Below are 142,276 nucleotides of genomic sequence, written 5' to 3' on the forward strand. Positions count from 1 at the left end.
TGTGAGCCCACCAGGGTTTGGATATAAAAGGTGTACCCGAGCTGACTAAAGGAATGCACGACAATGCTGCCGGTGGGCTTAGTCTTGAGCCGCGACTCTCACATGAAAACAGGATAGCACAGAGGAATGCTAATTCACAACACAGTACACAACAGGTCCCTCTCTTGAGCCCTCCAAGATGTACCAAGATACCTTTCCCTCTCCTTTACAACACTGACTGGATGGTGAATGGTGATTACATGCTTAAGAAAACATACTAAGTAGTATTATATTTCATTTCTACCAATAGATGGCCCTAAATGCTACACACTGTTCCTTTAAAAGTGGGACGGTTCTTGTTGACCCAGAGAGGTACTGGTCTGAATATGCTCGACATGATTGATTTGAATGAGGACCAACTCCCTTTTGGGAGAGTCCAGTGCATTTCAATGAGAACTCTCTGCTCTGTTGCAACGTGAGAGGAAAAAAAGTAAAATAGAGAAAATCCCAGACAACAAACTCTTTGAATCACATTGATGCCAGTATTACATGGGAACATACAGCAACATGTCATCATAATAACTAATGAAGCTCTGCAGTTGTACTGAGCGATGCATGCAATACAGGAGGAGATGAGCTGTAGTGAACACGCCATGCTGTTGTAATGAGAGGTGCACTGAAGGTTGGCGGTGTTGAGGGGAAACAAACCTTTAATCTGTTGAGGTAGCGTTTGGTGTGAACCACCAGCAGATCCTCTTCAGTCGCTTCACGCGCTTCCACCATGTTCCCATCGGTGACCAGCTGCTCCTCTGAGACAAAAAGGCATCGTTTGATTAGGAGTCACATAGATCGAGCAGGAGTTTTTTTTACAACTTTTGCGCAAAACTATTTTCACAAGGCTAATGTGGGAGGAAGCCGAGGGACCCGGAGAAAACCCACGGCAACCCGGGGAGAACATGCAACACCGCACACAGACAGAGGCTACGTTCACACTGCAGGCAAAAAGTAATACAAATTACAACTGTTTTTTGCACATATGTGACAGAGTTTTTACCATTACAGTGTGAACAGCACAAATCACATGGAATCTGATCTTTTTTTTGACTTTTCGATTTGCGAAATAGGTCCGATTGTTCTCAATGCGACCTCTGAAGTCATTTTAGAATGAATGCCGCTTTTACGTCACTCTAGCTCGAGTTTCGTTACAATTCTACGCTGCGAAGACATTGGCGTCACGTTCCCACCACTCGTGACTCTTATTCCACATAAACACACAACTCGGTAACACAAAGCGCCACAAAGCACCATCATTAAAAATGTGTCTCTCTTGTTGTCATCTGCTCAAGAATTCGCTGGCTTCCACTAAACATCAATTTATGAATGAATGAATGAATGACCGGGACCAGTTCACACTGGGATCTGGTATTTGCACATTCATAAAATAATCTAGAAGATCTGATCGGAGCAATAAATCTTTATTAAAACTTGCAGCCAAGGATATCTTTAAGGTAATTTGTCAGTCAGTCATTTACTTATTTTCTTTACTATAATTGCTTTTATATTTTTCTGTATTATTTATCCAAGTAGTTATTGAACTTACTCACCAACATTATCATTTATTTATTTCTCTCTCCTCCTCGCACATCCCTCTGGTCACACTTTTTCATATATACATATATGACAGATGGCAGATGGACTGTACTTACACTAACTGTACGTAAGGTGCCACCTGCCGATCAGGACTATCTAACGCTCACACACTGTAGACACAGCTACGGGGTTTGGGGTTAGGTGTCTTGCCCAAGGACACATCGACATGGACTAGCTTAGCTGGGGATCGAACCGTCGATCCACTAATTGAAGGAGGACCCTGCTCTACCACTGAGCCACAGTCGCCCATACAGGACACACTTACATGTACAACACTCCCACAAAAAGAAATCGGATCCACATTCAAATCATAACGTTGGTTTCACACGTCTCGTGTTGATGTCTGTATATTTTGTCACAGGTTTTTTCTTTCTAATATATAAGCTGTACGTCACAATGACAATCTTATTTCCATTACATAGTCTCTCCACCAGGGGGCACTGAAACGTAGAACTGAACTGTCCTGCCAAGACATTCAGGAATCCTTAAAAAAAACATAAATGGGCCAATATATCAAACGCGTCGGATTTGTTTTATTAGTCGAGCAACAACCATATATGAAAGCAGACCCAGCACTGACTATACATTAGTCCTAGAAATAGGGCTGGGTGACAAATCAATATAATTACATATACACTATTTACATATTTGTGTAATAACAAATTGAAATCATTTGATATAAATCTTTACGTCTAAATGAATGACAACAGGTTTAATAACACCACACTCTGTCACAACCTCACTGCAAACATTACTTCAGAGGATTTTCCTTTTGACCTTTTCTGTCGATTAAAATACAAACCAGTCGGATCAAAGTGATGAACATGGTGCAATAACTTAACAACTACACTGACAACTCACTGCAGTAAGTTGAGTTTTACAAGATGCAGATAGAGCAGTCTACGCTCAGCATACACTGCACATACTCCACAGCAACATAATTGTTAACATTATTATAATGCTACAAAGGGTATGGTTTCCTTTTTTACGTTTTTAGCGTCACAAAATAGTACATTTTTGCTATATTTAGCTTATTATTTACTCACTTTAGTTGCTGCATTGTGGAACTATTTGGTGTATTCTTGGACTTTCCACCGGAACACAGAGCTGTTGTTGTTACATGCTACACATGTAAAGAAAGAAAATCCACTCCCTGCCTTTGAATGTAACACAGTCTGCTCATTAAAGTTTCTTGCTGTGATTTTCTAACCTTGTTTGGTCTCATCTGCAAACATCCTTCTCTCCTTTCAAGCACTTCCTGTAGCAAAGTCAATCTACGGTGCAAATTGAGGGTACCGTTTTTATGAAGTCGTACCGGTTACCCCGGCGACTGTTTTCCCCTCGGCCCTGAATCCTGAACCCTGTGCTGGGCCTCATCTATACTGGAGACGGACACACTCTCCCACAGGGAGCTTGCTCTAATTATCTGCACTCGATTGCTCTGCCTTTCCCCTTCTCCAGCAACTACATCTCACCTCTCCACTCTCTCTCTGCTTTGTTCTCTACCTCTTATGATTCACTCCGAGAGATTCCCATATGTATGCATCAGCCTGGGGGGGGGGGGGGGGGGGGGGACGCTCCCGCCATCTGCCGCTCTGTCTCTTGTTTTCTTACCTTTCAAAAAGTGAATGACTTTCCCCCACTTCCCTGCATCAAACGGATGGAGCTTCTCAAGGCCCATGAAGGTCATGTTGTAGTCTGGGTGGTACACGATGGGCAGACATGTTCGAGGGATGCTGGCGTACAATTCAGTGTGGTGGGAGCTGAAAGTACAATGTCAAAATAAATAGATAAAAAAAGCACTGCTGCATTCTACATGGAGCTATTTCCCCTTTGGCTTAATAAGCATTCTTGGAACGGTCATGTTTGTGTGTGTGTGCTGCTCACCTCCCCGTCCCTTCATTATCTGCTTTGTGAGCCATGTTTTTCAGGCATTGCTACTTTCATCTGGAGGGGAAAGTAAGAAGATTACAAACGGATAATGAAAGTCATTCACATGCAACTACTGTAAATATTTACCGCAGCTCTCAAGACATTCAGGATTCTGTTTGAAAATAAGATTTAATTTAGCAACTAGTTTGTAGAAATTGCATTATATAACAACGTCACTGCGCAAGCAAGAATAAGGGACAGTAGCCTACACTATTATGAATCAAGAGTCCAATTCTTCGCGCATGCGCAATGGTATGTGTACGTTTTCACAGACGCAACTGCACAAGGAAGCGCGAGAACCGACAAACACACACACACACACAGCCTCCGAACGTGTTTGTTATGACATTTCAGCGTCAAAGATAAAAGCGTCACCACGGCTAATGTATAAAACGGGCCGGAACTGTTTTAAAGGACAGAAACTATCCACAACCGATGTGTCTCACCTGTCACTGTGTGCGGAGTATCGCAGGTCACCGAGCAGCTGTAGGACATTAATGTAATGAATAGAGACGGTCAATGTTTGTCCTCCCCGACAGGCTAAAAGCCTTTGTTTGTCGTTTGCAAGCTAACATAAAGAAAACGTTTTTTCTCTACTGTTTTCAGTATCTCTCAGCTGCTCCGCTGCTACGTAGGAGACGTACGTAGAATGCGCGCGAGCTCCGTCCCTTTACGCCGCCACCGCACACGCGCATTTAAAGCAGAAGATGCTGCGGTCGAAAAGTTACCTCCTAACAACTTTTCCTTGACCTCGCTGGAAAACGTCATGGAATCAAGGAAAGATGTGAAGGAGAATGAGGAGTTAGGAAAAGACAATCGTGGTGTTTAGAGAATCCAACCTCACTTTCACTAAACTACGTAATTATGAAGCGATGGCGGATGTCACTGAAGTAGATCTGCCAATGAAACTACAAAAAGCGCAACTATGCACCTATTGTTCTAAAGAGAGACACCGGAGCTCCTTCTTCCTGCTGCTGTCACACTTAACAATCAACATGCTTCAGCAGAAACTGATGATTCACTTGTGCAATATCAATTGCTGTTCAATAACAATATTTACTTTCTGCAACAATGTAGATTAAACGGTTCGGTTAAGTAGCTTTAATAATCTATTATATGCCTAGCTTGTTATTTATAATGATGCTTCTCTGTTATTGTCATTCTTTGCTGTTTAACAGATATTTAATCGTGACTCGTCTTGAAGAGGATCGATTCATAACCTTGGTACCGGTCTCATTACCCTAATTGGGTACCTATTGGCCGTATTAAAGATCAGATTATTGAGAACGAGAATTTGTTTATTTACAGTTTGCTATATTCACTTTGCTTTTTTTGTAACCTCCATTGGCAGTTGCGCCGCCGATTGTTTTTGGTAGTTTGATCGATTTTTTTGACACCACTCTCATTCTGTGAAGCCCCCTCTTCTGCATCTGATTGGCTAATACTTGTAATATATATTTGTTAAGTTTGTTGCTGATGAACAAGATTGGTGGATGGTAGGTATAAGGTTAATGACTTCAAGCAGCCTTCTTGTATCGTGCTCTCATATATAATGAAAATATCCGGATTATGATAGATTTTTTCTTATAGATGGAATAAAATTACCAATCCGTAGGAAATTGAACTTTTGACGTGTTGTCATAATTTAATTTTAACATGAATGTTGATTTGGCACACCGAAGAAAGAAAGAAAATTACATTTATGAATGGTCATGAATTTTGCTTCAGACTAAATGTACCCCTCCGGTTCAATGAAATCACCTGACTTTTTATAGGTTGCTTTGTGGGCTAACTTTCACGAGACATTCAGACAATACCAAATAGAACGTGGACACGTCCAACGAGAGAGTCGATAAGATGTGAGTCATCACTGTACACCTGTACGAGCCCACACCGTCCTGACAAGAGGTTGACGGTAATCAACGGAAATACGGAACACCTGTGTGGGAGGATAATGTGTGCGAAGGCTTCAACTTTTCTGCGCATTTGCGTTTTCATTTCTCAAACTGATTAGCGAGTTATACTTTATGAACTAAGCACGCAGCACTGTAGCAGAATTCAGCTTCTGATTGAAACAAAAACACACAAAAAATGAGTCACAGCAAGCAGCTGTGCGGATAAAATATGGTGGCTCCTACTTGAAACACGATGAGCAGCTTTCACTTTTCAGTCAGTGTCACTGGTTGATTATGCATGTGTGCTCAAATGGAATTACAATTGCTAAACACAAGAATGAATGGTCTCTAACACATGCTCAAAATGAGCCACTTTAGCCACTAACGCTCTCCCATAATCATCATGATAAATGACTCAAAAACAATTATGCTAACAAGCTCTTCATTAATGCTACTCAGTGGATTAATTAGTGCATATTTGAGTAACGTCATACTTCACACATAACACATGGGTGGCATTAATAGGAACTTTGGAGGTTATTAAGTAGGAGCTCCAAAAAAGTAGTCAGGGGCGAAGAATGTGTGGCGTCATCGTGGATTGTTATTCTATTCCAAGAATATTTCCACCCACAGACACAAAGAACGCGTCATCATAACATAACGTCAACATAACCGGCTCCGCTAGTCCATGACGATGTGTCCTTGGGCAAGACACTTAACCCCAAATTGCTCCCTCAGGCTGTTCCTGCGGTGTATGAAGAGGTATGAATGTTGATTAGAGTCCTGATGGCCAGGTGGCACCTTTCATGACACCATCAGTGTATGACTGGTTGTTAATGGCTGAATAATGGCATGTAGTGTTAAAGCGATTTGACTGGTCGGAAGACTAGAAAAGCGTGATACAAGTCAGTTTACCATTTCTACCATTTTATTTCATGCATAGCATGTGCTGTGATGGTGGGACAAAGACACTTTGCTGTAAGCTTCATTTAACATGATGCCCCGGCTGTGTGCCTGACCCTAATGATATCTCAGCTATTAGCTATAGCTCTCCTTTGGTGGCAATCAAAGGAGATGATCTCAACATCTGATGGATTGCCATAGAATTTTTTGGCGCCATTCATGGTCCCCAGAGGATGTTTCCTGCTGACTTGGTTGATATTTGTGTTTTGGTGGATTGTCTCAACAAGTATCTCCATGAGATTTGTTACCGGTCGTTGACTTTATATAAACAGTGGACGAAGTCGCCGCGACGTCACCCATTGGTTTGTGGACTGAGGTTGTCGCCATCTTGGACTTTGGTCGTCACCATCTTGGTTTTTGCAACCAGTGAATGGAAATGACCATATTTGGACTCCGGAGAAGTGACGTAGAGATGATGTATACAGCTCTAGTAGCAACCTGTCAATTACAAGGTAGCCACGCCCTAAAGCATACTCTGCTTTATGGTCTGTTTGACTCTAAATGGACCATAATCTACTAAATGAACATCATGCTGTATTGAAGAAGACTTGAAACTAGAGATTGAGACCATAAACTCATGTTTACAAGGTTTAATGTGTATCTTTACACATAGGAGGACAGACAGGCGAGTGATGGTCCTGGTACACACGGGAAAACAGATAAGTAATATGAAACACGAAGACACAAAAAACACGAGCAATACATAAATCCTGAGTTGGCCTTGAAGTACTACCGGTGGGGTTGAGACAGCAATCTGGCGAGGAATGGTTGAAGAGCCTAGGGTAGATATGCTGCAAGCTGATGAGCTGGTGAGCGGCAGCTGAGCTGACTGGAAGAGGTGATGAGCTGATTGCAGACAGGTGCGTGTAATTAGCACAGCCGGGAGAACGAGAAAGGGAGACCACTGCAATTGAATTGAATTCATCTTAAGTATTATAAGTTGTCATGAACACTGTAATGCTCATCTGACAGAGATCATCAAATACAGCTGTATTATAACACAATGGACAGATGATGCAGCTGTGTCACTCGTCATATTCAATTGCCTTTGACGTCTGATAGCATCTCCCGTGGGCGGGACTAAGACACGAGGAGAGAAGTCGAGGAGGCGAGGAAAGCAATTGAGGACACATGTTATCAGATTGAAAAGCACCCACATAACATAAACAGAGAGAGAGAGACAGACAGGGGAGCACTGGGAAACGGGAGGCACGAGGGGCCTTTCCCAAGTTTGCACGTCCTCGATTCCTTTCCTTTGCCTCCTCTCCTTGCGTCTTAGTCCCTCCCACCTGAGATGCAGGTGGATGAGGCGAGGAGGACACAACAGGTATTTAACCAAATGAGACATCCTTGCCTCGGAGCCGTCATATTAAATCTACGTCTGTTAAATATGACGTGCGGTACAGCTGCACCAGCTGTTATACTGCTGTATTTCATCATCTCTGACAGTAAATACTTTCAACTCAATTCACAAAGTGGCATGATGTGACAAGAATGTTCGGATGTTATATTTATATGTGCAGCACTAAAGAGTGACATGTATTATATATATGATTGATTTGATATATATCAAATGCACTCTTGTCCTCTATATCACAACATGAAATACGACAAATTAGTGAGGAATGCGGTTAGAAAAGAGCCTACGCGAAGGGCATAAAGTTTGATCATCTTAAATAACGACAACTTGTGTATACAGTTACATTTTAGAGTCCTGCCATGGTTTCAGATTATTCCAGCTGTGCGTCAGGTCTCTTTCAAATGTCACCAGTGCCGAAAAGACTTCCGCAAAGGAGGCAGAAAACAATTGAGAAATGAAAAGAGCCCAAGGAAGCACTTGGGAAACTTCTGGGGATCTGGCCGTGACCTGAACAGCAAATGTTAGCTGCTTACATTTATGTCTTTCTGTGGACTGATTTTGTCCCAACCGAGTAAGATGCAGACACGAAATGTGTAGCTGAGATCAAAATGAAGGTTGAGTTCGAAGATGGCCGTGGTCCCAGCAAAGGAGTCCAAGAAAGCCATTGGTCCCCAACTTTACACCTGCACTTTAGGCCCATGACTGGACGATTCGGAGCCCTGAAACCTTACAGGTAGTTGATGTCAGAAGGCTAGGTTCAAAGAGAGGTGTGGTCCGAGCAAGGTTGGTAGGAAGTGGAAAAGGGGACATTGCCCCCCCCCACTTCACGTTGTTGGTCTAATTTGGTGTCGCGGCCAGAGTCATCGCATTGCAAGATGCCATTTAGTTTAGAGCAGGCGGGGGCAATTCTTTTTCCCAAAGGGCCACATGAGAAACAGGGACTGTTGTGGAGGGCCGGACCAATAGACTGAACTCAATCCTGCTCAATATTATTCCACCTCTTTATAAAAAACAGTAAATTATATGTTTTTTATAAGCTGCTAAGAGTAAATACTATGATCAGTGGTGGAATGTAACTAAGTATATTTGCTTAAGTACTGTACTTATGTACAAATTCATGGTACTTTACTTGAGTATATCTATTTTATTCAACTTTGTACTTCCACTCCACTACATCGCAGAGGAAAATATTGTACTTTGCACGTTATCATTTTTCAAACCCTTCCGAACTACCCAAACTGAACAACAGTGTAAAATAAGTTCAAATGAGCTCCACCTGAAACATCTGCAGCAGGAATAATGATCCAAACACTCTGTATCAGTCTTTCACTTTTTAACATAGGCTGACAGCTGACTCACATCTCCCGTAAACTCAGTTCACCAGAACATTGCAGTGACGCTGCTGCTCACACACATTCACAAACGTTCTAACGTACGTACATTGAGAACAAAAGAAACAGCCACAGTCTCCTTCAAAATAAAACCAATGCAGCTGTATTCCGTGCATGATGTACACTTACTTACGTTTTATTCCTAATTTCCCATTGACAGCCAACGGGCCGGGTATGGCCCACGGGCCGTACATTGCCCAGGTCTGCTCAGCGCTTTTTAGACGGTTTCAGTCGTCACAGGAAACAACCTCGGATCTCCTCTGGCTATGAATATGCCCTTTCTATAAACACAACTGTCCTAGGGAAAATCAATGGACAAAAAGGCTTCAGGATCCAATGGAATCATCCAGCTCAAAGATCCCAGCAACATCATTAAAAAGACCACTACTAAGCAACATGGGACACTGTGGGCTCCTGGCTGCGCTGTCAGAGTAAATGGTCCAAACCAATGGGGAGGCCATCTTATCTGGATGAAAATTTGATCAGACAGTTGTATTAGAATTTGCATCAGGTGTTTAAACAAACTCATCAATTACTGGCACACTTAGCATAATGCGAGATCTGGATTAGTTTCCAATCCAAGGCTGTATGGATAATGTATGAACTAGCAGACTGTTGATGCCCATGCATCATCAGAAAATCCACAATACAGCCGCCAGGCCTTCTTCATGTTTTCCAAAACCACATGTGCTGACCTCGCCAGTCGCCAGGAAATCTGATCTGTAAAGAAAACACAGAGCTGATGGTATTGACTTTAAGAACAAATTCTACATGGGAAGTGCCTTTTTTTTAGGGTTATCAGCCAGACTTTGACTAAACGTCAGTGGACCGTAGAGCTTTCGGTCTTTGGTCTTTGCTGGATGTGAGAGAGACGTTGGAGGAGATTCAAAGTGACTCATGCTCATTCAGTCACTTAAAGCAGGAATTAAACCAGCCTCTCTCTCAACACGGCCCTCCTGCCTCTGGTAAATGGCAAGTGTGGTGGTCTGGTGGGAATAACTCAACTGTTAGCAGAGCTGTTTTTGTGCTGTTTTGACAGTTGGAGCCAGTGTTTTAGGAGACGGAGACTACAGCACACAGTCGGACTTTTCATTTTTTCGCAATTTAATGCGAAGATGGATTCTAGACGCTGACAATATTGCCAAAGAGGGGGGGGGGGGGGGGGGGGTGGGTGGGCAGCACTACTCTGCTTCTTGTTTAGATGCACTATTTTAAGCTATTCACCCTTAATGTTCTGGAGTTTGTGTTAACCTGAAGTCATGTGTAGACAATCTTTTCTACTGTAGATTCATATCGTCAGTAGATTTCAACCAGAGAGAGGCTTACACTGTGTAGCCATTTTTAACCTAAAACCAATTGGTTTCCAGCGCGTCTAACAAAATTCATTAAAGGCTTCTAGTTCAAGCCTCGTTCCAGATCTGTGAATTGCTGCCCAACTTCTTCGATCATCAAAGGGTTTCACATTCACAGCCGTCTGCTGAATTAGATTAATGCAGCTGCATAGTTTATCAAAAGTCACCTTTCAGAAATAACATCTCTCACATCGGTGAAATGTCTTTGATTGTAGTGGAAATGGTTAAGCATCATTACTTTTCTTCTCTTTTTTTGTGATATGGCTGATGCGTTAGAAAACAGCAGAAAGAAAGCAACGTTAGCATTCATTTGTAATCATGTTTCTGGCCACCTTTATGAATATACAATAGACCGCATATAAGAAGTGAACGAAGTCAACGTGACGTCACCCAGTGGTTTGTGGACTAGAAGTGATGCCAGACGGTGGAGCTATGTACACCCAAATGCTTAGTTAGGACATTTTTAAGTGACCAAAATGTTACTGTTTACTTTCACTAAACTGAAAACACTGAAAGGGTTAAAGTTCTAAGACAAAAACACAGACAACTCCTAGACTGGACAACACCGCTGTAGAGACCTGTCAATCACAAGGCAGCCCCGCCCTAAAGCATACCCTGCTTTATGGTCTATTTGACTCTAAATGGACCATAATGTACTAAATGAACATCATGCTGTATTGAAGAAGACGTGAAACTAGAGATTGAGACCATAAACTCATGTTTACAATGTTTACTGAGGTAATAAATCAAGAGAGAAGTAGAGTCATTTTCTCATAGACTTCTATACAACCAGACTTCTTTCTTTTTGTTTCAGGCACTTCCACATTTACTTCGCTTTTCAGAACAGGTGGTTGCTGCCTGGAATATGTGTCCAGTAGTCACTCTCCTCTAGGTCTCTACAAACTGAAAAACACATCTGGTGTATAAGCCGGTGAGTGCTCCGTAGAGCTGAGGGGTGATCATTCTGTGTGGGTTTGTCACTACAAGTGACTCCTTTCACACTACACATAGTCGTCTGATCCAAAGGTAATGTAAAAATTCAAACGACTGCAGCTTTACGTTAACTTCTAGCCACCACGTCTGCATCTATACAAACTGGATTCAGACCCTGAACAGGTGGATTTGTCTATTGAGTGAAACGTATTTGTTGTCAGTGTGACATTGCTGTCAGAGGCAGCTGTAACAGGCTAGTTTCATGTTCCCACAGCTCTGAAATAACACCTCTGACAGCTAAATCTAGACAAATCTAGTTTTCCACAACTCCCCACCGCCCTCCATGCTAATTAGTGTTGTGTGATTCTGATGACTATGACCGTCGAGCCCGGCAACAGTGAGATATTCCTGTGCTTGCAGACAGACCTCCTGGGGTGACCAATGGGGATTTATTTCTTTATTGTTTTCCTCCAATTCAGCGAATGCCTCGCAGTGGAATTGTTTACAGCCTAATGTATGATAGATTATGCAATTTCTCCCCTGCAATGCCGCTGGAATATTAAGTTGTTTCACTCACCTTGTTAGATTCATGTTGCAAGAAGGCTGCCTACACACTGCTGGGTATCGTTTTATTTGTTTCTCCCAGTGGGTTTGAATACCATCAGAGGGACATAGCAGCATCCTTCTGAGACATTAGGTGGATCATTTCTTTCGATTAAAGCTCAGGGAGTCTATCGGTCTATCAGAGTTTAAGTATGCTTCATGGAACTGTTGGGAATAACATAGCCTCAAAAAGGGGGAGCACCAATAGTTGGGAATGGAAAGGAGCGTGTTTGGGTTATCAGCATCTAAGAAACTAAATTCTTGACATCAATAGAATTATTAATGTCAGTAACAATTATTAATGATTATTAATAATAACGGGGCACCACCATGCGAACAGGGACCAATAACCAAACGATAAAACTAAGTCTCATAATTAGTGTTCACTCACAATGTCAATAGTCTGAGTACTATTACACATTCAGAGTGAAAGTGAAGGTTTAAGTTCGAGCACAGACCACATATACAGCTATTATCACAATACACATGCACAAAGTAATCACAGACAGCTGCTCTTTAAAATATAACAGAGTTTATTACGTTCTAATACTAATGATCTAGTCAACTAATATCTAAACTAACAACTATACATTCATGAGCACGCTATCTAAAATCAACAGACGATTGAAAAGAGGATGCTGGCAGCAAATGTGTGGACTAAAATCTTTGCACACAAGAGCCATATGCTAAAAATGAAATACGATCAAAGAAAAGGTTGAAATCCCCAAGCACCATCCCACACTCTTTTCCTTTAAATGTTATATTTTCAATGCATTTTCTGTCCCAACATGATCGCCTAAATGCTGTTTCACAGCCTCGTCCACAAGAACAGGAAGATAGTCCCACTTGAGTAATAGTATTACCTTTTGGAGTTATTTTACTTTCATTTCTGCCAGGAGAATGTGTATGCAGTTGAGTGTGTGTGTGTGTGTGTGTGTGTGTGTGTGTGTGTGTGTGTGTGTGTGTGTGTGTGTGTGTGCGTAAGGGGGAGGAGCGAGGGAACAGCTCAGCGACGTATGACGTAGTTGGGACGTGGTGACGTCTCTCATGCGTGAGACTCAAAAAAGGCGGATAGCCAACAGGAGACCTGGCGTCTATACGTGCCAGTAGCCGTTTAGCACGTAGCTACATTAGCTCAAAGCTATATGTGTGTGTGTGTGTGTGTGGATTAGTAAAAGAGAAGGGAAAGGAACAAAACAAAATGAAATAAAACAAAAGATTAAGATCCTCTGCGCCGCGCGGGAGTACGGAAGATTGCTCTCTCAGCCAGGGGAGCAAGAACCGCGACTCTTTGTCTCAGCCGGCGGTTTTGACCTCCTGAACTGATGAGAAGCAACTTCGACCTCACTAGGCGGCTAGCTCAACACAGATCACGGTAGCATGAAATACACTAGCTTCTCCACAACCCCAACGATCTCAGCGACCGTTAGTGTCGGCGATTATTAAGCATACACCACGTTATAAAAATGAACAGTACTTTAAGCACACAAACAAGATAAAATAAACAAACTCTGCCCAGACTCTATTTCGCCTTACGGTACGATGCAATCGTGGTGATTGAGGGGGGTTCTTCTGAGCTTCGTTGGGCCCAGGCAGCGCGGCTGCGGGCCGCGGGAGGTGTTCTCTCGGTAGGAGAGAATCGCTGTCGTCTGGATAAGGGATTTTCGCGTCCTTATGGCCGGAGCAAACGAGGCGCTTGGTGGAGAGTGGAAGTTCTCTCTCTCTCTCTCTCTGAAGAAGTCTTGTTTCTTCACTTCTGCAGGACTAAAAAGGGGTTCGCTTCGTGGATACGAACAAAGATAAAATAGACAGTTTGGTGAATTCGGCCAGCGAATATAAACTGTTAGACCTAGGTTTTGGTTAAAAAGGGAAACAACGTTGGTGTGCTCCCTAGCTCGACAGAGGTCGAAGGGGAAAAAGCATTGAGGTGGGGGTTGCAGGTAGTTTTGTAGAAAGGGTGGCTGAACCACAGGGGTCCTGGGTTGTCTTGGCTCTCGGCCAATTAGATTGCAGCGCTGCTTTCAGGTAACTTCAGGAACACAGTTTTTTTGGGGGGAGGAAACTCACACCCCAATGTGAATTTCTTCAGAGTTGGGGTTTGGTGCTCAAACTACAATCAGGATGAGACCTTTGCTTGCAAAAGGGAAGGCCTGACTCTCTTTGTTCCACAGCACATGTCGAAGCCATATAGTCAGATCCCAACATCCCCCATTTGGCCTGAAGAGCGAGGTGCTGGCCACGGTCGTTAGGGCAAACCAAGGGCTGACGTGGGCTTCCATATGGTGTCATACAGTCCATGTAGTTCTGAGAGCACAAAAGGTTAAACAGTCCATGTAGTTGTGGGAAGAAAGGGATGGTTTAACAGTCAGTGTTCATAGTTCATAGAGGCTCAAGATGTCTGGGCAGACACTAAGGCGGCATCTGGGCAGATGACTAACTAAACTACATTAAACATATACACAAATCATAGGTAAGCAAGGCATTATTTCTAATACACTCAATTGCTACATCATGATCTTGTGATAACGTCTGCACTGTAGCATAGTATGTGAAAAACAAAAATGAAATGAAAGCAGAGAAATGAAAACAAACAAAACAAAACGGAAAGGTGGTTAGGTTAGTGTGATGGTTGTGTCATGGTCTACCTAACTCTAGATTTGGATTTACCTATCACCCCCCTGGGTCTGCTGGGCTGGCCCAACGGACCGGTTCCTGTACCCTAGAGGTGTGTACCAAAAAACCCTTTTTCATTTTACAGTTTGGTTGTACATAATGGCGAGCTCGCAGCTCTTCCGATTCGAGCAGCGGTAGTTGTCGGGACCCTTTTCGCGTGGGTTTCAACTTCGGCTGGATGGTTGGAAGGGCTGGATCTCGTGCTTGCTGGGCGGTCAAATCTGCACTACTATTATTCACCGCGCAAGGGTGTGAAATTGGGGCCCAATTGTTTTGGGGTACCCAGGGTGTCCCCTGTTCCATTGCAGGCTGGTTGACTGCAAGGGAGAGGTCAGAGTGTCGTGCGTCTTTGTTCTGAGCGTTTTTCAACGAAAAAAGGGAAGACTTCTGGTTTGGGACATGGTTTTGGGTGGCAGATTTTGGTGGTTGTAAGCATGCAGGCAGACTGGGTGGACTAGAGTCAGGAGCAGGCTCTGGGAGGGGCATTGGCATCGGTTGTCTATGTTCCTGGGGGACGGCAACTTGTCCGTCTGGAACTGGCCCACGGCTGGCAAGGTTTAGTGGCATCGGGTCGTCCACCGGTGTCCGGAGTGTGGTAAAGCGCTTTACCACCTCCATCACACGTTGGTGTCTAAGACTCTTGATCTCTGGGTCTAAACTTGCTCTTACGGAGTGGGTTTGGGACTTAAGATTTCGTTTGAACCTAATTCTCTTTTTAGGGTGAAATGTCTTCTGATGCCATGACTCACGATTTTCTGGATCGAAGCATTCTATGTCGTTCGCAAGAGACTCAAGCTGACGGATACGCAGACCCTGCGCGCGGAGAGGGCCTGGATCATCAGAGTGGTCTGAATTAGCATAGTCGTTTAAGACGACATAGCGGTGAGGACGACTAACCTCTCGACGTGTGGGGGAGGGGCTCCGTTTCAGGTGCATGCATGGACTACACGGGATGTTTTGTTCACCTGTGGATGTGGTTTTGGAACCACTAATGCCACTCGGGGCCTGGGAGTAGTCCTGGATCAAGCACGCGAGCAGACTGGGGTGCTCGGTCGCTGTCCTGGTGGTGCGATGAAGAACTACACCACTAGACGCTGCTAAGCTCCTAGCAGTGGTCTTCAAGGTGACTGTAGTGGCTTGTCCACTCAGTCGAGCCTCATCAAGCCTTTGGGCTTATCTGACTATGTCAGGGAGGAGGCCTATCATGGGGTCGGGGATTGCGACAGCAATACTTACCTGACCCCCCTGAGGTTCTTCATGCCAGGTCTTAGTGCTTCTCTGAGCAGCCTGGAGTTGTGCACTCAGGGTGTTACTCTCTAAAACGCTAGAGGCTTTCGCTTTGGGGACCATGATGAGCTTAATAGCTCTTCTGCAGCTGGTCCAGCTCTGTTCGAGCGACCCGGGCTTCTTGTGGCAGGGCAGTTGTGTCCTGCTGCACAACATGGTAGCGAATGAGGGGACCAGCAACTGCATCTTGTAATGCAGGGTTGTCCGACTCATGTTGAGCTTCATGCTCCTAACCTGGGTTTCTGGTTGCACGTTTTACTTTTAGTAAGTGGCGACACCCAGTGGTGTTATTTACTTAATGTGAGCAAGGGACTGTTACGGTTATTAACGGGTGCACAGTGAACTGCCTAGTCTGTGACTTACAAGTTTGACTGCTATATGCTAATTGCTGTTTTGAGGTATACAGTGAAATGCTTAGTTCTGTGACTTACAATTTCTACTGCTCTACTGCTTTGCAATTGGAATGCTACTGAAGTGGGCTTAGCACTTCTGGCTGGTGACAGCTGTGTGTTGGATTTATGAGGACTCAAAGAAAACAAAATGAGTTTGTGTTACAATTAAACGATCAAATTTACCACAACAGCTGAGTGTTTGTTTAGGAAATTAAACGAGTAATTTAACTTACAAAATCAAAAGGAGGAACGGAAAAAAGGAAAAAATTAATTTTAGAAAAACAAAAATTTGGAAAATTTAAATTATTCAAAAATTATCAATGACGCTGTGTGTATAGTTCAATTAGCTGTTGTCTCTGTTAGCCAAAATTCACGGCAGCACCAGGCGGCAACCTCCTGGTCTGAAAAGAGAAGCCATTGCGGAAGTGCTTTAACTTGCATTCTCTCTACTGTCCACCAGGGGGCGACTCCTCTGGTTGTATAGAAGTCTATGAGAAAATGACTCTACTTCTCTCTTGATTTATTACCTCAGTAAACATTGTAAACATGAGTTTATGGTCTCAATCTCTAGTTTCAAGTCTTCTTCAATACAGCATGATGTTCATTTAGTAAATTATGATCCATTTAGAGTCAAACAGACTATAAAGCAGAGTATGCTTTAGGGCGGGGCTACTTTGTGATTGACAGGTCTCTACCACGGCGTTGTCCTGTCTGGAGGTTCTAAAACAGAAATAAGGACAACTCCCAAACTGAAGCAGTTGTTGATCATTTGCTACTCCTCTCGACTGGTTAAGAGCAGTGAAGAGTCAGCAGGAAGGTTTAACACCAACAAAATATCTTTAGTGGGAATCACTGCAACGATGTGAGGTCATAAATGAGCACAAAAAATATTAGCCTGATGGGTCCAATAGTATGCGAGATTAGCCTTGGACCAACAGACAGAGATGCACACACACACACACACACACACACACACACACACACACACACACTCACTCAACTGCATACACATTCTCCTGGCAGAAATGAAAGTAAAATAACTCCAAAAGGTAATACTATTACTCAAGTGGGACTATCTTCCTGTTCTTGTGGACGAGGCTGTGAAACAGCATTTAGGCGATCATGTTGGGACAGAAAATGCATTGAAAATATAACATTTAAAGGAAAAGGGTGTGGGATGGTGCTTGGGGATTTCAACCTTTTCTTTGATCGTATTTCATTTTTAGCATATGGCTCTTGTGTGCAAAGATTTTAGTCCACACATTTGCTGCCAGCATCCATATTGTGATTCATGGTGCTGGGCCAAAAGGGCGGAGCCGGCGGCTGTGTGTGATTAGTTGACGTTTTGAATTTACAGATGACTGAATTATCCATTTCTTTAAGTTGTAGTTCCGCGCCCTAACCAGCAGGTGGCCCAATCAAGAGGGTAAGTACTGTATATGTATAGCTGCACAGAACAGGCTTCTCATTATGTCAAATGTTTTGGAAAGACTCATGAAAATGAGACTTTCTAACTTTTTAGATATGTAGAGCGTTCTGACCTACAGAAACAACAGTAACAGTATGAATAATGGATTCACACTCCCACAACACAAACATCACATAATGAAGCTTCCTCACGTCTGCCATTCATTAACAGTGATCATTAAACACACTTTCTCTGAGAAAGCTCCCATTACGTCCGTGGCGGAACCGTGAGGAAGATTCTTTCCAAACGAGACAACAGAAACACAGAAATGAGAAAGCATGGGAGCTCAGAGGGAAACACTGCTGTCTTTGGCTCTCTGGATGCTGTCATGCTGTCATGACCAGCCCATGTTGTAAATGAATGTGCTACGAGGCTGAGGGTGGTTAAGACTGCTCTCGGCAGTTCTCCTTGAACTGTCTTGAAATAGAGCAACCATGAAGACATAGAAAAAAGCAGGCTGCCACTGTAACGGACAGTACGACAGCGGCATGGGAGCCGGATCTATTATTTAAATGATGACTAACGTGATAACCCATCTTCACAAATACATGAGCTGAACAGCCTTTACACTGTACATCACATCTTCCCTGCACTATGATGTCATGAAGACAAGCAACATGTATGAAATCAGCCGAGTTAACTGATGTACTCTCTGACACAGCAAAGTTACCGCTCATAACAGCTCAACACTTGTTTTCTTTATTTACAGGATTACGTTGTTACGCTTGTTTGTAACGTTACTCCGTTATTATCTCCGTTATTATTGAGACACAAACTAGTAACATGTACAAGTACAAGTCATATATTTCAAACATTCGTAAAGTAACCTGTTTGAGTATTAGTTATTCATTTCACACATCGTCCTTCATACGGTTACTTGTCCTCATACTAGTTATTCATTAAACATCTTCCTTCATACAGTAACCTGTACTAGTACTATAGTCATTAATTTCATACATCGTCCTTCATACGGTAACCTATACTAGTACTAGTTATTCATTCCATACATCGTCCTTCATACGGTAACCTGTACTAGTACTAGTCATTCATTTCATACATTGTCCTTCATACAGTAACTTGTACTAGTAGTACTACTCATCCATTCTTCTTGATAAGTCTGACTTCACCTTTTTGGCTTTCTTTGCACTGTGAGCATTTGTTAGCAATGCTGAAATGTTTTTTCTCACCATGAATCAGACATCAGCATTTGTAGAACCAGCATAAGGAAAACCCTCTCTTTGAAAAGGCTTGGGTTTCACCAAAGGCTTGACTTTTCTAAAACCTGAAAACAGAGCCAAGAGGAGGGAGACAAATTACAACATGCTGAAAGGTTATTATGGAATTTTTGCCCAATGACGCCGTAAAAAAGCTGCCTACCAGCGTTAAGGGATCATTGAAGATGAATTACAATGAATCAGTGGGACATGAATGGCAATACCAGATTTCATGACAATCCTGATAATAGTTGGTTGACCAACCCACGTTGCCATCCCCAGAAACATGCCAACATATCAATTTAAAAAAAGATCTAGTTGTTATTAAGGCTATACTTATGACAGTAACAGTATTATCCAAACAGACTACTGAAAGAGAGTGAAAAGAGACAGCTGCTCATGGGATGATGTTCACAGCTGGAGCATAAGTTTTCCTTCGGGCTCAGATGATCGTACTGTAAAAATCCGGAGTTATATCCAAACATTCCTTGATCCCTTACTGTGATTGTTGGTGCTGGTGCACAGTAAGTGGCCTGCTTACCAAAGCTACAAATTAAGGAGAGACAACGTACTGCAAAAATATTCCTGCAAGTGTCTGGAATTCAACCCATTTCCAAAATATCTTAGTCTTAGGACCACACAGGGCACCAGACTGAGCTTTCACCCTTCAATCCGCCAACAGCTGCAGAGACGTGGCTCTCTGCCTGGATGCAAACCGAACGATAATCAATCAAGCAGTTGACTTAACGTGCCAAGACACACTGCAGTCTGTCAGTGGCTAGAGATATTCTAATATCCTGTGTCTTTACTGCACCAATGTTATCAGTGAATCTGTTTTGTCTGAGAGTTTTTAAAGGTGTAAGAGTGTGCCTCCAAACAACGGTCAGTACCCAGAAATCCTGCAATTTGTGGATTTTATACAAAAGAGTTAAAAGCCATGAGACACTGTTAGGTCCAGTTGTCTTTGGCTGGAGCACTAACTGCTTTTCAGGAAACAGTTTATATTTTACTGTTAGGAATGTGCCAACATTTTGGGAAATTTGTCGACATGCTGTTTTACCGAGAAGTGAAATAGAAGCTCAATGTAGACTCCATGTATGTGGGTTAAATGAGATGGCTCCTTGAATTGTTTAGCCTTTGAGGGGCGACTGTGGCAGAGCAGGGTCGTCCTTCAATCAGAGGATTGGCGGTTCGATCCCCGGCTCCGCTAGTCCCTGTTGATGTGTCCTTGGGCAAGACACTTAACCCCAAATTGCTCCAGTAGCTGTGCCTACGGTGTATGAATGTGTGAATATTGTATGAACGTTAGATAGTCCTGATGGGCAGGTGGCAGATGGTAACCCCTGCAATCAGAGTATGAATGGGTGTGAATGATGACATGCAGTGTTAAAGAGCTTTGAGTGGTCAGAAGACTAGAAAAGAGATGTACAGTCCATTTACCTTATCCTCAGCACGACTAGAAGCAGGGGTAAACAGCTAGCTTGCATCAGGTCAAAACAAAAAATGCCTAACCTTAACTATTGGAGGCCAATGCCTAACCTTAACCATCTGTGGTCAATGCCTAACCTTAACCATCTGTGGTCAATGCCTGACCTTTACTATCTGTGGTTAATGCCTAACCTTAACCATCTGTGGTCAATGCCTGACCTTTACTATCTGTGGTTAATGCCTAACCTTAACCATCTGTGGTCAATGCCTAACCTTTACTATCTGTGGTTAATGCCTAACCTTAACCATTTGTGGTTAATGCCTCAACCTAACCATAACTATTCAAGGTCAATTCCTTCCCTTAACCACTCACGGTCAATGCCTACCCTTAACCATCTTGTGAGATCTTTACAAATTGTGGGGCACCACATGACCACTTTTGGCTAGTTGTGCATATTTGTATTAATTTCACTCAGGACATTTCTACATTTCATGTTTTTATTTCTTGAAAAATCAAGACATTGTGTTCTGTAACTTTTCCTGTCGCTGATTCCTGAATTCTGTCTGCACAGATCTGATGAGACGATTGCTTCTCAATCAGATGCCATTGAGCACAACACCAGACACTTGAAACACTGAACAAATTGAAGCGTCATAGTCAGAGACTTTGTTTTATATGCAAATCTGAATGTCTAGAACTTCAAAAAAACTGCTGAAAAGAAGAAAGAATGCAGCAAAGTGAGAATGGCATTGTTTATGGTTCTGGGAAACCGGTTGCTGTTGCTGCACATCCAACATGCCACAGTCAATTAGGATCAAAGACTTCAGAAAAGAAAAGGTCTTTCATATCAAGGCAAAGTTTATGAAGTCTTCTGAATTTTTTATGGGCTCCAAATACTCTGTTACTGTAGGACTGCATAAATCACCAGCTTGGATGTCAGTACTGTCACAATGTCCTTTAGCTAAAGGTACGTTGCAAGTAATGATTTTGCAGACAAATGGCAGCCATCACTTTTGTCCAATGAAATAGCAAAATCTGTATCAATGCATCACTTCAGAGCGTGGAGCGAAGTGGAGTTCATTTCATATTCGTACACTGTAATCTTCCAGAGTGGATTTTCATTTAATGTTATATCTGAAACAGTCCCTGATTGATGAATAATCCAACACCATTTTTCTCTGAAGTTCTTCTACAAGGCAAACGCTGTGTTCCATTTTTATCGTTGTCTGCATTCTGAATAGCTGAGCATCTGCTCTGACACTTCTACGACGTTAGTTTGGTTGATTCACATATTGGCATGAAAGAAAAAAGAATGGGATGTTATTCTTACAGTTACAGTTTTGGGATACAGTGATGGCACGAGCCAAACACATCCAGATGGTGCTGCCTGGGGTCCCATCGACACTCCTACTGCCGCTCACGACTCATCTCACAACACAAATCTCAGGAGTTTTGGCAAGACAAAAGAGAAAGATCGGAGTAAGAAGACCCTATAATGAATCCAAGCTACACAATGTCAAGACTTTCAAATGCAGGTTCAGGGTTTAATGTAGTTTTACGTTCACAGTTGAATACATACTGATGATTAGGGGATTATTTCAATTTTCTGATCTGATCGCTATGGTTATGGTTTGGTTGAGATACAAAAGTGACTTTGGGGAAAGATTTAAAATAACTACTTGGTTAAGGTTTGGGGACGATTGTGGTCACGCTTAAAAGAAACCAACATCAGGACGCCATGGTGACATGTTATATCTCTTTTTTCCCTCATTTAATTCATGGAATCAAATGTTGCTTAACCATTTCCTATAATATTTTACTATACTACACCACATGAACTAATATAACTGGGACCATTGGAGAAAATTGCAAAAGAAAATCTAATATCCAGGAATTCACATTACAGACACAATTGACAGACGGTCCAGCCACATTCTCGGTTTTCACATGGTCTTGTTAATATTTCTACTGGAATGTGTCAGTTACTTAATGATGAACAAATACTGTGTGGCATTTCTAAGTAAAGGAGTTCTCTGCCGTTCCTGTAGTTATGGAAATATATAAATCTTCCTTTATCTACCTTCCATACGATATTGAGGACAGGATTAAACAACAGAAGCGATGTGCTCCTGACTCAGCTGCCACACTGTCCCTCTCGAGAAAACCATAAAAGCAGCATATGCATCCTGCTGTTCCTGCCATCTTTGAAAAAATCCCTTATATTGGCTGGAATAAAGGGGCAGTCAGGGACTTTAACAAGGGTTATCAAAGTCAGTGCTGATGCCGGAATACCTAAGAGGAAGAGATCAAGAACATGAATGCTTAAAGCACTTTTGTCCCTCTCTTGAGTGTTTGAACTTCCCTTTGTCCATCACTTCTTCCCTGACGCAGTTTTTTCCTAAAAAAGGAGAGGTTAAAGATCTATAAAGTTTTAGTTGAGTAAAGGGTTGCAGATGGCCTGTGTGTTGAAGCAGATGTAATCCGGGAGAAAAAAAGACATTTCTGTAGAGATGATAGCGCAGTAAGAAGAAAAAGGCCTCTACAGACTTCCTGCATGTCTCTTCTTTCAACTAAAAATAGTGGAAAGGAAAGCACTCGGTCTATAGAGAGTGCAGGAAGTTGTGCGACGCTGATTAGCTGCTGCGACAGATGGAGTTAGCTTGTGTTTCCAGTGAAATCCTGCAGGCTGCCCACAACCTGAGGTCCCAGGGGCCCTGGATCACATACGATGCACCCTGAGAACATGCAACAAGGTTCCCTCACTTCCACAGCTGTTCCTGGACACCTGTATCTGTATCTCTCCTATTCCATACTTTGGAAGTTGAGAGAATGTATTTCACTCAATCAAAAGGCTTTATCCATAGCTTCTTGTTTTTTAGTCTTTTTTGTTTTTAGTCCTTGACCAGATTGAATCTAACACATACTGTACCATCTCATACTGGATTCCTTCCACATATGTTTTGACACCGTCAACCCGTCCGATGTATGCACAGAACCTTATCCATTGTGGAATCAGCCCTGTACAGAGGAAAATATTTTTTGGCAATCGTGCAGGTGCAGATGCGGAAAGGTCCCACGCCCAGATGGCATCCAGGCATGGATGCATAAGCTCTGCGCCATGGAGCTCAATTAGATCTGCCTCAGTAAGAAAAGGCATTGAGGAATCACTGCATCATAATCCTCAAGAGGATGAGATTCACCCTGATGGGATTACGTATTCAAACTGGTCTGGGAGAAGAACATCTGGGCTACCTTGGTAAGCCTGCTCCCACTGTGACCGAGACGTGCCGTAAGCATAGAAGATGGATGGATGGTTAGATGGAGTCTTCATATGTGTGCGGCAACAGTTTTGAATTCACATTTATCCTTAAATGTACTTGTGATAGGATGGTATGGGATTGGCCAGGCAGACCTGTAGGCTGTATGTAAGCAGTGGACGTAGTCATCTTGACGTCACACTTTGGTTTATGGACTGCGGTTTTGAAGCCTTGTGTTTGGCATTTTGGCAGTAGCCATTTTGTTTTTTGTGCAACCAGTGAACGGAAGTGACGCCGCATACGGCTCTGGTAGCAACCTGTCAATCACAGTAAGCCCCGCCCAAAAGCATATCCTGCTTTATGGTCTGTTTGACTCTAAATGGACCATCATTTACTAAATGAACATCATGCTGTATTGAAGAAGACTTGAAACTAGAGATTGAGACCATAAACTCATGTTTACAATGTTTACTGAGGTAATAAATCAAGAGAGAAGTAGAGTCATTTTCTCATAGACTTCTATACATTCTGACTGCTTTTTGCAAATTCATAATTCGCCCACTGATGGCCAGTTGATAGAATGAATCAAGGCACTTCCTCATTGGCTTCTCTTTTCAGAACCTGAGGTTGCTGCCTGGGCAGAACCAATCTGGGCCCACTGGGTTTCCTCTTAAGACTCCAATCTTTACACCATCCATTCCAAAACAGATTGAAAGAACGACAAGTACATACTTCTTTGGGGGCTTGATGTTGTGCAGCCTGAATAAAAAGTAATGCAACATGATCACCACATGCTGGCTTTTGCCAGCAAAAGCAGCAGCTTTTAGGAGATATGTTATAGTTCCTCCCTGTAGTTCTTGCTGGATGCTGTCTGGCAGACAGAGGTGAAACGCTCAAGGCCGGCTCACGTGGATCTGCTGGCCATATGGGAAGAGATCCTTAATCCCATTTCAAACACAATCACTGCCGTTTTTCAGCTGGCCTTCGGGGCTGCATAAAACAATGGCACATTGTCGACATACAGCGCGCGACTGCTGATTGGGTTGACATTTGCAGAGTTCAAGGGCTCATTTGAATAACTGTTATAATGAAATGATTTGAGAGAAAAACTCAGGCAAAAGCAAACTGTTCTGTTTTGTTAAACAAATGAGCCCAAATGGCACAGCTTATCACTACTCAATGTTTATTACGTGTATCATTTATAAAGTATAGATTTAAAGGGGACATGTCTTGCTCATTTTCAGGTTCATACTTGTATTTTTGGCTTTCTACCAGCATATGTTTACATGCTTTAACATTTGAAAAATACATTATTTTTCTCATAATGTCTGTGAATATGCCTGTATTCACCCTCTGTCTGAAAAGTTCCATTTTAGCATTTTACCTCTCAATTCTAAGAAATCTGAATAAATCTGAATAGATCGGAATGGCTTGTTGAATCACATGTTTTCTGACCCAGGCAGCAGACAGAAACTGGTTTGTCTTATTTCATAGCTTCATATCATACGATAAAAGAGTTTTCTCCCATATGTCTCCCTTTAATAATTGGATAAGGATTTTGAAAACTGTGGGGATGCATTTTACAAAGTTACCGGGATAATATCTGACATTTACAGAGCTTTCCCGACAGCAATCATTTGTTTATTGATCTTTTCAGAGTATTGTGACATGTCGAAGTGTTGCACACACTGCAGTAGTGTTGTTTTTCTGAAGCCAAGACACCTCACTGAGAGAAGGAACAGCTGACTACCTCTACTACGAATCTAGCTATTGGTTTTATTTTTCCCTTTTGTCTAAAGGCTGGCTTTGTCCACTGGGCTTGGTGTTGGCTTCCATCAGCACAAAGGGAGATGCCAACAGAGGCCGTGGATGTTCACTTTACTTGAAGGTCTATTCATCAGCTTACGGCAGGAATGCATCTTCCTGTCACCAAAGGGGTTCGAATTGGCGCAGCTGGAGCCGGAGGGTTCAAAGGGCGAAGGAGCATTTGAGGTGATGCGTGGGTCGTGATTTAAGAGTTTCACAGTCTGAAACTTTCGAGCTGTAATGCCACAACGGAGTTTTTTGCTGCAGCAAAGAGGGCTGTAGACACAGGGAGCCAATTTGGAGCAATGCATAATTTGGATGCCTCCTCCGTATCGAGCAACATCCCCTGGAAACCAAAAGCTCCCTGCCGAGTGCCTGCTGGTAGCCCATGCATATTTCATGAAATCAGAAGCTGATTGGCTGAATGGGTGCGAATAGTTGCATTCAACAAAACAATCACCATTATTAAGAAAAAAATATTATTATTATTTTTTTTTTCAAATCCAGGTGGAAGTTAAACAGGTACATAAGACATGACCCCACACCTCTGCCTTCCAGACACACAAAATGCCTGAAATGTTATAATATAATGCAGAGATTCATCTTTTTTTTACTGCAAATGTTCATGTAAGAAATGTATTGTTCCATATGATACAAACTATACACGTAGAATACATCTAAACTTGATTGATTGATAAACCCATGCCCACTTTTAAAACTATTCCAACTACTTCACCTTCCTCTTACACATTTAAAGGGCCAGTGTGTAGCATTTAGGGGAATCTATTCGCAGAAATGGAATATAATATTCATAACCATGTTTAAGTTAGTATATAATCACTTGAAACTAAGAATCTTCGTGTTCTTGTCAGATTGGAACGACTCGTTTATATCTTCATAAGGAGCCGCTCCCTGTCATGGAGTCCGCCATGTTTCTACAGTAGCCCAGAAAGGACAAACCAAAGCACTCTGGTGAGGGCATATTTACGTTACCTGAAGGCCATCGTAGTTCTCCGACACGCTTGGAAAAGGAGGAGTGAGCGGAGGGGTGTTAGTTCGTTGCAATCTGCAACCTCACCACCAGATGCCACCTGATCCCGCACACTGCTCCTTTAAAGCTGCACTAAACATCATTTTCATCATACTTACAAGGGATCCACTTTCTATCAAGTCCAGTCCCGTTTTAATTGCGGCCTCAAACGCTGAATTCCCCTCTCACTTGTTTATTCCTCAGTAGTCAATAGCAAGCCGTTAATCTCAACCAGAGCACGGAGGGTAAAAGTCTCCAGCGTCCTGTTGGCTGGCACAGGCAGCAGTGAGGGCACACGTCTGTCAATGCCCCGCTCTTTGTTCACTCTGCTCCGTCCAAACACACTGTGCAGCCAAACAGGACGGGTCTGCCAGTAACTACGACAGGCTGACACACACTGACAAACACAGAAGAGGCTTTATGACCCTCATTTGCCCAATTTGTTTCATTCAAGCTGAAATAGGTCTGGATTTTGTTTGCGATTTCCTGTTTTTGGTTAAAGTTACTGTGAGTAACTTTTAACTGGTTGTGAAACTGTTTCAAATTAATACTGAAGCCTCTGTATGACCTACATAAGTAAGTGAACGAGACCATGAGCGAGAAGATTTCTATTTTGTTATTCTTAAAGCTTGTCACTGGAGCCATTGGGTCGGATTCAGCGCAAAATCAGATGATGTCATGCAGGTTCACCAGAAACTCCTTCAGCTCAGACTCCAGCGGGGCCTCCGGCAGAGACCAGTCCACCGTGGACAGACCCAGATCTGGCTTGGCTGCAGCCTCGGACCTGCAGTCAGGAGGCATGGGAGAACCAGAACCAGGATTGAGCGTATGAAGACTGTCGGATCCCTGCAGCGGTAAAATGAGAGGTTTTCTAAAGGAACTCTGGTGCTCGGAAACACGACCACTTTAGTCCACAGGGACCGCCAGAATCAACACAAAATGAAACTTAATCTAGGTGGCAAGTTTCATTCCATTTTTGTACAAAACTGGGGGCAAAAAGGTGATCAAGGCATTAAGCTTTAACTTATCTGCCCACGTAATGCTTTGCATTTGACGTGGGCCTTAATGCTGGTGCATGTGGAGCCCATTGTCAGACAGAGATGAAATATGTGAGGCAAGTACAGATGGAGCACAGCATGGTTCGGACCATGTTGAGTCGACCAGAGTCTTGTAAAGTCTGGATTCCACCACATATTATTCTTATGAAAGAGTCCGCTGACTGAGAACCAGTGACGCGGGGCGGGGCCGCTTTGTCCCCTACAGTGCCTTGCTAATGGAGATTCCAGAGTACAACACCACCCATTCCCCTCTCTCTCCAGAGTTCACATTTGTCCTACAAATCACTGCTCTCTGTATCCTTCAGATAAGCCGTCAGAAGGTCACTCCTCTTCAAATAGTAGCAGGAATGTGTCTGTGCTGTTGGCAGAAAAGGATCCAGTGATGGTGCATTGGTGCTTTGACCGGGTATTCGTATCTCCTGTATATCATTAACTACAGACCTCGGCGTGCTGCGTTCTGCAGGGAATAAGAATTTGCAGTTGAGCTGGTGCCAGAAGTTAACTGCAACATGCTGCACGTATCATCGTCGTTCATTGAGAGGCAGATATTTCTAAACCTTTTTAGTCTTCCAGGCAGCGAGGGGAAAAAAAACAATACCCAAGCATTCTAATTATACTTTCAATGCACATTGCCGTCTGAATATAGTTAGCCTGGAAGTAATTTCATGCATTTCTTCCCCAACAAAGTTTTAGCCAGCAAAACACACTGAATGAATCAAGAACATACCAGGAATTTAAAATCTCCATTGTGGTTCCCTGTAGTTTATTCCCCCCCCCCCCCCCCCCCCCGCGTACTTAAATAGTGCCATTCAAGGACAGCCCAAAGGATGACACATCAGCCAAGTTGTGCATTGCGTTATGATTCCGTTACCTTTTAAAAGCCCCAACAATGACTTATTTGTTATATAACTGCTGTACCTACGCAACGTCTCTTTTGTAGTTATTTTAACCCAAATGTTGACTTATTTGTTTAGTAAATCATGCTTTGGTAAAGCCACTTCTATAGTTATTCCAACCCGAAGATTGACTTATTTGTTTCATAACTTCCGTATTTAAGTAACGCCACTTCCGTAGTTATTATAACCCAAACCATGATTTTTTTCCGAAACACAACCAAGTAGTTTTGTTGCCTGCAGGGTAACAAAACAAGTAAGTATGTCCTTGCCCTATCCTGTGTTTTGTGCGTTCTTTTGTTGCAAAAGTTCTGCATTTACAGTGGAAAAAACGATAGGAGGCCCACAGACACGAGTTACATAACTGGTCAAATAGATCCTATACCAATGTGTTAAAAATGTATGTTTTATATTTACAATCCAGCATTTTAGACCGTATCAGAGGCATTTCCGATACTGGTATTAAAACAACTCTATATGCAACATGTCCGCTCTTGAAACGGACATAAAAAACGTCCTGGCACATAACCTCTGAAAGGTCTTCGTCCAAAGCTATACAGCTCGTGTACTTCACGAATGTTCTACTTGGGAGATAACATTCATTGCAGCTGCTCGAATGACATTAAGTAATAATCTTCAAGTACATCTAGCACATATATAACATGATCTCACTTTCCTCAAGCGCCATCTGTTTTGGAGAAGACAGTGATAGTAATCTAAATATCCTGCCAAACTGGAAACAATAGTTATCTCATTATCGTTCAATTTTCTTTCAGACTTGAATTTTCCTGTTAATGTATTGAACCGGTACCGCAAGTTGAGACATAACTCGCAGCCAACATCGAAGTGGAACTCATTTGTTTGAGGTGCCTGCCAAGCCTCTCTTCAATAGACAATGCAAGCGGGACACCAGTGAGTCTTGAACCAGATGCTCCCCGGTGACCCCACACATGAAGCCTGACTCCCCGAGGCCTTCCCCGGCTATTTCAAAGCCTCGTCTGCGTCTGGCAGCTCTCCCTGGAGATCACACTGGGATTCAACAATTCTCACCCATGCGTTGTTGAGTCCCACTCTGTGTTTTACAGCAGGGCCTGATCCTGTTATGCGCACGCAAAAATCCAAGTTTGTTCACTCCGCTATGGCAACCCCTCTGTGATCTTGTTATCCTACACTGTGTCATCTGTGCGACTTCAGACAAAAAACACAGTTAACCCCAGGGAGCCGTTCTGTCAGAGCCAAGTCTATTCTTATGTGTGAAAAATAAGGCAGTTGGCCTCGTAGTTGAATAAAAAATGTCAGCCTAAAAGCAAGTTTGGACGTGTCCTTCTACTGCCCCAGCCCTTAACACTCTGAATGCGAGTCCTCTCTATTGTTTTACCTCATCTCTCATCTCTAGTTGAAAGCCGGCCCACTCCCCTGGCAGTGTGGTCTTATCTGCGATCAGAGCCGATCTGTTTATCACAGCAGCGACCACCACTTCACCCCAGGCCCTGACAGCTCCTCATTAAGAGCCTTCTACGAGCTGCTGGGAGGGGTCCAGACTGCCGATCGTGTCGACACGACGAGCGTCTAGCATGCCACATTTCATCCCAAAACAACCGCTCACACTCCCTACACTCTTTGAACTCAGACGTCCTCTGGAGGTGCCGAATTTACGACGCCCCTTCCAAAAGGGGCCGCCTCAAATAAAGCAGGGAGTGTCGTGAGGTGCAAGATCGGTCTCAAGTCGTAACGTTATTACCCTCCTGGTGTTTGCCGTTACGGGGTCATGCTCCCTCCAATGCAGATGATAGGATGAATTATTTCTTTGCCAGGTGCGAATTCAGGGACATGCTCAGTTGAATGACATGCTTCCTTACTCCCTCCAGGGAGTAGGGCTCAACAGGTAATTAAAAACAGGCCGGTTTTTGAAGGAGATTTGTTCTTTTGTGGGTGGTTGAGATAGCCTATGACCTTGCATCATACATGAACTGCAACTGGCAGGAGACAGACAGTAGCATGAGTAACGGCGTGAGTGCGCGGCTCTTGTTGACCCAAGGTTATGGCCTTCCTTTTAAGAGGTACATGTAAGATCCTTGAAAACGCAGCAGTGGGCAGCGCCTGAAGTTCACCCTGGGGGCCAACAACATGGCTCTAAAGAAAATATAAGAGAGTGCAGCAGCACAGTAACTCTGGCTATGCAGTATGACTTTATGCTATAAGCTAAATATGAGAGGACAAATAGAGTGGAGTAATAGCTTTAACCAGCTTATTTTTTCTTTTTGGGCTGATCACTTATGTGAGTTCATAGTAATGTAGTTGGCCACAATGGTGTATGTGGGATTTAAGAAGAAAAACGCAGATTTATACACACAAAAGTCAAGCATTCAGCTCGCCTATTTCTTTAAATGTTTGTTGTTACTTGTGCAAAGCTACAGCTGGGAACCAACTAGCCTATCTTAGCATTAATACTGAGAGCAAGAGGAAAGCCTTGTCAAAAGTAAACAAATATAGATAACCAGAAACTCTTCAGTTCACTATTGACACGTGTCTCATTTGTTCTACACAAACAGAAATGTAAGAATGTTTTACAGGGAGTTACATGCTGTAGCTGGTTAAGGTCCCTTGTGACACAACCTTGAATTTTTTTTTATTTCTTTGTGAAAGAACAAAACAGCTGCGATAGTGTGTCAATTAGTGAGCTTTTACAGTATTTCAATTTGAAAATGAGGATAGAATCTATGATCTATGATAGAAGACTACACTGCTACACTGCTCCCAACATGGCGACGGCTAAAGCAGAGGCTAGCAGCTAACGGTGCTGGGTCGGGACGGCGTTATCAGCTGTAACCGCTATACGAGACCAGAGCAGCGGCCATGAGCTTGCAAAAATAAACCAAAAGTTAAATCACGTACAAACCAAACTGTGGACTCATTAAACTGTTGTATTGAATCCAGGCCTGCTCATTATTTGATGAGGTGCCAGAGATTACAGAAGGCAATTATCTGAACATAAGCCTACTTGACCATTAACTGTTTCATGTGTAAGATCAGTGTTATGGCTATATAAAAATATCATGATAAGTTCAAATACATAAAAGATTATGTTTTTCTTCTCCCTAATGAGCAAAATCGAGTCGAACTGAAAACTGTGAACCATTACTCTTCTGTATCTTTATATTGCAAATAGTTGTTTGCTGCTCTATTAATGCTCTGAATTCCATATATAAAAGCTTTAAGGTACACACATTTTAATTTTAGGCTGCCTTCAAACATCTGGCCGGGGACAGCAGATGAAAACTCCTCTCTGGCTAACTCTGGCTCACTTACAGTTTGACTGTTGATTGGTGTGCATTGTCCCTGCAAAATAAACAAACAAATAAAATAAAATAAATAAGTATAGGCCTATTTTTAAGACCGATACAGGCTAGCTTTCAGCTTAAGCGCTAATCACTTCCTGGTTGTTGCTCCATTGGACACAATTGGGAGTGACTGTATCAAATAATTTTTGCTATGTCTCCCCAAGAACGTAACGTTAATAACGTTACATATTCCCACCAATTTGTTGCGAACGACACTGACTGCAATGTCTGCCTAATGATTTCATACATTTCTATTCTCAAAGACACTCATGGCTATGTTTATAGCCTTTGTTAGAATGTATTGTTGAGGCTACCTTTATTTTTCATTTAACATTTCATTAGCCTACATGTCATTTGTATTAACTTGTTCAACATGGCCAAGTCAAAAAGAATGTCCCCTCTGTAGGACAACAGTCTGTTGTGTATGTGTGGGCCGACCCAGCCAGCAGAGAGCCTGCTCTGCATTACTGAGTCCTGATGGGATCTCCTCCGGACTCTCCAGAAGTGGGGGAAAAACTTTTCGTACCTCCCCCTCTCTCTCTCCCTCCCTCCCTCCCTCCGCCTGCCCGGTCCCAGCAGCGCTGCGATGGTCAAAAGATTCCCACTCGCGGCGCCCAGGAGGACCGGCAGCTCGCGGCTCTCTCCAGCCCATCAGTCCGCACGCGACAAGGTAACGCAGACCGCTGTTTTACTGGTGGGGACGTCAAACAGCGTCGCCGTGCTTTGCGCCGAGGCTCCGTTCGCCCGCTTTAAACATACAGTTTGACCCATTGTAGAAACTTCATGAGTCGCTCCACACGGAGCTGCTTTCTTGGTAAACTTCAGCTGGATTGGTGAATTGTACTTATTGTTGACTGCAACCCTGTAAAAGTGTTTCAGTTGGGTGAGTTTTTTTTTTACAGTTATCAGGTGGAAAAAGATGACAGGTTGCCATGTTTGTGCACAAAGTCTTTAAAGACAAAGTGTCTCTATTTAGTGTTTATGGTGGAAACATTAGTTATATAAAGGCTCAAAATGTTGCGAATTGCATGTGGCAGATAGACAACTTCATATACTTCTTTAAATTTTTTTGTAACATTGGTGTTGTTACAGATTGTCTGCAATATGCAATCACGAGTTTAAAGTGATTATAACTTAATTGTGCCTGTAATATATAGCACTGCATACATGCATGCGTGTGTATTCCACAGTGAGGTATAAAGTCTTCTGTGCATTACAAAGCTGCACCAACATCTGTCTGAGAACTGTAGCGGTTCTTTTTCCTAAGGGAAGCTGTGAAAGAATCCAATTCTTATTTTTTTCTGGTCCATGTTTGCAGAGCTTCATGGCATCAGGGTTTGTGTGTGTGTGTGTGTGTGTGTGTGTGTGTGTGTGCAGGCAGACAGAAAACAGAGGAATCCCCCATCCAGCACTACTCTGGGAAACACCAGGTCTGCATAGGCTACTCGGTCTGCTTCTACTCTTGCAGCCTTGCCAACTCCTATTAGGTCCGGTACAGTAACGTGGTGTGTCACTTCCACTGACGGGATGGCAGTGATCCTCACTTCTCAGGCTAGTAATGAACTCGGTTTGGTGACAGAAGGCCCCCGGTGGACGGGCTAGTCAAGGAGGCTGTGGCAGAAGCTTCCACTCTGAAAGTTTAGAGCAAGAAATGCCAATTATTCAACTCTTCTCCTTTTTCTCTGCTTTGTACAAAGCTTTTTGTGGTTCAACCTGCTTGACTCTGACACAGTAAAATATACAAACAAGCCTTTTTAATTGTATGGGGGCCCTTCATTATAGGCCTTGTGAACACTTAAAAGGAAAACTTAACCCCAAAAATTACGATTTCTATATACAATATTCACCTTGTTTCTGTTACTTTGAATTCTTGAAGAAAACTTTGTTTTTCTCTCATGCTTCCAAGGTGAACAGAGAATCAAAAAACTTAAAAAATAGTCTTGATGAATTGAAGTAAATAGGGGCCACGTTTAACAACAGCAGAGCTATATCAAAAATCTGTTTCCCAGTGGTATGCCCACTACTTCCCAGACACATGCATCCTTCTGTTAACCGGCTCTTTCAAAATAGATATTAGTTAAACATTTACAAAACTTTTCTTTGTTTTTTGATTCTTCGTTCTCCGTGGAGGCATGCGAGCAGTTTTCTTCAAGAATCCAAGGTAACATGGGGAGAGTAACCGATACATAAGTGCTCATCTTGGGGTGAAATATAGATTTAATGGCTAAACTCAATTGTTTTACAGTTCAGTTTGATGCTTTTAAGAACAAATAAAAGCTCTTACTCCATAAATAAAACAATTTAGCTACACTTCCCACTGTGTCCACAACATTCTCTGGTGTTGAGTCGTTCATGTGTTTGAATCCCTCTGTGTTGCATAAAGCATGGCTAAGCTAACAAAAGCAGTTTTGAAAACTTCTGAGTGATAAGTGTGAACTGTTCCCAAACTGTTGAGGTCATCCCGTGGTTCCCTCTCTATGTGCGGCTCACGGCTCGGATCACAGATGATGATGTGCTTATTTTAGAGTAGATTAACTGCCTTCTGACGGGCACCATTTGTGACAAATCAGTGTTAAATTCAGCACTACATAGATAGTTCATGAATATGAGCGCTGGAATAGAGCAGTTTGAGTTTGTAGTAGGGGGTTGTGTTTACTTGTGGAGATGGCCTGCAGGCTAGCCAGCATCGATTGCCATGGGAAAGTATTCAGAGTGTCTTTGATGATATATTTGATCTGCCTACAAAACATTTTGGCAAACAGAATGTGTTGTTTTTGTGTCAAATTTGAGGGGCTTTGATTCCTTTGTTGATTCTATTTCTCGAGATCATGATTTCATATATTAATGATTAGCTTTGATTTCTGTGTTTCACAGAAATGCACTAACGAACCCACTCCAGAATGGATGGAGCTATGTGAAACCCATCTCTTTGAGTTTGCAGCTGCAACTCTTATTTAACACATCATTTGGAACAAGAATCATTAGTCAAAGGAGGCTGTGCCTTTTGGTCTTTACTTCGCTAATTACTTTTAGAGAATGTGCTTTACAGAAAGTGGACTTTCCAACACACTCAGCTGCTACAGCATTATGAAGTGTTCAGCAGTTACACTTTAGGGTTGATTGCAACTGGGATTGTTGTAGCAATCGTCCCTACGGAGATAATCAGGGTCGCGGTAGAAATGAAAGCACTTGGGCAGGTTCCAGGTTGACGGCCTGCATAATGATTTAAAACACTGTACTGCAGCTGGTGTTAATGAGGAGTACATAGTCTTTATGTTAGGATAACTAGTATGCCGTAATAATTGGACTCTCGTGAGCTCAACTACCGAGTCAGATGTTGGTCTGCTTTCATTTTGTGAAATAAGTATCTGTCTGTCTCTCCTTCTGCTATTTTTTTGCAGAGTAGAGATGGTTCACAGGGGCAGAATGCACCAGAATCCTTGAAGATAATCTGAAGGCCTTGGGCGATACCTAAACTCTTTGGATATTTGCTTGTACACCAGGTGCCATGTCTGGTCTAAAAGCTGAAGTAACGCTGCTGAGGTGTGCATTCCTCTTTCTCTACGCGAGTGTCTGCTTGTGCCAGCGCGACTGCACCGGCACGGACTGTCCGCAGCTGGACAACTGCATCGAAGAAGTGCTGGAGAGTGGCGGCTGTTGCGCCTCGTGCCTGCAAAAGGGTTGCACGTGCGAGGGTTACCAGTACTACGATTGCATCAACGCTGGATTCAAGAACGGCAAGGTGGCCGAGGGGGAGTCGTACTTCGTCGACTACGGCAGCACGGAGTGCTCCTGCCCCGGGGGAGGGGGCCGGATCAGCTGCCACTTCATCAGCTGCCCCGATATGCCGCCGAACTGCATCGAGGTTTTAGAGCCGGCGGATGGTTGCATGCAGTGCGAGCGCGTCGGGTGCGTCGATGGCGAGCAAAAGTACGATGCCGGGCACTCCTTCCACATTGACCCCTGCCGGGTCTGCCATTGCCCCAACAAAGGAGGGAAGCTAATGTGCTACCCTGTGCCAGACTGTGACCCGCACCAGGTCCATAAACCAATGTTAGCTGCACCAACAGGCGAAGACACAACCAGCAGGCGCAACAGTTACCCCTACAGGTTTGACCTATTGGATCAATTCACCCCACCGCAACACCTTCCTCCCAATGGTAATCTTTCTCTCTTCAAACCATCGCCTTTGGATAAGGACGAGGCAGAAGAGTATGATTACGGTCCAGCAGACTTCCCAGAGACCTTCCCTCAATCTCTAGTCTTCCCCACACAGTCCTCCCCCTCCAACAAGGTCATCTCTGTGTCCCGAGGCTCTGACAGACCCGACCGAACCTCTGCCCGCCAGAGCTTCGACAGACATAGCAAGCTGGAGCTAAGAGAGCGACACGGAGTTCGTGTCCATCCTGCAGACAGGCAGGAAGTGACAGAAAGCCCCCTGAGAGCAGAGCAGAGTACCATCAGGCCACAAGTGCACAAGGACGCCACTATTTCTTGGCAGCCCTCGCAGGGCCCAACAAGAGGACAAAGTGCCTCGTTCAGGGATCTGACAACCCAGACCGATTTGGAGAATCCATCGCATGCACTCAAGAGTTCAGATAGTGTCATATTTCCACTGAACCGAGGATCAGGGAGTGAAAAACATCCAGAGTATCCACATACAAGTCCGGAGAGCGTAGTTCATCATCAGAGAAGCTCTGAGACAAAGACACACCACCAAAATGCATCAGATAGTTCAAAGAGTCGGATCAACGTTAGTCATCCAGTGAGACATACGGACAGTCAAACCAATCAGCAGAGACGATCAGATACAGTGAATTTTCCGCCGTACATGCCAAAAAGCCCAGAGGGCCCAATTTATCCCCAGGCAAGTTCAAACGGTCAAAAAGATTTACAGGGGACGGTCGCAGCGTACAGTGAGGACGTGATGGAGGCAGAAGTGATGGAAGAGGAGGAGGAAGATATAGTAACATTTCATGGCATCACTGGGCCCGAAGCAAAGGATGTTTTCTACAAGACAAAGTCAGCACAACAGGAGAGAAGCCATGCGGAGACGGAGAGCAGCAGTCCAACCATCAGCTACCAAAAGACCACACCCGAGCCCAGCACCAGCTCCCCCAGCAGGCCGGAGTACCTCACAACCCCCATGGTCCACTACGTCACCACTTCCCAGCCGCCAGCGAGGGTCAAGCTGAATGAGAGCGAGCCCAGCAGAAAGCCAGTTCAGAGGCTGTTTAACCTTCACAGTGAAGACCAGGAGGAGGTGACGGAGACAGAGGAGGCGAGGAATGGCCGACCTGTCTTGCTTGTCAAACCTGATGGAGGTAAGTCAAGTTATTTTGAAGACTGTGATTTCTATTTCCGAATGTAATCCGTCTCAGTTACCAACATGAACTGACTACAGGTTTGTTAATACAGTACATTGTCAATTTACCGTTGGCATATGGAAAGAGATTTTTTGAATATACCTCTACATTACAGTACCTGCCCCAAAAATTTGGAATAACAATATTATTAGTTAATAACTTAGAGCAAGGGTATCGTGGCTGCTTAACCACAACATTTCTTATCTTTTATTTGAGCTTGACTGACATGTTGATTGAAATAGCAGTATTGAAATGCCAAACTAGGTTTGGGGTCACTATTGCATCGATTGTTGAATTTTTACACTGTAAAATGTCCCACTCACTACATGTCTTGGTCACAATATAAATAGGTTAATATGATTATGACCTGTGGTAAGGAGATGATTTTTAGTTGCGGTTGTTCCGGTTGTTCTTGTTCTGGGTGATGTTTGCCTCATTATGTCCTCTTGTCAGGCAGGAGCTGGGCTCGGTTAAGATGTAGGAAAATAGATGAGGTAGTTCTGCAGTAAATTAAATTAAAAAAAAATATTTGGTGTGCTCATTGGAATGGATGGGTGCCCATAGATAGATTGAGGTGTCAGCAGTAACTTAGAGATCTTGCATTACTGGTTTGTTAATTATTTAGTGTGAATTTGGATGCTTGCTCGGTTTAGCTCTCCCTAAATGTACCTGGGCTGGTGGTAGGTTCCAGTCTGAGGCTGAGGAGGGGAAAAGTCATCCTCTTTTTTCTAAAACTATAATTGACATCATACACAAACTTTTTTGTAACTTTTCTGTCATGGATGATTGAAATTCAAATATTTTACTGTCCCAGAAGAAAACAGGTGCAATGTATCTTTTTAACAACACACCTAATGGCATTTACATCAAAACTACCACACTGGATCAGGATTTTATAATACCCAGCCGACCCCTTATGAGAGCCGATCTGCACCGCCCAACCTGCAAAAGTATACATTAATCAACCACCCGAACCCGACCTGCATACAAGCAACTTTTTGGATCACGGCCATGGCCAATCAGCTGACAGCAGGCCAATCAATTGGTGCATCTCTATTTGGTGTTCTTTTTCCTTGAAATTTAGTTCGCTGCTATGTGATCCCATTGCAGCATAAGTAAAGGTTCATGCCATGAGATTGGGATAAAAACAGCACATACTTGTGTGGAATGCTGTAGCACTTCATGAATCTTAATTATATCGCTTCAGCTCTGAGAAACTATTTCCACACCCCTTTTTGAATGCTACATAAATCATTTAAAACGTGGTCCTCCTAATGTTTAGCTATACAGCATTCTGCTTACAGAACAGTGCTCCCTTTCTCTGTCCGGGTTCCAAATACCAAGCCAGGCTATATGTCATGAGCGCACAGGAGGAAGTGGAGACGCCCACCGGTCCCCAGGTATCTGAACCGGAACATAAATAGCGAGCCCAGGGTCTGTCTGGAGCAGGGAGTCAAACGTCTCCTCCCGTGGTGAACATCCTCACAGCAGTCTCATACCAGTCACCACCATCCCTCACTCAGCACACAGGGCCTGGCCGCTGTTTTACTGCACGTTGCCTCAACCCTCCCCGAGGAGACGGACATGGGACCTTGAGGATTTGGATTCGGTTATAAATCCTCTCTGGCCTCCGGCCTTTCAGATGGTTTTATTTCAGAAGCAAGTCGTAGATTTACACGTTTTCATTTGAGAGATTTCGAAACTACGTGTCTGTTAGCATCCCGATGTCTCAGGTGTCCATCAAACGGTGTGGGCGGTACCCTGACGTCTGCGTCTTGGATTCTCTGTTGGGAAAAAATAAACTCCAGTTTCCATAGGTGCCACCTTTTTTTCAGTCATACAGTATAGGAGCCATTCCTGCTCATGCCAAACACACAGTTCTTCTCTTTACTTCAAAGACAGTGGAAAAGTGAAACACATCTGTTCCTGTGCATTTAATTCACAACAGCAAATATTGACTCACAGATGTGTAAAACTGACGCTATAGCGCTGCATAAAGGACATTTATTTAGTTGGAAACGTCATGGACTGCTATTTAAACGGTTTGTCATTGCACTTGATGTGGGATAGCTGAGTTATTTGATCCATTTCTGATGCATATGAAATGGCTTTTAAAAGGCGTAGTGTGCAACGCAAGGCAGTAGCAGATCCAGATGTTGGTGCCATAGAGGGTGTAGATGTATAGAGGTAGACTACACTGTAGACTAACACACCGGGCACAATAACAGCAATACCTGTACAGTGTGATGTGACCACTGCATACGTATATTTATATCTTTTTATATATATCCATTCAAACTATTTTTTTGGGAGGGGAGATATAATATTGAAGGCATTTGTATAGTGGAAATAATTTGTTGATTCGTTTGGAATAACAGCTAAACTTACTTTAGACACCTAAAAGAAAGGCTGACCTAAAAATATATATATATCAGTTTAAGTGTACGCTATATTTAGAATACATAAGTCCGTTTACTTTGCCATGAGACTAAACAGTCTTTGTTCCCAATGGGGGACTTAGGCCATTATCTATGCTCTCACCAAAGCCAAGAACGTCAGCCTCATACATGTAGAAGGTATTGCAGGACTGTGTTATATTGCACTAGATTATACAGCTGTTGCTTTGTAGCGTGTAAAGCTCTCCATTAAAATGACTTCATATGATACATGTACACTCAACACATTTAATCAAATCGCTCTTTAAATAGAACACGTAGATGATAAAATTACCAAGTTGTTCATCAATTAGGAGGCTGGTCTTAATCGATTAATCTTTTGATGAGATAATATAATTACATAATCACTGAGTGTCACGTTAGATTTATTCTCAGGCCATTTGCACATTAGTGATACATAGGCCAGTGGACTGGCTGCTGGATCATGACCTGGGGCCTCATTACAGAAACTTTAAAAATCTTATTTCAGTTCAGGATGTCAGATTTTATGTATTACAGAATCATGTTTCCTAATTGCATTCAGAAGAAAATCCTATCTTATCCTCAGATAGGGATTGAGCTATTACAGAACCGTCCTGAATTAGTACGTTTCCAAGTTAGGAGTCCAACATTTATTTCTTTGCTAAGTGTAAGACTTGCAGATCTGTCAGCGACCTGTACCATGGATGTCTAAAGGGAAATGGATGAAGCGTTGGAGGCGGCGCCCAGTTCATTCCTATGAAAGCTCAGTGGTGCATGAGGCAAAAAAAAAAGTGAAACTCCCGAGTTTAGAATTCAGATGAAAATACCTGGATCTTCCGCAGTATGGGGCCAATGGAGCAATCGCAATAGCATTTCGGTCAGCCCTCGGTCCAGCCTCGTCCTCATTCACATGAATGGAGGAAGGAGAATAACTCTGGATATTAGTGCGTTTTTACAACCGGACACTATAATTTCAACAAGGGCTATTCATGTGTTTGTACTAGGAAGCTGATTTACCTAAAAAAAACATGATCCTCTTATTTACAGATGTCTCTTTCCCAATCTAAGTCCATGGGAAAGAGTGTTGGCAGACCTTGAAATTGTAATTCCACCGTTTGGCCTCGATGTCAAATGGCTTTAAAGGCCTCAATTTATATGTTTCCCTCAGCTCCAAACATAGATACAGGCACGGCAGGACAAGTGCTGATTAAAGAATCAAATACACAGTTATACTTAGGAGTTCTTGGGCCCATTTGTGCCCTAAGACTATAATTAGAATGAGCTGATTGGTCTAAAGTCAAAAAATCTGCTACAGACATACTTTGGGCAAGTATCCAATGGTACAACTCTCTGGATGACATGGAAAATCAAACCTAGTCAAAGTTAGGATTTTTGAAAAATTAGGAAAGATATTCCATATGAATTGTTACATGTTCATGCATGTATACAGTATGTTATTCATCTTGTTATGAGTTAATAGATAATACAAACTTGATTGTGCTTTTTCTTAGAATATAATGAAATATATAGAAAAAGCTGTTGTCCAATGTGCACAAAGACTAGATATATAGTATGATAAGAAAAACTCACTTTTCAACCAAAAATGTCTTCAGTTTTGTGCTGAGGCAAGCCCAGACAACTCTTCCACCAAAGGAAATTCAAAAATGTCAGTTGCCGGCACAAATGGGAGGTCTGAGATTTAGGAATTGCCTTTGTAATAGGAAGAAAGAATGTTTCCAATCTTTTCAAACTGAAGTGTAGATAGGACAAGCAGTTGGTATATTTTTCTGTAATGATGCCCCTGATCCAAAAGTTTCTTCCCTAAAAAATGTCACATCGCTGTGTCCTCCACAGCATATGCAGGAGGATAAACTGAGGAGGAGTTATCTGTTGCAGCGGCTGGGTGGCTCTTACTCCACATAAACAGCTTACTCTCCAGATAGTGCCGACAGGTGGAGATAGAGGGGAGGGCCAGGGAAGGCCTCACTCCGGGCCGGTGATAATGAAGTTTATCAGTTCTGATGACACATCGCTTTAGGAAAGCACCAGCAAAGCATGTAGGATTTGGCAACTCTTAAACATATGAAACAAATGGCTCAAGTTTTGTTTTTTATATATATACTGTATATATAAAATTGTATTGTGGTAATCTGTTTGAAGATTAGGAAAGGTTTGTCTCAAACATTATCTGCTAGAAATACACCTGGTTTTGCCATGATTATTACTGTATTATAAGATACTCCTCTTTGATGTCAATCAAAATGTAATTATTTTAACATATTCAAAACTGGGAAATCATTAGTGCTGACATGGATGCATATCAGAACTCTACAAGTTCCAGTTAAACTAGACACCTCCATTCCACCTCTCAGTTTCTCTGCCTGAGTGATGTCAAATTGGTTTTCACTAAAGCTGCGATGAATAGTCAATTAATCGGCAACTATTTTGATTTGCAGTTCATTGTTAAAGTCATTTTTTAAGCAAAAGCACCAACCATTTGACGGTTCCAGCTTCTCAAATGGGATAATTGGCTGCTTTTCCTCATCTTCCATTATAATAAATAGTTTTATGATTGTTATTTGGAGCCCTACTGTACCTTTGTTTCATGTATCAAATTAAGGAGGCGAGCCGTAGGGGTTCATGCACAATGAAGCTCACAGCTTGTTTTGAAAACAGGAAGTCCTGAGATTTCAGAGTTTGTAATACCAACACATTCTCACTCCCAACTCGTCCAAAATACGCTTGGTCATTGGTCCTACTCTTCAAACTATGACGCCATTAAATGCATAGTGTGTTTTCAAAATAAACATCCATATTCACAGGAAACGTACAGTTTCGGCTCGTTCCATTCACAGTGTCTTTTCAAATATAGTTTTTAGGTTTACTTACACAACAAAACTACTTGGGTAGGTTTCAGAAAATATTTGATTTGGGTTCAAATAACTACATTTGTTATGTAAAATAACTATGCTTGTATAAGTTACATAACAAAACTACAGTTAAATAGTCTACTGCTGCATTCACATGGATCAGATAGATATCAGACGGCAGACAGACGTTTACAATTACTGTTGTCGGTATTGTCTGCCAGCCTAAACTTATTTAACATCCTCCTCTTGTCCACTAACATGAAATCCTGTTTGTCGTCTAGAATCGTTCTGATTCCAGGTGAGTCAACGTTGTTCCATGCGGGACATGAACAGTGGTCCCCTGGATGAAAGTCCCGTGTTTGTTTAACTTGAGATAGGATTACGTTCACGTTTTCAACACAACACTATTACAAATCTCTTACTTCTTTTCCATTCACAGTGTCTTTTGTCCTCCACGCTGACTAGATACAACATATCGGTAAATCAAATTTATTAACAGGTTGCAGGGTTCAATTCTCAGCTATGTGGCAGTACGTTTAGTCTTCAGTACGCAGACAAGAGAGAAGAAAACAAGAAATCTCAATTCCCAGCACTCAACCATTTATTGTAAATTTAACACTCCTCCCAAATTTTCTCTAGATTACCAAATATTTCATTTGTTCGTAGGAGGGTATTCCTTTATTTTGAAGTGAAGTACTTCACCTGTCCCCTGCCTCAAAGTTATATATAAACGATGCTCAGCCAGTCAGATATTCTTAACAGTGTGTCAGGGTGACAGAGTGGCTGGTCAATCAAACGAGGATGATTGATTTGCCAGGTAGCTGCCTCACACTCTCCGTCCCGGGACTCAGGTGAGTCAGTCGTGAAGTGGCTTTTCAAAGGTGACTGACACGATAAATCAGGCATGATGGCAACAGCTGCCTGAGTGTGAGGCTTAGATTGCCATCTGTTACATCTCCCTGCTTTGGAACAGTTTAATAGATATTTAGGATTCCTTTAAACTTTACAAAAAACTAATTCTGGCAGTCATTTAATTTCTGTGTTGATTGCATTTAGTTGAATATATAAACTCCTCTGATAGATCTGGCACATCAAATAATGAGAGTACACTTGCTGGTACACTTGCCCATCCAGCACTGCATATAATACAGTGTAGAATGATAATGGTGGCAGATTTACCACTCAAAACTCACATGATTTTTTAAATAGTGGGTCCCTGATTTCAGACAGGAAGTATACAAAAGCAAGCTCTTATAGATCTTCAATTTTTTTATGGCTGAAATGACAATTGTTACCAACAGATTTGATCAGCTTTAGCTAGGTAAATGCCGTTATCTTTTGAGGTCTGCCCCAAAAACAAGCGGCAACGTACTCAGCCAAGTCGCCAAAATCCTACGTATTCGTCCAAACGCCTAACCCTAATCCTCCAGTAGACAGTGCGTTTTGGGTCTGCCCCAAAAGACTAAAACAAAGATTTTTATATACGTGATTTATGTGCACTATTTTCATCTTCATTTTTTCATATTTTCAGTCTTAACTGCGTTTTTCTGTCATTTACTGTCATGCTTTTCTCCTCTCGTCTGATCTGTTTTTCACCAAAGGATGGTTGTGTGTAGGTGACATTCAAACACTCGGCAGTCCACTAACTTGTCCCCAAAAAAAACTAAAACAGGTCCAAACACCTAACCCTAAATCCTCCAGTACACAGTGCATGTGTTTAAGTCCTGAATGGGGCTTTTTCTAACATAACCACAAATGAATGCGGTGCATTAATGACACTGCTTTAGCGCTCCTCCTATAGGTAGAAAGCCAATTATACAACACAGTTTAATCTAGTCCTTAAACGTATGCTCTTGTGTCTTTGGATATGGAAAGGCACCATCCTCCAAACTATTTTTATAGAATGCATTGCTGTTGATAGCAATGCATTTCATACAATGCATTTCAGTATATTACCATAACTAGTGGAATAAAAATATATATATTTAACTTCCCGCATCCTTTCAGAAAGGTTTTGCAACGTGGGTAGCATGCTGGGAGCGTTCTGACACATTTATAGCTGCGGACTTTTTCTTTCAACACACAGTGCAGTGTGGAAAGTGTGTAGAAAGGCCCAAAGTAATGGTAGGGTCACTGGTATCGATAAAAACCCAGTCAACAGCCCTCAGATCTATCATGGTCCTCTACTACAGAGCTGTAAAACATTAGTTATTAAACCTATAAGAGTAAGATACACAACTGAGGGAATAACCGGCTGTAATTCTCCATAGCAGAAAACATGTGTTTTCCTTAACCCCCCCCCCGAGCTGGATCTGGTGTTCCCATCGTGTGTGATCCAGATTCAAGGCTCCAAACAGTCCCCCTCAAGAAAAAAACTGCAATCAAAATGCCTGTCACATTCCCGGGCCCCGACAGATAGGTTTGTCATGGGATATGCTCTGCACAATCTGGATGGCTCGTGGCTGTCCGCGCTGCTGCTCCCCCAAAGAGACGAGGGGAAAAAAAACAGTTCTCCCATCATCATTCCGACAGAATCTCTCTCAGCTCTTTGAACGGAGTTAATCTAGCAGAGTCTCTGTGTCGAGGCGAGGCGGCGTGCACGTGTTCCGTGAACGCGAGACAAAAGTTTCCATCTGTTCACCTATAATCACGCTGCTTCCTCTGGGATATACAATAGCAAACACTTTGATCTGGAATCTGGAATGTGTCCAAACAGCAGAGTATGTCCACAAAGCTTAAAAGACACATGTCTTTATGTCTGGATTAGTAGCAGAGATGATCTACCTCTTCTGAAGAATTACCGTACAAAGAGTTCAAACTGAGCTATGATTTACATATGCTGTTGGCTGAAGTGACTGCGTCTGGATTTCCTGTCTGAGTGGACATTTATCTTACTTACATCACATCGCTCACAGTTGTGTCATGTTAAAGCCCCTGTCTCATACGTTAAAGAAACAGTGTGTAACATTTAGGCGGATCATTCGGCAGAAATGGAATAGAATGTTGATAAGTACGCTTTCTTCAGTGTATAAGCCCCTGAAAATCGGAATCACTGTGATTCTGTTAGCTTAGAATGAGCCATTCATATCTACATACGGCCGCCATTTTTCTACAGTAGCCCACAGAGGACTGTTTCGTCTTCCCGATCGTGGTCAGAAAACGTGTGTCGTTGTTTTGGTCTGCTGGGACCCAGAACAAAACACAGGAAACCTCTGTTGGTCTTGAGGAACTCTTGCAACTTCCACCGTACATTCACTTTGAATCCTCACCGCTAAGCTAGCTCTCTTCTGCTCCGCTGCCAACTCATTCCCTCATGCAAATTAGCCGCCGCTCTCCCTCTCTTGCTTCACCACTCACTTCCCACTACATGCACACTCTGGCTCCACTAGTAAATGACCTACGCTACTCGAACAACAACTGGCTCTGGAAAGAGCCAGTCACATTTTCGCGTTTTAATGTCGACCACAGTAGTAGTTTCAGTTGGTTGCAATCTGCAACCTCACCGCTAGTTGGTGCCAAATCCTACACACTGCAACTTTTAAGGAATTCAGACCACATGGAGAGCATGGATCCACTGCGATGTGCTTACTCGTACGTCATGCCATTGGCAGAAAAAGGGTCTGTCCCATGCAGTAGTATCACCTATTTGCAAGAAATTAGGTTGGAACGTCCGCTTAGTGACCGTCAAGTTTCTGGAGTGTAGTGTTGCCACCTTAGCGCTCTAGCTGGTGATTGTTAAGACCTCTTTAGCAACTTTCTTTGTTTTTTTTTTAAACTACAAATCTAGTACCATATTGACCTTAACTCCCTCAATGACATAGAACTTTTCCACTTTAAAATGTCTAGAAACAACTGTTACATATTTTCTTTAATCATTGTATGTACGGTGGGTTAAATATAAGAAGTCTGTAAATGCCATACGTTGTATCTATTGTATGTGGGTTGTTTATCAGAGTTCCTTCATCGCGTGCTTCATCAGCTCAGCTGTGTTTCATCTCAGCGCGCAAAAGAATCCGTCACGGCGAAACCAAAGAGTTAGTCTGATCTCTATATATATACGTATATAGAGACGCTAATTGATTTTTGGCTCAGCTCCATGTCATCAAGACCAACTCATCCCGTCTATAACTCTCCTGTCCCAGCACGGCCCTGCCACCTGGATCTGTGCGCCTCCGATCCAGTTTCTAACTATATAGTGATTCTAATTGTCACATGAAGGTCACCCCTTAAATCCTTGCAAAGGACTATTTTTACATTACAAAAATAAACAGAGGAGTTAAGAGTCAGTAAAGCTGTTTGCAGTTTGTCCTTGGCTCTGCTGCCTGCACTTAAAGCCAATGCTGCTTTTATCACTCAAACGCTTCCTCCAACATCACTGCTGATGAGGGGCATTCACATTTGATTATTTATAATGGCTTCCTCAAAATGGCAAATTAATTAGAGTTGAAGGTTGAGAGGTAGAATGGTTATTTTGGTACAGGGAGAGTATTTTAATCGTTTATTCAAAGGCAATTAAAGCATATTTTTTTTACACCTGAAGGTCAGTTTTCTCTAATTTCTATCATTATTCATGTAAAACAATGGTAATTCAACCAATGTTTTCTGTCCTGAACTCTTGCAGGGGAGTTGGGTCTTGGTGGAATAGGCTTTCTGGTGCACAGAAGGTGATGACCTGTATGTTGTTTGAAATAATTGGGGACTTAGCATAGTAGCGTTAGCTGCTATGGCTGAAACCATAGACTGTATATAAGAAGTGGACATAGTGACGTCACCCATTTGTTTGTGGACTGCCTTTTTGAAGCCTTGCCATCTTTGATTACGGCTGTTGCTATGTTGTTGTTTTTGTTTTTTTGCCCATATTTGGAATGTGGAGGAGTGATGTAGAGACGCCGTATACGGCTCTGGTAGCGGCAGCGACCTGTCAATCACAGTTACACCCGCCCTAAAGCATACCCTGCTTTATGGTCTACTTGACTCTAAATGGACCATCATTTACTAAATGAACATCATGCTGTATTGAAGAAGACTTGAAACTAGAGATTGAGACCATAAACTCATCTTTACAATGCTTACTGAGGTAATAAATCAAGAGAGAAGTAGAGTCATTTTCTCATAGACTTCTATACAATCTGAACACTTGCGCATTGACTTCGCTTGGCAGAACCGGAGGTTGCCGCCTGGCTAAAACTACAAAGTCAAAGACTTGGTGGTCTTACATTTATTAACCCTGTAATAAATACAATATATATATTTATATATATTTTTTTTTTTTATGAATATATTATAAATATAATATATAATATGTGTATATCATTCCTAAAAGCTGGCATATAGCTTTATTTTTTGTGTTTTAAGTTGCTCTAAACTTTGTGTACAGACATTTTTTCAGTGAATTGTGAGACAAGAATTGTATAATGAGGAACAATCTGATCTCTTCTCATCTTAGGTTGAGGTAGGGGTTACAGTCAGGTTAGCTTAAGGTCTCAAGGATTTTGGGTCTGACTGATATGATATAGAAAACTTGGCATTTAGTGGAAAACAGCGATGTCTGCCTGTTGCAGTGATTCATTCCAGGAATAGTCACTACTACAATGAATAAACTCGGCCGAAACACACTGTGGCAGGCCCATCCAAAGACAAACACACCATCAGTTTCTTCCAGATGGTCCTGTAATCGTCTCTCATTATGTGAAATGATTTCAATGCAGCATTTTGTTTTTGCACTTTTAGATCATTCAGCCAGTCCTTCTGCACGCTCAAGCAGTTTCCTTGTTTTCAGCCTAATTGGATCTATGTATCTTCAGATGACTAATGATTTTCAGTTGCAGGATTATATGCTTTTTGGGGTTTAGGATGCTCCACAAAATCATGGGTTTAATAAATCAAATCAATCAAATGGAATTCAAACATCATAGAGAGCTGAAATCCATCCATTCATCCATTCATCCATTCATCCATCCGTTCAACCATTCCATCCATTCCATCCATTCCATCCATTCATCCATCCATTCATCCATCCATCCATCCATTCATTCATCCATTCCATCCATTCCATCCATTCCATCCATCCATCCATCCATTCCGCGGAAAAACAGAAGTGAGATTACAAACTGACACAATGCCAAAGCACCCTAGTTCAGGCTAAACACAATGTCAATAGGTTGATAAAACAGAAATGTTGAATCTGAATAAACAAAGAGAGTGAACCACATGACATACTGGCGATTAAGATTGTGGTTTTGGATTTTAAGAAATTTACATAATTGCAAATATCGGTTTGATTTAAAAGGGATTCCTGCTTCTGAAACAACACCTGGAAGTTTTAGTTGGTTGTGGTTCTCTTTCAGAGTTGCCACTTCTTATTAACAATATGCTGTTGTCCTTCAGAGGACTCCACATCAGCTGTCGAGGGCTCTACTCTTGATAGATTGACCATAACCGTAGCATAGTATTGAGGTCAAGAGTCAAGAGGAAAAAATGAAGTCAGCCAGACTCGGCAGCAGGCACAAATCATCAGGCTCTCTATTAGTGTTGCCGACAGTATTGACTTGACCGAGGCAGGGTGTCAGTAACTCGAAGGCAAACGGACCAAGGGGACACAATCCCAGTTATTTACGATGTCAGTGGAAGCTCCGTCTGATTATCGGCTCGAAGATGGACGACCCTCAGCTCCAATCCCCCGATTTAAATTCTTCAAGTGCCCTAAGTTTTTTTTTCTTTTTTCTTATTTGAAGTCTTGGTGTGAAAGCAGTGTTACTTGTGATGGATGGGACGGTTGTGTTATTGCCTTGGGAAGTCAGTACGAACCCCTCGAGCCTCAACACTACTTGCCACCCGCTATCTCTGGATAACCCCGACTCACTGTATGACCCCAGCTTGTATATATGTGGGCCGCCAAAAATTTTGCATCTCTTTTGCTCGGTGCACAAGTCAAAAGGTTGTGCCAATGTTGTCATAGCGGCCCAGAATAAAACAAACACTGATCCTGACTTGGATTGATCCCATTTTGTATCATTGTATCAAACTGACTGAGCAGAATCTAAGACACAAAGAACACGTATTTCTTTTATTTCCATTGCCTCTGCCTTTTTTCCTCGGCTCCTCATGGACTATAGCTCAGCCCTGGGTGGGAAATCACAGGTAGGTCTTTTTGTTTTTTTTATTGCTATTGTTATTCCCAGAGTGTCCTTTAAGATGTCAGCATTAAGAGCAACTGGCATAGATATCGTAAATAATGGATGATGTTGATTCCCATCTCCTGTTATATTTCTTGCATATAACTCAGCTTGATGGCTTTCTTTTTTACATATCTTAAGTGGATCTTTGAAAAGCTCTCGCCACTCTGCGCTTTTGGTTCCCGGCCAGTGACAGGGCCATTTTACTCGCGGGGTTCGTCGGTGGGAGGCGAACCGCCTGCGTAAAGCATCTGACGATGTAGAGGGGAGTCTATTTTGTGCTACGACCCCGGTCACGTCGGCAGTTGTAAAGTGGAACATCAAGCAGCTAATCATGCAAAAACGGCATTTTTTTTTTTCTTTTTTTTTTTTGTAGGACTGGCACGAGGCAGAGGCAACAAACACTCGAATCTGCTGTCGAGTACAAAAAAAACACCCTTTGTTTCTTCTTGAGGAGGAGTGGAGCTAATTAGGGGAACAGAAAATAATCAAGGCAGCAAGCCCTCTTGTGATAACATAGTTTTGCGATGGAGATGGAGATGGAGAGCATTTGGAGCAATTGGAAGTTGAGGCTTAAAAACCGGAGTGCCGCGTTTGGCTGCCAAAGAACTGAAGAGGGAACCAATATGAGCAGCCTGATCTCACAGAAATATGTGAATTGACCATGACCTGTAAACAGTGCATTGTGTGGTGGTGGCACGCAATGCCAATGGAAAGTCAATCAATTATTGTTAATAGTCAAACATAATAAGTTTGAGAGCAAAACTACTGACACTGCAATCATGTTTTTATTGCAAGTCAGATTCATTTGTGATTTAGAACATAATAATCCGAAACAAAAGCTTTTGTTTGCTAATTAATTTTTTGATTGCAGTGTTGATAGTTTTGCTCTCAAACATATCATGTTTGAGAGCAAGACAAAACATACACCAATCTCTTATATTGCATCTTTTAAAGGCTCAATTCACCAAAATGTGGTATGTAAGCTTTGGTTTTCTTTGGTCTTTGCAGAAACTGTGTTCACGTTATTCTGAATGATCCAGTCAGAAGTTTTCCTAGGGAGTATTTATTTAGTACAACCTAGTTACAATGGGAACGGTTCACAGCAAGATGGTCTGTGGATTTTCCAAAGGCCTTCTTCTATTCACCTCCACTATATTGAGGCTGCGGAAATCTCAGGCTGTATCCACACCATCACGTTTTAACAATCTCTGACTCGTTTACTCCCGTTTTCTGTTCTCACACTCGTAGCTGGAGAGCATTTCTACTTTGTTCGTTCATGGTTTCCATGTGAACATTACAATAGTTGTGCAGAACAAAACCAGTATAGATGACAAAAGGAAATATTTGAACTTGCATGTTTTTTTGCATTTGCGCCTATTCAGGTCATTGCATTGACTTTATATGTGATTGCGCTGTACAATAGTTGGCGTTGTGTGTAAACACACCTTAATGAAGAGCCCGGTTTGCTGCTTCCAGTCTTTAAGACAACCACATCTCAAGCTTGTTGGGATGTCCGATTGGTAATCCAACTTTGGCAATCCAAGCCGGTTTCCCCAAGCAAGTCTTTCTCATTTCATCTCGTCTTCTTTCTCACCTTCTCTAAAGGTACTAAAGGTAGACACTATTATTTGTTTGAGAATATGAAATTAGGAGTAGAGTCTTGCTAGAATATATGGCCGTTGACCGCTGAAACGTTTCGTCTTTTTACCTGTTGGAAAACATTCAAAATGGGTTAATTTCACCATTGGGACCAAACCTCTCCATAGTGCTGTTGCTCTGACTGGCAGATCTGAGGGGTTGATTTTATAGAGTCTTGCTTTTTTGCTGCCAGGAGGGTAGCTCTTTCAAACTCTGCTGTCAAGGCAATGTCTGGTCCACAGCTTAGATCAAATCCAGACTGCTGCTGCTGCTGGATTCCTACCAGAATGATCCGGCCTGATGCTGGCAGCATTGAGCATAACAAAGTGTGGCAGAGAGAGGATGTCCCAGAATATAAAGGAAATGACTCATTAGCTCTATTCTGGTGTGAATAAGTTCAGAGTTTAGGAGCCAATCCAATGTGTTTGTGAACCGTGTTAGCTAAAGCTAAATCAGATGCAGACCTTATGAACCTTATCAAAAAATGGAGTCAAGTGTGGTTGAGAAATGTTGAACATTGACTTGGATTTTGTGTTTTTGCCAACCTGCCGTCTCATATTTGGAAAGAAACAGTGGCCAACATTTCCCAGGAGGCAGCTGGAGCTGGGCCCAGTGCTCCGCTGTGGACTGGCTGCTGTTGACAGCTGTCTACTGCTGATAGATTGCATGGCATGAAAAGGGGCTGATGTGGTGGTGGGAGGCCGGATGGGCATGCTGGGCAATCGTGGGAGATTAGCATTTCTAGGCAAATAGCAAGACTCGTCGAGAGCAACAGGTAGCTCTGTTGTTTCAGGGAACCTCGCAAAGTGGGAGTGGAGCACACTGTAGCTCTGGCTTTGATCCTGATAAACGCAGAGCGTGAGACAAAGAGGAGCCAGTGTTGTACTGTAAAGGCCTTTCTTTTTTTCTTTTAGTGGAACCACATATTTCAGAGGACGGCCCTGGACTCAGGGTAAGGACAGTGCTTTCAAGCCCACAGTCCATTATGTTCCCATCTGCTATACAGATGGGAACAAGCCCGAGTGAGAAAAAAAGACGATGTCACTCACGTACCGCTGTGCTCGTGTGAAAACCTCGTATGGATTTGTATTTACTGACCTTAAAAAAGAGTGACTTAAAACAAGGCTGTTGTTCACTAGGGGACATTGACACAGGAATTTCCACCTGAGACAACAATACACATTGACTGGATATTTGAAATATATGTTTGAAATAATAAGTACTTCTCTATAATATGAAATATACATGTCAAAATAAGAACAATCAAAAGTAAGAAGAAATATCCTAGGTATTGTTTAGTTCAACTCTTAATACGCAGCTAATGTGCTTTATTAGGAATGTGACAACTGATTCAAATGTTGCTGTGTTGTGTTGTGGTGTCATGTACAAACATGTATATAACACCACTTTTTTTTTTTCAAGCTGAGCCCTGCCCACCTCCAACCAGTGATTGGGCAATAATTAAATTGTTAAATGACAAAATTGTGGCTTTTTGATGAAAAAAAAAAGCAAAGCTTTTATTTAGAAAAAACTTTTAATATTTATTTGTGGGTTGTTTTTGAGCAGATGAGCAGGGGTCGTGCTACGGTCAGTCTGGGGCTTAACCCTAAAATGTTTAAAGGAGTCCAGATCAAGGAGCAACTTCCGGTTCTGAAAAGGGAAGCCGATGATCAAGTGTCTTAAAATTGCATTCACTCTACTGACCAGCAGGGGGCGACTCCTCTGGTTGCAAAAAGAAGTCTGATTGTATAGAAGTCTATGAGAAAATGACTCTACTTCTCTCTTAATTTATTACAGGGGTATTCAATTAAATTTCCAAAAGGTCCAGATTGAGAAAATCTCCTCGTGCAAAGGTCGGAACATTACAATAATATCTAACTTGCGCTATTTAGTGGCATATATATATATATATATATATATATATATATGTATATATATATATATATATATATATTCAAGAAGCCTAGTAGTAGTAACATCTCTGTGTAGTCAACAACTGTCAAATCAAATAAAGAAAGTACACATCAATTATATTTTAACAATTATTATTCTCAGGTTTCAAATTTAACTAGATTGGTTATAAATAATACAGAGAAATACATAAATAAATGTTCTTCTCATTTCAAGTACAATAAGGGCTGGATTAAAGAATAAATTACACCACAGAAAGCTTTTGAAAAATGTATATCTTAATATAAAGTAATTCATTTTAGAAAAATGAATTTCACTGAATTGTCCTGCAGCTTTAAATTCAGTTCATTCAGGATGAAGTGATGTCAATCAAAAAAGCCACAATATTATATTTTTCTCATTTGAGAAATCAGTGAGGATGGACTTTATCTGTGGTTATTAAACCACTTGTTCACTGTTCAATGTTAACATCATTGGACAGTGAACTAACGTGTTATGATTCTGATCATATTGGGCTCTTAGGTTTATTTTCTGTGTCTTCATTTCAGATGTGAGTGGGTACGTTTGCTCCATGTGAGACATACTGTTTTTAAACTGCCCGTGGGAAGAATACACCTAAACGAGTCTGTCCATTCTTAGTTTAATAATCTGGTCTCTCTGAACACTTTTCTCTTGTGAAATTACTTCTCTGACTCACGTAACAATGTTCCTCCTCTGCTATGTCTTTCCTCGTCTCTCCCCCGTGTGTCACGGTGTGTGTACATCTCACTCGAGTCAGGAAACTTGTCAGAATACCCATATTTGATTGGCTGAGCTGCATCACGTGATGTGATTTACACCGCATTGGTCGCTGTGTTTCCTGCACCGCTGAACGAACAAGTGCCGTGAAGGCTGAAAAAGCTGCGCCGGTTAAAATAGAAGCGCTCCGTCAAAATTGAATAATTCTCAATTATCTATCAGTTTAAGTTCCTGGGTCCGGATACAACGGCGTCTGGGTCCGGATCCAGACCGCGGTCCACTAGTTAGTGACCCCTGATTTATTACCTCAGTAAACATTGTAAACATGAGTTTATGGTCTTAATCTCTAGTTTCAAGTCTTCAATGGGCGACTGTATCTAAGTGGAGAGCAGGGTCGTCCTTCAATCAGAGGATCGGAGTTTCGATCCCTGGCTCCGCTGGTCGCATGTCGATGTGTCCTTGAGCAAGATACTTAACCCCAAAATTGCTCCCGTAGCTATGCCTACAGTGTGTGAATGTTAGACTAGAAAAGCTCTATACAAGTACAGTCCGTTTACAGTCCATTCAATACAGGATGATGTTCATTTAGTATATTATGGTCCATTTAAAGTGAAATAGACCATAAAGCAGATTACGCTTTAGGGCGGGGCTACCTTGTCATTGACAGGTCTCTACCAAGGTGTTGTCCAGTCTGACAGTTGTCCGTGTTTCTGTCTTACAGCTTGAACCCTTTCACACTTTGTTTTCACTTCATGAAAGTTAATTGATACATTTTGGTCGCCTAAACTATATATATTTTTCAGAGTTTGGTTGTACTTTGCTTCACCCTCTGGTGTCAGTTCTGGCTGCAAAAAAGCCAAAATGGCGACAGACAAAAAACAAGATGGGGACAACCAAAATGCTAAACTTCAAAACGGCAGTCCACAAACCAGTGGGTAAAGTCACTATATCAACTTCTTCTATACAGTTGCATGCTTGAATATCAATAAAGATAACAATATCAATACATAGATAAACGGTTACTATTATTATTACTACTTCAAACACACTGTTAACTGTCCAAGACCTAAACAAAAACAAGTTTCCTAAACCAAAACAAGTTTCAACTTCGCTGTAATAAACTGAAATGACATTTGGTTGTGATGGAGATCATTAATCACTGAGGGGCTCCATAACTCATCCCACCGTGGTTGTACCGGACTGAAAAAGGTCGACTACTTTGCTCTTCATCCTGTGCCAGAACTTGGCGACTTGAGCTCTAATATTCCACTGACTTTTGAGGGACATTCCTGCCAAGCTGCTGCATTGTAAGTGGCGTATAATTTCGACAGCCTCCTCATATAAGCGGCGGAGAGCGGGTGAGTCGGCTCCACTCCGCCTGGTTATTTGTTCAGAAAGCATGTTGATGAATGGCCGCGTTCCTGTGTGTGGGCGAGAGAGAAGCTGGCCGATCGTGCCGGAGCAGCGGGAGCCGAGGCAGTTAGCATCCTCGCATTGTTCTAATCCATTACTCTCCCCCGTCTGCTCGTATTATTACGATGCTCCCCGAATGCCTTAAATGCCTCGTCAGTCCATTCATACTGGCTACACAAATAAACACATGGAAACGGAGAGCACCCAGAAGCGGGAGAGATAGAATCCATCATGTTCCACGTCCGGGAAAAGCTCGACAGGGAAGAAGGGTTGTGTGATGGAGACGGCGTTGTTTTGTCTTGGCCCTGCTGGTATGTTTGCCAGGGTTGTAAGAACATGCAACTCAACCTCATCTAGCAACTGTTACATCTCTCTATGTTGTTCTCAGTTCATCTCCCCCAGAACTTTGTAGTACCCAAAATGTGAAAAACACACTGAATTTTACCTTTAACTTTGGACACTAGAACTGTGCCCTAAAATCAAACATATCATTTTTACTAGGGTTTGCAGATTAACGCTTTAAAGCTGCACCAATCCATATTTTTACATTAGTAGTGAATCAAATGACAACCTCTTTGTTTTGGCATTAACGGCCAAAATCGTACTGTTTATCCACCTGGTTTGTAGCAGCAGCAGGCGGCTGTTGTCAGTGAAGAAGCTCCGATTAACTCGCTGTGCTCTCTGCCAGAAACATACCGTTTTCTCAGGAGTTTGTGGAAACTAAAAGAAGAGGGAATAGTAATAAGTAATAAGTAATACGTGCTAATATAACTCCTAGGCTGTTTAATCCTGAAATTGAACTGTGAACTGTGTTAACTGTTTGCTAACGCGTTTACCATATAAACTTCATTGTTGTGTCTACAGCTTGTTCTGCTTCCCATGGACCACACAACTCATGTGAACAAATGGGCGCATAACTGTCCGACTGGCTGGAAGGGGACTTTTTTTTCATAAAGTTCATTAATTTAACCATGCCTTATGAAGGCTAAATAACATATGGCTACTGTTTCACAATCAAACAATACATTTATTAATCAGTGCACTCACATAGGAATGTAGCACTAACAGCTGTTTATATCTTGCTCAAACAGCTGTTTGTATCCTGTACAAGTAGCTGTTTGCAGCATGCATAAACCGCTGTTTTAAGCACGTAGAAACAGCTTTTTGCGATGTGTAGAAACTGTTGTCTCGTGCAGAAACAGGTTTTTGCGGTGCATAGAAACAGCTTTTTGCGGCGTGCAGAAACAGCTTTTTGCTACGCATAGAAACAGCTGTTTGCAGCGTGCAGAAAGAGCTGTTTGCGGCGCATAGAAATAGCTGTTTGCGGCGTGCAGAAACAGCTTTTTGCTACGCATAGAAACAGCTGTTTGCAGCGTGCAGAAAGAGCTGTTTGCGGCGCATAGAAATAGCTGTTTGCGGCGTGCAGAAACAGCTTTTTGCGGCGCATAGAAACAGCTGTTTGCGGCGTGCAGAAACAGCTTTTTGCGGCGGTAGAAACAGCTGTTTGCGGCGTGCAGAAACAGCTTTTTGCGGCGGTAGAAACAGCTGTTTGCGGTGGTAGAAACAGCTGTTTGCGTGCATAGAAACAGCTGTTTGCGGTGCGCAGAAACAGCTTTTTGCTACGCATAGAAACAGCTGTTTGCGGCGTGCAGAAACAGCTTTTTGCGGCGCATAGAAACAGCTGTACATACATGTTATGGGTTAATTCAATAAATATTGTAAATACATTTTGCAAAGGTGACAATCTCAATGCAGTTTTTACAGACTGTTTCTGTTATTTCATTCAGAGAAAAGCCTCCATCATATCAGTAATGGTCATCCCTAATTGGCTCATACTTCTGTATCAGCGTGATAAATCAATCAATTACCATATCGTCAGTTCAAGAGCATCCACATTACAGAGACATTAGTGGCCGCTAACGTCTCGCTGTGTCACGTGCTGCAGTCCGTCGTTGTTGTGCATTCTCAGGCGGAGCAGATGTGTCTGACATGTGTCTCAGCAAGGTGTGAGACAGGCCCCTGTTTGTCCAGACAGAGTAATGACGAGGCGAGCAGTGTGAGGCTGTTAGTGGGCTAATCAGTCCACACAAACCCCATGGGAGCTCCCTAAGTGGACGGATGTCTCCCAGTGATGGTCCGTCTGCTACATAACAGGGGCCAGGCAGCGCTGCCACCATGTTGACTCTATTAAACAATAGCTACAAAACAAGTGTAGGCTATAAATACATGTGCCCGTTTCCATTGTTTCTCAGGTAATTAGTCGGCTGCTCCTGAGTGTTAAGCTGACCCCTTACGGCTGAACCTCGTGCTCGGCCCTGTGGGCCAGCACTCATGGAATTTTGCTTTGCATAACGGTGGGGAATCACACTGCCTCCAGCTTTCCCATTGAGTGTGAAATAATGAACCTGCGCCAGTTGTGACTTCAAAACGCAGTTTCCATCTTTTCTGTGAAGAAAAAAATAAATAAAAGGGGCCGGGATGATGTTTTTACTCCTTGACAAGCTGCAGAAGATCTATGAAGAGCAAACCGGTAGCTGTGTGAGCAATCGTTCCCTGTTGTCTCCATTCATCTGTCCTCAGAGCGGGCGGTCAAAATGAAAAGGGACACATACGGTGACGTGTTTCTTAGAGGAAGCTTAGAGACCGATCCCACAGATTGCATTGAGACTCATCCGCCTCACACATTTCTGTGTCTGAGAAGAAAGGCTTCCAGAATTGTAGGGGAACACAGTTTAACGGAGTGAAACACCAATGTTTTTGGTAGTTAAAATAAGACGCTGCTTTCACTTTCTTCTCTCATCCCGACTTGGCACTATTTTCCGAAGAAGGTGCTTATGCATTATGCACAGACAGCCTTCGCTTTAAACGATTGTTTGCTGAGCTCTAAAAGGAGCCGGGACTGAGATGAAACCCAATGCAGCGAAATGAAAGAGCTTTCAGAGTGAAGCTCAAAGCGAAGCTATTTAAGGCATTACCGGCTCTATGGTGCTTTTTTTTATTTTATCTGAATGTACAGTGTGCAGTACGGGATTAGCATAGTTGAGACGTATTATACTTGGACGTGAACACAATGGGTATTACATGAAAGAAATAATGCACCCAGGAAACGGCTTAATCTGATCACAGTGCTTTATTCGACCCCCTGCGGGCCAATCCTCTGATGTAGCTGTTTTTAATTACGAGAAATAAGCTTCATGCTTAACAGGAATTCTTGCAGTGAAGGGCGATGAACTCTGCTAAGTGTGTGTGTGTGTGTGTGTGTGTGTGTGTGTGTGTGTGTGTGTGTGTGTGCATTGTACAGTTCTGTTGTTGACATAAATCAGGTTCTTGTCTTGAAAGTTACAAAACTTCATTTCACGGCAGTGTGAATATGAAGACTATGCAAATTGTTCTGTACAGTAGCGAAGCCGAGAGAGGGTTATTGAATGGAAAAACAAAAGCTCTTTGTCTGAGTTTTTATTTTTTCTTTCCCAAAGGGCACAGAGAGAAGTTGTGTGAAGGTGTGTAAATGAGCATTCATGCTAATGTGTGGATAAAAGCAGCAGGGCGAGACGGCTTTGCCTGGGGGTGGTCACTGTGGCGGATGCTACATCAGCGGCCTCTTGACATAGGCATGGTTTGCTGCAAAAACAGCTAATTGGATTACATTTATTTTGGGGGTTAAGCATCAACAGAAATGTGTAGTTCAGAAATATGAAATGCATTCATTCTATTATGGGGATTTAATGGGTTCCTAGTTGAACACATGTTTTATGCTCGTTTCCCTCAGTCGATGACGTTGAAACGATGCCATTTCTCCTGATTAAGTGGATGGAGAAGTGGAGATGGTTTTGAGGACGTTCCATTTCTGGAATTTTATTTTGGGTTAACAATGACAACTGATTGAATTTACAGAGCAATTCATAAAGCGTTGCAATGTCAGCCTTATTAAGGCGAGACACTACAGGACAAAAACAGTCATCGTTATTTCATGCACTGGTCAATTTTGAGATTTGAGTCTACTTTGCTTCAATAACATGCCTTCTTTCAGACCAGTGGAAAGAAAACATCCAAAATATACATGTAGGTGTTTATTTTACTACTTTGTCTATTTGTGTCTGTAGATTTCTCCTAAATCCACCAAAAGTTACCATCAGATAATACCTCATTTGCATATTAAAACAAAACATTTCACAAAACTTGCAACACAAAACATGTTTCTCTTAATTTGAACTACTGACTGGAGAAGTTTCATGCTGATATTTATTAGTTATTTTTTTACCCTATTCACCAGTAGTGTCTGCATATCTCATGTTATGATAAATATCTTTCAGTTTTCTCTAAATGAGTTGTTTCTCAGACTGATCCAGAAATCTCCACTTCAGCAGCTCTTACATACTCCAAACTTTACCCTTTCATTCCTCTCTATGTGCTGAAGGTTTGTTCATTCATAGCCTGATTTATACAACATCTTATTACTAAAACAACATTGAATTAGAAATTGCCTAATTTGCATTTATACATACAACTTCAGAAAGGTTGTGACGAAAAAGTTTTTTTTTTAATATATGGGGTGTAAGGGATCACAAAACTCACTGTTCAGATCGGATCAAGGTTTTGAGTCACGGATTGGATCAGCAGAAAAAAGGGAGTAAATATAACTTTTAGAGATGCCCGATCACCTTTCTTTTGCCGCCGATACAGATTGCTGATCACCAATGATCCATATTGGCCGATACAGATTGATACAGTTTTTGTTGTTGTTTTGTGTTGTCATAGCAGCTGGTATACAAGGCTCTCTAGACTATCTATTTTTCACCACCAACCCGAAAAATGATGTCAACCGCTTATGTTTTTACTTTTTTACAATCATCTATAGGGGTTATTTGCATAAAAACACACAATTAAAATGATTTTTATCATGTTATAATTCATATTGATCAAAAACATCATGTCAGTAGTTTTAATGATGTAATATAAGCTTCTTGGAGCCAGTGCTAAATAATTAAAGAGGTCATAATATCTATTTTACATTTGTCTCCTTCAAACAACTGGATTTATTCAAGTTTCTCACCCCAAAAAATATTTTCATCATCATTCAATTTGTCATGATAACTTTATAATTTACTGTTACCCAATACTTATTTTCAACAGATCATGAGTGTATTATGATGTAAGTTAATGAAACCTCCGTACGTTAGCCGGTTCTACCAACGTTACTAGCTCTCCTCCACTTTATCACAGATTTGTTTTTCTCAATGTCGCAGTATCAGGGATAGACGACAGCATTAATGCCAATCTCCTGATCTCATATTTTTTACTGAATATTGGGTTTCTACGAAGTGTAAACATTCCTGTCTCATTTCCCGTTAGCAACGTGCATGTCGAATTTTATGCTTGGGGACTGCATTTCGAAATGCACTCCCGGAGAGCATTTTGATGGAAGCCAAGGGAGGAAGAGTTGCTGTGGTCTCTGTCGTCCGGCCGGCCCACCACTACAGCCCAGACAGATTGCAATTAAATTTGGTACAGTCGTTCAATGTCTCCAGGGGTGAAACCTACAGATTTCACTATTCATCTAGTGTCACCAACAGCTCAACGTTTTTTGTTTTTCCCCCCAGTAAAACACCCATCTAATAAATGGACTGGCACCAAACAGACATCCACACCTGCCTCGGGATGAGCTGTAACAACTGCAGTAATCTCTCTGTAATAGTAATAGTAAATATCATCAGGCATTTTCTGCATCATTTATACAAAAGAATAGACATCAGCCTCAGCTGCTTTTTTTTGTTTAGTGCTGATTAGCAAATGTTAGCATGCTAACCTAAGATGGCGACCATGGTAAGTATTATACCAGCTTAAACATTGACTGTGTACAAGAAGTGGACGTAGTCAAGCTGACGTCACCCATTGGTTTGTGGATTGATGTTTGTGCATTAATTAATTAGACGCCTTATACAGCTCTGGTAGCAGCAACGGCCTGTCAATTACAGTAAGCCCGCCCTAAAGCATACTCTGCTTTATGGTCTATTTGACTCTAAATGGACCATAATTTACTAAATGAACATCATGCTGTATTGAAGAAGACTTGAAACTAGAGATTGAGACCATAAACTCATGTTTACAATGTTTACTGAGGTAATAAATCAAGAGAGAAGTAGAGTCATTTTCTCATAGACTTCTATACAATCAGAGGAGTCGCCCCCTGATGGTCAGTTGAGAGAATGCAGGTTTTAAGACACTTCCGCATCGGCTTCACTCTGCAAAACCGGATGTTGCCACCTGAGCTTAACATTAGCATGTTAAGTTTATTAGCATGAGCATGTTAGCTAATGTTATCTAATGCTAGCATAAAGCAGTATGAACTCACAGAGCTGCGAGTGCGGCTGTAGACTGTTGGACTAGAACCAAATACCTTCTGACACCATCATAGTTTTTTTACTGATGATTGAACGAGAAGAGTTAGGTGCAAGTCTTGGAAGCAGGGCTTTCACACAAGGTTCTGGGCCCCATACATAAGCAGTCTCTGTGCCCTGGGTAGTCAGACTCACTTTTCCACTCCGACACCCCTGCTTTGAAATGCTCCAGATGCCTCTCACTAGACAATGTCTATGCAGAAAACCAATTGGACTTTGCCTCCCCATCGGTCGTGGCAGACTATAGGTTCATAAACGCCGACTCTTTGCCAATCTCTCACATTTCTTGTTCACAACTCGATGTGTGGACTGCCGTTCTACTCATGAAAACTATTTATAGAATCAACTGTAACTTTCTTCAGACCTGAGCAAATTTTCCAATCATAAAATGGGGCCACTTTGTTTTGGTAACGTGACTGCTTCTCTTTAGTCAGCTGTAGAAATCTTAAAGACGCCTTTGAGGCCCGATGCAGTCTACCACATGTTTCTGTGCGACTGCTCGCCGTCTTCACTTCCCTCCTCGGGGCTTCTGTCCTTTCCATTCAGTCTAGCTGTGCAGACACCGGGGGGATTTACTGCTCAACTGCTTTTTATTCCATCAGTCTCCTGTGTGTGCTGCTGATATAATATGCATACCCGCATGTCCCCGGGCTGCAGGTCCAGGTGCCTCTGCTGAAGACCTGCTCCAGAGCTGCTGCGCTGCTGGCCAGAAATGGGCCACAGACAACCAGCACTGCAACCACATGCCACTGCTGAACAATGACAGGCACTCCATATGTAGGTAAGTTACTGTTAGTTTAGCTGCTTTAGTGATTTCATTTATTGGATGAAACATCAGTGGGTGGATTTTAGAGGAGAAGTTCATTCTCATGAATGCAAATGTCTTCAAATTTGGCACAAATCAGGACAAAATCAGGACAAAAAAAAAAACCTGTCGTGTGCATAACTTTGTCTCAACATGATTCTCATTCAGTGTAGTGTATGACTATGTCTGTGTGTGTGTGTGTGTGTGTGTGTCAAGTGTTGCTTGGAGGCAGTGCTGCCGTAGCTCCGTAAAGGAGAGCCAGTGTGAATCGGGCTTGACTTCAGCCAGAGGAGGCGACACCTGTGAAGTGGAGAAGGAGGACCAGTGCACAGATGACTCCTACCAGGTACCTTACTGTTACACCACCATGACACCTCAATGGATACTAGTGACAGAGCGGAAACAAGAGGAAGATTGTCGAGTCGCGACTGAAAGATACAATGTCATGGGTGGACGGCGCACACATTTTCTAGACGCCCAAGTTCTCCATAAATCAAACACTGAATCGATTGAAGGTAGTTGCGTCTTCCTCTAGAATAGAATATGAACTATTTTGTGAGTCATGTATGGTATGTCTCAATATTTCAAACAGTTCAGGACGACAAAACTGGACCGTGCAGACAGTTCAAACAATAGGCAGCGATCAGTACGGAGAATTCCTTGGAACTGCCACAATAAATTGGTGAAAACTGAAAACTGAAAACCTTTCCAGTGTATTTCAGACTTTAAACTTGTTTAAACATTCCCTGGAATGCACTGTTGTTTTTGCCTGAGTGAGATTTCAACTACAGATACATGTGCCAGCAGAGGCTTTTGTAGAAGGTCAGACAGTTTATTTGTCTTTATTGGCAAACAGGTTGAATATATTGGTAAAAGATCTCCCAAAATCTCCCATTTCTGCATGCGTCCTTCAGACCTGTGAATACTTCCATATGAAAGATGGGAGTCATGCCTTTGCTCAGAGTCAGCTCCGACAGCATTCCCCATTCCTCCAAGAGGAAACCCGGCGGTTTGGCCCCCAAGCCAGCTGTTCTTGTGTCGAGGCAGCCGAACCTAACCGCTGTGCCAGGTCATTGTTTTAGAGGAGAGTATCAAAAAAAGGTGAAAGTCTGGTTTTCTTTGCATGACGTGGTTTGGCTTGAGGCAGCGGCTGAAATCCTTTTGCAGTGCGTTCACAGGGATGAACCAGCCTGCCGGCCTCTTTAGCCCGCTATGTCTGCCCCTCCTATGCTGGCTACGAAAGCGGCGCTAATGGCGGAGGCGCCATGAAGAGAGGTGGTCAGTAGAGATGTGAACGGCACCCCGGTGACGCTCTCCTAATGGGCTCTGCTTCTGTGTCCGAATGGGCAGGTGTGCTGCAGCTGCTGTGCCCTCGGCTTGCGCGTGCGCAGTGAAGGACGGGGCTGCGATGCCCACCAGTACCTGGGCTACCCGTGCGGGCACGTCTTCCTCACCTGCTGCGAGGAGGAGGAGGGTCCGAGCCAGATCCCGCTGAGGAGGAAGCAGAAGCCCAGGCCGACGTCTATACCTAGAAAAGGTACCTGTTACCCGCCGCACAGCAGTGTTCCACTGACATGGAAAACACATTCATCATGCTCATTGGTGTAATAAGTTACAAACAGCCCCTTGTAGTCAGAGGTAGTGGAAGAGTCAAGTGAAGAAGAAACTAATAAACCTGCTTTGGAATCGTTGCAAGAATTCAATATCAGGTCTGTTATTACATCTGGAGTATTTGGAATTAATTTATCAAATAAAGCAGGGTATGCTTTAGGGCGGGGCTACCTTGTGATTGTCAGGTCGCTAACACGGCATTGTCCGGTCTGAGAGTTGTCAGTGTTTTCCCGTTAGATCTACACATTTCAAAGTGTGTTTTCGCTTAATGAAAACTAATTGTAACATTTTGGTTGCCTATAATATACAGTATATTATATAAAATATTGCTTCAACATACGATTTTACTGAACTTAACTCTCTCGTTTCACTTGTTGCAAAAACATTACATGGCGACGGCCAAAAACCAAGATGGCGATGGCCAAAATGCCAAATGCAAGGCTTCAAAACCGTAGTCCACAAACCAACGGGTGACTTGCCAGTGACTACGTCTACTTCTTATATACAGTCTTTGGTAGAGAGCAGATCAAAACGCCTTGACCTTGTGATGCTGTCATTGCTTTAATCAACAGTCGAACAGAAATCTTACCGGCATTTATTGCGTTTTGATTGCCGATGATCGATTCTGCACAGTCCTGGCTCATCTCCAGCAAGATTATATACTTTGTAAAATATTGTACTAACGGTGACTTTTGAGTGCTGCTGCCAATCAGAGAACAAGACAATAGAATCTCTTTAAATAAAACCATAAAAAGGAAAAGATTTAATACTCTGTTTTCCAGATCTTTACCACAATTGGCAATTTGTTTAATGTTTTGCAGATGTGAATAGCTGTTCCATTTTCTTTATGCACTTCACAGTGGGACATTAGTTATTTTGAGTATATCTAATTTAGACTGTTTTAGAATGCAACAGAAAACCCAAATCCTGTTTAGAATTAGTGTGTAGTCTGCATTGGGACAAAACACGAAAGTCTTCAGACTAGATGTACTATTCTACTGCCGTTAAGGTAAACAGGCTGCTAAACTTACAAGATCCTAAAAGCCTTATTGATTTGGACCCTTTTTTGGTAACCAAGTAACAATAGTACTTGGTTGTGCATTAAGTAGGTAAGTTACCTAACAGAACCATTGTAAAATAAATCAAAGTTGACTTGGTTTCACATGGGACGTAAATAATGACGCAGGTGGGTTCACATTGGAATTAGCTGAAATCACCGGTGCGTCTCATACAGAAGCTAAAGGGCGCCTCGGTACATCGGTGTCAGACGCTGAGGGCCCCTCTATAGCCCGAGCGAGCCCCATTTGGGGTTCGAGTACCGGTACCGAAGTTCCGAATGGACTTTTCATCAAGAAATATGAAAAATGGTCCAGACATATATAATACCGGAAAAAAAAAAAAGTCCGGGCAAAATCATCATGCCAGCCATTTTACACAATTATACACAGTTATACACAAACTAATTCAATAAACTAGAAGATTTATCACAATATCAGGATTTTTCTCCAAAAAATCCGCGAACTATGCACCCGAAATTCATCTTTCATCACAAAGCCGGCAGCGATCATCGCGGATGGATACATGATTTCGCACGAGGGCTCGATACGGCGTCGACCCAGCGTGTCCAAATTGACCTCCGACAAAGCATTCAAAAGTTACAGGACAAACGCCAATAAACCATACACTGCTCTCCAGAAAAAAAATTGAAAATCTGCATACCTTTTTGTGATTTACGTCCCGAAAAAAACAGTTAATCCATTGAAAGTTGCTGCAGCGCTGTAGACCGTTTCCTGCTCCGTCTGCCTGCATTGAAATGATCGTGCTGTGACCTTTCATGAGAAAATGGCCCGTATTTTTCTCCTGGACCAATCTATTTTATGCATGGGGGTTGAGAAGAAGAAGAAAGAAAGAAACCATTTCTATTGTCATATACACATACACGAAATTTGCCTTCTGCATTTGACCCATCCTTGTATATAGGGAGCAGTGGGCTGCCAATGACAGGCGCCCGGGGAGCCGGGGGTTCAGTGTCTTGCTCAGGGACACTACGACACGTGACACGTCCCAGTCGAGGATCGAACCTTTGACCCTGTGATTACCAGACAACCCTCTTAACCCAGTGAGCCACGGTTGCCCCCACCGTATCAAGATTTTTACTGACTAATGGCTCTCAACTTTCCAAATAACACCCCTGACGGCTTTCAGTGGACTATTCCGCACCTAACAAGGTGCCATATGATTAAATCCGCCAATCACAGGCCTTACAAATCCCACATACACATTCAGTGAGAGCAGATTTTTTTCATGGATGAACATGGCTGAAAATGATTCCAAACTGCTTTATCACGATGTATTGAACACTCTTAGTGATAAAGCAAGTGAATATATAGTTAATATGTAGTTATATAGTATATAAAATTAGAATAGAGCAGCGCAAAATCTGGTTCCAAAAATGAGAATTTGGCTTGAAATTCTGTACTCAGACCTCCTATTATGCTGGCCTGCTTCACTCAATGTAAGTAAAATTAGCATGGAGAGACCACAAACCTGTTGTGCTATGACTGTGGAGTATTGTTAGGCTTCAATCTGCATTATTTCAAAAACAATGTTCAATAAAAGTGCTTTTTTTTCAGGCGAACCTGAAACTTTTCAATTTGAGCTGTGTGCCATCTTCATTCACTATTAACCAGTAACATATACACAATATTTACACATCTGAACAAGTCTCTCACAAGTTTTACCTGTATTATACCATCAAAATTATTAAAATAGACCTTGTAGTTTCAGATCTACAGTCTTTAAGTATGGGTATGCAATTTTTGAGCAGAGGCCTAAAAATAGGGCTAGGGCTATAGAGGTTTTAATACTTGGACAAGCAAAACATTTTGCCCAATTCTGTCTCCTCAAAAGATCTGCTGGCGAAGTGTATTTACTGTAACTACCTTCTCAAATATGAAATTGCTGTTGGGTTGAGCCTATTGCTATTTCATCCTCATCGAAGTTTACGTCAGACGTAGACTATTGGCCGAGTTTGATCTCCTCAAAAAATCCTCGATGCTCTAGCCTGATTGGATGGGAGTCACTTTACCATTTAGAGAAATGGCAAAGTTTTCCTCTTTCGCCGATACATTAAGCACATAACACCAGTGACATTTACATCAATGAGTTTTCAAGCAGCCGAGGTTCAGGATAAACACGCCTCAGTGCAAACGTATCCCAACACCCATTAGTATCTGTATCCATCTACAAAAACATGGTTGGTTAGTGAGCGTCTCTGCTTCTGATCAGTGCACTGGCCTCTGAATATGTGAGCTGTGGGAACTATTAGAAAGAATGTGCATGTTTTTCATCAGTGACATTCAAGGTGTGATGGGTGAAATAAGACTTTAGAAAGATTACAGTATGACAACGCATCTGTTAGTGTGTTCGTCTGTCTGTACTCGTACAGTTCAATAAGATTATCTCAGAGAAGCACTCGAGCTGAGAGCTTTGTTCAGCTGTTTAGTTTACATATTGGGACCAGACATGCAGCATGCGGCTCATTATCAGTCAGCCTTCGTGGCTGTCCTATAACGGGAATAGTTGTGTGATGGTGAGGTAAGGTCAGGCTCCTCTCCTCACCGTCTCAGCCTGTTATTTCATTCACGACATCAATGGAATTCCTCCTCATCCCGCCCTTTAATGGGCCCCGCTCTAACCAGCGACTGCAGCTAATTTCCTTCAGCTTTAAAAGGGAAATTTGAATGATGTCATTCTGAAGTGGGAATCAAATAACCCGCTGAAAGCTGTGAGAGGTTTAAGAGCAGCAGAAACTGTTCCCGCTCTCAGTCAGAGTGTGTGTATAGCTCTCTCGCACACACTCTCTCAGAATACCTTGACTTTGCGTGTGTGTTAGGGATGAAAATATGGATGAGATGCACTGTAATTATTTCCATGGGGGATATATTTTCAGTCTTATGACTCACCGCCTTTTAATTAAAACAGGAAACGTTTAATCGCCTTGCTCCTCCGGATTTAAACCCCAGGTAATGACTGTGACTTACTGAAAACCCAACTGGGTCCATCACTGCTCCAATATACTGTACTTTTGACCCTTAGCCCTTGATGTATAACGGTGTCTATGATGAATCGACATTCGTGCACAGCGCTGTTTGTTCTTAGTTGAGGCACTAAGCTCACCTTTCCACTATAACTGGTGGTATAAAGCTGAAAGCATCAGTCTGATGTAAAGGAGGAGTCGGTGTTATTTTGTCAAAAATTGGTACAAAAATAAAGCCAAAATATACCACAGCTCCCACCATGTGCTTTTGACTTCATTTGGAGTCAGAGAATGCCCAGTAGTGAAGCTTTTTTTATCCAGTTTCGGGCTGAAGTTCCGGACCACGCGTACCAGGGGCCTTAAACGTTTTTCCTTAACTAAGGAAACCTTTTAAGGGACTCTGTGCAGTCCCTCAGCAAAGGAGAAAGTACTTACAAAGGCAAAAACGTAAGGTGTTCCGTGAAACCGGCCACTGACCTTTGCACTTGTTACTGGTGGTTTCTTGTAATGATAGGAATGTAGGAATTGAAACATTCTCAAGGAGGAGTAGGTGTTCGGTTTCATGAGATCAAGTGTGCGCGATAAATTGTTCACTCCTCTCACTCCTTCCAGTCTCGGACAGCAAGTTCCCCAAGGAGGCCTTCTCCATCGGCGCCACGGATGAAGCCGCCAACGCAGTGGAAGAGCAGGAGGACGTGGACGAGTGTCGGCTCTACCTGGGCCAGCTGTGCCAGCACACGTGCACCAACAGCTGGGGCTCCTACCGCTGTGGCTGCAACCGGGGCTACGTTCTGCAGCGGGATGGACACTCCTGCGCACCAGGTGCCGTAACTCAACCTCGGAGGCTCGACTCACACATGAACAGCGAGCAGTACTCATAGTCACTGTTTTTATAGGGATTCTGCACTGAATGACAGAGTCCAGGTGGCTGCACATTTGAAACATTTCACGAATGAATCATAAGGGTACCCCAGGGATTTAGTATGGGGGACTCCCAAGAGACAATTGTATAAAAACTGGTCAAAATTGAAGCAGCAGAGATATCTTCATCCACAAAACACTGGATCCTCCATTTCCCTTAATAGCATCTTTCATTAAACCCTCTATCTGGTCAACGCCCATGTGTTTCAAAACCCAGAACCTCACCAGGGTTATTTCCTCAGACTGGCCAGAGCTCCTCAGGAGTTACTGAAAACATTATATTATACATTTGACTTTTTTTTTTTTTTTTAATTGACACATTTTAATCACTATGATATAAACTATGCTAAACAGAAGAGAAAGAATAAGGAAACTCTTTTTCCCTTTTCGGCCGTCTCCGTCTCTCACTCTAAAACCGCACATTCGTTAACTATTCATAAAGCCAGACTTGTAGTACACTGTCTGGCAGAAACCCATCTTGTGTAGTCATCCCAAAACGGTGAAATGACAACTTCTGGGTCCATCACAAGATCCTATGGGGACCCCCCCCCCCCAAAAAAAAAAGAGACGTCTGTAAATCAGCGGATCATTCTTTTTTTTGATAGATCAACTTCCCTGTACCAACACTTTAGTAGATCTTTTTTTGTTATTATGATTTTATGTTTTGTTGAAATGTGCTATACAAATAAACTTGCCTTGCCTAAATCGTCCTAAAATTGGTGAAATTCACTAATAGCCTAATCAGAGTTATTCTCTTTTCCATGAACAATGCTAGTGCACTTGCTCTATGGGCCCATTGATGTGGAAGCAGTGCAGAAGGTCCTCGTTAATTTCATACTCAGAACTTGCTTCATGCGCCACAGAGCAACTTTCATAGGAATGAATGAGGCCCCACCTCCAACGCTGTATCCACTTCTCTTTATACATCCATGCAAACCCCCCTCCCCCCCTCCTTAGTGGTAATATGTTAATCACATTGTCATATTGCTTATTACTATGATGCTTCGTCATTAACGGACAATGCATATCGTCAAAATCAATGTAATTAACACAATGACAAGAACAAACTCACAACAACCAGTCACATATATGTATATGACAACAAAGCAGGTAGAATAACATAAAACCCCAATAACACAATTCAACAGGCCTCTGCACATTTCAGCAAAACTGCGACGCTAAAACAAGCATTCCACCACACATTCAAGAGCACCATTCAAATATTATTCACATCAGAGGGAACAATATTAACCATATCATAAAAACGACACCATAGACAAATGAACACAGTAGTAACGCTACTGCAGAGGTGCGGTTCAGTTCCAGTAAGAAGTCCTCCTCGATCACCATGGACGCCATTGAAGACAGTCGAGCCTCCCCTGTTGTATTTCTTGAATACGTTTTAATGCGTTTGAGGGCTGAAAATGTCCGCTCGACAGAGGCAAACATGCCAAAACGCTAAAGATGTAACTTCTTACATTTCTTTAAATTTTAACTCTTACTACTACAAAAAAATAATAAAAAGCTCTACTTAAGACAAGCTGCGCTGGAAGCAGAGCAACTGAGGAAGACAGTAGCTGTGCAATGAGATAATAAGCTGATGGGGAAGATATTTAGAATACATGTAGTGTATTTATGAACTTTGGGATTCTGTGTAGGCCAGCAGAGAAGGCCATGCTGGCCCTGACCCCCCACCACTGATATATATAGTATATATGGGTAGCTTCTTCCCATTTTTTGACATGCTCTTCATGTTGCCTCCTATTTGACCTCGTGTTCCTTAGGTTTTACTAAAATAAACACACGTGCCTGACTGGAATCCACACATGAGGATGAGGGAATGAACAATAAAAAGTATTTTACGACCATTAAAAGCTTCCAAACAGGAATCTGAACTTTTATGGTAATGTGTATCTACGGTCATTATTACTGTGTTTACGCCGTCTTCAAACCAACAACAGATTTCCCCACCATACTTATGGCACTTGAGCAAAAGCCGCTTAAACAGGCTCATCAAAATTCCCCGCGACCTCCAATGCGATACAATTCATTCACAGACCTCTCCATGCTCTATAAAAGAGTTTAATGGCAAAGACATACAGCCTGGGCACGATTATGTCCTGTCATTAGGAAATAGATATCATGCCGAATATTGCCCTTTTTAAAATTGGTTTTGTGAGTCGTCATTCGTTCCGCAATTCAATTCATTTGAAGGCACGGAGTAATTTCCTTTTTGTAGTTTAACCCTTTCAGTGTTCTTCCTGGTCTCTGTTTCCATGTGCAGTGAGTCCCGACGAGGACAACGGAGTCCCAGAGTACGGTCCTGCTGTGGTCCCGACACAAGTCGCCGCATCTGGTGCGACCACGCCCGCCCCCCCCCGCCTCCACCCATGTGCAGGTAACGGCAACACCACACATTCAAACTTTTCAGCATAGACCTCTAAAAGGCAATAAAGAGAAGACGATTGATTGTGTCACCGTAACCAGACGATGGGCGTCCTGGATTCTCTGTTGCCCTTTTTGTGCAGCACGTTACGTTTTCAGGTTAAAAAACAAACACAGCTTATGTTCTTGGATGACTCAGCGAATCATCAACCTTTTCCTGTCTAACTTCATTCATGGTGATTTAGATGGTCCTGGCCCTGGTATGTATATGGCTCTGTTGGGTAAAACGTTCTTTCGCGGTGGAACCTCGATGCATCGTTGCCTGCAACAGCCTCGTCATGCAGATTTGATCTGTTTTACACCCAAATGAGATATATTGTGTTGTAGTGTTGTCAGTTTTGAAACAGAAAACGCTGCTGTATACACAGAACATTCCCCCTGGGTGCTCTCAGTGTCGGATGACTCTACATTTTGGATTTGGGCCAGAGTTGATCATGTTCACTGATATTATTGGACTGTCTTAGACTATAAGAATAACAGGTAATTTTGAAAATGGACGTAGTTCCCCTTTAAAGGATCTAATATTGTTTTAGATAATAGGAAATGGTCTGTCAAGCTATTTATTTATGGTTCTGCATGGTTCATTTACTGTATGATGCAAATAATGCAAAATATTAAAATTACGGAATGCAACAAAACTTCATTTCCAGCTGTTTAAAGATAGCTGGAAGCAGAGAGGGATTTCCTTAATACATTAATGTAGGAACATGAGGCGTGATTCTAGGCTCTGATATTCACTTCCTGCTGTGGGACTCTTCTCCCCTTGGCTGAACAGGGTTCACTCCTGGACCCTGTATGGTCAACGTCAGGAATTGTGGCCAATTTGTCTATAATGTGAATCCCTGGTCATTGAATGTCATCGGTAGTGGTCCCAGTTGTAGTTGTACCTTAAGTGTAATGATGTAGCATATCGCATGACGTGGTGGAGCTATGTTCCGGACTGAGAATTTGACCAACAGTTACTGACATAGCCTGCTGAATATCTTATAAAAACAATTGCATTATACTGCCAAAATATTATTTGCTCAAATGTCGAACTCCACTGTATTTATAAAATAATTGTATTTTAAGTAATCCCCTCTCTTAAAAGACAGCCGGTCCTTTTTTGAAATAATGTATTTTGATTATTTTACTCCTAATCTTGATTATTTGGTGTGATTTGTGGCAGTCATGTTCTCAGATTTCTGTTTGAACTTTTGTATTTGATAAAATGGAAAGAAGGTTTATAGATATGAAACAGACCCTCACTGGCAGTGTAGTAGCAGTGCAAGCCGACGTTCAGGAACACATGTTCGTAAATGCCAGCTGAGCATCTAAAACTATATTCTAACATCAACGCCATGTTCCATATTGTTTTATTATCTTTTTATTCAGTCAGGCTTTTGAGAGTGTTTCCTATGAGGCGGTGAAGTGCTCAACCAGTGAGCCCAGTGAGCAGGACGCATCTGCTCAACCAATCAGCCCTGCTTTGTATTAAATCAACGAGACGGGCTGACGTGTGTCCCGATTTCCCCCGAGGCGAATAACTCCCTCGTGAGCAGCAGTAAAAAAACTGAGCCAGTTGCCTCGCTGTATGCGCGTTCGATGATAAAATACTCAGTTGCAGTTGATCTGCAGCGTCCATGCTGCTGAAGCTCCGCGAGCCGAATCTTGATCGAGTCAGGAGGAGATCAGCATGGCAAACCCTCGAGTCTCTACTCCAGACTCCAACGAAAAGCCCCGCTCCTCCTTCAAAGTGTCTCTGGTTCGTTTTAGAATATGCTGATCAATTTATCGAGCGGCCTTCTGATGTTAAGCAGGGAATGTGGGAAATGGTTCCTTCGCCAACGCCTTTTAGGACTATCGGGCTGTTAAATAGTGAGAATTGAGTCTGTTGTGTTGAACGCCGGGGCTCCTTCCTTCAGGCTGTGACGAAGATGTGAAAGTGGGGGCCCATGGGAACCTTGAGGGAGCGAGACATCAGCGTAACAAATTACAAAGACGGCAGAGAAACAGGTAGACATGAGTTGAACGTCTGTCCTGCGCGCAATCCAGAGATGATTGCAGCAGAATCATGCAGCTCGCATTTATTTTCTTGCAGAAAACGGTCCCTGCAGTCAGCAGTGCGCGGCGGAGGCAGGCCGGGCCCGCTGCTCCTGCTTCCCGGGGTTCTTGCTGAAGACGGACGGACGCACGTGTGAAGGTAAGGGCTGCCGCTCCTTCTCGTCTTGGCGCCGTTCGGCGATTCATCAACGCTCGCGTGTACATCCCTTGAGCTGTTGTTTGTTGCCTTGTGTGACTCCTGCTTGAGGGATGGAGCAAACAAACCCAACACTGTGAACAATACCACTCACTGCTGTGTAAATGAACGACACATATACGGCCATGACAGCGGGACAAAAGGTGCAATTGAGCAGTTTGTGCAGACACCATTTAATAGGATGCAGTCACTGATGAAGGAGGAGAATGAAGGTTCTGTGATTCTAAACAATGCATCGACTGACTGGGCTCCCACTTGGTGGAAGACTGTTCCTTGGAGCATTGTTCAACCGTGACCAATTACTCTGTAGCAGCTACACACAGCGTCGGTTTACTTACTAGCCTTTAATTCCCAAAGTTCTCCATGAAAACTTGGCAAAACAGGTTCGGGTCAGACTTCACAACTGCAGTTGGTTGTAGTTTAAAGGGTGAAAACAAATCATGCGTGCTCTTCCCGGAGCAGAAGAAACACACGGTAACACAATTATTTGTCAACATATCTTCTCATTATCAACCAATAAAACATGATTTCCTGGAGGTACCCAATTTCCTATACACTCAACTGCTGGCGCTGCTATTCTCCAAATGGCCTGTGCTACTCTTACAACATTGATCCTCTGTGCTTTGATTCCTCGCTATAAAACCCTATTCCAATTAATAATGCCTGGTTGTACTTCTGTGTACTTATTTGTTACTTTACAGTGAAACTAACTAGTAATATGTAATATATTACATTTACATTTTGAAAGTAACTTGCTCATCACTGAAATAGAATGCCTAGGATGTGGACATCATTTGGGAAACACATGAAAGTTGCAAAGAAAATAATTATCCTTAATAATCTACATTCTATTTTGTATCTAATCGTTCTCCAACTGTCTTCATCATTCTGAGACCGTAACATACAAAGGTAGGGTTGGGATTTGGCTCAAACAGCGTTACTAATCTAGAAACCTAGCTCGAAAGACATCTTAGCAGAGCTAAATGAACATCATGCTGTATTGAAGAAGACTTGAAACTAGAGATTGAGACCATAAACTCATGTTTACAATGTTTACTGAGGTAATAAATCAAGAGAGAAGTAGAGTCATTTTCTCATAGACTTCTATACAACCAGACTTATTTTTGCAACAAGAGGAGTCGCCCCCTGCTGGACATTAGAGAGAATGCAAGTTTTAAGACACTTCCGCATTGGCTTCACTCGGCATAACCGGAGTTTGCCGCCTGCCATGGACATTAAATCTCCCTCCAGAAGAGTACGCAAATGTTTCCATGAATGGACTTACTTTAATTTCCCTTTGTGATAAAAAAAGATATATGGTATATCTCTGGATTTCTATACACACCAGCAAAGATAAGTTGCTTGTGCAAATCCTACCCCAGAAATGGACAGGTAGGAGGTGAATGATATTAACATGAAAATAGAAATTCATGAAAAAACATTTGCATGAATACTTTTTTCCTCAGATCGTCTGCTGCTTAAATACTGAAGGCCTGCTATAGAAACTTGGATTTCCCCGCACTTGTGACGGTAAATGTATACAGTGGAAGTGCAGCCCTGGCTGAGTTTATTTAATCTGTCTGTCAGTCAGCAGACGGGACCGTACCTCTGGAAGTACCACATGAGAGTTAGCGCTTCCCCCTCCGACTTCACTCCATTCAGCGATCGTAGTGAGGGCCGAAAGTGTTCCCACATGGTAGATGTGGGTGGGCAACTTTTTTGGTTTAGGCTGGAATGGAACAAAGCAAATAGTACTGCAAAGTGTGAGACTGTTTTTGAGGATTTAACAGAGATGTAAGTACACTGTGAAGTAAACAATGTGGTACTTGTTTGAGTGTAGAAACACTGCGAGGCATGCACCTACCTAGGATGTTTGCAGTAAAGTAATCTAACATATGTTTAGCAAATGCAAGCACTTCTATCATAAATGGTGATGAGACTGCATGGTATTTTATTTCACAGTTAACAGAGCAAATAAAGCCGTATTTTTCTCTCTCAATGGTGTGTTCAGCTGCAGATGCAGTTGTTCCCATAGATATCCTTTCTGTGTGTCAACCAGGATAGGATGTGTGAAGAGGGCTTTATACACAATCTGAATATTAAATGTGTGGGCCGGAGAGATAATCAGTGCTCTGACATTAGTTCTGCTCGTCACCACGCTGCAAAGGGATGTTCTTAAAGTTCCCTGGCAAACACAGACAAACCAAATTCAGACATCATAATGGTTTCTAGTTTCAACACATGTGGTTGCCACCTTCGCCCTTCCATCAAATTCACTTCTACAAACGGTTGCAGCAGTTAATATATATTTATGTTAACTATGGATGAGCGGCAACCTCTGGTTCTGAAAAGTGAAGCCAATGTGAAAGTGCCTGAAACCTACGCTCTCTGTACTGGCCACCAGGGGGCGACTCCTCTGGTTGTATAGAAGTCTATGAGAAAATGACTCTACTTCTCTCTTGATTTATTACCTCAGTAAACATTGTAAACATGAGTTTATGGTCTCAATCTCTAGTTTCAAGTCTTCTTCAATACAGCATGATGTTCATTTAGTAAATTATGATCCATTTTAGAGTCAAACAGACCATAAAGCAGAGTATGCTTTAGGACGGGGCTACCTTGTGATTGACAGTCCGCCACCAGAGCCGCATAATGGCGTTTCAACCACGGTGTCACTTCCACAGTTCAACTATGGACGGACAAAATCAAAAATGGCGATGGCGACTATACCGAACTCGAGGCTCCACCCACCAATGGGGGGCATCACAATGACTACGTCCACTTCTTATATACAGTCTATGGATAAGACCCTGCAATCTTCATCGAGGCCTGCATGTCCTCTCTCCTTGGTCACATTGCAACCATCCTCTTTAGATTTACATGGCTGGGATTGCTGGAGGGTGATATCACTGCGAACCACCAAACCTTGTGAAGGATATCAACACTAATCCACCACGTAGCTTTCAGACCCGCCAAACCCAAACCCTGTGGTCTGATCCAGGGTGACCATCTTCTCTTTAACCAAACTGAAAAATCATTCAAATTGATATCATCTCCCTTATCGCTGTGGAGAGGTTTCATAATGTGTCCCTTTTAAAAGTTGTGATAGTATCAAGCTAAGTGCTCTATATTCATAGAAGCACAAAGACTATTGCAAGCAACCCTACTGCATAATTGTGTCTTCATAACCTTGAAAGGCTTTTAAATAGTTTGGTGGCCCTGTGCAACACACATGAGAACAGGTACATTTATCAGCAGAATGTCACTTAGTTGATTATCTTGACAACAAATTCTCATCCCAAGGTTTTTGTATTGCATTCCGAAATACCTCGAGGCATTTCTCAGCAGATCGAGTTGCTCAGTTGTTGAAAAAGCCTGAAAAAATATTGCTCACATGTAGGGCTGGGTATCATTTAAAAAACGACCATACCAGTACCCTTAAAGTGATACAGATACCGGTAGAGTACTTCACTTGATACCTTATTTTCCTACTTCATTCGATGCTCATCATGTGGATGCCAGCACTGCTGTATTTATGTTTATCGGACGCCAAAGGCACTTTGTAAAGCCATACTTGCCAACGTTTTGGTGGCATCATGGCGCGCTGAACTGCCAGCTCCGTTAAATACACAGTGATCGACTTCACCGCACCACAGACTGTATGGGTTATAGCTGCTGCGGTAGCAGGCCAATCATATGCCGCATTGATGTATCGATCTGACTTTTCCACTCCAAATACCGTTAGAGATGCTTGGGCTTTGGTACCTAGTACCTATCTGATAACAGTGTGTGGAAGACAATGGGATCATTCTTTAGTGTGGGGAAATATGAGGCTGGACTTTAATATTGCCTAACTTTGTTAAAAACACAATTGTTTTCTATTAAAATAATGTATGCAATACCGGACTTGCTTATTGTCACAGATAATTGATCCAGCTATTTGAGTCAGTATTGGACCAATATCAGTATCGATGCATCTCTAATTTAATCAAACAATGCTTGTGTTGATTGGCTGCGAGCACCATACAAATATATATTTCTTCTAGGTCTGGGTACAAAAAGAATCGCAGGTATATTTTGACTGGAGAAGCTTCGACCCTACATGGCGCTGGGTTATTTCGGTCAATACCTTAAAGGTATAGAGTACCGACACTCAGCCCTACTCTCAAATAGGTCGGTGTTTATCTTCGCTCTTTGTGTGATGATTGGGATAGAACCATGCTCACAGCTCGTGCTCCTCACAGTCCCACCAGTCTGCATCTGTGTAACCCTAGCCCTCCTGTCTCGTACCAAATCTGCAAACAAGCCAAGGCTGACTTCATCCACCTCAGCTTGAACTCCAAAAAAAATCTCGTCCGCTGGGTCCAGTATTCAAGAACAACAGGGTGTGTGTTCTCCTCTGTGCCTCTTAATGGTCCTGCCTCTCAGACATCTTCCTCAGACAGCCTCCTCTGGTCTCGCCCTTGATGGAATCTTTCTAAAACTGCCATCCCCACTCTCCGCTCAACTTAGCATTTGCGTTTCTCTTTCTTTCCACCTTGTATTCGATCACTTCACTCCTCGCAACTGTGTAATGGGGCTGTCCTTAGGGACCCGTCGGGGGAGGTAAGGACCTTGAGGCAATAGGCGCTTTTTTCCTTTTATTTCCCCCCCTCTTCGAATGACGCACTGGAAATAAAGCTGGCCACCAGAGTGGAAGGAGATGGCGACTTTCTGCACCACTGGCAATACGCAAACATTTGGAAACGGTCCCGTCCAACCCTGAGGAGAGCGAGGCCCGGAAGAGCAGGCGCTCAGTGTGATTCGCCCCGAAATACCCTCCCGTCAACTGGGAACATTTGCGAAAGCAGGCCCCAAAATAAGAGCGTGTCGCCACGCCGCTGCCTGGATAGCACGAGTCCTGTAGACTCCACAGAGAGCTACTCAATGTTAAAAGAGGAAATTGTTCATTTCAGTGGGTGAAGATGAATGTCGTTGCTGCAGCTCCACAGAGGCTTCATGTAATCCAGTAAATTATGTTCTGTGGTGTGAGAGGTGATGCTTGTGTAGTTTTTCTAAGGATGAATAACCTGAAAGGGAAAAGAGCTGCTGCTAGAGACCTCAGATCAGTGTTTTTCCTCCTCCTGCTCCCCCGTGGGAAAGGTGTCGCAAGGCGCACGGGTTCATTTGCATCCCCTTGCGGCAAAAGCTTTGAAAGTCGACAAAGGCGTTTCAGTGAGGGGCTGCCAACAGATCACAGGGGACACGGGAGAATTCGCTCCCCCTTTTGTTCCTGCCTTTTGTGTTGGAGCCCCGGCTTCCGTCATGCAGATTTGTACAGATTTTCACCAGTTTCCCAGCGGAATGCGACATATTTCGGGGGTTTGATGACTGCCACCCTACCCCGCAAACAAGCATACACACACACACACACACAATAAATCCCAGCCCAATGCTATCAGTGCACCCAGCTAATCGAGCGTGCACTGCGATGCGCGATAAGGGAAGGCCGTGGCGGAGCTACAGGCCGCTGTTTTGGCGCGAGCACGCCAGTGTCATAAATCAACAGCGCCTGTTTGCTGGCTGCTGTGCTGTTTGACTGATAAAGATCCAAAAAATTTCGCGATTGTGTGTTTTATTTCTCACGAACAACCATAACAAACAACATGGCACTTGATGACTTGGGATTTATAAAGCAGTCACTGTCCAAAGTTGATACGACTGCCCGCCAAACAGCACTCCAGCACCGATTCTGTGAGCGTTATGTGTATCAGTCGGACTGAGAACAAATATTCACATAGTCCAGCTAAAATGTAAATTCCGTTGTTTGTTTTTTTGCCACCGCATACACGTCAGCTTGTCCTGTGCTCCGCTATGTATATTTACATCTTCTTACCTCCAGTCTGTGGATACACCAGCAAGAAGGCCCTTGTTTCTTTGCCCAAGTGTGAGTCAGATCATTTCATTTTAAACACATCGCAATGTGGTAATCATCACTGTTACTATCATTAGTCATACTATAAAACCAGGGCTTAGCATTGGCACCCGTCCATCCGCCAAATGCAGGGGGGAATTAGGCAGTGCCCGGTAACGCAGTGACACTTACTAGTCACTTTGGTGGGTGAAACATTCTGCATTTATATATATATATATGAAATAATTCACCCATTAAAACGTGACATTAAGATCCTACCTCTCCCATGAGCACCTGAACACACCGTTTATTCATTCTATTGGTCCATTCTTCCATCTCTTGTCTTTCGTGTCATTATGAGACAATTTCGAACAAAAAGTTACAGGAGTTACAATGTGGCGATATTTAATAGGTAAGGTAAACAGAGAAGACACAACCTGGTGAAAATGACTTACTTACTTACTTACTTAATAAGTTACCAACACACACTGGTGACAATGTCAGTGGCTAGTAACTTTGAAAAACCACTAGCCACAGTACCTGGTGAGCAAAATGTTAATGTCAGGCCCTGAATACAACCTACAAAAAATGTTGCACCTAAACCTCATCTTAGCTTTCTAGTTAATAGCTTGCTAAATGAGCTACAAAACAATTCATTGCTAATGACAGTTAGCAGGACAAATAAGCTGCTGATTAGCAAATTGGCTGTAACAATTTGTACAGCTTAAAAACATAAATGTATCATAAATGTCAACATCAGTCAGTTTAGATGTACATTCACCCCCCCTTTGAGCTCTGTTTTGGTCTCCAAATATTGAGCTCTTTAGCTGCTAAATGCTACGCTCAGTTCACCAGCTAGTTGCTAACTTTATCCGTCTGCTGTTTGGGCAGGTAGCGGTTGCTACTGTGCGTTTATTAGTTTATTAGTGTTTCAGTCTGAGACTCTCATGACAGCTTCCCAGCGAGTGATTTCCATGCAGGCGAACATGTCATATCCTGGTATGCCTCATACTCCAGGATTTAAGAATGACTTCCTTTCTTAGTGTTTAGTGCAGACGTATGTCTGCTGCTGACTCATTGAGCCCCATCATGTTTACAGTCAGAGCCAGCTGGTGCGGGGGGGGGGGGGGGGGGGGTTATGTACCCGCCATGTCCATCACGGACCTCTGAGAGTCGGCCTCATCTCCACCTCACATTTATCCATCCTCTCCCCCCCCGTCATTCACCTTTGTTGTTCTTCTTCTGCAGACGTGGACGAGTGTGCGACCAGCACCCACGGTTGCCGGCCCGGCAAGCGCTGCGTGAACATGGTGGGCTCATTTGTATGCGAGCCGCGGGTCGCCTGTCCTGCCGGCTACCACCTGAGGAACGGCGCTTGTGAGGGTGAGTTCATTGTTCCTGATGCATTTCGTTAAGCCAATTTACCCAGCAGTCACTTTCAGAGCCACTAAAGTGGTCCTGATGATGTCTGATGATATCTTGTTTAACATGCAGCACAGGGTTGTTTACCTTCTATTTTAATAGAGAGCAGAAAGGTCAGTAAAGCAGAACCACAACCCTATCATCAGGCAATAATGCCAATTTGGGGCAATTCTGCAAAAGCCAGGGTTACTGTTTGTGTCAACAGTGTGTTTTTAATCCCATTACAATGTTTTTTTAAGGAATAGTTAAACATATTGTGGAATGCACAGCTATATGAGATTGATGCCACTCCCACATCTGTTTTGTACATATGAAGTTGGAACCAGCAGCTAGCTATGCAAGAACGTTTAAAGTTCACTATTTTAAAAGTTATATCTCATTGGTTCAATCCATCCAAAAAACCAAGAGGTAAGTTGTGGTTTTATGAGCTGGACTATGTCCTAGCTGGGCACATTTACTTGCTGGAGTCTCTGCCGGTTGCCTGGCAACCATCGAAGGGATGATACCATGGGTACATCCCAAGGGTACTTCTCAAGTCTCTTAATTGCATCCCCGTTTCCCTCACTTGGGTCCTTTCCTTGCGTCTTAGTCCCTCCCACCAGGGATGCATGGAGGAAACCATGTGAGGAGAGAGGAAACGAGGAAATATGTTTTAAGAGACATGAGACGTTCTTTCCTCAGTTGCGTCACGTGAAGCGACGTCTGTTTCTGATGACGGTGGCTGATGATCACAGCTGATCAGCTGTCAGTCGGCTTTAACAGCTGGAGAGACTTTTGAGACTTTTGTCTGTTCACATGATCACTGTACTTAATAATAGTAACTAATAATACTAATAACTAATAGAGACACACAGTTATCATCAGTGTAGAGGTGTTTTCTCTTAGTAGGCTGTTAACAAACTGTCCTGTGTTCTGTTTATAAGCACAGGATCCATTTCTTCCGGTGGAATGCGATCGTCTTATTTATGAATTATTTGCGTCTGTACGTTTTGAAATTGTGACTGTGGCATCATTATTAAATAACCCAGAATATGATTATTGTTTCTCTTAAATGATAAAACTCATCAAACACTCAGGAATGATGTAAAAAGTGTTTCGTCTCTCCAGCTCTCTCTGACTTTAATTGTTTCCATAATAAAAGTTATTGAGGGAAATATCAGATCATGAAAACACAAATCTTTCTAATAAATGAAGAAAGTTGTTTGTGGTCCTTTTGTTGTTCAGACTACAGTGAACATTTATTTAAACCAGATGTTGAATCAGAAACCTAATCAAATATAAACTAGAGTTTATTCTGTTTTCACTCTGGTGTTAAACTCCAGTCAGTCAGTCCGATCGGCTGCAGCGTCCAATCACATAACTGATGAACAATGAGGGGCGTGTCGGCCGTTAAAAGACTTCCTGGAAGTCTGTTCTCGTGGTTCCTCGCTCATGGCTCCTCCGAGGTCCCTCCTCCATCCTCGCTCCTCGCTCCTCTGAGCTACATTAAAGCTTTGGGACGGCCGTCAATATGGCGGCACAGAAACAACTTCCGGTTCAAGCGAGGATCAAGGAGCGAGAAAACGACAATTAAGAGACTTGAGAAGTACCCCATGTCTCTTAATTGCATCCCCGTTTCCCTCACTTGGGTCCTTTCCTTGCGTCTTAGTCCCTCCCACTAGGGATGCATGGAAGAAACCATGCGAGGAGAGAGGAAACAAGGAAATATGTTTTAAGAGACATGAGATGTCCTTTCCTCTGAAGTGTCTCGTGAAGCGAGTCTGTTTCTGATGATGGAGGATCAGCTGTGAGTCGGCTTTAACAGCTGGAGAGACTTTTGATAAGTTTGTGTCTGTTCACATGATCACTGTACTTAATAATAGTAACTAATAATTAGTGCTGGGCAAGTTAACGTGTTAATTTCGCGTTAACGCATTCATTAATTAACGCCGACAATTATTTTATCGCGCGTTAACGCATTTTTTAAATTTATTATAATTATTATTATTTATTTTTTTTTATTTTTTTTATTGAAAGACAAGAGACAATACATATACATAACAACAAGAGGATGACAAGAACAGTGGGATAAAAGCCAGCAAACATCCTATAGTCAGTCATTTTAGTGCACCTATATGCTGAAATTCACGGTAAACGCATTTAAAGGGCACAGATCGGGAGCGAGCGAAGGACTTTGAAAGTTAGCGGAAAGATTAACGTGAGACAACATCCGGTTTCTTCAGACGAACATCCGGTTTTCAGAATAAGATGCCAACAAAGTATGAATTATATTCACATTTAGTATAAAACATGCTACCTGCATCTCGTGAACCAAATGTTATTGCCCTTTTGTTCATATAGCAGTACTTTTAAAATAAAAGTGCACAATACACTACTTTTGAATTCATTATTGAACTTTGCCATAACAATGCGATTAATCGCAAAAAATCCATGCGATTAATCGCGATTAAATATTTTAATCATTGCCCAGCACTAATATATATACAGTATATATATATATATATATATATATGAAACGCTGCCCCTAGTGGTTTGGCTACATCTTACACATTGCACCTTTCAAGGTTAGGAAAAGACCGACTAAACCGTGGTTATAAACCCGGAAATGATACCTAGCGACACTGGGTTGCGTTACATCTGGCTGAAAACCATAATACTCATTCATATGTAGTGACGGGCCTCGCGTTGGGAGGTTCTGAACATTACCTTCACTTAATAACTTGGCACTTAGTTTGGCCGAGTGCTCGTGTTTGTGTTGGAGCGTGTTACTCTGTGTTGCCTCAGCAATTTAACCAGCGGCGCACAGGTCCAACACTCCTGACTCATACTGAGGCACTGCCGGATTCTATTGCTCTTTCTAATTGTATGTCTGAAAACCCAATGATAATTTGTCCTTAAAGAGCCCTTTGAGCGTGCACATACCCTGAATAGGCTACTACAACATGAATAGGTGCAATTGGAGTGTCCTGGGTTTATTCATGTCAGACAGTTGTTTTCAAAGAGGCTCTTTCACAGGACCAGGATATAATTAGACGCCTCATTTTGACCCCCATCCCTGTTTAGAGGAATACAATCAACATTAGTGACAGAGGAATCCACACAAATCCTCAGGGTGGTGTGTAGAAACAGAGTAATGTGGATTATTTAGAATCATATTCATTCCTACCATACTGTGACAATTGCATGTTGGTGGTCATGAGTCAGCAGGGCTTCATTGAGATTTATGCAACAGGTTTTGGCCCCAGTGGTGATGTTTGTGCTGCCGTTCGGTATGTGACAAGATAATCACCCAGAGAGGAAGCGCTTTGAAGCTCCGCGACTCCGTGTCATTACTTCTTGCCACCAGGGAGGACGAATCAATGTCGCTCGATAATGAAGGTAATATTTAGCCGGCCATCCAACAGGGGGGGGCAACTAATTGGCTTCATGAAAGCAACGACGTTGGCGATGACTGGTGGGGGAAGACGAGTCTCAGAGGAACCCGACGTGACGGGAACTCCTGAGAAACAGGCTCGCGGCGCAGAGGAACAACTTTTCCATTTACACTCTATCCATCGCTCATGAGATTCAATAACTGTCATTTAAGAAGTTTTGCTCAACTTCTCCTAATTGCAGAGTTGTGATACAGTATTTTTTATAGGAGGGGGATTTTTTTCCTTCACATTCACAGTATCTGGGACGCTGCACATGTTTGTTCTGTGCTTGAGCCACAGTGCCACCTGCTGTACCTGACAAGCTGAAAGCACATTTAAGCTCTTAACATTTAAATAAAGTGTGGTCTGATGACTTTATCTGGTCTGCTCTTTCTTCCAGACGCTGATGAATGTGCTCTGCGGACCCATAACTGCGGTGCGGGCTTTGCGTGTGAGAACACCGCGGGCTCTTTCCTCTGTAAACCCAAACACAAGTGCATCAGCGGCTTCACACAGGACTCCCATGGCAACTGTGTCGGTAAGACACAATATATATACATATATATATATATATATACATATATATATATATATACATATATATATATATATATATATATATATATACACATATATATATATACATATATATATATATATATACATATATATATACATACATATATATATACATATATATATACATATATATATATACACATATATATATATACATATACATATATATATATATATATATATGCTCGGAGGCTTCCTTTAGCTTTCTCAAATGTAAAGTGTTTATTGTGATTTTCAGTAATCTTTTTGTAATCTATATGGCTTGTGCACCTGCCTGTTCAGCAATTCCCATCTAACGGACACGACAATTCAGCTTGGTTGTCTTTTTGATACTCATTCAGTCAAAATACTATCCCATGTCTATTATTTTGTCCACCCACTTCCACCTGACTACATGCATTAAATCTGCAATCCATAATCTGCTCCGTCAACACTGCTCCCCGAGTATTGGACTACTATATTAAGAAGACACGATTAACATCAACAAGTATTTACTTATGGAGCAGTGTATTTACACTGCTCCATAATTGTTCTGTTAAAATCACGGGGAGGAAGTAGACATCAATAGACCTGTCAATCAGGATTAAACCTCCAAGCAATCACTCTGCTGTGTCATTTTTATTCAGCTGTCTTTAATTGTGATTGTGTGTGTGTGTGTGTGTGTGTGTGTGTGTGTGTGTGTGTTTCTGCAGACATAAATGAGTGCAGCAGCCTGAGTGAGCCGTGCAGCTCAGGCTTTAACTGTATCAACACAGTGGGCTCCTACACGTGCCAGCAGAAGATCATAATGTGCAGCCACGGCTACCACGTCAGCCCCGATGGAGCCAAGTGTGTCGGTGAGATTTACTTCCTACACACAACAGCGTGGAATGAGGAGACTGGCGACTGTGGAAACATGTGAATGAAAGCATTGAAGTTGCATTTGGTTCACACACAAGCGCTCAAGTGCGTTGTTGTCAGAATGCCATAATAGGGTAGAATGAGCCTGAATATCATCTAGTTAAGGTCAGTTATATTGAGGGCAAAATTAAACACACTATACATTGTAAAGACAATTTAAAATAATTGGTGATATGAATAGATAGACGAAATATATATGTTTATTCATGAAACCGTGAAATAACCACGAAGTAATGGAATACAACTCCCCTCATTATTATGGTTTCTTCACAGCTACAGAGTTTATTGCAGGCATTGTTTTATTTCAATGTACCTCAAGTGAAGGGGCAAAATGCAAAGTGCTGTACAAAGGCCAACACTTACAGTATGTTCTTACTGTTACCATACATCTGTATGTACGTCTGTCTCATGGACACGATATCTCAGGAATACCTTCAAGGGAAATTCTTCATATTTGACACAGTATCGTCCAATTAGACCCACGGCTGAACTGATTACATTTTGGTAGTCAAAGGTCAAAAGTCAAGTTAACTGTGACCTCATGTCCGATTCATTCTTATGAACGCAATATCTCTGTCCGCCTTGAGCGATTTCCTTCATATTTGCAATACGGTCGCCTTGCTTTCTAGGCTGAACTGATCCGAATTTGGAGGTCAAAGGTCTCCTTGACCTCACAAATCCCTTTCTTAGCCATGACTCAAGAATGAGATGACAATTCCACACAAATGTTTGATTTGGACTGACGTGGATGTTAACAGACAACAACGGAAAACATAATAATTAGTTGTTCTAGCTCTGAATTGGTATGAATGCTGATATAGCAGCATTCCCATAAAATCAATGAATTAATAATGTGCACCCTCACTTCACCGTTATCACTGATGCTCGGTGGACGGGTACCATTGAGGTTTTGGCCGGTTTAATCACCTACTGCAAAGCCCTCCTGTCCTGGGCCGAGCACCTTCTATGCCAGTTTGTAATGTTTCCAGTCAGGTTTCTATTGCTCCTTTGTAAAAAGAAAAGAAAAGAATCTTACGAAATACAGCCGTCTCTGAGCTTTCTCCTTCAGGGTGTAGAAATGTGATGACCACGTCAGGTTCTCAGTATTGCTGATTCACAGCAACCGTTCACCCACTCCACCTCAGCTCCATTGATGTCGTGTGTGTCCTCAACTCTTTTTCTCAAAAAATGAGTCATCATCTCTTTGGTTTGTCTGACGTTGAGCAGTACGTTGTTCTCTGAGCACCACTCTGCAAGGTTGTAGATTCCCTCTCCACATGAAGTCTCCTCTTTGGTTTTAATCCAGGAGATGACGGTAGTGTCGTCTGCAAACTTCACAGCACAGTTTGCTTTTGTGGCCTGTGATTGTCTGAGGAATAGTCTTACCACAAGGTCTGTTAGTAACACTGCTGAGCTAGAGCTTTTGGTGGTAACACATGATCTTCATCAGCATCATGCGATATGATCAAAAGCTTCACAACAGCTACTAAATAGTCCTTGTTGTGAGATTGCTTTCTCAATCTGTTGATCATTTTCTAGCCACGCTAGCAGCATGGCTTTAGCTAACTTTGGTCCAGACTGAAATATCTCAACAACTCATTAAAGTTTGGTCCCCAAAGGATGAATCCTACTGACATTTCCTCTAACGCCAACACAAGGTTGACATTTGTGGTTTTGTCCAACATTCACATTCCCCTTTGAATGAATCCTCATTACTTGGGTGACAAATCAATCCCCACTTTCATTAATGGCATTCCCATCATCCTCAGCTGTACTTTGTGCTTAGTGTCTTATAGCATGCTAACATGCTAAACTAAGATGGTCAACAAGGTACAAGTTATACCTCAAGCCTGTTAGCATTGTCACTGTAGGTTTGCATATTAACGTTAGTGTTTAGCTCAAAGCACAGATGTGCAGCTTTACTGAGCCGCATGGCTGTAACTCTTAGATCTTAGCCCAACCAACAGCTCTAAACATTAACATAAATATTTTACTAATGCTGATAACTGTTAGGCTCGAGAAATCACACCAATAATACATCTAGGCTCAAAACTGTTTGGCTGTGTTTAAGTTAGACCCCAGTCAGGTGCAGAGGGGGTCATTGCTGACACGCTTTACCTTTCTCTCTGCCTGTTTAGACATTGATGAGTGTCAGATGGGGACACACCGCTGCGGAGTGGGCCAAATCTGTCACAACCTCCCTGGCAGCTACCGCTGTGACTGTCAGACGGGCTACCAGTATGACGCCCTGCGCAAAGTCTGCACAGGTAGGTTTTGCTGTGTCAAGTCTGTGAGATGATGACAAGCAGATTGGAGTTTTAGTCGTCCAAACTGTATTTGACACCAAAAAATGATATATACTATTACTACTATATTATTTAGACCTCATTGTACAGAGTGACAACAAGGTGGGAACACACTGAGGACATGATGGAGAGATGGGGACTGACAGGGTTTGGAAAAATCAGGGAAAATCCTCACTTATTGCTTTGTAGGTGAGCTACTTTAATGTGTATTATACCAAATTGGGAGCATTTCGATTGCCTCTCAACGGCTCTCAACATGGCGTCGCCTGACAATACTAACAGCATGAACTACAGTGAGATGTGCTGACAGAGCTAACGGTGTTAACCTGAGGGGGTGGGTGTTGTTTATAACCTGATGACATTTCAAGACCAAAGTCATAGTCAATGGATTTGATGTTTACATTTGGAGCAGATTTCATTCTTTCTTTTTCGTCTATTATTATTTGAATTCAGTTTTCCTGCAGTTTTTAGCCAGATATCTAGCTCTTTAAATGAATTAAAAAACTGAGATTGTTTCCGTTTGACTTGGATCCCTCCTCCCCAGTGACCCACCCAGGATACAATAAATGGGCTGAAAGCAACAAAAAGACAACAACAATTTTGCTCACAATTCATTCATTCTTCGACAACAAGATATAATGCCATCAGATTCCTTTTAAATGTGCATATTCAAGTAGAGCTTTAACAGCAGCTTTAGCAGCTTTGAAATAAACGGCCTGCATATGTTGAAGAGGATGAACATTGACACGTCACTAGACTGGCAGAAACACTCAACTGTTACAAAACATTGATGCACAAGCTGTTCTTTACAAGGCCGCAGGTCCTGATTGTGTGTCTACCTGACATTCTCTCTCTTGTGCAGCAGAGACTGACTTAATCCCCATCTGTCTTTCCTAAAATATGTATGAGGAGTGTGTGGAGGAGAAACAGTTGGTTTGAAGTTGTGTTCAAAAATGAATGGAATGACAGAGATATTTTATATTAAACTTTATTTTTTCTAAATGTTAATCTCAATAGTGTTAGTGGGGCTTTTATTCTCTCAGCACGTCTGTGGATACTTCTTTACGTAAGCATAATGCACTTGAGAGAAAACAATATTTGCCTTGTTTTTTTCAATATTTGCGAGAATTTTATCTCAGAATTCTGGGGAAATGTTTTCATGACAAAAAATTCTGCTTTTATGAATTAACGACCTGATAATGCTGCGTGAAGCTCTCACCTTCATGGAGTGCGGTTGCTGCTGCCGATCAGCCTCACCCATCACCAGTGCTCTACGATTACAAGTACGGGATCAACACAGGCAGCTATCTCAGGCTTGACTTCAGTCTTATGTCTGTGAAGCCACACCGGTTCAACTGATCCCAGAGAAACACCGCCATGTCCAGCAGATCAGAATGGGCTTTACATCTGATTAACTGCAAAGTCGACAAACTAATGATACCATATGTTCGGTTTCTGTTTCTGTTTCTGTATTATTAATAGGAAACCAAAATAAAACTGGATCAAACTAAACGGTTGCTTTCATGAAATAGAGCTGTCAAGTAAATGAGAGCTTTCCTTAGGAATCTCTTTCAGAACAAAGACAGAGCAGGATTTTATCTTTTCACCAGCTAGATTTTAAAAAGGAACCAACCGGAAAACTCTTTTCCAAAGTGATAACAATACTAACGTGATGGAGTTTCTGTGCTCTGAACTTGAGCGGCAGGCGAAAACAGCGTTTCATGTGAAAAAAGTCCACCTACACATTGCTGGGGCGTGTGTCTGAATGAGGCCCGGCATTGAGTCCTCAGTGGCCGTCCTCAGTGGCAGTATCCGTTTGCTGCCTTAATAGCTGCTGTTCTCCTGCACTGACAGATGTAAATGAGTGCTGGCACTACCCCGGCAGGCTGTGCACCCAGACCTGTGAAAACACCCCAGGCTCCTACCACTGCTCATGCACAGCCGGCTTCTCCCTGGCATTTGATGGCAAGAACTGTGAAGGTAAGCTAGACTGTTTTTTTCTCGCTCTCTCTCTCTAACATATGAAGAATTGTTTACATGGACTGCCTTATTTCCCTTGAAGAACTTTAGGCGAGGTATAAGCCTCTGGGGAGAAAGCCGAATGCAGCCTTTGTAAGTCTTCGTCATCGGTAAAAAACGTTTTCTGTTGGGATTCAATTTAGTGTCCATCTCCGGGATGCAGAGGTGTCTGACATAATGGTTTCCAGGTTCAGGGACTGTCAGTCAGGTGCGTCAAAGACGAGGTTGTGCTTCAAAGAAGGTGACCGGGAGCGCAATTCACATTACGTTGAGGTTGTCGCAGCCATTATTCAGGGTTCTTAATCTTAATCAAGTTGTGGTGGTTTCCGTTCACGGCCTAAAGGTGAAGCTTTCCATCTCCTCAGGGTTTTTCTTTTCGTTTGTTTAAAGCTTGTGCGAGCGACATGATTAGATTTTGATTAGTGCTTTTCAGACTAATTCGTTCCAGAAACTTGAAGCTCGTCTTTCTTTGGTAAGCAGTTAAATAACACAATTTAGAAACCTTCAAAATATGCTGAAGTGGTATTCCCACAATGCACCTCCTCGGGTATCACCATAGGAACTTATTTTTCTTTAACCCTTTCTTCTGATGCTGCTTCTGTAGGTGGTGCTCATCTCTTTGCCTGTTGAAATGTTATTTATTTATTCCATCAAAGGATGATTGATGGCAGTATTTTATATAATCATTGTTGTCAACAAATCCCATGAAGACCTTAACTGTTTTCTGCTAACAAGTAATGTGTGTATATCTTCTTTCTCTGTGCCATAGAGCGCCATTGTTATCCAAAATCTGTTAAAAACACATCAATGAGCTACACTGTTTTCATTACTACTGTCTTTTACTTTAAGCTCAGTCCCCATACAACGTCCTGCTACCTGAAATACTCATCAGAGCACTAAATGTGTAAATGTTGTGAAAATAGCCGCCAACAAATACACAATTCCCTACTGTTTGAGTAACAATTGCTAAAAACTACAGTGATCTGCAGTTTTAGAAAGTGACTGGGACTTTAAAACAAATTCAACTCAACATTTGTGTCTCATTTACAGACGTATGTCTTCTGTAATCAATGGGCTCGGAGCAATCGGAGTATTTAGAGAGCTTTTTCGTACGAGATAAATCGTTGTCAAATGTCAATTTTCATAGGATTCATTGACGATAAAAGAAACGCAGGACGAGGTCAGCCATATCCTTTAAGAATATGAAAAACAGGAAGAATTCTAATCGTGTCTTTTCTTTTCTGTGCTTAGATGTAAACGAGTGTGACCAAAACCCCTGTGGCCAGGAGTGTGCCAACATCTACAGCTCATACCAATGCTACTGTCGCCAAGGCTACTACCTGAAAGAGGACGGACACGCCTGTGAAGGTATTGCATACCACTGTTACTCGGTAGAGAATGGTAGAGGTGGTGGAAAAACCGTATGCATACAACAACTCAGCCATCAATTCTACCTTTCTGCAAAAATAATAATGTTCGGTTATGATTGACATTGTCAAGGAGGTATTCATTTACCAAAGACTGTCTAAAGAAGTGTACGTAGTCACCATGACGTCAACCATTGTTGGTGGACTACGGTTTTATAGCAGTGTGGCATTTTGGCCATTGCCGTCTTTGTTTTTTGGAACCATAAGTGCCAGGTACCGTTAGCTGCTAACGCTAGTGTTAGCTTCGCTAGCAAGGTGCATCAGTAATTCAGCTTAACTGTGATATTAATTGGGATGCTAATTTCAGCTGGCAAAAAACAGGCTTAAAACAAAATGTCGTGGTAGAAACTTGTCACTCAAAACGGCCACGCCCTTAATTATGCCTAACTTTTAGCCTTAATCTAATTTCAATGGGTGAGCGATATAAAAATGCACCCTGTACAGTTTTACTGAACGGATAAATAATCTACGCATTAGTCGGCCTCAAGTGGACATTTGAGGAACTGCAGGTTTTGGCACTTCTGCGTTGGCTTCATTTTTCATCCCAGAGGTCGTTGCTTGTAATTAACTTGTATGTTTATTATTGAGGTTGTTGCTTGCATTGCTGTTGAAATGGACTACCGTAAATTCCGGCATATAAGCCGCTACTTTTTTTCACACGCTTTGAGACTGCGGCTTTTACAACGATGCGGCTAATTGATGGATTTTCATAGGCTAACTAGCTTTGCCGCCAACACATTTAACCTCGTCATATCAGACCAATGAAATTACCGAACAGGTCACAGTGGACCAATGAAACTGTTTCGGCAAACTCACACACTTAATTCTTCAGATCACCCATTTTGCGCTTCGTGCACGCACCCTCATCATGGAAAAGACACGAAGAAATGCATATGATGCGGCTTTCAAGTTAAAAGCGATCCGTCTGGCTGTCGAAGAAGGAAATAGAGCTGCTGCACGTACGCTCGGCATCAATGAATCGATGGTGAGACGCTGGAGACGGCAGCATGAAGAACTGACTCGCTGCAAAAAGACGACAAAAGCTTTCAGAGGCAAGAAAAGCAGATGGCCCGAACTTGAAAACGTTCTTGAAGACTGGGTGAACACACAGAGAGCAGACAGCCGAGGTGTTTCCACCGTGCAGATCCGACTGAAAGCTAAAACAATCGCCACCGAAAAGAATATTGAAGATTTTAGAGGTGGACCATCTTGGTGTTTCAGATTTATGCAACGAAAAGGCCTGTCAATTAGGGCACGGAGGGAGTTGCTGACACATAGTCATGTGTCAGCAACTCCCTCCCGACTTCAAGTAAAAAAATTACAAACTTCAGCGAATTCACTCAAAGAAAGATAGCCGAAAATTCCATTGGACCAGACGACATCATAAATATGGATGAAGTACCTTTGACGTTTGACCTACATCTCACTAGGACGATGGCGATAGTGATCAATGACTTTTGCTGGTAGGTTCCTGTATTTTCGCCAAGAAAATGTGTGACGAAATAATTACATACCTTCAGGCTGTTCAATTCCGATACTGAAGAAGACAACTTTAGTACTGTTAAAAGCACTGTTCTGAAAAAAAAGCATTTGTGGTATGTATGTTGTTGTGGATGTTACCGGCATTTATTTAATTCAAAGTTAAAAAAAATCTTTCCTGTAACCTTAATATCTCATGTTTCAACAGGGACACCTGCGGCTTATAGACAAGTGCGGCTTATTTATGTACAATTTCTTTTTTCTTTTAAAAATGAGCAGGTGCGGCCTATATATAGGTGCGCTCTATAGTCCGGAATTTACGGTACATTATATTGAGATGCGCTCCATTTACAAACATTAGAAACCAATACCACACCACCACTAACTACGATCTCAAGGATAAACATATAGTTGGATTAGCTGGACATTACATGCTTTGTAAAGTTAGATAATGTGACAGCGCTGTTGTACTAGATTTCATTAGATTGTATAGGTGTATCTTAAATAATGGCTTGGGAGTGTACGGGTTTTTTACTTGCTGGGAAGTTGTTCTGCAGCCAAGTGGCCAAAAAACAAAAAGGGCAGTTTTAAACTTTGGTCCTCCCTTATCTACATATAGGGCCTTTACATTTGTTAGTTAAAAATGTAGCATTTTCTCTGTAGCTCTGTTTTTATTCTTTTTGAGACGGTAGATAAAAAAGATTCGTGGTGGATGAAACCTGTGGCTGTCTGCACATCAGATCTTGAGACAGAACTGCAAATAGTTTCAAGTGACAGTAAATATTCATAACACAGACATGAACCTGCCTTTAGTTTTTTACCAAAGACTGTATGTAAGAAGTGGACGTAGTTATCGTGACGTCACCCATTGCTTTGTGGACTGTTGTTTTGAAGCCTTGAGTTGCTTTGGCGTCGCCATCTTGGATTACGGCCGTCAGCATGGTGTTTTTTTTTGCAACCGATAAACAGAAGTTACCATATTTGGAATGCGGAGGAGTATACGGCTCTGGTAGGGGCAGAGACCTGTCAATCACAAGGTAGCCCCTCCCTAAAGCATACTCTGCTTTATGGTCTATTTGACTCTAAATGGACCATCATTTACTAAATGAACATCATGCTGTATTTAAGAAGACTTGAAACTAGAGATCGAGACATAAACTCATGTTTACAATGTTTACTGAGGTAATAAATCAAGAGAGAAGTAGAGTCATTTTCTCATAGACTTCTATGCAATCAGACTTCTTTTTGCATCAGCAGGAGTCGCCCCCTGCTGGTCAGTGGAGAGAATGCAAGTTTTAAGACACTTCTGTATTGTCCTCCCTCTGCAGAACTGGAGGTTGCCGCCAGCTTTCAAAACACAGCTCAAATCCAACTGATGAGATGTGTGTGTGTCTTTTTTTTTCAAACAGACATCGACGAGTGCTCCCAGAGCATCGGGAACCTTTGTACCTTCCAGTGTGTTAACGTTGCTGGCAGCTACCAGTGCGCCTGTCCTCCTCATGGATACGTCTTGTCCGCCAATGGACGCACCTGCAAAGGTGAGGCCTCAGTGAACTGTGTCGTGGTCCGACTGTAAGACCACAGCAACCAAGGGAGGCACGCCTGATGGGTTAATTAAATGAGTTCATCAAATGTAATAAAATATTAAAAACATAAACATAAAAATGTTAACTAATACATATCACCATGAAACTTCCCTAGTTTATTACTATCATAAAGACAATTGTTTTTTGTAATACAAGTTTTTAGAAATGTTATATTTAGATATGCAAATGAGGCAGTGTCTTATTAAAAAGGTGCATCTTTTTATACATTTCCAGAACAGAAATGTGAACATTGGATAAAGGCCAGGTTCAAAATTCTTGTTTTTAATTTCGATGACATTTTAGATTCAAATGTTTTTACAGAGGGAATTTAAGACAATCAATTCCAAGTGTAAGCTGTAAAGGAACAGTTCAGAAATGCATTCATTTGCTGATTTGCAGAGTTAGGTGAGAAGATGGATACCATTCTTCTTTGAGAGTGGTATCAATCTTCTCCCCTAACTCTCAGTAGAGTGAGCACACGCCACCAGACAGGAAGTCCTAAAAGTTGTAAATGCATCATAACCACTATCTGCTCTTTTTGCCCTGCCCTTTTTTATTATTTTTTATTATTATAATTGTGTAGTTTGTATTGGCGACATTGTATTGTATGCAGTCATGCCAACACAGCCACTTAAATTGAACGCTCTGAAAAAACTCTAGTGAGACCTTGAGTTGGCGATTTGTTTTGTCAATCTGCGCCACGTTACGTTCAAAGTGAGAGAATTGAATTTCAACCAAAAAAAGCATACTCTTCAAAATGAAACTGCAAAACTGTCAGTGTCCCTTTTTATTTATTGTCTTTTTCAGATGTCGATGAATGCACAACTGGAACCCACAACTGTTCATTGGGACAGACCTGCTATAACCTCCAGGGAGGCTTCAGATGTCTCTCCTTTGACTGCCCTCACAACTACAAGAAGGTGTCGGACACGTGAGTCACGTTGGTTCTCTCTGCATCTGTAGAATCTTGAAATGTTTCCCCCCAATCGTATTTAATCGCAATTATCTGTGTTTTATTGGTAAACAAGGGCATATATAGTTCTTCCTTTCAGATATAATACCGTTCAAAGTTTCCTTATTGTGCTTCTACAACAAAATGCAAGTCCTTTTATTCTGCACAAGAGTAAAGAAAATGTATGATCTAGTGCGGACCAGCCCCCGCCCAGGTCAGCTGGATCCAGGGTGTTACGATGGAGCCAGGTCTCTGTAAAGACCCGGGGTCTCATTTATAACCACTGCGTACACTTCCCACGCAAAGGTTGTGATCTATAAAAACAAACGAGAGAATGTGCTCACCTGTACGTAAACGCTGACCCATGCGTACCAACATTTTGGAGATACGGGAAATTAGCGACACAGATGGTGAGATGGTGAATTAAAGCCAGACTGTGTAAATTAAACGTGAGAGGCTTCATTATACGTATAAGGATGTCTCTCTCACATTTACTTTCACTTTACATCACACGTTACTTTGCACTTATATATTCTCTTCATCATAAACCAGCAGTGGTATTAGTGCTTGTACTACTGAGCCGTAACTACAAGCACCTTTCAATCGTTCAAGACATAAACCAACTAAAACCTCAAATCAGATTCCGCTTCATATTTCACCAGCGCGTTCTGCTCTCCTCAGAGCAGAGGAGAGACCGAACTACTGACACTGGTGGTCAGCTGTGGAGCAGCTGATGAAATCACCATCATCTGTGAGAGAACGTCAACTAGTGTTAAAGAACTGCAGAACAGCACCGTTACGCGGTCCGCTCGGAGGAGTTGGAAGCAGATGTAGTGCGCTGTCCGGGATGTGCTCACCGAGCCAGGTTTCAGTGAAGCACAGGGCGGCGGATCTGCTAAAGTCCTCAATACTGAGCAGATGTCACCAAGTACACCAGGTTTACTCCATAGTGACAGATACAGCATACTGAACACAGACGAGCTGTAAACGGCTATCTGATGAGCTCACTGCAGTAACCATGGTGACTGTCACACACTCTGCCTTCTCCTCACCTGCAAGTCTGCACCGCCTGCACAGAAGCATTGAGTACATTAGCAAAGTGTTCACCTATCAAACTTCATTTAAAAGAATACTCTCCACGGTGGTGGGTACCACCGACTGTTCGGATCATTTTGGACTCGATCAGTCTGATTGCTGTAAACATAAACACTACGGTGAGACTCGTGATGTGTTGTGCTGAACCATAGATACTCTGGCGCTGTTAATTGCGTAAATGGAAGAAATAGGAGCGAATGAGTGTTCTTCCTCCTGGTAGTTGCCGTGATTCCCCGTAAAGACCCTCTGATCAGCAGCTCACTTCTATGCATCAACATTCATAAGGTGCTTCGCATTGAGCATGTATGGTTGAATGTGGGCGTGGAGAGGCCAGGATGTGAGGCTGAACCAGCTGCTCACATTTACAGGTTGATTTGGCATTTATTCATTTGTTATCAATCTGAATATTTTTTGGCGTATGTGCATTTCCTCCTACGCAAACATTTAGTTTGGATCCTACACACTGTTTTATAAATGAGACCCCTGGGGGCACAACAGTCTCTGATTTCCCATTGCTGGGTTAGCCTGAGTCTCAATTCATTCAATGTATTTTCCTGTGACCGGACATTAGCCAGGAGCATGCTGGGTAATGGAACACACCTGGGTCCAAGCTGGGTTAGCTGGGTTAGCTCATCCCGGCTCTCTTCCCCTCTCTTCCTGAGGCAGTCGCACCGTTGTTGGTGGCGTTTGGTCGGGCTGGTCGGGCCGGTCGGGCCGGGTGGTAGGAATATGTTGCCAGCAGTGATCGTCGTTCAGGACTTTTATCTTTGAGAATTGTTGTTAAAATACGTTTTCAACAGTGATTTTTAAAGAGGATTCTTATTTTGCCACTTTACCAGGCAGGTCATTCCACAGCCGAGGTATTTAATGTTCCACCCAAAGCACCAGGCCCCCAAACACTGTCATGCTTATCCACCCTCCTCCTTTCTCTCTCTTTCTCGACTCACCTTCAGCCGCTGCGAGCGGACCAGCTGTCCCAGTAACTCCTTAGACTGTCAGAAGTCCCCCGTCCGCATCATGTACTACCAGCTCGGCTTCCAGACCAACATCATCATCCCCGCCCAGATCTTCCGAATCGGACCGTCCCCTGCTTACTCCGGCGACCACATCGTCATCGGCGTTGTCAAAGGCAACGAGGAGGGCTACTTCAGCACCCGGAAGCTGAACAGCTTCACGGGCGCCGTCTACCTGCAGAGACAAGTCCGCGAGGCCAAAGACTTCCTGATCGATGTGGAGATGAAGCTGCTGAGGCAGGGGACATTCACCTCGTTCCTCGCCAGGATCTACGTCTTCATCATGTCTAGCGCTGTGTAACACCACAGAGACACAGACAGACTGGAAACCTCATATGGTGCTCATGTTTTATATGTGCCGACTCTTTTTGTAATGCTTCCCGACAATCAAGAGTATTCAATCTTGTCGATTGTTGCCAAAGACCTTACTGTGTGCTTGTCTTTAGAAGGTTATCTTGAGATCTTCAGATTTTCTTTGACAGTCATATTTCCCTGAGAATCCTTTTATTTGTATTTACCAAAGTGTTTTTCAGTTTGACTCTTGCTGGTGTAATTTAGCGTTAATGCACCACCATTGTTAGCGTCTACTCAGGCTGTTGGTGCTTACGGACGGTGGCACGGTGCTGCACAGGTCACTGCACACGTCTGGGTTAGTGTTTAAGTGCGCTGTCGACTCTCTTTAAGAGTTGCTCTTTAACCTCCCTATGCAAATGTTCATTATCATGAGAGTTATTCATGAAAGTCTGAAGAAAGTAATAAAGCTTTGCAGCATTAGAAGTTAACGGCACTTGTCCACTGCAGAGGCTCAGAAATTACGTTTGTAAATTATGTTTCCCCTGTTCATTCAATTGGTAAGAAAAAGCTAAATGCTTTTTAGTTTCATAATTTTACCACTAATCAGTTGATAGAATGAATTAAAACCTATTTTTTATTTTTTCATTAGACAATTCACTAGCTATAAAATGTGATCATTTATCATTTTTTACATTTTCCTCACAAAATATCCTTCTTTCCTCATGCTTATATGAAATGGCCTTGCCAAGGATTGATCCAGTGTGTGTGTGTGTGTGTGTGTGCGTGTGTGTGCGTGCGTGTGCGTGATTTGATTTATTTTACCAACTGATTGGTGTTCTATTTCTTTTTTCAAAACATGTAAATGAATCAACAAACCGTATCATTGATTGATGTATTCAGTTATATCTTTGATTCTTTGGTCACTGTTGGGCCTCCGTAGCCACGGCCCAAATGTGTTGATGTGGTTATAAAAAAAAGTAGCACATGCTTCAAATAGTGTTTGATCAGCATTTGGTGTATATTATTTTGTTTAAAGATGTAATCTGGATGAGATGGAAAGGTAATTCAGTGCGATCCACATTAGAAACCACCATAAACCAGCACTGAGAATATTAATGTAGCGGAACTGTTGATGATTTTATTGTTAGGTGTCATATTCTTTTCATTTATTACTGGATGTATCTCTCTGCGTTACTGTGTTATGATTATCTCAGGGTTAAAATCATGCAGTCGTGTAGACACTAGACACTTATCTGTGCAGCCAGCAGGAACTCTTCCTGCTGGTGTAGCTCCAGACTGACCTTGACATTGTTATCTATAAACCAATCAATAAATGATGATCAAACTGTTAACGGCAGCACAGGTTCCAGAGTATCAGAGTCACTTCTTTGTTTTTTAAATCCCACATCATTGCTGATTATTTCCATTGTGAACAGTGAGCCAACACCCCCATCTACTGGTGACAGTCGGCAGACCGGGTAACTTTATGTCTGTAGCACCGCTCAACAACAAGGCAATTCAAAGATCATTACTCTATAGTGTTTATCACCGATTCCAGTGCTCCACAAGGAACATTTAGTGTTACACCCTCCCAAACATTCCCACCCGGAAAGTGTGTGTGTGTGTGTGTGTGTGTGTGTGTGTTTCCCTAACACCCAACAGATAGCCTTTCAAATGGTGTGTAGGGAGGGTGAAGCTCTCACAGGGCATAAATAAACACAGGGTTTAGAAGTTAATATAATCACAGATGTTTTTGGGCTGAAGCTATTGGGTGACAAATTAACAGACAAACCAACATGAAGTGTCTCGTTACACCACCATGAGCCTCCCGAGCAGCTTCAGTACTCCTTGGCGAGGTGTAGATTCTTCCACTGGAGGGATGATCAGCATTCTTCCAGAAGATACTCACACATTTTACAGTTGTGGGGTATTGCTTCAAAATCTCCCACAGGCGTCCGGTTGGGTTGATATCTGGAGACTGAAGGATATCGACATTGACATCAGTGTTTCAGGTCCTTCTGGAGTAACTTTGCAGACGATATCTGCAGAAACGTAACACCTAATTCACAACGTAATTTAGCTGATCATTGGTTTTGGGAGGTTTGTTTTCTCTAATTTGTGTCGGTTTATTTCAGACAGTGTCTTGTGTTGGCGTAGCCCCGTTAGCCTTACTTTCCCACTGCACACATGTCTTTTGTTAGTCTCATTTGCTCTGCCCTTGGGTTTCCTACCACACCCTCGTTGTCTCCAGTTAGCCAATCATGGTGTTTTCCCTCCTCATGCCAGCCCCTCCCTCCTCAAGCTGTGTCTCCTTCTTGTGATTAGTTCCTTGTATGTATACAGGTGCTGGTCATATAATTAGAATATCATCAGAAAGTTGATTTATTTCACTAATTCCATTCAAAAAGTGAAACTTGTCTATTATATTTATTCATTACACACAGACTGATATATTTCAAATGTTTATTTCTTTTCATTTTGATGATTATAACTGACAACTAAGGAAAATCCCAAATTCAGTATCTCAGAAAATTAGAATATTGTGAAAAGGTTCAATATTGAAGAGACCTGGTGCCACACTCTAATCAGCGAATTAACTCAAAACACCTGCAAAGGCCTTTAAATGGTCTCTCAGTCTAGTTCTGTAGGCTACACAATCATGGGGAAGACTGCTGACTTGACAGTTGTCCAAAAGACGACCATTGACACCTTGCACAAGGAGGGCAAGACACAAAAGGTCATTGCAAAAGAGGCTGGCTGTTCACAGAGCTCTGTGTCCAAGCACATTAATAGAGAGGCGAAGGGAAGGAAAAGATGTGGTAGAAAAAAGTGTACAAGCAATAGGGATAACCGCACCCTGGAGAGGATTGTGAAACAAAACCGATTCAAAAATGTGGGGGAGATTCAGAAAGAGTGGACTGCAGCTGGAGTCAGTGCTTCAAGAACCACTACGCACAGACGTATGCAAGACATGGGTTTCAGCTGTCGCATCCTTGTGTCAAGCCACTCTTGAACAACAGACAGCGTCAGAAGCATCTCGCCTGGGCTAAAGACAAAAAGGACTGGACTGCTGCTGAGTGGTCCAAAGTTATGTTCTCTGATGAAAGTAAATTTTGCATTTCCTTTGGAAATCAGGGTCCCAGAGTCTGGAGGAAGAGAGGAGAGACACACAATCCACATTGCTTGAGGTCCAGTGTAAAGTTTCCACAGTCAGTGATGGTTTGGGGTGCCATGTCATCTGCTGGTGTTGGTCCACTGTGTTTTCTGAGGTCCAAGGTCAACGCAGCCATATACCAGGAAGTTTTAGAGCACTTCATGCTTCCTGCTGCTGACCAACTTTATGGAGATGCAGATTTCATTTTCCAACAGGACTTGGCACCTGCACACAGTGCCAAAGCAACCAGTACCTGGTTTAAGGACCATGGTATCCCTGTTCTTAATTGGCCAGCAAACTCGCCTGACCTTAACCCCATAGAAAATCTATGGGGTATTGTGAAGAGGATGATGCGAAATGCCAGAACCCAACAATGCAGAAGAGCTGAAGGCCACTGTCAGAGCAACCTGGGCTCTCATAACACCTGAGCAGTGCCACAGACTGATCGACTCCATGCCACGCCGCATTGCTACAGTAATTCAGGCAAAAGGAGCCCCAACTAAGTATTGAGTGCTGTACATGTTCATACTTTTCAGTTGGCCAAGATTTCTAAAAATCCGTCTTAAGTAATATTCTAATTTTCTGAGATACTGAATTTGGGATTTTCCTTAGTTGTCAGTTATAATCATCAAAATTAAAATAAATAAACATTTGAAATATATCAGTCTGTGTGTAATGAATGAATATAATAGACAAGTTTCACTTTTTGAATGGAATTAGTGAAATAAATCAACGTTTTGATGATATTCTAATTATATGACCAGCACCTGTATATTATATACACACATATATACGTCATTGTTCTTTGTCAGATCGTGGTCATTGTATCTTTTGTATATTTTTGCAGCTGTTTTGCTCCTCGTGTTTTCACTCTGGTAACAGATGATTACATTTCTTCGGTTCATGTTGTTTCTGCATGTGGGTCCACCTGCCTGCATAACCATGACAACGAGCAGTGTCCTGACACTTTCAGCTTCCCATTGGTTTACTGTGCAGTGCTTGCAAAGTAATGAGTGAAAATGTTGGACCTGTCAACCAGACCCAACTTCCCTTTTAACACACCTGCTGTACAAAGTCCAGTAATGCAATGAGTACCTACAACAGTGACGGCCAGGTTAGTGTTAGGTTAGGCTGTGATCTTGTTTTCTTTTGCATTACTTTGAATATTTATTGTCAACACTGAAGGTTTTGTTCCAATGTTGCCTTATTCTTTATATAGTCCCTGCTTACAGATATACTGTATGTTATCTTTGCCTCATCCTGAACTTTTAAAAGCGGACAAACTGCCTCTTTAAGACTCGTATCTGTGGGATTTTTCACCTGGTTTTCCCTTCGTTCCTCTCTGCCTGTGCTCCTCTAATGAGAAGCGCTGTACATCCATGTCCTTGCAGTGCAGTGTGCTGCACAGAAGGGCCTTGGTAGCTGTGAAACCTGTGGAGGCCGGACTGGTTACCGAACATGACTCAGTTTGAGTCAGATGGCTTTGATGAGCTTGGTGCTTCCCGGGGCCGTCTCTGCAGCTTCTCCCCGCTCTGCGCTCCAGTGGACAGAAACGGCCCCCACACACACACACACACACACACACACACACACACACACACACACACACACACACACACACACACCCTCCACTCAGCCTCCACTCAGCCCACAGGAGGAGTCTTATCAGTGTTCTCTAGAGACGCCTTATTAACCTCAGTGTGACGTGGCTCGGCTCGGCATTGGTGAGACACCGTTCGTTCACGAGTGGACTTGGCGGCCACGGACACACGAGATTAAAACGTCTCCTTGGTCTGTCTTTAGTGCCACCCTGTGATTCATCGGAGCAGGTTTCCATCACATCTTCGCTTTGGCTTGAGCTGTGCTAATTTAACGGCGCACTACATCAAGCTCTGACTCCAGGCTGTAAATTCTGATGTGTGATGGATCAGTAGTTACGGAGAATCAGGGTTCAGACTGTGAAAGCGCTGGAAGGGGCCACTGGAGGACGTCTGCTTTCTCCAGTGGCACCACATTACTGTGCTGTTCTTTGCACACTTCTACTTTCATTGAATCCTCACAGCAGGGAGCAGTGATGGGGAATATCAATGCTACCAGTTTAACTATATGTCCAAGCCAACAGTCTGATATGAGCATGTAAGTTTTCAGTAGCAAGCCTTTATTTTGCATGGAGTAGCGTGGGATGGCTACATAATATCCATCCTCGACCAAAGAAATTCTTAGTCGACTAACACTCGACAAAATGAGTTGATTTAATCGACAGATCTGGAAAACTCTGGAAAAGTTTCTCCACAAAGAATCACACAAAGGCCTCACTTTAAATCTGCGTGTACCGGAGATGTGCTCATAACGTTCTTGCTAATAATTCATACAGCATTAAAAACAAAACATAAATCGACTCATCGGCCCATTACATGACTCATTGACTTGGAGGGAGCTGCCCCATATGTTTCTACAAACCACAGGATACATTGAATGTCGGCGTTTCTGAACCAAAAGACCATTTTAATAAATACGTTTCATATCACCACTCTTTGCAGAGACGCACAATGCCACGTGGTGAAACAGTTGGTCAGGTTTAGACAACAAAGCTGCTTGGTTAAGGTTAGAAAAAAACATCATGATCACGATCAGTGCTCTCCACCATTATCATCAAAATGCTAAATGAGGAATCTAAGGAGTATTAAAGCTGTTTAGGAAGCTCATGGTGATGGAACAAACCCTTTGTGTTGGTTTGTCTATTCATTTACCGAGCACCACCCGATAGCTCCAACCTAAATATATCTACAATAATTCTTATCTGTCACCCTTTGTATCGGTCAGACTGCATCCTTTATTTATTTGGTGACCTTTGAGAGATTCACCCTCCCTACTTTCCATTTGAAAGGCTATCTGTTGGGAGGAAGCGAAGCACACACACACACTTTCCGGGTGGGACTGTTGGAAGGGTGTAACACACACTAAATGTAGCAGTAGAATAGGTGATAAAAACAGTTAAGATAAGGACCGCTTAGTCTTGCTGTGAAGGAAAAACAATGTCTAAATTAAGATGCTGCTATTCTGAGAGCAATATAAATGTGTACTCATATATGTTCATATTTATGTATTCTCAATGCCTTTCAGTCTTAAGTAAAGCACATAGGATTGCCTGTTTTTTGCAAAGGTGCTAAAGAAATAGACTTGCCTTGGTTTGGAGACACTTTCACCAATAGATGGGGATGTTGGCTCACTGTTCACACACAGTGGAGATGATAACACAGCACCAGTGAGCACCGTTGATATGGGGAAAGTACCAATGTGAACCTGACACTCTAGAGTTTGTTCTGTGCTATTTTTGAGCAAATGACTAATTAGAACTCAAAAACTTTACCTTGCACGATACACACAGACTCCCACTCAGGACCAGTCCTTGGCCTGGACATTGTCATACAAGTAAGAGGTAAATAGAAAATGTTCCGTGGGGAAAACACAATGTTACTCGTCTGATGGGTGTTTTAGCACCCATCACATTTACATAGGGTGGTTAAGAAGCAATTCTTAAAAGAGTTGAGCAGCGCAATAAAGACTGACAACATTGGACCAACATCCACTCTGCTTTTGGCTCCACTGCGGTCTCCCAAGAAGTCATAAAATGGTCCAGTGTGTTTTATGTGATTGGATAGTTTGTACAGCAGTGACACTGGTCTGCACTGGGTGGCCTCTTTCCTCTCTGCTGAAGCCCAAACACATCCGGCTATTGAGATGGCATCCCACACATGTTAGGGCGTGATCTCTTCTTATCTGTCTCAACTTCAAAGGGTTATCAAGACAACTGAATATATGAGATGAGGTCCCAACATGTTGCTGATACATGACAACAACCAGACCTCTAGTCACATCATTGTGCTAACGCCTAAACACTAACAGGTTTTTACCACATCTGGTTTTACTGGAGTTTCACAGGGACGTAGAAACACTTGCAACCTTAAAACAGTGATTCAGTATATAACCAATGTATTGGAGCAGAGTTTCTCCAAAATGACAGAGACACATTTGCAGTTTGAGGAGCAGGGAAAGAGGTATCAGGTAACGGCGGGTAATGCATACCAGGCAGGCCAGCTGATAGCTCACCTGTTGTAAGATCGACACATTTAACACCCAATACTTTCAACATCGTGTAAGAAACTTACATTTTGTAGAAACATTTGACACCACTGGTCATATATGGGGTTCCATTTGTGCCAAAATTGCATATGGATTAATTACAAATGGACCCCATACACTTTCTTGTTCCTGATACTGTTCATGCTGCATCCCTGTCACTGTAACAATTAATGGAACTGAGCCTTTGATAACAAAATCTATTTTCACCTGTGCTCCTCCTGCTTTGACAAATGGAAATAGACCTGTGAAAGAGGTCTATTCCCCCTTTACGACTATTGAATGGGGAATTTTTCCTTGTAATGCCGTTGTTTTACATTCTTGAATTGCTACTCTTAAGTTAAATGTCTTAATACTCCTGATAAAATACCACTGTAAAGCACTGCAAGCTGAAGGCCTTTAGTCGTCTCAAATGTGTCAAACAGCATATTGGCATTGGGTTTTCTTTGGGTTTACTCTTAAAGACAACAATAAACAGCTGAATGTGATCAAATCTGTCAGCTTCGGGTGTTACAGATTTAGAAACACCTGTAATTATTGAACATGAAAAGAAGGGTTATAGTGAAATACAGCATATTTTGGCATATGGCTTTAACTGTTTCAGTCAGTCAGTGTTCCATACCAATCTCATAAACCATCATCTTTTGGTCTGACGATGCATAAGCCTCTAGGGGGCGAGGGGCTTTATTTCTGGGGTTCCAGTGTAGCCAGTGGATATGCGGCCCAAGACTTGCTCTCCAACTCTTTTGCTCCACACGGACTGTTTACCTCCATTCAACCAAAGTGTGATCAAACGTGATCAGTCAGCACTACCTGGACTAGGAACAGATTCCGTTGCCAACAGATTCTGCTTACAGAGATTAGTTCCACACTGATGAGAAGCAACGACATTTAATTTGGTTTATTTATTACAAACTTATCAAGACAGCCTTCAAAAGAACGTAAATCAGCAAAACTCCAATAAAAGTAGATCAGAGCCAAGGCAATGAAATGAAAGTGATCAGTGACCCAGACGTTGAGCACTCAAGCTGACCGGCTTTGATCTTAAATGGAGGTATGAAGAAAGTGGAGCTCGGCCCTTACTAGTAGAAGTACTGGTAGGTGAAAAGGCTCGTAGCTTGAGTGCTGTGTTGTGGAGACATTCAGCGTGTTTTACTCCAAAAAGCTTCAAGCTGCGAGAACCAAATGCACTCAAACTATGCAGAGCTGCTGACAACATGCTAACTGTGTTCCCCATTTGCTGGTTCTGTAAGACTGAATCCTCTTACAAGACTACAGCTCAAGCCACACTGCTGTTGGCTGATATATAGCTGAGGATGAACGGGCATCAAACATTATTAGAAATATCAATGTGATATCACGAAGGAGCAGAATGGAGAAGGTTATGTGTTCTTACTTCCATATAATATGGAGCCTATACAGTATATCATATATTGTAATTCCTAGGTCGCACTTTAACATCCAGTTTAACTGTTTGATTTCTCTTTAGGTAACTTTAAGGTTGGACAAATGATCATCATTTCTGATAGTATCATATGTATTTAATATCAGCTTGTTCCATTACGTCATACGATATGATATACACTAGTGCACTGAGTGATATATTCAGACCAAAGACTGCTTCATGGTGACACTTCTCCTTCAGATGGAATCCATCTAGATATATTGGGCATAACTTTAGATCCATTTCATCAAATAGCCTGAGATATTTATAAACTTTGCCATTGGTTGGCTCATTGGTCATTCAACAAAAATGGAAAATAATCCATATATTTGTAATTCATATTTACAATATTACACTCTTCACTCAAGATGTTTTCTACAGTAGGAGCAGATACTTTGACGTACATAAGAGGACAGGTCTACGTGGAGCTAATAACGCAGGCAAAGTGGCATCAGACAACTTTTCAACGATCTGCGTTTCCAAATGGTATTATTGACGAGTCAACTGGATCACTCTCCGTTTCCCTCAGAGTTACCAAGAAAACGGGACACACTGCATTTCCAAACAAACTGCGCAGCAGAGATGTTGAATATCCGTGCCTGTTGAGTGATCGACTGTGTTAGCAACATGGCTACCGCTAGCAGCATGGCTGCCGTCCAAAGCAACAGATAACCGTAATTTGAACTAGAAACTCTGATCTCATTGCTATGATGAGGGCAGAGGTAACCGCGTTAGTCAGTATTAATATGAAGGCCAGTTTTGATGTAGCTTAGAAGAAAAATCAGTTGCCGGGTAGAGTCACCAGTTACCGTTAACATTACTTAGGTTTGTTCCACCGTCCGCCATTTCCACTACCTGAGGATCGCTAGTGTGAGCTATTAAACCTCTTAGCGAAAGGCTCTCTGGTAAGCAGTGACGCAACGTATATGTAAGAACTAAAGGACTGTAGCAGAAATCATCCATTGCCGTTGACAATGTGGGATCAATACAGAGTTTGCCGTCTTGGTTCAGACTACAAAGACTACATGTTGTTATTTTATTACCCTCATAAGTATCGGTGCAATTCAAGCGCTGTCCTCTTCCTTTGAGCTGTAAACAGAGCCTTCACTTTCCCAGGAGATCGTATCTATTGGCAGGCCGAATGGCATAGTGAAAGCCATGCTTAAAGAGAACCAGTCTAAACCCTGGTATCATTATTCTATGGCCATTACATTGGTGCACTCAACATTTACTTCATAATGATAAGTTAAAGCAAAAACCTTGTCTATTTTCACTTTAAAAGATGCACTGTTCCATTCAAGTGTGTCACTTTTGTCCTTCAATTATATGTCAAAATTTCTGCAAGTGGAAAGACTGCATGTATTAAGAAATTCTGAAATATTCAGCTGGAATCTGATTAAATAATCCCACAAGTAAATATTCATTTAATCTACATTACATGTATTGTAGCTTTGCCAAAACCTGAACCTTGGAGTTACATACAATTTAATGTTCATGTCTGAAGTTGTGTGTGTAATATCGGTGCCCTCATAGTGCTCCCACACTTTCCTTCAACGTCAGTGAGCCGCAGGTTGACAACAGAGGGCAGCAGACTGTACCAATCCCACAACCACACTTTGTTGTTGAAAGAATGTTCACTTGCACAACACGCTTGCGTAACCTGTCTGAGCGTCAGCACATCAAATGCATGCCTACATTTTCCATTCCAGCACATGTGAGCACAGACACATTCCCGTCCCTCTCTCGTGGGGCAGCTTCCTCACCAACACACCACTGATTCCATGTCCGTGCTGTGTGTTCGATCACATTCCCACCGCAATAATGTGTCCGTCAGATCTACTGGTGGGTGGTTATCATGCAGGCTCTGTGTGAAATCATGAGTCAGCTTTTCCATGGATAGATGTGATGTGTTTCTTCCAAAGCACAGAGACTCCAAAAGTCCTGTTTTACAATGCTGTACCAGTCTGTGAGGCCTGTGTGTGCCGAACAAAAACTAACAGAGCGATCACAGAGCGTCTGTTTGTTTAAGATCCTCGTTTCGATCACCAGCCTGAGGACCTTGCTAATGTCGGCACACTCACCATTAGTCATAGTTACCTGAGTCTTCCCAGGTTTAATGTGTTTTCCTTGATGTGACATGCAGGGTCTCATTTTGATTAATTTGTCTTTGCAATCATGATGAAATGCTATTTCAGGCGATTTTTCTTGGATAGATGCCATTATGGAAAATTTCCCATAATTGTTCCCACTGCTCCTCTTAATTATACAGTAAATGTGGAAAAGTACACAGAACGAAAAAAATGCAGTTGTACGAAAAAATAACATTGAAGATAAGAATTGCATTTCTGTTTGAAAAGCAAACTCCAAACTGCTGCATGTGGAATATTCACTTGTTGGAAAATCTGATGAGTCAGATTCATCAGGGTTGAATAAAGGACGGGACATGGAATATTTTGGCACAAGCACGATAAGGTTTAATTTAGCTGAACACTATACTATCAGCAAACAGAAGCTTCCAGCGCTGCAATGACAATACCGCTGGATGTTCTCTAACAGTGCAAGGCTGTGGAAAGCTAATGATTTTGCGCAACAACAAAACATAAGCTTTTGAACATTAAGCATTCTTCAAATAGGTAACTAGCTTGCGTTAACTTGAATTAAGGTTAAAGTTGAATCAGAATTCTTAAAACAACAATGTATCAAAGGACAACATGAGAGGGCTCCTTCGTTGTGATGAACCAACCGGTTCTCATTCCCAACTTGTCACATACGGACACCTGGTCAGGACCCCATTGGCATCACTGAGGTTAATCTACTCGGTTAGGTTTGGGTTGAAATAAGTATATATGTACCGTGACTTATGTTACTTTACAGAGCATACTTGCGTTACTTAAAATAAGTCCATATTGGGCCTCATGACAGAAGCACACATACGGACGGATTGCTTCTTAAACGTAGTCGCGGCGCATGTTCGTGCACCTCTGATTTTTTGTAATTTGGCACGCGCGATTACGTGACTGCCACAAATAGTTTAATGATAAAAACACATTACATGTCTAGGAATTATACAAAATAGACCAATTCATTTTGAGACGCTTTAGAAGCAGGAGGTCTTAAAAATCTACATTTGAGAATCAAATAGTTTACAGGTTTTTCAACCTTTGTTTCTTTATAATGTAATACTTGACTTGTACAAAGACAATAAAGTAGTCCATGAATATGAGATATGAGTTTACATCATCAGCATTGTGGAGGTTGGTTTATGGCTTTTTGCCGGTTACACCTACAGTCTATGGGCACGTCTATGAGTTACACTCATTGTCTTTTTGATTCTTCACAGTTCATTTTCTTTGTTCACCCTCTGGCATTTTGGAGTATAATGCAGCACACAGCGCTGAGAGCATAAACACCTCCGTTCATGCTCGGAGGCTCGCGCAGTAAACAAACATCCTCCGTTGCAATGCCTGACAGAGCAACCTACCCCCCCGACCCCTACTGACGGTGTAAAAAAGTATAGATTTTTATCGATGGATCTCCAAAAGTAGGAGTAAAATCTCAATTGTAAAGTTATCTTTTACTTTGGTAAATGAATGAACCCTTACGGACATACGGGGCAGGATACGTAGCCTTGTTCGGTATTATCGGGACGTTAATTATGCTAATTTACAATTCTCATGAACACATGCTCGTTAACCCACAGGTAGCATTTATCATGTTTATGCTGGTCATTTACACATTGATCGTTTGCTTTAAAACGCAAAAAAGTAAGAAAGATAAGAAAATGAATATGTTCTTTCATGGTTTCACATGGGATAAGAACAGCGGCCTCCTGGGTGAAAAGTCCTGTGTTTTAGCCCGACCTCCTCCCCAGACTTTGTCGCCCTTTATAATACGTCACCCGACTTCCCGGGCAGTTGCTCTGAGCGTCTCATACAGATAATAAATGTGCGTAGGTATCAGACTTCGACAGCCGTGACAAAACGTCGGTATTTAATTCCCTCGGAATGAGACCGGGCTACGTGGACCTACAGAGAATTATCAGCTGAATCTGCAGCTCCTCTCACATTTTCATCCGTCATGACTCTTACAGATGCCAGGATTTCTTGTTGGGTAAACATAAAAAATTGTGAATTTTTGGCAATTCTGTTATTGAGATTCTGTTCACCCAGATTGAAGTCATGGCATAAATTGAGAAAACAGAAGAGTAATAACAGCAGCAACACTTGAAAAGTCCTACAAATTATAGTCATTATGCCAACAAAATGTTACTGATTGCTTCAAAATTCGAACTTTCTGAAGGCTTTTTGCTCAATGAATTTTCCGTGCCAAAACGAGTCGAACATGTAAAACTCTGTCTGTGAACTGATTTTCCATCGTGTGAATCTAAAGGGATCTGAGAGCCAGTACATTATGTACATGGATACATGACCAGAGGAAGAGGGAGACTTTCCCTGACATACCAAGCACTGACTCTCCCTACGGCACTGACAGTAAAAACAGGGCAAAAGACTTGAAAGCTCACTTCATCATTCCTTAACATACTTGTTTCCGGCCTTCAGGGAACCTGACTGACACATAGCTTATCACTGTTTGGTTCTTTTTTTTCCTTCTCTGCATGTGCAAGATTGTTCAAAGGGACCTTCTATCATAAAAAATCCCATATATATTGATACAGTTCTCTAAAAAAGAAACTAATACAACCCAGACAAATAGGGAAAACATGTATCTTTATCCCAATTATGATCAAAAATGTTCATGGCAGGCTTAATTTTATTCTTAAGGCTTATTAACAGGCTTACCTTCATTTTGGTAAATGGACTTGTACTTGTATAGCTCCTTTTTAACCTTCCGACCACTCAAAGTGCTTTAACTCTACATGTCATTCACCCATTCATACACCGATGGCAAGGGCTACCAATGCAAGGTGCCACCTGCCCATCAGGACTGTCTAATCATTCATACGCATTCACACACCGACTTGGGAGCAATTTGGGGTTAAGTGTCTTGCCGGGAATTGAACCTCCAATCCTCTGATTGAGAGATATCCCGCTCTATCTTCTGAGCCACAGTCGCAGAAAACAAGTGGATACGTTTCATTTTTCTCTGAAGCTGCTACTTATCAATGTTTTGATATATTACCAATGAAATTATTACACAATGCTATGTGTAATGTGTAATGGGGAAGGGCTCGTACATTGTGGACGAGAATTATCGTCGAACTCTCAGCTCTGCGGAGTATTGTAGCATTTTCAGCTCATTCTTTTGTACTTTCAGCAACCTTACTGTTTGGTTCAGTCTCACGGCTCTCATCAACTCATCTTTTTTCAGTAGTAGCTGCCTGCTGTTTTTAGGTAAAAACCTAAAAACAGGTTTTGATAAATCCTTCACCAAACAGACACAGTTAGCATTAATGCTGGTGAAAGTAGTGGAGCATGAAGCGGCTAAAGAGCCAGATATTTCTTGTGGAGACTAACACAGACCTAAAAGGAAAGTTAGTATCGGACTGAAATTTAGCAAGCAGGCAGAAAGACCACTCCAGATGAATGCTAATATTGCTCCGTGTTAGCTGCATGTGCAAACATGCAACTGTTAGCTAACACATCAGCGACGACGACTTAATATGCCAGCGTTGTGTTTATAGCTTGTTCTGCTGCTCCCAAGCTTTAAAAGCTTGCACCACTAAGACAGGTAAAATGCTAAACCTAACTTAATCTTATTGGAATGCTTGTGGTTCTTTCAGACAGCTAAAGAGTTAAATTGATCCTAAATTTGCTTTACTTTGTAACCAGTCTGCTGTTCATCAGACATATACAATCATTTTAAAGCTGGGGTAAGCAACATTGGTATCCAACCAAAAGACCTAGCCCAGTGTTTTAAAATAAATTGTTTTCCAATGAAAGTAGCTAGCAGCACTAGCTCCTAAAGTCGCTAAATCTGGGGAAAAAAGTTGCCATGTAAGCAACACTGACAGCCAGTCCCATAAGGTCTCCCACCAAAGCCACTCCCCCAACATGATAATAATGAACATAAACATATCTTCACATATATATTTTTTTGTCAGAGCATTTGATCGATTGATTGCTGGCAGGATGTAAAGAGAATTTCAACAAATATTACAGAAAAAGGTTTGTAAAGTATATTACCTATCCTAGCTTTAATGCATGTTTAATGCATTTAATGGTCTGTCGGGGCCATGTGTTGTAGCTAAAGGACTGGGAAAGGTGCATTCCACTGATAGATTTTAGTGGCTTGACAGGTGATATTCAAACCCCCATGCAGCTTCACACAGCCCTGCGCTGCTCCCCTTCGGTAAGTGAGAAAAATCACCTTCCTCCAACTCTGAAATGTTTTGCTTCCCAGGCTCAATGAAGAGTAACCGCCTCGTACGAGCTGCTGTAACAGAAGCATTAGGAAGTGAGCTCCCCCATTTATGTCCACAGTGGTGTGTGATGAGGACATTTTCTTTGTTAAATGACTTTTGTAAGAGCTACACCATTGTAGGAGCCAAAGAGAAAAGCCTTTTTATACAGATCTCATTGGAATTGTGTCGTACTGTACACGCGTTGCAGTGATGTAATGTGACGGACCGGAGCCTGACCGTCAAGAACCAAACCTGCACTGTGTCCACATAGGTCAATGCATTGCATCAAACGAAAACAATCTGATTCAGAAGAGAAGACCAATCTCTCTCTCTTTCATGTGAGGTAATCAAGTTCGGAGCCAAGTGCCGGCGTTTGAAGTTGTCCAGCAGTGTGTTCTGTCGAGCCCGGGTGGGTTCACGTCTCAGTCGGCTCGGGTGCTGCAGGTCAGCCACATGGAGGGTCGGCCTGACAGCACGGGCCTTTCTACTTTAACAAGGGATGCTCGCACAGGTAGGCAGCGCTGCTTTGATCCTCGGGTCAGCTGAATCACCCCGCAGGTCACATCCAGAGCTACGGTTATGAAACTAGAAGCCGCACTAGAAAGACAGAGGCAAAGAAGTTGTCTTTTTTTTAATTTGCCTTCAATTTACCCTCGTACAACAGTTTGTATCATATCTTACAAAAAAGTTTCTACTTATTATTCTAAGTCCAGCAACTTGTGTCAAGTTCTGCTCATTACATGCATAAAGTATTTTCAAAATAAACTTCCGTCTTCACAGGGAACAACTTTAGGCAGCAAAACTACTCAGTTAGGTTCACGAAAAGATTTTGGTTTGGGTTAAAATAACTACGAAAGTGGTGTTATTTAAGTACGGAATTTACTTGTCAATTAAATCAACATTAAGTTTTCACATGTGACACGAACAATAGTCTCCTGGGGGGGGGGGGGGGGGGGGGAAACATGTTTTTGTTTTACCCATCCACCTCCCATGCTGCCCGCCCTGTGTGGGTTCTTGGGGCCCTTATACTTCAAATTGATTTTGTGGCTATATCTGCGAATAAATGTATTGCTCCTTAATAATCTGAATTGTATGACAACGCAGTATCTTACTGATTCATTCACTCCGGATTGATTTGTTTTTATTGGCCACAAGGGGGCAGAAGGATTCTACAACAAGCTGAAAAACATACTGTGGCCATATTATTGCCTAATAAAGATGTTTTGTACCAGCAATCAGTGCAGGTTTGCACATTCTACAGAGACACAACTCATTTCAAGTACAACTAAAACAATGAGCTACCAGAGGCTGAAAAACCTCCATAAGTTCAGTGTTGCCTGTTATCCATGGTTTGTCACTGTGAGTGACAATTACACAAAGTAATTTGATCCATTGTCAGTATTAAAAAATGTATTCGAGCAGCTTAATCCATTTCATAGCCTGAGCTGTGCAACCTCTGTAAATAGCAGTTTTCCATTTATTTATTCCATATGCGGAAACCAATCTACAGCGCTCGATTTTATGACAGAAGGTGGAAAAATAGTTCCTCACTTGACCTTCAGACACATTTTTTTTGCATGGCAGCAAGAAACTACAGGTAGCTTTTTAATTACTCACTGCATGCCATGATGAGTGCAGCGCAGCTATTATCAGCTCTGTCTCAGCCCCCGAGGCTCTGTGGTAATTCCTTCTTCTCTCCTTCCAAAAGCTCTTAGTTTACAGGATGTGCACATGATGAGTTTGTTGTAACGATAACTGCAGGGATTCTTTATCTGTACATCTTTGTCAGTCCTTCAAGGTTTTCGTGTGGTTATCACCCCGTGGCGTTTACTTTGGACAGATGCAAAATCAGAAAATTATACAATGTCCATTAGGTCAAATCTAACAAAAAATGACAGTTCGCAGCATGCAACAAAGCTCAACAAGTTTAACACTGAATTATTGATCTCAAACTTCTGTGCTGATGTTAGAGAACACAAATACAACATGCATGTGACTAACAGTCTCGTGTCACGATCCAGTTTCTCCAACTGCTATAGTGAATGATCTATTTTTTTCCTACTGAGGAACCCATTTAGTCTGTGTCCTTATCGTGTGTAGATATCAAGCACTGTCCATCAGTGGCAGAGCAGCAGTCTGCAAATATATGGTGCATGCCTGATAGAACTGAGAATGACAGACCATTAACATACTGCTCGGGGAAGTGACAGTTTTCTATCAGTCGTGCCACAGAGCTGTATGTGCAGACCGGGCATGATAAATTGAGGCTCTGTTTAGTCAGTTGATCTAGTTGGCAGATTGATAACAAAGTTTCAGAGGTTCCCGGCATTGAGACACCTCTGAGAGGTTGGCCTTTCTGATAAATGAGGTTTTCAAAAAAAAAGTATTTCAGAGAGACGAGCAAAATGTGTTGGTTATTGCTTATTGGCAGTGCGCTCTGATGCCAAACATCTCCAATCAGAGGCTTACAATGTATCAACATGTGTGCGCTGCGGCCTTCAGATGGCTGCAGGGATTTAATGAGCTAAAGGAGAAGCGACTCCTCTGGTTGTAGAAAGACTTGCGATTGTATAGAAGTCTATGAGAAAATGATTTATTCCCTCAGTAAACATTGTAAACATGAGTTTATGGTCTCAATCTCTAGTTTCAAGTCTTCTTCAATACAGCATGATGTTCATTTAGTAAATTATGCTCCATTTAGAGTCAAACAGACCACAAAGTAGGGTATGCTTTAGGGCGGGGCTACCTTGTGATTAAAAGGTCGGTAACAAGACGAGATGTTTTTGTCTCACAACTTTAACCTTTTCACAGTGTGTTTACAGTTCATGAAGGTTTAATTGCAGCCCTTGGCTGCTTAAAGAATGTCTTGTTCAGCATTCAATTGTACTTAGCTCCACCCTCTCGTGTCTTCGTCTGGTTCCAAAAACACAAGACGGCAACGGCCAAAATGCCAAACTCAAGGCTTCATAGTTGTCCACAAACCAATGGATGACGTCATAGTGACTACGTCTATACACAGTCTATGATCATCATTCATTTGGTGTCATGTTTGTGTCCACCTGATGAAAATAAGTCCAATATTCAGTCTCTTTATTTTGGTCTCCACCAACTTCTTAGAACTAATGAGCTCTTCAGCTGCTAAATGCTCCACTATGTTCACCAGCTAGTGGCTGGCTGTATCTGTCCGCTGTTTTGGCGCTAAGAAAGGAAGTGTACAGTGGGTTTATCAGTGGTCGACTGCTGAAACTGGCTGCGTGCTAAGGCTTGAAAGAGTTGATGTGAGTGAGACTGAACCAGAACGTAGTGTAGGCCAGGAAACCAAAAACAAAGACCTGAAAGAGGCTCATTAAAATATTAGATCTACGGTTCGAGAGAGATTTTCGCCATAAATATTTAAAAAGTCGACATGAAGCACAAGACAGGACGCGTTTGAAACAATTCCGGCACTAGAAAATACATTACCCTTGAACATAAGACTCAAGAGACAGGGTTGTAGGATATATTGTGGGGAAAAAAATACATGGAATGCACACATTACATCCAGATACTTTACCTCTGGCTTTTGTTGTGCAGTCATTCGTATCAGCCGATCTCATCTTATCTCTCTCACTTGTCTGCAACAGAGCTGTGTAGCAGGCATGAATGTGTGTGAGTGTGCATTAGTGTGTGCACATGTGGGTGCTAGCTCTCACCTTTTCTCCATCAACAATATGTGCAAAAAGACTTGATTTGCATGAAACCTGCCATATTTGAGTTTATAGCCAAACATGTTTGCAACCCATATAAAAAGTAATTTCCATGGAGCTTTTTTGCCATCTTTATTCAAGAGCGTGGTCTTTCAATTTGAGAGCTTGATGCATTGATTTCACGTTCAGATTTTAATGTTATTTAATGTAATGCTTTAATTCCCTCAAAACTGTGCCCTCACACTCAAATAGCCCCTGCTTGCGCTTAGATTTGCTCTGGTAAGTCAAACGTTTTTGTGAGGCAGGAAGAAAGTACAGGTACTAAAAGCATTTGGCACTAGCAGTTCATTGTGTCTGAAAGATGTCAAGGAAAGAGATAGAAGGTGGATAGTTAGTGGATAGTGGATGTATGTAGTTTGCGCTAACAGTTAAAGCCATTAAAATGGTAATTCATCAGGTCGGTGATTCTGTCCAACTGACTGATTTGTTATCACTCTGCATTCTTAAGTGGTTGTGAAATACTGTAGCCTACAAGAGAGTCGCCTTGAGACACAAAGATAGGGGTCCCATCGTGAAAGGAACTCTGCTGTGTGATAAACAGTTTTTGAGCGGCAGACCAAAGAGAAACTTGGCTTGATGTTGATTCCTAGTAAGCTTGGTGCAGTGCTGAAGCATAAGGGAATTCCCGGCGCTCATGGTTGCGCTGATGTGAAGGGCACATTGCTGTAGACCGCTATCTTCAGGTTCAGGAAAGATGATTTATGTCAGTCAACCTGCGCTCGTGCTTGTGCATGTTGGTGTCAGTATGAAATAGGATCTCGCTAGGGTTTGGAACCACGTATCATGGAAAAGCAATTTGGAACTGTTATGTGTTGCAAATAAACTTGATTTGATTTTTTAAATTTATAACCCAGAATGTCTGAAGGGCGGCATTATTAAAGTTGCCCACTTTAGTTGACTGTACCTAGAAAAATGTTTGGTCTGTTGATGGCACTAGAAGAAAGATGTTTCTATCTACATTTAAAAGGTTTAATCCTGTACTATGACAATTGCAAACTTGTCAGGCTCAGATCTATTGTCACAATAGGTACAAAATTGATTCGTCAAAGTCTAACTTTGTCAGCCTCAACTGTACCATAGACTGTATATAAGAAGTGGACGTAGTCATCGTGACGTCCCCCATTGGTTTGTGGACTTCCGTTTTGAAACCTCTAGTTCGGCGATTTTTTGTTATTTTCGCAAACAATGAATGGAGGTTAACATATTTGGAATGCAGAGGAGTGACGTAGAGACGCCTCGAGTTTGGCATTTTGGCCGTTGCCATCTTGTATTTTTGAACAAGACAAAGACACGAGAAGGTGCAGCTAAGTACAATTGAATGCTGAACAAGACATTTTTAAGCAGCCAAGGGCTACAATTCAACTTTCATTAACTGGAAACACACTGTGAAAAGGTAAAAGTTGTGAGACAAAAACCCAGACAACTCCCAGACCGGACAATGTTGTGTTAGCGACCTGTCAATCGCAGTAAGCTCGCCCTAAAGCATACCCTGCTTTATGGTCTATTTTACTCTAAATGGACCATAATTTACGAAATGAACATCATGCTGTATTGAAGAATACTTGAAACTAGAGATTGAGACCATAAACTCATGTTTACAATGTTTACTGAGGTAATAAATCAAGAGAGAAGTAGAGTCATTTTCCTATATACTTTACAATCAGACTTCTTTTCACAACCGGACGAGTCGGCCCCTGCTGGTCAGTAGAGAGAATGCAAGTTTTAAGATACAGATTGGCTTCACTCTGCAGAACCAGAGGTTGCCGCCTGAACTGTATCTAGGCTCAGATACACTTTGAGCTGAATGCTATTGTTAGAATGAAAATGAATGCTACCATGCTAACATTAGCATTAATATTAGAATTCATGATAAATACATAATGAATGGAGGTGCTAACATGATAGCCTGCTCACTGCTAGCATATTACACTATCATACTGGCTAAATGTCAGCATATTACCATGCTGGCTGTATTTCATGATGATTAATGGGAGTGTTACCACGATGATATTCTCACAGTTAGAATATTATGCTGCATCTACAAAGTGCTAGCAGAATGGGAAGAACAAAAAACTCCCATTATTCCAACTTGTGAGCATTCACACGCTTTTCAAAGATGTTTGCCCCCATGCTAACCTCGATGTCACAACAATTAAATAGCCTAACTAGCTAAATTAGTTGACCAGGTAGTGTTAATACTGCATTCAATTTAGATGTAGGCTGACTTCCAACAATGGTGGATTAGCAGCCATTTTCTCAGCAGCCTGTCGAGATATCTCCAACTCAGAATTACAACTCGTAGGCTGGTGAGAAGAGCTCACTTACTTATGTTGTGAGTGATATAAGGCTAGGCTAATGTTCTGGCTAATTCTCAGCATGTTACCATGATAACTGTCGTTAACTTAAGTACAGTACTACAACCCACAAACTTTATGTTAGCATGTTAGCTTCGTCAGCATTAATCTCAAAATACAGCTCAGGGTAATGGGAATTCAGAATGATATCAAGTGTAAATGTTGACCTGTTGGGTGGCACTGGATGAAACGTCAATATCACCCTCTTGAGGTAATAAATGTCTCAACGAAATTAATGGCAACTTAAAAACTTAACTTAAAATTCGTCAAAGAATATTTCCCTCTAAGCCAAAGTGTTGGACCCACAGACAGTGCACTAGTGTGGGTAAAAACTGGATCCAAAGAGTCGTTTAGCCTTCAGCCACATCAAAAGGGATATTTAGTGACTGCAGACGTTTTGAGCGGCTGCTCCACTTCAATCATCTCAGTGTGAGAATCTAGGACCGTGAAACAAATTAACATTTCATTTTACCATTCCGTCACTTGACTCGAGACAAAGTATGAAGCAGCTGTAATCACCCACATTATGTTGGAAACAGCTCATTTTCTGGGTGTATGCGATCATCATTTGCTTCCATGAGTCTGCAGAGCTAACAGCCATTATGAAACATCACAGGGCTTCTTCAGCACCAGCAGCACTACAGGGAATTCCCACTTTCCCCATTTGCAACACCTCAGCCTGCTGGTCATGCAGTGTTTGTCTGATCCTGCACATTCTCAGCAGGTGAGGCTATTAACACCACTATTAAGCTCCAGTCCTCTGGCAATATAGAGATAATCACTGTGGGGGAATACACAGACAGAAGACAAGTCAAGAGTGACAATTGCCACAGGAGACAGCACTGTCAGATTTACAGAAATATTTGTACTGTATATATCCTCACCAAAATATTATAGCAGTTTCATGCTGTTCTATATTTGTATCTGTATCTTGTTTATTATATATTTTTCAGTGATTTGTTTGTGTTTCTCATTTTGTGTCTAAACGACCTTACTGCACTTTGAAGATCACTAAAATATACTGTAATCTTCCTGCAGAATAATTATACTCAAATTGATCCAAAAATTTAAGTAAATTGTATTTTTGTTCTGATGTAGCAACAATTGGTCATGTCCTCTTCTGGGAATGTACGGGTTTTAGCAACATGGGAGGGCGTTACAGTTAGAAGACACATATAAAGGGTATTTTATAGGCTGTTTGCAGCTAAATAATTTAGACTCAATATTGAAATATGACTACTTTTACGGCAATCATGATAGAAACTCAGGAACACGCCTTTCGGCCCCGCACTGCGCCGCTGCCTGCCGTGTTTTTTGCGTTGAAGCTTCCGTGTGTATTTTTGGTGACCAATCTAAAGTTAATTTACTCACCAAAACCAGGCTGGTCACTCTTCACTTAGTGCCTAAATCTACATAAAGTTCTGTACTGAAATTAGTATGTAACACACGTTAACGTGAGCCAAGACATGCCGGGCCCCAAGGAAGTCGCTAAGGAAGTAAGGTGATGTAGAATCAAGACTGACAAAGTCTGAGAAGGAATGTCAAACAAACACAGGACTTTCACCCAGGAGACCATTGTTTGTGTGCTGTGTAAAACCAAAAGTCAACACTGACTTATTTGACCTTGTGTTACGAAAGTTGCCAAAACGTCTTGAGTTTGTTTCCTTTAATGAAACTGAGCTGATTTTTAACAATTGTTAATGTCCATGTTTGGTTACTAGCAGACTTATTTCACACATTGTTGCCACGTCACTGCCAACAACTGTTGCTTAGCGGAATTGCATGTACAAACAGCAGGACGTAAATGTTTCCGCCTGCATGCTCTTGTGAGTATGTGAGTAACCAAACACAACAGGGACCCACTCCCCAAGGTGAGCGACTTTAAAAAGAACAGTTTACCAAAGCTTACAAAAAAACATGAAAACCGCTTCACTATCTTGTCGTGCAGATAATTTCACATGAGTTGCACAGCTCTGAAAGACATCTGTCTGCCCCCCCTCCCAATCAAATACATGAAAGGTAAATGGGATTTTGTTTTTGGTGGTCACTCAACACTCAACACACACGTCACTGTCAAAGGTTCTGAGGTGTGCCTCTAGTTCAAAGTAGCTCCAATAAAAACTGTTCACAGCAAGAGGAAAACAAATGAATACAACACTAAATTTAAGATTAAAATACTCAACCTTCAATAATAAAATGTGTGCAGAAAATAACATTTCATTTTTAGGGTTTGAAATGTAAAGTTGCTGTAGTAAGATCAGCCTCGATGATGGAGTCAACATTTTATAGATTCTTTATTGTAAAAAAAAAAAAAAAAGTATTGAATTTCTCTCGCTGTTCCACATGGATGGTGTGTGTGTGTGTGCTGTGTGAAAGCTCCACCTCACAGCTGGGGTCACGGGAGAGACGACACCTGACCGGCCAACAAAGCACAACTCCTCTTCCGTTCCATCAGTTGTCTTTCGACACGCAACTCTGTTAATTCCCCCTTTCAAGAACGGCCAGACGGTTTCTCCCCTTCTGAAGTGGCAGATATTCTACCAAGCTCTCTGTTTGATAAACAAAAGAGGGTTCAAGGGTGCGTTTCATCCGCTCAACAAATACACATCAGAGGTGATAATGAATTTAGCGGTTCAGCCTGTGCACAGACGGTTCAAACACTTCACTTCAGGAAGAAAGTGGGTTTTGGAAAAGTCACGTTCGGCCATTCTGAGAGCTTTTAGTTTTAAGCATCAAACAATCATCAGTTAACCATGATTTGACCGATCAAGAGTTGGACGTTTGCAGAAGCTAAAAGCATTTTTCCACTCAGTAGATATGAATACCTACTGAATAAACTGTGTCTCAGCATAAAGAGGAGCTGTTTCAACTGATCCCTGGACCAGGTTTCTGGAATTACTCCAAGAAGAGGATTTGTGACAAGCCCAGAGCAGAGGACCTGTAACGCTAGTCGGGGTGTGGCAGACTTAAAAGAGGAAATGTTGACCAACTGCCTCGCACACTCCCAGCAGTATTTACAGTGTAAACTGGGAGGCAGGCAGAGGAGTGTGTTCTTATTTATCTTGGCTCCGGGCTTATCTGTGGAGATTGGAGCCAATATGAAAAACATTTTTTGTGGGTGGCCTCTACTGCGTTTGTGGTTTGGCTGAGAGGCTTGGACGGAACAACTTAGGAACAGACTGACACAAAACCGTAACAAGACGGATAAAATAGACAGCTTCTTGTAATAGATGTGATTTTCAAAAGCAAAATAGATTCGAATCCAGATGTTGGCAAATGACACAAACCAGGTATTAAATTATTTTTTCTTAAACTAAATACTTATAATCCAGACTCATTGAAATGATAACAGATGTATTCATTTGTTGACTGTTTGGAGAAGCATAACCTTTTGTTTTTGGGCCCAACAAAAGTTGCGTGTGTCCTTGCAACAAGCACTTGGCAATATAGTAGAGTTAATAGAGTATGTTAATCTATTAACATACTCTATTAATTCTGGATTTTATTGTGGATTTTTCACAATATTGCAAAAACTTTGAGAAAAGTGACGTGACAATTAAGAAATGAACAATGACAAAAACATGAAATGACTGGCCCAGCAAAAGGTCAATGGTCACAATTCCAGTGTCCAATTAGGAAGTAATATGTCGATGGAATCAAGCCAGGCCATGCTAGCATTTACACGTCGTAAACTGACGTGTACATTTATGCCAATTGGCCAATAGTGAGCTGTTTCGACGTACAAACATTTGAGGGAACGAAGAGTCCAACATGGAGGAAGCTCATGTAGTCAACCAGCCCTGTCACCAATAGAGGTCAAATCAAGAATCCCTTTTTCCTCAACTAAGCAGTCGCATCACCATTGAAACGCACTTCAGTGCGTAGCTTACTACAGTCACTGAACGCATCACCTATCCTATCTGACAATCAGCTCATCATCAGATCAGTAAACATTCAGTCTATTGCTAGTCTGAGCTGTCAGCTCAGTAGCCTCTACAGGCTACAGGTCAACAGCTTAGCTATAACATCATTATTTTTGTTTGTTTGTTGCCTTTTAATAGGCTTTAACAAAGAAGTAACGCATTGTAATTGTGTTATCGTCTACTCTTCTATGAGCGTATGAACTGCTCCACAAAAGACACATGGTTTACAGAATTTATTGCCTTTATTAGACAGAATAAAAACTAAGACGGACTAAGAACTGTGTACTGACTGATGGACGTGAACAAAGTGTCATGTGAGGAAACAAAGACATTTTTTTTGACTTACTGGCTTCCATAGCATGTTAGCTTCCAAGCTACAATAGTGCAGCAAGCCTCTGCACTTCCTCTGATGAAGACTACAATGTGTGGCTTAGAGCCTCAGTAAAAGCTAGGTAGAAATTGAGTAAGGGTTCTTTTTATTTTTAGTCAAACAACTTTTTCCAAATTGATGAACCTTTATACTCCGCAATAAGTGAGATATTCCTGTAATAATCTTTTTTCTTTTAGCATGGTTGCCAACTGTGACGCTTTTGGATGAGACATTTTCAGACTCAAGCATCTTCACGGCCCAAACAAATCTCATGCTAAGCTAAAGGACCAGAGACGCCCTGCAGCCACTTTGAAGCATGTGGTGCATCACGTTAAGATCATTCAGTACTTAAATCTCCCGGCACTATCGGTTATTGATAATGATAGGATATTATATACAGAGTCCAAGTTTATGCAGTGATATATTTTTAAATAATCCCATCACAGCTACAGGGACATTTTTATTATAAGTAAAAGGCCAAACTCTGTTTACCCTTTGTTGTTTTATTAAATATTCATGTCAGGTTTATCCCAGGGATGTTTCAGTTTTGCTGCAGTTGGTAACTTTAATAAAAAATAAAAAAAAATCACTATAGTCACTATATCATGGCAGTAGCACACGAGACGAATAATCTGTGAAAAATATCAGGATCCTCTGCTAACTTCATGATGGCCTTATTTGATTCTGCTGCGCCCGAAGGACAACAGCCAATCAAAGACAAGGAGCAGCAAACTTTTCACCAAAGACTTTTTTCCCCTTTTATTACTATTATTATTAATAATAACAATAATAATGAAAACCTCTTCAGTTAGACTTCAAATACAATTGGCTTTGTGAATGTCTAATGAATGAAAATAAGACGTGATGCTTCTCCTATAATGAAGGAAAAGCATCACGTCTTTTTTTTTAGACCTAAGTATTATGAAACTATGAAACTGATGAATAGGAACTGGTTTAAACCCTTACCACCATAAAACTGGAAGTAAAACATTTTTTACAAACAAAGTGGAAATTGAGAAATTGAATATCAGAGACTCCTTTGTATGTGATGTCATTAATGTAAGAATGCAAATCTATGCAGTGTAACCAACTGGTAATGAACTTGTGCTCTCGTATATTAAAGTATTAAAAGGCTCTTGTTGAAGGCCACTGTGTATGTGTCATGGATGCAAACATTTTACGTTCCATTAAGCCAAATTAATTTGTGGATCTCAGAGAGCAGAAAGCTTTTTTCTCAGCCGAGTGCACTTTAACCTGAACTTTCATCACCTGACGTAGGTGGGCCTGGCTTCAACAAAGGATAATGGTTCTGATGACGGATCCCAGCGCTCTCTCCCTGTGTGGCATGCAGTCTGCTTCTGTGCTGCTGCTGTGACACACTCTCACACACACACACACACACACACACGCAGGCTGCGACATTACTTTATGCCTGAATCAAAGCTACTTGTCGGGCTCAGCTTTGTTTCAAAGGTGATTTATTTACGCTGTGAAGAGACTTCCACCAGACAAGATATGAAGTGCAGGGGTTTTACGCAAGAGCTTACGCCCACGAGGAAAAAACGCACAGCAAGCAATGGCAAGCATGGTTACTCATAGTCCCAGAATGCATTTTTTGGGTATTTGAATCATGAAACCGAAATGTCAATGTGATTTGTCATGGTTTTCAGGGCAAATACAGAAGCTCATCTGTACTTGGAAAAAAAGGTGTTTTGAGTGTCTTGGGTTCATGTTCCAACACATACGAGACATGCTAGAATAATATCTGTTCATAGATGATATAGATTTCCCGTTTACTCTGGGTGTCAGCAAATTATTATGGCTCCTTCATTACATTAAGATACTGGCTCTTGGGGTAAAATCCATTTCTGATGCCCAAAAAACATGCATTTACCTACACTTTTTTGGGTTGATTTGATCAGTTTTGAAACATTTTCACACACATATTGGAGTATAAATTAAATTATGAACCTAATTGAACACAGTGGAGCTGTTTGCATGTGTCTGCGGTAGACAATACTGTCGTTCAAGAATACTTTATAGTCTTGTAAGGCTGTTTTAGGATGTATCTTATTTGTGGGTATAGGTGTTTGGATAATTCCTATTCATTTGAACTTGATTCTGATTTTCATAGTTTTTGCCCTTAACGCTATCAGTTACGATAACATTGTACTTGCCAACGTATTTGCTCAAGCGATGAGCTGTCTGTTGGCTTCAAACAAGCTGCCAGGTTAGCCAGATTATCGTAACCACTTTACATGGGAGTAAGTGAGTGCACCCAAAAATGTCGGGAGTAATGCCTCATTGGACGGGACTTTGTATGAGCACTATGAGTATGGTGGAACCAGGAAAGTAGGCTGCAAACAGTTGTTTACAATGGACAGTTTTGGTAAAGGCCTGGTCACACCAACATATAAAACAGCTCATAATTTCTGGCAAAATCGATCTATTTCAATGCAGTTGGGCGATCAGTGGGGTCATATAACAAGCACTCTCGGAACCCATCAGTCCGATCGTGCTGACGACTGGTAAGCCTCTGGGGCCAAGGGGCTATATTTTTGGGGGTTCCAGTGTAGCAAGCGAATATCTGGACCAAGACTTTCTTTTCTGTGCACGGTCATTGTTTACAGTCCAATGAGCAACTTGAGATACAAGACTAGAGTTGGTGTTGAGGGACGATGTGTACAAACGCAATTGTAGAAAAGTAGCCACTTTAGAAGCTCATTTTTAACCTGTGAAAAGCTAAGTCATCATCAGCCGATCGTCCAAGAATGCATTTCGGGGTTCTGTTGCTCTCCACACGTTTGCTCGTATTAAGCCAAAGCCTGCTCGAAAGTGATTGGCCGATACTGTTTGGACTACACACGGTGGCCTCAAATACCAAAATCCCGGCCTGTTGCCTGAAGAGTCTGCATGTGAATGCAGAATCGGTTTGTACTAGGACGAGAGCAATAACGTTCCCCGCTAGCATGTTAGCAGTTAGCACATCAGCTACAACAGTTCACTGACTCTCTGGTATGGCCAGGGCTAATAACCCTTCACATTTGTTTTCTCTTTCAAATAAATCTGAGGATTTGTTTAACCCCTCTCTGATCGACTCACTGGTCACTACGTTACCAGATCTCCTCTTATATGGCATACCACACAGCTACAATGTTATATTACCTATAGAAATAATGTCCGTTGAAGATTCTACCAGCAGCGCCTGTTGTATTCTGAGTACCACTGCTCGTCCTTCCTCCCTCTCTATCTGCATCTCTATCTTCCTCTCAGCTGGGCATTCCTCTATGCTTTCTAGTGAGTTGTGTTGCCCTGAGTAACAAATCAGCTCAGGAATGTGTGTTGTCTTTTTGCAAATGGATTTAGGGCCAATACATTTTCCCAAGCCGAGTAATGGACAGCGCTTCATAATGGTGTTGGAGTTGGTAAAAGAGTTGGGCCTTGCCTTGAGAGAAACAATGTTTCTGGAGTGTTGAGTTCTCTTTGAGTTTGTTATTACAAAAGGCATTTTCCCTCTTTAGTGTGGAATCCTCAGTGGGTCTCAGCCTGTGCTGAGCCCCTGACTCCCTATGAATTAGAGCAGGAAGCCGCCACTGTGATTTACTCCTCACACCTCCCGGCGACAGCGCGGCAGACAGAAGCCTCGATGAACAGGTACTGTAGGCTAAATGTAGCCTGACCCTGCGCTGAGCGGTGGGGTTTCTGCCCGCCGGCGGTCGACCGCGCCCACAAAGGCCAGACGCCCCTCTGCTTTCAGATTGGAAATAGACTCCCATCTGCAGCTAATGCCCGTCCTTTCAGTGGGTGACAAATTTGAGGAGGACAAAACGCGTGTCGGGTCGTCATAAAGTATTCTGCCACGGAGCGGTGCAGAGCGCTGCCCGTGGCTGTGGGGGAATGCGAATCCGCTCTGTTGTGCGGCAGACAGGCGGACAAAGAGCGGGCCAGAGGCCGTCAGCGACTTGCAGGACACACTAAGCATCTGGTGACAGATCCGTCGGGATGCGTGACCACTTTACACTGGGCTGCCTGTGTGTGGGAGCCCCGCGTAGATACATGGAGTGTTTTTACTGCCGACTTAGTGCACACCTCAGGAATTCCGGCAAGGTCCTGTCCTATCTAGTAAAACCTGCTTGTGTGCTCTACTCTAAAACAGCCATGTGTTTAATTGTCTGTGGTAGGGGCCTGCAAAAGCACAAGTGCCTTTCCTTCTTCTCCACCTGTCAAATGAACGCGCCGCTAGGTGTTCTTCCTCGGGCTGAATGCATTTCAGACAAAAAGCAGCTCCCTGCTTTTCACACCATCACTGGGGTTGTTTATGAGGATTTGGGGTTTGATGATTCAGTGCTGCCAGGGGACTTCCTAGGATACACTGAGATCCTCTCTCCTCTATCTCCTTCTGTATGAATTCATGTTCCATGAATGCACATTGCAAATTCCTGTACCGATGGTAGGGTCCTGGGACAGAGGATGTCGTATGTGTACAAATTTTAAAGCCCTCTGATTTTGTGATTTTGGTGCTGTACAAAAGAGATTGAATTTAATTGAATGTTAATGATTCAGCAGGATGAAAATGTTGCTCTTAAAGATCAGAGTAAGTAGGAAGAGCATTTCCTTCTGAGATGAGATAGTGTTGTATTTGAGAACAGGAAAAAGTTTGATCATCTGTAAGGATTACTCCAAAAACAAGAGGTGTAGATAAAACATAATGGTGTCTTGGTCTCCTTTTCGTTCTCATGCCACCCTGTCTGGCAAAATATAATGAATCCTGTCACTGTGTATTGAGTACAGTTGGGTAACTGTGTCACAATTGTAACCCTACACTTCGTGGTCTCAGCCGGTCCTGAGCAATATAAACCTGTACAATTGTGTAGCAATGGATCTATGTGAAAGACTCCTTATGTGAGTGCCAAGAGTGTTTGGTAGAACTGTGTGTGCACTGAGAAGTGTGCACTACTTCCATTTGGCATGCAGTGAGTCAGTCAGATCATGTCTAGATATTCTCATGTATACTTCATTAGACTTTATATATGTCTAATACAGTAATAATAATAATAATATTAATAACAGCAAGGTTATCTTGTAAGCAATGATGGTCTTTAAACACAATTCAACATTAATATTGAAGTTGTTTACACGTGAAAAATCCTTTCAATAATAATTCTAAAAGTCAAACATTCCCCTGTAAACTACGTCAATGATGACGTTTAAGTTGATGTGAAGTTAAGCAAACATGTGGCTCGTCCTCCAGGCGGTGTCAACATGCGATACACTGAATGTGTACTATAAATGAATATGATCTATAGTCTATATATATACGCCTATTGGTTGGCTAGCCGGCGCTATACTAAAGGAGGACTCTTTAAAACGTGTAAATGTGTCCTGGTTTCAACTCTGCCTCCACCGCCTGAATACCCAGATTTCAAGAGCAGCACAGAGCAGGCATGGAAATATTTATTGACACAAACATAGAAGAATTGGTTAGTATATCTGTAAATCAAGGTCTTATTTTCACAGGTTATGATAACATACTCATCAATGTGATAAACCAGAAGTATCCTTTATTGCAGAGTGCAGTAAATTGGCTCAAGAGAGTGAATATGTACTCACTGTCCAATAGCATCCTGGTCTCTCTCCGTCTGGATTCGGACACACAAGGCACCCTTTAGCGTCTGTATAAGACGTGCCGGGCTTTCAACTAACTCCAATGTAAACCCATTCATGTCATTATTAGACAATTCGAGCAACGGATGTCTTATAAAGAGGGAGACAGTCCGCTAAGGGCGGGAGGGAGAGGTGATGGATGGGATGAACAAACACAGGACTTTGACCATGGGGACTGGCCTTCATGTGAAACCTAAGATTGAGTTATCTTTACTGGCACCTAAAATTATAACACTTGGTCACTGTGTTACATGACGTCATGTCCGTAGTGACTTTAAAGCCCAACAAACAATGATCTTTTCTCTAACCCCAACCAAGTAGTTTTTTTGCTTGAACCTAATGGCGACAGTTTCACAACGACATTCAGAAGGGCTAAGGCCTCGCCATGTTGAGAGCCGCTGAGAGGCAATCAAATACAGTCTCGTATTATGCAGAGTATGTAAGTATTTGTGTTGCCCAAACCTAACCGAGACAGTTTCACGGCGTTAACCACGTGTTACAACATTAACCGCGCGCAAACTTTCAATGTCAAGATATTAAGCAAAAGGCTGCTCCTCACCTCATTATTAGTGTGTTATGCCCAAGCGGAACAGGGATGAGATCACAATGTCAACAGGGCTGTCATTAGTTCAAAAAGTCAAGTTTGAATTCAAACGTGGAATTTGTTTGAGTTAATTCCAACGTAACTCTTATTATAGTGCACCCCCCAGCAATGTTCATCCGTCAGCGGTCAGAGAGAGTGTCTTAGCCTCCAATAGTCCATTAGTTTATCTGTGTGGTGTCATACAACTGTCGTGGGATTGTGGGTGCGACTTGAAATTGTATGTTGTGGCCCCAGTTCGTTCATTATTCTGTATACTTTCGTATTAGTAAGTGCCACGTTAGATATATCGGAGCTGTCAGAAAAATCGTAATCTTAAGCGTAAAAGATATTTACAGGTCGGAAACTTGTCATTCCGATTATTCCCATATGACATGAACGCAGCACAAATGGCCACGTCTTTGAAAGTCTTGTTGGAAATTTGTAGTCTCCAAGTCTAAACCGCGTTAAGCATTGATGAAATAACTATGACGGCATCAGGGGTTATTTGCAAAGTCAACAAAGCTCTTCTAGAGCCACAGGAAACATTATGCAACTGTCTCCACAACATAGGCAGTGCTAACCAGGATGAGTTAACAGATCTTGATGTGTAAATGGTGTCTGGCACAAATAGCTGCCACATATCTCCACACTACAAAAAGGGGAGAGAAGTCCAGAAGAAGAAGTTCATTTTATTGACTTTGGCTCGGCTGCCAAAGTCCGACAAATCCTTGGACACCTCCACCTCAAGTTTGCTAAACAGCTGCTCTACTGGAATCCCTCTTCTGCAGTCCTGCAACATCGCAGCACATCCTGTTAGCTCTCAGCTCAGAGTTTTCTTCGAATATCTGCCTTACACACTGCAAGGTTCAGTATAGACATATTCTAGACACAAGTTATCCCCAGATGAAATGTCCAGGCGTGTACAGGCCTTATTGTAAACTCTGTAAACAGACGTGTTTAGATGTTTGTCTGAAGTTGAGGAGACATTCCATTCCTGAATCCCGATCAAAGAAAGATCAGGTAAACTGGGGTTCATGGGTCTCACAGTTGGCAGACGCCGGGCCAATCGTGTCTTGTTTTTATACTGCTGCCTGTAACTTGATGTATTGCTCCTTTTGGCTATGAATATCTGAAAGTGTGCCAAGCAGAAAACCTTAACATGCAAAATATGCGAGGGCTCTTACTGTGTATCTATTTGTGGTAGAAAAAAGTCATGTTAGATTGTTGTGGTGTAAACTTTGGGTGTCTGTCTTAGACGTTGAACTGTTTGGAGTTTGGAGATAAACAGACAAGTAATTGATCCCACTTTCACCATGGTCACTTATCAAAGGAACATAAGGTTGGCTGTCTTCATCAAAATCCATATTTCACAGTATTATCCAGTAACACTGTAACTAAAAGAAACGTGTACTCTGTACAGTAAACTGCAAATTGGAAATAGTTTTATCCCAGCAGTACAGACTGTGATGCATGAAACAATTTGTTTACTTTACTTTGTTGATTATTTAATCATGTATATCTTGAGTTGTAAACATTTAAGGCTTTAAACAGACATTAAAACTTTATTCGTCATAGTTATGGTTTCAAATAATTTCTAGTACTATCTTGTAATACCATATCTAGACAGTGATTGGTTCATAACATTTATATTTGAAAAACAGGTGAGACAAGTGTTTTTACAGTCTTCTGCTGTTGTGTAAAACAGCAGAAGACTGCAAAAAAAATTGGCATGCTGAATTCGTCCTTCAAAGTAAAACCATGTACATTTTTTGAGCAGGGAAATGTTCTGACAATCTGTTACATGATCCTTTCCTAGATATGAGCTGCAGCATAGGGGGAACAAATCCTCCCTTTCTCTATCAGACGCTCCATGTAAAAACACATTAGGGCTATGTGCGGTGGAAGTAACGCAGCCTCTGGGCATGAACCTGGAATCCACCAGTTTGTTTAGCGGATGAGAGAGAGCGCTGCCGGTGCTGCCGGCTGCAACAGGAGGTGGTGCAGAGTTCAGCTGCAGGTAAGACTTACCTGACAGACTGACCTGGAGCCATCTGACTGCTGGGAAAACCAAATGGGAGGGGTGGAGGGGAGGGGGGGGGGGGGGCTGACAAACGATCACAGAAGGGGGACGCATAAAGGGAACATTGTTCAAAAATCAGGCCGCCTCTGAATAACTATACTCAACATAACTCATATTATATATCTGTGTTTACAAATGAACTGGTGAATATGTAGAACAAGTAATAATATTTCCGTCTAGAATCCCAAATCTGAATTATCCAACACAGATATTGTTCGAACAGGCCGCACATGCCAAGGGCTTTCAAATTCCTTAACACACCTACAAACTCTCAGGCACACACATACAAAGCAGTACTTCCACTGCACCACAGCAGTATTCAGGCTTGCTGCTGGGTGTAATCTCCCAAACCAAAGCAACTGTGTGTTTTACAAATGAACAAACCGTTCACTTTGGGACCCCCGAGGCTGTTGACATGGAGATATCAGCTTGATCTGCAGGGGCTGGTGCTTATCCATCTTCCAGAAGATTGGGATCTCACTTTAAAAGAGAAGCCCAGTGCTTCCTATCATTACTGGTGAGTTATAAACCCGCAATTGAGTCCAAATGATGTCTATTAATAATCGGCATGGGAGAGGTTGAGAACTTAATGACTTAATATGGAGGTAGGATCAGTGGGGGGGTGGGGAGGTGGATGTCTATGAAGACGTGATAATTTGAGGAGACAGCCTGCATGCGCTCACCGTGACAGTGAGCAGCACGGTCCAGGTGTTGAACTTCCTGAATGCAGAAATTCGGCGTGCTTGCGAAAGAGCTGGCACCCTCCCTCTCTTGACCCACAAATACCTCCTACAGGTTACCCCGTCCAGCCAAGTCTGAAGCTGTGAGTGGAACTGCAAACGCCTGCTTTTAAGATGCAACAAACAGTCTTATGCAAAGATTCTAAACTCTTTAAAATCTAAAATCCTAACGCCCTATTTACACCAGTCATTATAACTGTCCCATATTTGGATAAAATCCAGATAAAACTTCATATACTTTTGTTTGGACTTTGACACATACACTCTTCTACTAGCTAGAAATTAAGGGGAAATGTTTTTGCAGTTCTATTTGTAGGGTCTAGACGGGTACAAATGGCATCCAGGAAATAGACAAAAGCAAAGTCTGATAATAACAAAAGCTCTTGCCTTCTTCCACCAACTCAGGTTTCATATATTACCAAACTAACTGCCAGCCATATAACTGAAAGCACATACAAACTTAAAGTAACTACGAGGAACTTTTAACGGCCTATGAGCAGTCTCAATGTAATACTGTTGCCTTCAGTAAACGACAGCATCATGCCAAAGATGTGCTATTTCTATGTAGTTATTCTTCTTGCATTGGTGACGCCCGGTCAGATTCCGGCGAAATCAGAAGAAATCATGCAGGTTGACCGGAAACTCCTTTAGCCCAGACTTCAGCTGGGCCTCCAGCCCACCACAGGCAGAACCAGATCTGCCGCTTTCAACTTGCAGCCGGAGCTCATGCGAGGGGCGGAGAGCTCTGACCCTGGCAGCAGCGGCTCTGCTCTGCCGGTCCCCACCGGTAGCCAACAATGACACAACGCTTCAGGAGGCCCAGGCCATATTGCTGGGCCCGCTTGAGGGAAGGGAGACATGGAAGAACCAGAACCAGGACTGCACGGGGCAGACTGTCAGACCCCGCTGCAGTAAAATCCTTGTTTTCCGTGGTGGACCCACAAATGAAATGCTTCCATTTGACAATGCAATTGTCAGAGGTAGTGACGTAGAATTACATATCAAGAAAGACCCTTTTTTTTTTTTTAGCTGGATGGGTCCAATGAACACAGAACTTTCAACCACGAGACTGATGTTTCCACAGTGTCTCATAAAGTGTTGTTGTGGTTTTGTTGCCTAAACCTATTGTTCGTTGCAGTTTTGCTAAACCTAATGACACGGTTTTGTTGCCTAGGCCTAACTTTTGTTTGTAAAAGTCGATCCAAGCCACACGAAAAAAAACAGACACCTCAGAAACCAATAGATTGCATTTCAGAAACTGCTATGAAACTTATCTGAATGAGTGGTTTTCAAAAGAGACTCTGGTGCTTGAAAAAACTACAGCTTTGGTCCACATGGACCGCCAAAATCAACTCAAAATGAAAATTCCTTGTAGTAACTTCAAATAGTTTTTAAAAAGTCATGTGAGTAGTCTGTGACAAACTTAGTAAACTTAGAGTTGGGAACAAAAAAGGTGCAAGGTAAAGCTACAAAGGGCCAGGACAAAACCTACAGACTCTGCAAGGATGGAGTAGACAACAATGCACTAATCTGCTGCTTTAGAGTGAAGAGACACAACAAGACGGGGCGGTCTTGTAGCCTCAGAGGGCCAGAAATTCAGATGGCCGATGGTCAAATGGAAAATGAGAACCTACAAGGGAGACAAGGTTGGGGTTCGGTTCCCAACCATGTGCAGTGACCAGTGATATCACATGACTGGGATCTAGAGCCAAAGCTTTTCGTACCAGAAGATCAGGGTACAAGAATAAAACTGTAAGGCCAGAGCTGTTCACTTTAGTTCACTTACATATGTATTGTCCCACAACAGGAAACACAAAAATATGAAACATAAACACAATAATAACACAATAAGACAAATGAGGACATGATGAGTGTTGGTGCTATACACGCAATTTATATTGAAATAAAGGGTGTTTGATAAAAGCAATAAAAGCAGCAACACAAAAGAATAAAGAAAAGTAAACAATAAAATCATAAGAATGAGGAGCAAAGTCGGAGTTTCTATCAATGGTCTGAGAATGTGGAAGTGATGTTATTCTGATAATTAAATATATTGGCAAATGATCCTAATTGACTTTCCTTTGGTATTGTTTCTCCAAGTGTTTTTGTGAAATCAGGCTTTTCGAGTAACTGCAGTTTTTCGGCAATTTGGCGTTTCTGTCATTTCTCAGTCCTGGAGGTTGCCGCTTGCTCAATTTATAGAAAATCTACTTTTTGGCAAAAGCACAAGCTGCAGTCAGCCACATATTGCCACTGCCGTTATTAATTCGCACTGCAACGTGATCTGAAACTTAATACAAATAGTATTGTCGGTCTCAGCGCCTCACAGCACAAACACACCTGTACCTGTTTTGGTGCTAACTTGTGGTGAACTTCTGCTTGATGTGATGCCAGGCGCGGTATTCCACCCTTGTTAATTATTGGTCCTCCACGTTCTCTCAATAGTAATTCTGTTTTCATGTCTGCTTGCCGTTGAGAGCACCTCAACCTGCCTCCAAATGTCGATATGATGATTGAAATCAGCCCTTCATCCCCTGAGCTGTCTGTGTGAACTGCACAGCTGGTACCATCATTCTCTAGTTTGCCGTCTTTGTTATCACTTATCTCTCAGGGTAGCCGCTGTGCTACCAGAGGCTTCAGGAAAGTGACAGTTCTTTCATCGCCCCCCCTGGGAGGAAACGGGAGGAGGGCTGTGCTTCACCTCTATCTTAGTTGGATGTAGCGCTCCTCCCTTTGACTGATGGGGACAGCTCGGTAGTTTTGCTGCTCTCCGAGTCATCAGAGTATTTGAAGACCTAATTAGCTTCATTGCTTTAAGACGAAGGGGAAGCTTTGGTTTAGACCAATACTCCACACAAACTTTTCACTTTTTAACTTAAGGAGACTTAAAGGGTAACTTCAGCGTTTCAGATGACAGGTTAAGATTGTAATTATAAGTGTCTGACAACATTATTTTTACATTTAGCTTAAACCGGTCTTTTTGTCATTTTGTGTCTTGCTCAGAGAAATCTCTTTCTGAAATCTCCTGTCACATCCACATTGCCTAAATCCTCTCAATATTCAGCCATGACATTTAAAACAAGCACTTTAAGTGGACACATTGACGGTGAGGAGTCGCCCCGAGCGATTACTTTGCAGCCCGTTTAGCGGCTGCAGTCTGCAGCGTTCTCCTTCAATAATGGACCATTAGTCACTTAGATGTGATAAGGGGGATAAGGTCAAGGTCAAAAAAATGCTGAAGTTACCCCTGAATAATTATTTTCGAAAAGGTGTGGAGGCAAGTCTCATTGATGTAGATTAGATGATTGGAAGAATTCTATTCATGGTGTTCACCTGCGAGGTTCCTTCTCTCAGCACATTCAATATAAAGACATTCATTTAGCTCAAAGTGCTGCTATATGCAGGTGATGATAGAAGAGATAAAACATTGGCCCTGTAATTCAGATGATTCATGTCATTAAGGCCACCAGGTGCAGATGTGAACTGTGACCTGTATCTCTCTCAAAGGAGTCCTCTACCAACCTCACTCATCTCTGTTCCCTAACAATTGTAAGAGTTGTATCCAGGTACATGTTTGCACTAGATCAGGGATACTAAACTTGCTTTGCCCGGGGGCCATTGATGCAAAATGACTGGAGGCCGGGGACCAGCTAATAAACACATAACAGACAGGGCTTTGAGGGAGTCCAACCCCTGGAACTTTTTTTACAAACAAGCTTTATGTCTATTTTGATGCTTATTTCAAGCACTCTGGCCCCTCGTTTTGAATCAATTGACTTTCACTGTGAATTAGAAAAAGGTCAGTGGGCCACCGGGCATCCATCTCTCCTACGGGTGGTCTTTTACTGAAAGTGCTCCACTGTTGGCCTTCTCCAACCAGAGCCTGCCTTACTGATCAGTGAATTCACTCTGTTTTGTTCGCCAGCTGTGATGCCACTGCTCCAGCACATTGCAGAAAAGAAGATTGTTCTTGCAATAACATGTCTGCAACATCTTGTTGCACACATTGCATGACCTGAGTTTCCTCAGTCTGCTCTGTCCTTTGATGTAAACAGCCTCAGTGTTACATTTCCGATCTGTCGTCAAGGTCAAGATACTCCAAGATACTTGTACTTATCCACCACCTCCTCTCGCAGAATGTTCAAGGGATCGGCAGCAGTCCTTGTTCTCCTGAAGTCTACGACCATCTCCTTGGTTTTGGACACGTTCTGGAGTAGGTGGTTCCGTCCGCCCCCCTCAGCAAAGCTCGTCACCCGACCCAGTCGCCATTGTATGTCTCCGGAAACTCGGGTACCGTATTGACAACAGCATCGTCTTACCTTGGGACAGCTCACTGTTGAATCTGATTTTCTTTTTTAGGAACTTCGGGGTGATGAATTGTCAGCTTCATAGAGCAGTGCGCCAAACTGCCAGACTGCGTTTGGGCCGGCCTCATACGTTCCATTTTTAAAACTCTGGAGGGGAGTACGCAGAGGTTCCTACAAAACACAGATGGAAAGAAACAAAGGATGAGGACGATTTTTGAAAAGCCACTCCAGAGATCAACAGATGGATGATGGGCAGGAGCGGAAGCCAGACGTCGTACCAGAGTGGCAGCGGTATGGTCTCTTCTTCAGGAAGCAGCCCCACACAAAGTCTATGACCCGCACTCGAGACGTTTTCTGCTTTGAGACCCCTCCGAGTGCATTGTAATGGTTGCTTCCACCAGCTGCTTCATGATGTTCTGAGGCAGAAATAAAAAAAACATTTTCAAACGCTGTTGCCAGCATGAACTGATCCGAAGGCCTCTTTCTCCGAGCTTGTCAAGCGGAAGGTACTTGGTAAGTTATGGTTTTATCAGTATTTATGTTCGGGACTGTTTCTTGGCTGGATGCAGTGACTTCCTGAAACCAGGCTAGCTGCTTCCAGTCTTTATGCTAAGCTACATGCAAACAATATACTGTTAAATACAAACCTCTCATCCATGTCGAATATTTACAAATGTTTTGTATACAGCCATGTTCTCCTGAAGGAGAATGTCTTTGTTTGTTTCTTACATGAATTAATGGATGAGAGGTTTGTATTTAACAGTATATTGTTTGCATGTTGCATTAAATATTAATATGTTTTTGATCACTTGGTGTTGTGTCTATTTGTGTTTTGAGGCACTGCTGGCCTTTCAATGTCATTTATAAATGCTTTGTAAGGCATAAATAGTCCTCACTTTAGATGAGGTCACACAAAATACTTAATAAATGCTTTATAAGGCATAAATAGTCCTCACTTTAGATGAGGTCACATAAAACACTTTACTAACGAGTAGTAACTACCTTAATAAATCATGAATTAATCATGAATTGCAGTATTAATATGCGTTTATAAAGCATACATTAACATAGTCCCTAACCATTATATATATAAATGCATGAATAATGTACATCTAAATAAGTTATTCATCATTTACTAACACTTTATAAATGATCTTATTAATCATCTACAACTCCTTAATAATTGGTTTGTAAAATATATAATACTTAATTTACAAATGGGGAATCCATAATTTATAAAGTATGAAAACACAATAATGAAGCACATAATAGACAAGCTTATTAATCAAGAATAAAACATTTATAACTGTTGTTATGAACTGCATACTAATGAATTATTAATGTAGGAACAATGCTTTATAAATGATGAATTAAGTGTTTACTCATACTTAACTAATGCTTCATAGTGTGTAGTTATTATAAAGTGCTACCAAAAAGTCAAAGTATAGCATGTCAATGAAGTCAAAAAAAGTCAGTTTGGTATGTAAAAAAAAAATTCAAAGTATAGTGTGTCCAAAGAAGTCATGAACAAGTGTAGTATATTATGTTAAAAAAATTCATGGTATATTTTGATGGAAGAAATCCCAGTATGGTGAAAAAAGTCATAGTATAGTATGTTGAAAATGTCATAGTTTAGTATGTCAGAATCCCATCCTATAGTATGAAGAACAAGTCAAGAAATAGTCATAGTATCCCCCCGACCCCATGCCAACACTTCCCCAATGCAAAGACAGGATAGAATCAGGTTATATGTAGATATTACATCTCATTTATTAATTAAATTTACACAACAATATAGTGCTCCAATAAAGTCCAATACAATTCAGCAACATTCATCTCTTTCTGTACTGTAGCAGCACACTTCCTAAAAATGTTCTATCCAATAATTATTATGCTTTTCCGACCAATATAGCTAAATTTCTCTTCAAATATTCTGTAATTGCAATGTAGGAAATAGTACACAGCGTCATGGAGCAAATAGTCAAATCATAAATGTTTGTCAGTAACCAGGAATTGGCAAGTAAGTAAACAAATGACACATTATTCCTTAATATACAGTAAATACATTTGAATGCAACTTTGACTAAAAAAAGGGATTAAAGGGGAATGTCACACATGTCCCTCCTGTGCCCAAGGACAGTCTGTCTGTACTTGGAAACCTGCATGACTCTCTCCTGAAGCTAGAAATCAGAGAGAATCCTTAAATCGGGAAACACCATAGACAACACATGGGGCACTGACTCTGTGCACTCCATTGAAATATTAGTTGGATATATCTGTGATGAACTGAATGGTGGAACACAGGCAATCTTTTCAATTACTCTTTGTAATTGAACCCCACATTATGAGCCATTGAGTGCATATTATGAATACAGCATAAAACATTGTATGGCCTCACAACATCAGAGCAAACAATGAATGGGGTGACATCATTAAAAATATTAAATATTTTATGATTACAATATAGCGTTCCATACTCAAAGCTTCTGGTACAGAAAAAAAAGACCAGAAGATGCAAATATTAAACATAATTGAGGTCTGGAGGTGTATGTCGCCATGTAGGGACACACAAAGAAAATCTGCCCCTGCAAGAAATATGTCTGTCTTGCCAATGACCTACGACCTTTCCATACTTAATTAGCCTGTGAAGCATCATCAAATAGACACCATCATAATAAATTCTGATAGTTTGCTTCACATGACTGAATGGATTAACAAATACATTTTTTTCACATCTGGCTTGACATTGGAACTGTAAGAACAACTGACCGAACCCCATTGGTCACATATATCAAGTTAAAACTATTTAATAGTATAAATAAAACTATTGTGCAGGTTTTGTCTGATTGTAATTGCCATTTCAAAATAGCATCCTCTTCAAATCCCCAAATGATGGACTAGTTTGTTAAATCTCTCCCTCTCCCACAGACAGAGTGAACCTGCAGATGGCGCCCCAGTTCCTGAGCCCTCTGAAAATCAACCCAAGCATGCATGTGCTCCAACATATTATAGGAACATAGCGCCATGATTAGGCCATATTCAATCAGTCATCTAATAAGACAGTTTGATCATATTTTGGCTGAAATTCTTGTTGTCCTTGAGCAGAGTCTGAAAATCATGACAAATATATTCATCATATTGTGGTAATGAAAAAAAATACAAAAAGAACAATCATCAACATGTGGCGATGTGAACTTGTGTCCCGTAGCATGTAAATGGAACTGTGTTTGCTTGTTTTCAAATGGGAGCATCCTGTGTCTTGCAGTGGATTAAGCCAAAGTCAACAGAGAGCTGAGCTTTAAACAAACTGTGCTTTAGGGACAGTCAACTGCTTGTAATCTAGGGCCAACAACCAGAGAGTGGGTCTATTGGAAAATAAACACTTCAATGCAGCATGGCATAAAAATAGAACATACACATGTGCGTGTGTGTGTGTGTGTGTGTATATATATATATATATATATATATATATATATATATATATATATATATATATATATATACATGTCTTTAAAAGACAATCTGTTTTACAAAAAGGTCTTACGAAGAAAATCAGAATATTCAAGTTAAAGTTAAATTTATTCAAGTGAGGTTTCTATCAATAATTGATTGTGGTGAAATAGTATATATTCACGCAAAATCGTCTTCTTTGAAAATGATAAATTCATCAAATTGATTCCTTTCCACACACATCGCTGCAGTTTGTTTGAGAATGCTGGTTTGTCCTCCATGTACAACCACAGAATGGAACACTGATACATGTTCTCTGTTTGAGGCCATATCACACAAACTGCCTCCTTATGTTCTTTACTGACGCCAAAATCTATTAGAAGCAGCATTCATGCAGACAGATCTGGTTTGTCATTCCTAGAACCCACAACCCGTTTTTGGTGAAAGTAATTTTGGTGTGAGCTAGAGAGACACTTTAAACTACAATATTTCATGAGCATGCAAGATTTAAAAAAACAGCATTAACGGTCATTTGACCACTGCATGTATTTGTCCTGACCTGGGTTTAGTGTCTAGCCTTTGATACGTGGACAGGAGTACAATAATGCCAAAGTGAATTTTTCCTATCACCTAAGACTAAACCCATAGAGTGTCACAATGAATAATATATATCATATCCTTATATTTATTTACATAAGGGATAATGCTCGATGAAGTTCAATTTCAATTCAATTTATTTTGTATAGCCCAAAATCACAAAAATTACAAATTTGCCTGTGTTCATTATCAGGAACAAATGGACGACGCAGAGGTCAACAGGTTGCCTCCACGAAGTCCATTCATTCCTGATAATGAACACCTCAAAGGGCAGTATCACACTCATACCATGGTCTCTTGCCAAAGAAGAAAAATTACGACCATTATTTTAAATTGTCATGCGCTTTGCAACGAAAATGGAAAGTTTTTTCACCAGCCATTCAGCTATGAGCCACAGAGCTAACGCTATGCTAGCAAGATTCAAAGTCAATAACATTGCAAACAGTTGTTTGTGACAGTACGTTTAACAACAAGACGAGCTAGCCATCCAGCCAGGTTATTGTCCCCAAACTATATCTATATTCTCACAAAATCTTGATTAGCATATAACGCTAGCGTTATAGATTTAAAGTCAATAGTATTGTGTATGTTTGAAAAGCAGTATATGAGGCACTGAGGGACTACACCCATTGTTGTAAATAAGATGTTCAATTTTTTCCTTCCAGCCAGCGCATTAATTTAGCACGGTGAACAGACTTAGTAGGTGACCATTTTAAAGAATTAATGGACACCCTGCAGCCAATCAGATTGGAGTATTCACCCGAAGCAATTGTAGTTAATTGCACCTGGATCAAAAGAGGCTCCATTTACCAGATCTGGTGTCTTCAGCTAAATATTGTCTTCGGCTCTGCCAAAAGTTTTGTTTTACATGATGGGGACCTATAGACTTCTTACAGATCAGGTAATATATATTGACTGTGGCATACTGTGGCAGACTTTATATACAGATTCATGGCATAGCAAAATAACAAACCCAAAATTACGCTGGCGATATCTTTGCTAAAAAATCCAACCCCACATTATTGCAGTCAACCCTCAACAGAGCTGGGAAGGGTTCGCTCCCTGGCATTAGGAGGAGATTGCGCTGAAT

The 142,276-nt window shown here is 42.0% G+C and overlaps 2 protein-coding genes across 2 annotated transcripts in view; one reads left to right on the forward strand and one right to left on the reverse strand.

Moving 5' to 3' along the window:
• hdac11 (histone deacetylase 11) overlaps window positions 1-4,215 on the reverse strand; it is a 27,145-nt gene extending 22,930 nt beyond the window's left edge. The window contains exons 1-4 of the mRNA XM_076096989.1: window positions 4,008-4,215; window positions 3,517-3,576; window positions 3,244-3,392; window positions 688-788 (exon numbers count right to left, since the gene is read on the reverse strand). Coding sequence (XP_075953104.1) covers window positions 688-788; window positions 3,244-3,392; window positions 3,517-3,551 — 285 coding nt within the window. The 5' untranslated portion in view covers window positions 3,552-3,576; window positions 4,008-4,215. The remainder of the gene's footprint in view (window positions 1-687; window positions 789-3,243; window positions 3,393-3,516; window positions 3,577-4,007) is intronic.
• Window positions 4,216-35,414: 31,199 nt separating this feature from the next.
• Window positions 35,415-98,280, forward strand: fbln2 (fibulin 2). Its single transcript, XM_076096873.1, has 16 exons — window positions 35,415-37,230; window positions 62,493-62,616; window positions 62,857-62,986; window positions 63,991-64,177; window positions 68,903-69,112; window positions 71,496-71,609; window positions 73,737-73,838; window positions 81,037-81,171; window positions 85,024-85,161; window positions 85,895-86,038; window positions 88,241-88,369; window positions 90,263-90,388; window positions 91,679-91,795; window positions 94,743-94,871; window positions 95,727-95,850; window positions 97,920-98,280. The coding sequence occupies exons 1-16, from the start codon at window positions 35,415-35,417 to the stop codon at window positions 98,278-98,280; spliced, it is 4,086 nt and encodes a 1,361-aa protein (XP_075952988.1).
• Window positions 98,281-142,276: the final 43,996 nt, after the last annotated feature.

Source organism: Anarhichas minor, unplaced genomic scaffold (assembly GCF_050575085.1).
Source record: "Anarhichas minor isolate MPS153535 unplaced genomic scaffold, ASM5057508v1 ptg000023l, whole genome shotgun sequence".
NCBI classification, from domain to species: domain Eukaryota; kingdom Metazoa; phylum Chordata; class Actinopteri; order Perciformes; family Anarhichadidae; genus Anarhichas; species Anarhichas minor.

Excerpts from the sequence above, each read along its gene's own strand:
- fbln2 (XM_076096873.1), top strand. The coding sequence starts at position 35,415 with ATGTCTGGTCTAAAAGCTGAAGTAACGCTGCTGAGGTGTGCATTCCTC. Across the intron at positions 71,610-73,736 it reads CCGCCTCCACCCATGTGCAG|AAAACGGTCCCTGCAGTCAG; the intron begins GTAACGGCAACA and ends ATTTTCTTGCAG. Across the intron at positions 81,172-85,023 it reads GAGGAACGGCGCTTGTGAGG|ACGCTGATGAATGTGCTCTG; the intron begins GTGAGTTCATTG and ends TCTTTCTTCCAG.